General features: G+C 43.2%; 6 protein-coding genes across 18 annotated transcripts in view; 3 read left to right on the top strand and 3 right to left on the bottom strand.

The window, feature by feature from the left end:
* The window catches only part of LOC116990323 (RAP1 GTPase activating protein), a 290,150-nt gene extending 272,024 nt beyond the window's left edge, over positions 1–18,126 (top strand). For 11 of the 12 annotated variants that reach the window (XM_033047839.1, XM_033047838.1, XM_033047843.1 and 8 more), the window contains 6 exons: positions 2,502–2,611; positions 4,371–4,484; positions 5,496–5,622; positions 6,646–6,754; positions 8,592–8,695; positions 17,694–18,126. In XM_033047839.1, coding sequence (XP_032903730.1) covers positions 2,502–2,611; positions 4,371–4,484; positions 5,496–5,622; positions 6,646–6,754; positions 8,592–8,695; positions 17,694–17,717 — 588 coding nt within the window. In that variant the 3' untranslated portion in view covers positions 17,718–18,126. Of the gene's footprint in view, positions 1–2,501; positions 2,612–4,370; positions 4,485–5,495; positions 5,623–6,645; positions 6,755–8,591; positions 8,696–12,374; positions 12,417–17,693 lie in introns of all 12 variants that reach the window. The other variant, XM_033047832.1, reaches the window with a different exon arrangement.
* A 14,261-nt stretch (positions 18,127–32,387) lies between these two features.
* LOC116990321 (Y-box-binding protein 1-like) lies at positions 32,388–49,200 on the bottom strand. Its single transcript, XM_033047829.1, has 10 exons — positions 48,978–49,200; positions 44,508–44,571; positions 44,226–44,259; positions 36,951–37,040; positions 36,587–36,706; positions 35,149–35,340; positions 34,409–34,503; positions 33,808–33,973; positions 33,382–33,480; positions 32,388–32,750 (listed from the first exon to the last, which is right to left on the bottom strand). Exons 1-9 carry the CDS (start codon positions 49,066–49,068, stop codon positions 33,412–33,414), a joined length of 921 nt encoding a protein of 306 aa, XP_032903720.1. The 5' UTR covers positions 49,069–49,200; the 3' UTR covers positions 32,388–32,750; positions 33,382–33,411.
* A 16,709-nt stretch (positions 49,201–65,909) lies between these two features.
* ppih (peptidylprolyl isomerase H) lies at positions 65,910–88,104 on the bottom strand. Of its 2 annotated transcripts, XM_033047827.1 has the most exons (10): positions 88,009–88,104; positions 87,913–87,978; positions 76,394–76,458; positions 76,271–76,294; positions 75,214–75,258; positions 71,048–71,090; positions 69,598–69,690; positions 69,392–69,479; positions 68,313–68,353; positions 65,910–66,514 (listed from the first exon to the last, which is right to left on the bottom strand). In XM_033047827.1, exons 2-10 carry the CDS (start codon positions 87,976–87,978, stop codon positions 66,446–66,448), a joined length of 534 nt encoding a protein of 177 aa, XP_032903718.1. In that variant the 5' UTR covers positions 88,009–88,104; the 3' UTR covers positions 65,910–66,445. The 2 variants fall into 2 exon arrangements, with proteins under 2 accessions (XP_032903718.1, XP_032903717.1); XM_033047826.1 differs by having other exon boundaries at positions 87,913–88,104.
* On the top strand, positions 88,007–99,192 carry taf10 (TATA-box binding protein associated factor 10). The gene is made up of 6 exons (XM_033047791.1): positions 88,007–88,098; positions 90,080–90,279; positions 93,501–93,649; positions 95,568–95,632; positions 96,289–96,403; positions 97,973–99,192. Exons 1-6 carry the CDS (start codon positions 88,007–88,009, stop codon positions 98,060–98,062), a joined length of 711 nt encoding a protein of 236 aa, XP_032903682.1. The 3' UTR covers positions 98,063–99,192.
* Positions 99,193–107,782: 8,590 nt separating this feature from the next.
* Positions 107,783–113,661, bottom strand: LOC116990282 (trypsin I-P1-like; the record flags this gene model as incomplete). Its single annotated transcript, XM_033047790.1, has 4 exons — positions 107,783–109,186; positions 111,346–111,612; positions 113,261–113,402; positions 113,504–113,661. Coding segments are annotated over 4 exons (714 nt in total), but the record flags the coding sequence as incomplete, so codon positions are not given.
* Positions 113,662–124,643: 10,982 nt separating this feature from the next.
* Positions 124,644–138,379, top strand: LOC116990281 (trypsin-3-like). The gene is made up of 5 exons (XM_033047789.1): positions 124,644–124,716; positions 127,558–127,573; positions 128,324–128,468; positions 136,198–136,464; positions 137,909–138,379. The coding sequence occupies exons 1-5, from the start codon at positions 124,644–124,646 to the stop codon at positions 138,056–138,058; spliced, it is 651 nt and encodes a 216-aa protein (XP_032903680.1). The 3' UTR covers positions 138,059–138,379.
* Positions 138,380–144,179: the final 5,800 nt, after the last annotated feature.

Raw genomic sequence — 144,179 nt, 5'->3', positions numbered from 1 at the left:
ACCAATGTACAGTGGTTTATCAATGTGGTTGTGTCTAATACACTGTCACTGAGCGGCTGCAACCACAGTCTGAAATGTACCTTCCAGCAAAGATTTGAATCAGTAAAATGGTTTGCTAATTACTGCATGATCTGATTAGCTTGTGATATGATTTAATTATTGTTATACTGTTTGGGTTGTAATGTCATGAATACAACAGTAAATGCAGATTTTTTTATTTCACAACTGCGACTTTGTTACTATTACCTAATGTGTTAATTTAAGTATGAATGTATCACGGTATACAAACAATGAAATACACAGTCCTTGTCGTAAATCATGGTGGATATTATTCTCAAGGGGAGAGATGTCCTTGTTCAAAGTAAGTTCAATGGGATGGTTGCTGGGATCTTGAGGACGTTTTGTGAGGGAAGATTGAACAGGTTGGGTCCACGCTTTTGTTTGGAGGTGATGGAAGCACTCGATGTTCTGAGGTGGTCTGACAATGTAGATGCTTGGGGATATTCCCACAGTGACGTTATCTAGAACCTGTGGGAGTGAAGTCTCAGAATACGGGGCTGCCCATTTAATGCAGAATTTATGAGGAATTTCTCTCTCAGATCTTTGGACCTTTGTAATTCTGCACCCCTGAATGTGTGGAGGCTGAGCCATCGACTGTGATTAAGGCTAACTGGACAGGCGTTTGGACTGTGGGGAAGTCGAGGGGTGTGGGGATTAGGCATAGAACTGAGCTGGAGCCAAGATCAGGTCAGCCATTATCACATTAATTGGTAGAATAGGCTGGAGGGGCAGAATGGCCTCCATCTATTATTTATTCTTCTATTCATTTACTTACAATTCATTATAAACATTGAGTGACTGAAGAGAGGGTAAAGCCTCTGTGTGGATAATTGCTAAGAATTGGCATTGGTTTATAGGTGTCACATGCACCCAGATGCAGTGAAAAGCTTTTGTTTGCATGCTATCCAGTCAAATTATACCAGACGTGAGTACAATGAAACCATACACAGTTAGCACAATAAGAAAACTATCAGAGTGCAGAATATAGTGTTACAGCATTGGTTACAGAAAAAGTACAGATTTTTAAATATAAAGTGCAAGATCCACAATGAGGTAGGTTGGAAGATTGGGACTACACCCTAGCGTATGGGAGGACCTCTCAATAGACAAGTAGTTTCCCCAATAGTATCAGAGACGGTATATTGACCTGTGTCAAGTTGGCTGACCTTCTGGTTTCACACATCTCAATGGATTTAAGTCAACAGACCTACAGACTAACTGAAGGATATCTCCAATGGAGTTGCTGGTGAACACATCTTCCTGCTCTATTTACAAGACAGGGTGGTCAATGTCATTGAACTTTCGGCCACAGAATCAGACTAAAGATGTCCATTCTAAAAAAGCACAATCGAAAAGTCATGGTTCTGCAGAATTGAAGCTAAAAGGAAATTTGTTTAAATTACAATATTTGCAACATTTTCTTCACAATCAACAATGTAAAAAGCATAACCTAAATGCTTGATGAAAAATGACTGATCCACGGAGCATTATAAGCAAACCTTAACACATTGCTTCATGTTATGGAATGATACTAGGAACAAATTCCAGCTATTAGTCACAGCTCCATATTTTCTGCACATCAATTTGTTGACTCTGTAACACAGAATTGGTTAGTCACTTTGTGTCAATTTACTTGCAGATGTGAAATTGTATCAAAACAAAGAAATAACCACCCCCCTTCTTCCCAAAAATATTCTGGGATTGATTTTTTTCTGAAGAGTCCAAATACCCTGAGCCACTTTTGATAAACGGGCAAAGATGACAGCGAAACAGAATTGGGTAATGACATTTACCCTTGCATAGGCTAGATGTTACCAGAGAGCATGGCATCCTGGTAAATCTTCTCTACCCTAGAACGTGCTGCCAGGCTGGTGGTGGGGACAGAGATGTTTGGGGGCATTTAAGAACTTTTAGATAGGCTCATGGATATTTAGTTTAGTTTATTGTCACGAGTACCGAGATACAGTGAAAAGCTGTTTTGTTGCGTGCTAACCAGTCAGCGGAAAGACTATACATGAATACAAATAAGCCATCCACAGTGTACAGATACACGATAAAGGGAAAACCGTTTAGTGTAAGATAAAGTCCAGAAAAGTCTGATTAGAGATAGTCTGAGGGTCTCCAGTGAGATGGATAGTAGCTCTGGTTGTTGGTAGGATGGGTCAGTGATAGCAGGAAATGGGAGGAATATGGATCATGTGCAGGCAGAGTGAGTTAGTTATCTTGGCTTCATGGTCGAAACACAGACCCTGTGGCCCAAGTTTTATACCTAACCAAGCAATATTAGTGAGCACCATTTTGCACAATACATTCCCATTCTCTATCAGTTGACTTAAAGCATCATTGCATTATCATTATATGTGTGTGTGTAAAATAGCGTAATATAAAACACAAAGAGTTAATCAGGTGTCCCTGAATGACAATGCAGTGTGTTTTCACAGTCGTTGATTATCCCTGGGAAGAGTCCAACGAGGAAAAAATCTGGACCTTTCAGCTCTCGACGCAGCAGTGCCATTGGAATAGAGAACATCCAGGAGGTGGTTGAGAGAAGGTATGAGGTGGTAGAACTGTACAGAATATTCAGACCCATTGTACAACTCTCTGGTAACACCATTGCAAACATTACTTACAGACACCTGTTACCCAGTGTGTAGCATGCTACCCTGATTAAAGAGGGGTCCAAAGGATAATGTCATTAAGTGTTGATGGGCTTTCATTCCAAAAGGTAATCTTACCAATTCCCAGACTGAGATGGTTTACAATGAAAGGGCAGGTAGACCATTCACTCCCCCACAACCAATGCACAGAGTCTGCAATGTGGCCCATCTGAGAAATCTACTCATCTGGACCGCTCCAAAAGCACCTCCCAAACCTGCCATCTTCACCCCCCCTCCCTCAAGAAGTTTAAAGGCAGCAGGAGCATGGACCACCACATCACATGAGGGCGTTCCTCAAACCGTGCATTATTCCAAACGGGCAAACATCTTCGTTGCTGGGGCCTCCGTCTTGGAACCCACTGCCCAGCAGCAAAGTGAGAGCACTGTTACCAGAAAGATATTCTATTTTTATTTAAGAAGGAACTGCAGATGCTGGAAAATCGAAGGTACACAAAAATGCTGGAGAAACTCAGCGGGTGCAGCAGCATCTATGGAGCGAAGGAAATAGGCAACGTTTCGGGACGAAACGTTGCCTATTTCCTTCGCTCCATAGATGCTGCCGCACCCGCTGAGTTTCTCCAGCATTTTTCTGTACCATCTATTTTTATTTAATTTATCCAGACCAATCTTGCTTTCCAGCTCTGGGTCTGTAGTTGGGTACGTTTATTACATTTCAAGCACTCGTCCCAGTACGACATAAATGACTGGCTGAAGTAGGGTCTCGACCTGAAACATCATCCATTCCTCCTCTCCAGAGATGCTGCCTGTCCCGCTGAGTTACTCCAGCATTTTCTGTGTCTCTATCTACCACATAATTGAGATGGGAGATTCTGAACCCACTACCCTTGCTAGGCGTCTAAACCCTAGAATTGCCACAGCAACAGCACACTGAAGGCATCAGTGCAAATAGGGTGCACACCACCCATTCTCTGGAACATCAGAGGTTGAGGAGAGGTATACAAAATTATGAGAGGCATAGATTGAGTAGAGTTGGAACCTCTTTCTAAAATGTCAAAGACTAGAGGGCATAACTTTAAAGTGATACGCGCAAAGTTTAAAGAAGATGTGCCAGGCAAGGTGGCAAAAACCAATATGGGGTTCATGAGAGTTTTAGATAGACACATGGATGTGGATCACATGCAGGAAAAATACATTTGTTTAACTTGGCATAATGTTCGGCACAGACATTGTGGGCCGAAGGGCCTGTTCCTGTGTTGTATTGTTCTACATTGTATATACCTTCTCAAAGGCAGTGAGAGGAGGGCAATAAATACTAGCCTTTCACGATGAATCCATGTCTTGTGGATAAATAACTATCTATATATATACACTCTGGCACAGGATTAAGGTTAGAGGTGTCGTGTTTCAGATGATATGTTAAACCGATGCCCTGATTCTGCTGTCAAAGAGATAAGTAATACTATATAAAGGCATTCCCTTTCACCGTGCAGTGTATCTGTTTGTCAACTGCGGCGTTAGAAACTGCAAATGCGAAATGGTATTGATGGAGTATTCCACGCCGGCACATATTTCAGTTGTCCACTGCACTGTTGTTCTTGTTCAAATATCAGTGAGAGAGTGCTGTGTGGAGATATTCTTTTCCTGTACAAATGGTGCTGAGTTTTGAAGTTCCCCGTGCTTTGGTCTCCACAGAGAGAGCATGTCAAGTACTCAGAAGACCCCAGACAGTGGTCATGTATCGCAGGAACCAAAGTCTGATAACTCATCCAGCCAGAGTTCTCCGGAGATGCCCACGACAAAGAACAGGTGTGTGTAATCCCTTTTGTGTTTCTATCGGATGTCAAAGCAATTAAGGTTGTCATTCATATCCCCATCCCTCCCCGATCCTCTCACTGCCTCTCATTACAAGTCATGGCTCTGGCATCAGGTATGGGGGTGAACAAGAACTTCCAGACATACCTTGAGGAGATAGGGTGGGGGAGCTGTTGCCTCTCAGTGCCTGAGACCCAGGTTCAATCCCGACTGAATCAGTCTGAAGATCAGCCTGAATCCAATCAGCCTGAAGAAGGGTCTCGACCCGAAACGTCACCCATTCCTTCTCTCCAGAGATGCTGCCTCTCCCGCTGAGTTACTCCAGCATTTTGTCTCTATCTTCAATCCTGACTGCATGTGCTGTCTGTGTGGAGTTTGGACGTTCTCCCTGTGGCTGCGTGAGTTTGCTCCGGGTGCTCCGGTTTCCTCCCACATCCCAAGGACTTGCAGGTTTGTAGGTTAATAGACCTCTGAAAATTGCCCCATGTGTGTCAGGGAAGTGGATGGGAAAGTGGGATGGCATAGAGCTAGTGTGAATGGGTGATTGATGGTCAGCGTGGACCCTGTTTCTATGATGTATCTCTAAGCTAGACTGAAACCATTAACATTCTCACCCTTGTTGTTGAATCTCCCCATGATGAAGGGCCAGTTCCTGTGGCATATTGCTCTGTGTTCTATGCTGCATTAAGCTGCTGAGTTCCTCCAGCACTTTGTGTTTTGTATCATATCTACAGTCTCTTGTGTCTCACATTTACAGAGCGGGCAGGTCTGAAATCCACCCATGCCTATGGCAGACTCAATATAGTTTTTCAAAGTTTACAAAAGAAACAGAAAATGTAAGTGTAACAGAAAATGCAAACGTTGACCTTCTCAGGAGGAATCGGGACAGACCAATAAGCTTTAGTCATTGATCTCATGTCGAGGGCAAATAATTATTGTGCCATTTCTTTCAAATGTAACAAAAAAAATAGTCTGAGGTAAATGTACATTTTATTGTACTTACAGAGTAATAATAAATCAGAAGACTCCATGTGAAGGTGCTCAAGATCTCTCCCGCTCATCATCGAATGCCAGCAGCTTCGCGAGTGTCGTGGAAGAAAATGAAGTACTTGAAGACTATGACACTGGGATGGTAAACAACTACACATAGAACTTTGTTAAACCCCAGGGCAAGGTCACCGTGACCCTTTAGTTGCTGTCCAGCCAATCCTAGACAATGACCGTCCGGCCCTTCTGCCGTCCTCCTCACCCTCTCTCAAACTTTCAAGAGTCAAGACTGTTTTATTGTCATATGTCCCGAAACAGAACAATGAAATTCTTACTTGCAGCAACACAACAGATATGTAGACAAGCCCGCTGAGTTACTCCAGCAATTTGTGTCTACCTTCGATTTAAACCAGCATCTGCAGTTCTTTCCTACACAGATATGGGGACATTCTGTAAAACACATTATAAACCCATTCTGGGCAGCACGGTGGCGCAGCGGTAGAGTTGCTGCCTTACAGCACTTGCGGCGCCGGAGACCCGGGTTTGATCCCGACTACAGGTGCTGTTTGTACGGAGTTTGTATGTTCTCCCCGTGACCGCATGGGTTTTCCCCGAGATCTTCGGTTTCCTCCCACACTCCAAAGACGTACAGGTTTGTAGGTTAATTGGCTTGGTATAAATGTAAATTGTACCTAGTGTGTTTAGAGTAGCGTTAATGTGCGGGGATCGCTGGTCGGCGCGGACTCGGTGAGTCGAAGGCCGTGTTACAGCTCTGTTTCTCTAAACTAAACAAACAAACAAAAAAGTTCAGTGTGTAAGAAGGAACTGCAGATGCTGGTTTAAACCGAAGATAGACACAAAAAAGCTGTGGAGTAACTCAGCGGGACAGGCAGCATCTCTGGAGAGGAATGGGTGACGTTTTGGGTAAACAATGGGTTCCCTTGGATCTGCAGTCCTCTGCCTCTTGCCCAAGTGGCAGTTCCTCCAGCATTTTTGTCTATCTGCAATTCTTTATATCTCCATGTTAGTCCAGTCTCTGGGTCACTGCTCCAACGATGATACAACCAATGCCACTGTTCTACTTTGCATTTATTCTACATTTTGCTCCACCTCAGATTCAGTTGCAAGCACAGATCAACCTCCCGTTATTTGTTTATTTTGCCCACAGGACAGCCTATCCTCCAACGCCTCTCATAAGCGGGATTCCTTCACCTACAGCACATGGTTGGATGACAGCACCAGTAACACCAGTGCTCACAGCGCTGGGAGCTCAACAGGTGGGTCCGTCCAGCATCCAGCTCCACACACATTTCCCCAAATTCCTCAATGGCCCGAGGGTGGTGGTGGAAGGTGGTTTATCAGACCGGAGACCAGCGACCAGTGGTCTGCTGCAGGGGTCTGTGGCGAGCCCACCGCTGTTTGTCATCCATATCAACGATTTGGATGAGCATGTACAAGGCATGAGTAGTAAAGGGCCTGTCCCACTTGGGCGACTTTAGCACGTCACGCAGATGGCGCGCAAAGATTTTGTACATCCCGAAATCCTGAGGCGCCTAGCGCGATCGCACGTCACTGCCTACGTCACCACGCACCATGCAAGCGTAATGCGCACCATGCGCGCGTCACCACACATGCGTCGTGTCGCGTAAATGACGCGCAAATGACGCGCAAATGCAGGCCCTTAAGTTTGCAGATGATACTGAAATAGGTGGTGCCGTAGAAAGTGAAGATGGTTATTAAGAATCACAGCGGATCTTGATCAACTGGGAAGATGCGCCAAGGAATGGCCAAGGGAGATTAATTTGGTTGTGCAAGTTGTTTTGGTACGTCATATCATGGCACGACCTTCACATTGAATGGTGGGTCCTGGGGAGTTGCAGAACAGAGGCATCTAACAGTACAAGTATATAGTTCTCTGAAAGGGGCATCACAAGTGGATAGGGTGGTTAAGTAGGCTTTGGAACATTGGCCTTCCATCAGTTAGGGAATTGAGTATGGAGGTTGGGACATTATGTAACAGTTGTACCAAACAATGGTGAGGCCGTATTTGGAGTATTGTGTTCAGTTTTGGTCAACCTGCTATTGTAAAGATACAATTATGTTGGGAAAGGTTCAATGTTGATTTACAAGGATGTGGCCAGCAATTGAGGGTCTGAACGATAGGGCAGGCTGGTGCTTTACTCTTGGGAACACAGGAGGCTGAGGGGTAATCTTATTGAGGTGTATAAAATCATGAGTTGAATAGAAAGGTGAATGCAGATTATTTTTCTAAGGTAGGGGCATTGAGAACTAGAAGGCATAGGTTTTTTCACATTGACGGTGGTCTCTGGGCAGACCAGGGATGTGAATGACAGGGGTCCTGAGCTGGAGTCCAGCAGTGATAGTGGCCCAGGAGAAGCAAGGCTGCTCCACTCAGAGTGCTCCTTAAACGCTTATCATGCTCCTCACTAGCACAGGCACTGGGACCCAAAGCCTGATGCAGCCAGGGCAGCACAGTGGTAGAGTTGCTGCCACACAGCACCAGAGACCCAGGTTCGATCCTGACTACGGATGCTATCTGCACGGAGTTTGTACGTTCTCCCTGTGACCCGCGTGGGTTTTCTCCGGGTGTGCCGGTTTCCTCCCACACTCCAAAGACGTACGGGTTTGGAGGTTAATTTGACTTCTGTAAATTGTAAATTGCCCCTAGTGTGGAGAATAATGTTAGTGTACGGGGATCGCTGGTCGACACAGGCTCAGTCGGCTGAAGGGCCTGTTTCCACGCTGTATCACTAAGCCAATCAGCTATCTAATTGGGGGATAGAGGTCCTGTAGCCAAAAGAAAGTTCACATTGTCCCCCATTGTTTCAAGATACTCATATCTAATGATCAGTGGCTGTTAAATAACTTCAAAGACCACGCAGATAAAAGGTACAACAATAGTGTTCCTATGAACTCAGTCCGTGAGGAGAAAGAACCAGGAATGTGGAGATGCCCTTGAGCCCCATGGTCTCAGTTACTGGGACCACTTAGGTTGCATTTCCTGCCTGTCCTGGCACCCTATGTTTTGATCTGTCTTCTTACCTGTGGCCTCACGTGCACTACCCTCTGCCCATTTGCCCCCGGTGACAGTAGGTGGGCCTCGCTCTCTACTCCTGGACGCTAACAAGAGCAGGGAGCTACCCCGTCCCGAGATCAAAATTAAGCTCGAGAAATCCGAACCACAGAAATTCTGTCAGGTAAGAAAATGCCGCTTGGATTCAGGTTCAATCTGTGTGTTCATAGTATATATTCTTCAGTATTTGCATTGTGCCTCCTGCATGTCTGTTCTGTGAAGACACAGCCAGACATTTGTGATGTTTGAAACATAGAAAATAGGTGCAGGAGTAGGCCATTCGAACCAGCACCTGTGATCATGGCTGATCATCCCCAATCAGTACCGCGTTCCTGCCTTCTCCCCATATCCCCTGACTTCGCTATCTTTAAGAGCTCTATCTAGCTTTTTCAATATGATTATGGCTGATTATCCAAAATCAATACCCTGTTCCAGCTTTTCCCCCGTATCCCTTGATTCCCTTAGCCCTAAGAGCCAAACCTAATTCTCTCTTGAAAACTTCTGACTCTTCTCCACAACACCCATAAAAGATAACTAAAACATTGACAATAGGTTTACTGATTGAATATACAAACTTTGATCAACAGCCTTGTTCTCTTCAACTAGTTAGAATCCCAAATTCTTTTCATGCCCCATTTCCAATTATTTCATATCAAAATTGCTATTATGTACTTACCATATTAATTCCAGAGCACACATTCACCAGGAGAGTTATTCATTATTCCTATTCATAAATGCCTCACAATTAGAGGAATCAAAATAATGTGTATTAAATCATAACAGCTAACAAAGTTAACCCTAATATTACCCAATATAATTTTCCAATTGATCTGACTGACACCCACAGGTGAACAGACAGCATGGAGACTGTGTAAATGTCCATTTGCCTCTTGGCAGCAGCTATGTTAAACATAGGTAACACTCCCCCCTTTTTTCCCCAACCCCTCCCCCACTCATTTCTCCCACTATCCTGCCCCGTATTCCCGACCCCCACCTCCAGCCCCGTCTCCTTCCACCTACATCTCCCTCAGGCTTTACACGTCCCTGCCCTTTCACTCCACTTCTCTTACCTGACACACTTTTGTCTCCTCGTCTCCTTTGGTCTCCTTTTCAGTTCCAGCCTTTCTCCACCCATCTGCCAAACACAAACACACTCACCTATATGCATCTATCACTTGACAAGGTTTGCCTTGCTACCACCTCTTTTCCAACCTTCTCCCCCTACTACAAACATCACCTGTCCATGTTTCGTCAGAGATGCCGCTGGAGTTACTCCAGCACTTTGTATTTTATGTAAAATCCCAGCACCTGCAAATCCTTGTGTCTCTCTTAATCATTAACGTGATCCATTTTGCCCAAACTGAATTATATTTTTCTATTTTCTGATGATAATTAATGCCACTCAGCCCATCGAGCCCATGCTGACAATAAAAATAATCCACATTTTCCACTTCATTCCCTTAATTCCTTTTTAATTTATTCTCTTGGATAATGCATCTGCAATTCCCAATGTTTTGACTGCTATTGGTTTGGTTGTTGAAGAGATTTGATGCCTATTCCCCATAGTTCAGCACTGCTAAATTTGACATTAATTCTACCCGCCATGTTTGAGGCTAACTCTTATGGCCATCACTCTGGAAGTAACATAGAACATGGAACAGTATAGCACAGGAACAGGCCCTTCAGCCCATAAACTCCGTGCCAAACACAATGCCAACTTAAACTAATCTCCTCTGCCAGCACCCTCATTCCTGCATATCCGTGTGCCTATGTAAAAGCTTCTTAAACGCCACTATCATATCTGCCTCCACCACCACCCCTGGAAGCATGTTCCAAGCACCCAGCACCCCCTGTGTAAAGAAAACTTGCCCCACACATTCCCTTTAAACTTCCCCCCCTCTGGCTGAATGTTTCTCGGTAATTCGACAGAGAATTTTCTAAATCTTCACACACTTGCCCACACATCATGAAGTGTAATTTGTTTTCACGACGAGCTCCTGGCAGCTAGGGCAACTGCTCGAGGGGTTTCCTGGTGTAAAAAATGCTAGACCTACTTCCAATATTTAAATGTCATGCAAAATGTGTATTTGCATGTATAGTAATTTCATGTTCAATATCAGCCACTTTCCCCTCCCTAATAAAATGAACTTCAAGGTTACACCTGACCATTATCATCCTCTATAAATTCTCTAAGACTAGATCACTTGTACATCCTTCTACTGGGAATGGGATTGTTAATGGCCATAGTACATAAATAGATGAAGTTACCTTGCATTCGGAAACAAGCAGTGACCTGGTTGCACTGATTGTGATCTGGTGACACTAATCATCTTTCAGAGTAATGTGTTAGCTGCTTGGCTTTGACCGTTGTTGGTGTGGTTTGAAAGGATAAAAATATCTGATGGAGGGTTTTATGCATTCAGATGACGTTAAGTTAACGAGTTTTATATAAAGCGTTGCTGGGGGTGGTAGTTGAGGCATATGTGTTGGTGGTGTTTAAGAGGGTTTTGGATATGCAGGGAATGGAGGGATATGGATCACGTGCAGGCAGAGATTAGATTAACCTGGCATCTTGTTGAGCAGTCATTGTGGCCTGTTCCTGTGCTGAACAGTCTTATGTTCTAAATGGATACAATTCTGCAGAAAATTGGAATGTTCTAATTTAGCTTAAGCCGAGTCACAGGAACTTGTAACAGGAGCATATGGAGTTGGTAGTGGAGGCATATGTGTTAGTGGTGTTTTGTCTATTGTGGGATTGCAACACAAAATGTGTCCAGATGAGACGTATGCTGGACACAACCAGCATTGAGGCAACACAGTGATGCAGCTAATAGAGCTGCTGCCTCACAGTGCCAGAGACCGGGTTCGATCCTGACCTCGGGTGCTGTCTGCACGGAGTTCCTAAGTTCTCCCTGTGACCGCGTGGGTTTTCTCCCAAGTGCTCCAGTTTCTCTCCACGTCCCAAAGTCGTGCCGGTTTACGGGTTTAATTGGCTTCTGTAAATCATGAACCGAACCAAAACATTGGAAAATTCTCTAAAAGGTTGCAGAGGATCGGGGCTGAAAAATACCAGTCAAATTGCCAGGACAATCCAGGGTAGGTGAAAGGAGCAAGGCATCGCTTGTTCAACCTGAATACTTTGGGATCTGGATAAAGTTAGGGTGAACTGGTGAAGGGCAGAAGGATGGGAGTTAGGCAGGTCCTTGTCCAAGTGCTCTCTGCAATGTTTTATCTGCAGGAAGAGGCAAGCAAAAGTGACTGGGACAGGTGTAGTCGAGAACCATGCTGAAGAAGTGTGTGCAGAAGGGATGAGTTGCCAGCGATGAGCATTAAATGAGTCATTTTGTTAGCCGCCTTTAATCACATTGCATCAGGTGGAAATCAAAACGATTCTTGAATGTTTCCAAACAGGGATAAGATGGAAATAATACTGGCATGAGAGACTTGCCATTGTTGAGCACACACATATTCTGCAGCAACGATTAGTTAAGAGGCACTGGTTTGTGATTGCAATGGGCCATTAACTGGCTGGCAGTCGCCACATGGAGATCCTGTGTTCAGTCCATTTTAGCTTTCCTTTTAGACATGAGGCCTATCGTGCTGTCTTTCATATGCATTTTCTTTTGCCTACCTGTTTTGTGTTTTTTACCTGCACTGGAGGGGATGCTGTGCAGCAGACATTTATCATTACATTTACATTAAGCAAAATGTTTGATCTATTTTTAAAATAACTTGGGAACTGGAATGAAAATCTGATTGCTTTAGACTAAAATTAGACGTATTTCAATGTAACTTTCTTGCAGCAAGATCAGGAGAATTAAATATTGAAGCAGTTTAACAGAAAGGTGAGTTTGAAACAAGTATGAATGACTTTTTGAAATTCTGAACTAACACGTCTAATTAATTGGTGTGTCTTCCTGTGCTTGCTCTTGTCTGCCTCTAGTGCTTTGTGTTGTCTGCTTTGGCAGTAGTTGGGGTGCTGCATAGATCTTGACAAATCCTGAGGATGTCACTGCTCTGAGACCACGGTCACCTTTCAGCAAACAGCCCGACCCATGGCATAATCCACCAAGATTAATTTAGTTTAGAGATGCAGCACAGAAACAGGCCCTTCAGCCCTCACCAACCAGCGATCCCTGCACACTAACACCATCCCACACCAGGGACTATTTTACCAAGCCAATTAGCCTACAAACCTGTATGCCTTTGAAGTGTGGGAGGAAGCCGGAGCTCCCAGAGAAAACCCACGCAGGTCACAGGGCGATCGCACAAACTCCGTGCACACAGCACCTGTGGACAGGATCGAACCTGGACTTCTGGCGCTGTAAGGTCAAGTCAAGTCACATTTATTTATATAGCACATTTAAAAAACAACTCTCGTTGGCCAAATTGCTTTACATTTGTTATAAGAATAGCGCAACAAAACAAACTACATACATATATACATGTAGCCCTCACTCAGAGGATGTCAGGAAAGGCTTGGGAGTATAGATAAGTCTTTAGTCTTGACTTAAAAGAGTTGATGGAGGGGGCAGTTCTGATGGGAAAGGGGATGCTGTTCCACAGTCTAGGGGCTGCAACCGCAAAGGCACAGTTGCAACACTAAGGTAAGGTAGCAACACTACCGCTGCGCCACCGTGCACATTAGACATGAAGACAGTCTGTCTTGTGTAGCAGTCCTATATTGCGTTACTCATCCCACCCCCTACCCTCCCTCCCCAATCCCCATCGAGAGTGCTGGGAGGAGACGAGAAGCCATGGGTCGGTGAATCAGGATGTGTGCTGCTGCCCTCTTTGCAGCCTCCCACCTGTCTGCTGATGCTGCACATCATGCAGCTCCACTTGTGTTGGCATCCCCCCTCCTCCCCTCGTCATCCATCATCCCCCCCCTCGCCCCCCGAGACCCAATTAGCCAGACATCCCACCGATGTCTGTAACCTGTTCTTCGTGAAACTTAACGGGTCAACAATGAAAATATACGGTATCCATGCTGATCTGGTCCCAACACAGTTAATTCTAAATTAATTATGGACATCCACTTTTTATGTTCCATTATCTCAGACAATACTTACAATGCTGCCAGGTCTTGTGACATTTGTATGTCCCCCACGAGTGCTGAATGATAAAAGGGAACATTATAAAATATTCAGATTCATGAATGATTCCTGACTCATTAAAGAGGATATTTATGATGATGGCAAATTGCAATTACTGCAGACTAGATTTGTACTGTGAGATGTTGCTTCCACTGGTATTTCATAAAAATTGCCATTGGGGTGGAAATTGCATCGTGCTACAAACATTTCTGAAGCATGTTCTGCAGTGAAATAATATTACTCCACACCTTGCTATTAGTGGCACAAGGGTGAGATTCATTGAGATTTTTGTTTGCCATCCTGGGCAGCCATTTTAAAACATGCATTCTAAAACTAGAGGGGAGAAGCTTAAGGTGAGAACAACGAGATTTGAGTGGGATATCTGGGCAACTTTTCACTCAAGAGGGTAATTTATATCAATAACAAGCTGCCCAGAAAGCTATAGAAATAGATACAATTTAGAATTTTAAAATATATTTGGACAGATGTGTGGATAGGAAGAGATCACAGGGATACGGGCCCAATGCAGGCAAATGGAACCAACCCAGAATGCCAACTTGGTCAGCATGGACAAGGTGGGCCGAAGGGCCTGTTTCCATGCTGTACACCAAGTAAATGCTGAGGGGATATTTCCTCCCACAGGATAGAGCAGACTCAATGTCACTGTAGGGTGAGGTGTCAGAACAATGTATCTATCAGGAGGAGAATCAAGGCTTATGGAGAAGAGTGGTGAGGGAAAAGCCATTGCATTAAACCAGCCAAAGTAGATAGGGGTTGAGATGTTGGGGGCTTTGCTGCCATCTTTCCAGCACCGTTCAGTCCTGCTGATCAGGATCTCGGGCTACAGGGCAGAGCTACATTGTGTGCCTGTGAATGTGGTCAGGTAATGCGGGGAGAGAAGTGGAGAGCAAGGCGAGGAGAACGGGACATGAATGTACAGTCCTCTGCTCTCCTTGAGATGGACTTTTTCTGCCAAATCGATGGAAAACCAGGAATGGGAGCAGAGCAATTGGACCTCTCCTCCCTGGAGTCCCTGAGGTAGGGGTGGGGGGGGGGTCCAGTTGCCTTCTGCAAGTGGGCTGAAAAAGACTAAGCAGTGGGAACAGGAGAAGGCCATTCAGCCTCTCGACACTACCCCACCATTGAAGAGGACTGAACATTCTTGGAACCCTCTTTCCTGGCCTTTGTAATAAATCTGATCCTTCTCAAAATCTCATTCAGCTCCCTATTTCGATATGGCCAGCACACTGAACCCAGTTAATCAGCTAATACCAGAACCTCACTAAACCCCACCACATTTCCCGATAAATAGTTCCAATACCACCCTCACCAAAAGATAGTCAGCATGGATGAGTTGGGCTGAAGGGCCTGTTTCCGTGTTAAATAGCTAGTTTTTTTTCCTCTCAATCTACCTTTCACACGGTCAACGAAGTAATGCAATAGCTGACCTCACATGTCCTGCCCCCAAAGGTAGAAGCACTGGAGTCAAGGATCACCTTCCTACTGACAGCAGGCTCTTGGCATTGATGGACAGTGACTTGGTGTTGTGGGAGCTCTGCCCTGTTCTGTTGCCAGGAAGCTTAATTTGCGACATTATTGTAGCAGGTCAAAATGAGCAAGTGTTAACATAGGCAGTGTTGAAGCTTGGCTTGTGTTTCCCTCCCCGGGCTTAAATTTCACATTGGGACAAGAAATAGTCTGCTTTAGCACCTGCGTCATTATGTTACCTGCACGTTAACCTTTTCCTCTTCTTCCCGTCTGCTTCCCCGCTCCCTCTTTCAATGTTGGCAGCACAACCCGCAAATTCACCCAATTACAAAACCTCATAAACGAAGTGCAGGCGGAACTCAGTGGATCAGGCAGCGTCCGTGGAGGGGATTGACAGATGACATATTGGGGCCCCAAGATTCTGACCTCCTCACCCGAAATGTCATCTGCCCATCTCCCTCTACAAATGCCCTCTGCCTGACCCGCTGAGTTTCTCCAGGATCTGCAGTCTCTTGTCCCCTCACCAGAATCAAGCAGTCTCATTTTTAGACCAAGTATGCTGTTCTGGTCTCCCTATCCATTCCACTTAATCCTTTCACATTCTAAACATCTCGGATCGATCACCTCAATCGTGTCCTCTTCATTTAACCCTTTGTAAATCCCTGGCATCATTCTGGTCAATCTGCACTTCCAAAGATAACATATCTTTCCTGCAATGCATAACCCAACTATGGACAACGTTTTCCTTCTGAGATCTGACCAAACTCCACACCTAGAGTGCAGCATTATCCCATTCAATGTCCTTTCTAGTTACTTTTTCCACCTCGAGGCTTCAGCTGTTGGTGACTCATACAAAACCTTCTGCCCAGTTCTTAAGTTCAAAGTGGATCATCTCAAATTTGTAGATGTGGAATTCCATCTGCTAGATTTGCCTCCACACGTTGAATCTTCTTCCACACAACTCACTGTATCTTCAACTTTGGGACTGATGGCAAACTTTGATCTACATCTCTCTTTTCCTCACCAGTACAATATAACAACAAGTGAGAGCTCCATCCTGTACATACCCTGAGGAATACTATCCAACACCAGTAGCTGCCCTCTAACTATGAGGGGACTCAACCGGCTAATTGTTGGGTTGAGAAGTTTGTCCCATATCTTAGTTGTAGAAGTTGGAGATATTCTTTAAGGCTTGAATGAGGAGTGCTCTTAGTGACCATAAAGGGGGATGGCAGTGGCAGAGATGTTTTCATGAGTGGGAGAGTCTTGAATGAGGGACTTAATTACTGGTTAAGGGGCTGGTTATTTAAAACAGAGGGTGGTGAATCCTTGGAAATCTCCACCCCAGAGGTAGTGAAGTTTTATTTAACAGAGGAGTTTCCAAGAGGTAAGTACATTTTGGAAAGATTGTGGAATTGAGGGTTACAGGGAGAGGAGTTGAACCCTGGGCTAGATCAGCCACAATCAGATTGAGTGGCAGTCCAGGTGCCCTAGTCTTGCTGCTATTTTCTTTGGTGCTTGCATTCTTCTAACTCCTACCTTCCAAACAGTTATTAAATCATCTATCAGTAAATGATTCAATTGTTTCATATTCTAAACTTTATGGGACAGGGCCTGATGTGATGCTACTGCACTTTTTGAAGTCATTGGAGGATAAGAAAGTAAAGGGCCTGTCCCACTTGGTGCGTGGTGTCCCACTGCCTACGCCACCACATGGTGCGTGGTGGCGTAGGCAGTGCCGCGCGCGGCGCCCCAGGATTTGGGGATTCACAGAATCTTCGCGCGCCACCTGTGTGACGCCTAAATGATGCCCAAGTGGGACAGCCCCTTAAGAAATCGTAGTCAGTGTCGAACATTCAGCAAGGTCATGGCTGCAGGTCAGGTGCAAACAGGCCCTTCGGCCCAACCTGCCAATGCTGACCAAGATGCCCAATTGACACTATTCCCATTTACCCACGTTTGGCCCAAATCCCTTCTAAGTTTTTCCTATCCATGTACCTGTCCAATGTATTTTTAAAATGTTGATAGTGCACCTCACTCCATATGCCCAGCATTCTCTTTGTGAAAAGTTGCCCCTCAGGTACATATTAAATGTTTCTGCTCTCACCTTAAACCTTTGTCCTCTGGTTCTTGATTTCACTTCTCTGGGTAAAAAAACTCTATGCAACTACTCTGCCTATTGCCCCCATGATCTTATATACCTTTATAATATCACCTCTCCTGTGCTGCAAGCAATAAAGTTGTAGCCTGTTCATCCTCTCCTTATAAATCAAGCCCCAAGTCCTGGCAACATCTTCGTAAATCCACAACTAATCCCCCCCCCCCTCCCATCCCTCCTCCTTAAATGAGAGTGCATGTAGAAAGACTATTAAAGCTATCATGATGCAAGATAGAGGCCCAACGTATAACTTGACCTATCACCAAATAAGGAAAGGTTCTCATGTACTTCAGTACTTCATCATCTCTACTCAGCTTGTCATGTGTGAGCTTGATGTCATAGCAATGGAAATAATTTTCAATTGTCTTTTGTTTTTATAGAATTACCAAAATAAACACAGCTAATGGAGTTGAGGTGGACATGAGTGAAGATGGAGCCTTGCTCGCGAAAGGAAGCTCTCAGAAGCCAGGATTATAAAATATGAGAATTTACGATTATATTCTTGAACTGCATTGCACTTTGATTGATGGAGATTCAGTTTTGACTGCCTCTGCATAGAAACTGTTTGTGATTATCTGTGTCTTGTGTATTTGTGTTAATATTGTCACTGGATGAAGTCTAAAAGCACAAATGATGAAGTTAGTGGAGCACTGTCAAACCCTTTAAACACTGCATTAGGCTGTATTTATGGAAAAATGTCTCTGGTTTATTGTTGCTGAAACTAGCTAAATGTCACTGCTGAATGAAAATTGTGTACATAGGCTTTTGTAAATAATGCACAATAAAAAATAATCATGAATGTTACAATCAAAATGATCCACATGTTTCTTTGTTATGGTTTGAGCTTGAAGACATTACACAAGGCACAACTCTTGGGGGACTAACACATTTGCCAATCCTACCTGCTGGAGGGACTAGGAAGGTCAGGCAACATCAGTCTGAAGAAGGGTCCCCGCCCGAAACATCTTCCATTCATTCCCTTCACGGGGGCGGCACAGTGGCGCAGTGGTAGAGTTGCTGCCTTACAGCGCCAGAGAACCGGGTTTGATCCAGACCACGGGTGCTGTCTGCATGGAGTTTGCACGTTCTCCCCGTGACCTGCGTAGGTTTTCTCCGGGATCTCCAGTTATCCGCATGTCCAATCGCAGTATTCTGCGACTGCAGCATATGGAACAGCATATGTGTGTGTGTGTGGAGAAGGAATGTTAATGACATATAGACGATAGATGCAGGAGTAGGCCATTCGGCCCTTCGAGCCAGCACTGCCATTCAATGTGATCATCCCCAATCAGTACCCCTTTCCTGCCTTCTCCCCAAATCCCCTGACTCCGCTATTTTTAAGAGCCCTATCTTGCTCTCTCTTGAAAGCATCCAGAGAACCTGCCTCCACCGCCCTCTGAGGCAAAGAATTCCACAGACTCACCAATCTCTGTGAGAAAAAGTGTTTCCTCGTCTCCGTTCTAAATGGCTCACTCCTTATTCTTAAACTGTGGCCCCTGGTTCTGGACTCGCCCACCACCAGCCTCTAGCGTGTCCAAGCCCTTAACAATCTTATATAGTTGGTGGGGTTTAGGAGAATGAGACCTAATCTTATTGGAATTGCTTTAAGCAGTGGATGTTCCGGAATTTAGCTAAGATTGGAAGTTATGTATGCAGAACTAAGTTCAGTTCTGGTCGTTTGTCTTAAGGAAGCAATTCGGAGAAGGTCACTAGATTAGAGTTCACGAACGAGAGTCCTGGGATGAACGGATTCTTTTATGAAGAGGGATTATGAAGAAAAGTTCAAAATATAAGTCTCCGGGAATATAACGTACAAAGTGATTTCAAACTGTTTCTTAATTTCCCACATAAATTGATGCCAATGTAACCTTCAAAGATACCATGGTATTAAAATTCCAGGTCCTTGGAGCATAATGTTTATTGGAAAAGAGGCAGGTGGGAGTCTGCTGGGCAGAGCCAAGGTGAACAAGGCCTCATTAGTGAGCGTTAACTCAAAATGAATCACAAAAACATGCCAGACACATTGCACCTCAAATGGCAAATTCTGACACAATTATATAAAAATGGGCCCAGCACCAGCCGGCACAGTGGCACAGCGGTAGAGTTGCTGCCTTACAGTGCCAGTAGGCCCGGGTTCGATCCTGATTACGGGTGCTGTCTGTACGGAGCTTGTACATTTTCCGCGTGGGTTTTTCTGCGAGATCTTCAGTTTCCTCCCACATTCCAAAGATGTACAGGTTTGTAGGTTAATTGGTTTGGTACAAGTGTAAATTGTCCCCAGTGTGTGCAGGATAGTGTTAATGTGCGGGGATCACCATATCTTCAAAGGTTCAAAGGTTGATTTATTGTCACATACACCTAGATGTAGTGAAATTCCTTTTGCCAATGCAGCACATAAAAAAGAATACAAACATAACAATAATAAATAGCTTTAACATAAAAACATCCCCCCACAATGGTTCCCATTATGAGGGAAGGCACAAAGTCCAGTCCCATCCCCCAATGTCCACCCATAGTCGGGCCTATTGAGGCCTCCACAGTTGCCTCTACGGAGGCCCGATGTTCCAGGCCGTCCTCGCCGGGTGATGATGTTCCGGCGTCGGGAGAGTCCTCTCAGCGGCATGGGAACCCTGGAACGGCCGCCTCCCTACTCGAGACCGTGGCTTCCGGAGCCGACTAGGCCGCGCCGAATGGAGCTCAACTGGTGATCTCAACTGGTGCCGCCGCCGCCGCCGCCGAGGCTCCGGGCGGTCCCCTCAGGAAATACCGCTCCAGGCCTGCTGGTAGGCCGCGAGGACGGGTCGAAAGTGCAGCCCGGAGAAAAGCTGCATCTCCGACCAGGTAGGGACCCTGAAAATTAGTTTCCCCCTTCCCCCCCCCCCCCCCCCCCCCCCCCACCTCCCCACACATAAAAAAGCTAGAACTCCTTAAAAACAAAACACTAAACTAACTAAAAATAAGAAAAAAAGAAATGAAAAACAGACAGCTGCAGGCTAGGCAGCCATACCCCCTACAGGTCGGCGCCAAAGTTAGACTATCACAAGTTACAGGTGAGAGGTGAAAGTCCCACCATGACCTCAAGAATGGTGACTGCGAAGTGGATCCTGCACCAGATGGAGCTTGACGCTGTGCAGAGTTGTGAAGAAATCTCTGCACAAAAGAAGCAACTAAAGGTAGTCAGAGGCATCGTTGTTGGCAATTGAACATTGAATCCAATTATAGGTAACTAACTAACAACCGCCCCCCTCCTCTTCTCTCTTCCCCACCTCATGCTCACCCATTTCTCCCACAACCCCCCCCCCCCTCCCCTTTTATCTTTACCCCTTCCTCAGGCTATATCCACTCTTCTCTCCTTATCTCACAGCCTTTCGTTTTTTGATCTCCGGCTTTTGTCCAACCAGAGGTAGACACAAAGAAGCTGGAGTAACTCAGCGGGTCAGGCAGCGTCTCTGGCGAGAAGGAACGGGGGACATTTCGGGTCGAGACCCTTCTTCAGACCTTTGCCCATCAAATCCTCCCTCACTTGTATCCACCTATCACTCGCCAGGCTTTGTCTTGCCACCACTTCTCTTCCAACTTTCTCCCCACTCCTCCAATTAGTCTGGAGAAGGGTCCTGACCCACCAAAATCTCACTAATTCACGTCCTCTAGAGATGCTGCCTGACCCAGTTGTGTTTTTCATTGCTGGATACTATGTACCTTATCATAACAATGTATCAAATGCAACCGACAACACCACTACTACAGTGGTTACATTTCAGTGCAATGGTAACAATTGATGTTTTGAATACGTAATATAATGTATTGATATTTGTGAATGGTTAGGGAGAGAATTACACTGCGATCATATGAACATGAAACCAAATTGGATAAGTGAACCATTGGACTGTCACTGCCCACTACCTGGATTGGATACTTCACTGTACAATTTGCAATTCAGAGATTCGTAGACAAGATGACTAAGAGACCAAGTCTATGCTTGCTTAATTTAAGTTTAGTTTATTATTGTCATGTGTACTGAGATACAGTGAGCAGCTTGCTCTGCATGCTATCCAGTCAAATCATACATTATATGTACACTGACCACACAGGGGGAGATGGTGTGTGTTACTACCAATTGTCCACTATAACCGAATAAGGGGGTTGATATGTAAAAGCACTCCAGTGCTGTGCAGCCATAGAAACATTAAAAAAAATAGGTGCAGGAGTAGGCCATTCAGCCCTTTGAGCCAGCACCACCATTCAATATGATCATTGCTGATCATCCAAAATCGACGAGGCCGGTTTGTGGTTAGGGTTGGCTTCTGTGGGTCACTGGTGGAGCTGCTATCAGGGGCGTTGGTGGAGGCAGATATGATTGTGATGTTGATGAGGCTTTTTGATAGGCACATGGATATGACAGCAAGAAGGGATATTGATGCAGGTAGAGGCATCATGTCTGGCATGGACATTGTGGACCAAAGGACCAGATCCTGTGCTGTACTTTATGTTATATGTCCATGTATGTAAACAGTGATTCCAAGGTATTATTTTATATATGTAAACAATTTATGATTTAAACAAGTTTATTTCTACAAGGGATTAGTGTGAGTTTACATTAAACACCCCAAGGCACCATGTGGTGTGGACTTTGATCCCTGGTTGTCCCAGACAATGCTGCTCATTTCAAGTTGGCTGCCTTTAATGAGGCAGGTTCTGCTATTCGTTCTGCCTAGTCTGAGTGATGCTGCCTATATCAACACCACCCAATGCCAAGCACTATAAACCCTAGGTTAGATCACACATTTTCAGTCTGGTCACCATATCTGTGAAATGGAGATTCAAAAGAATGTTTCGAGAGATTTGAATGTATATGTATCAGAAAAGATTGTAAACAACTACAGATGTTCTCCAGAAAGTATCCTGACTGATTCCACCATGGCCTGGTGTGGCAATTTCCCAACATATATAGAAATAAAATAATCTGCAGAGTGGTGGCCTCAGCCTGGTCCATCATGGGTATAGCCTCCCCACCGTTGAAAATATTTACATGAGGCGCTGCTTCAAGGTGGCATCTATCATCAAGGATCCTCACCACCTGGCCCATGCCCTCTTCTCACTGCTACCATCAGACAAGAGGTACAGAACCCTAAAATCCCACGCCACCAGGTTCAGGAACAGCTATTCTCCTCCAACCATCAGATACTTGAACCAGCTTACCTCAACAATGGAACACTATAACCCACTCTTGCACCACTATGGACTTGTTTCTTCTAGAATAGAGAGATTTATGTATAATTTGTTTGATTTGTGTTTGTCTGCGTCTATGCGCCTGTGATACTTTGAGATGTTTCACTCCTGTATCTCACTGTGCTGCTGAACATCACAATAAACTTAAACCTGCAGGCAAATTAACAAATCTCATTAATTAAGTTCAAATTATGGAAGTGGCTGCAGGGAGAAAATGTCCTCGTGCAGCAAGCAACCACCAATATAAGGCAGCAACCAGGAAATTCTGCCATTTATAAACTCTCTCCTGTGAATGCTACACTAATCTTTGCTACAGTCATAGATAGTGTTACAGTGTGGAAACAAGCCCTTCGGCACAACTGCCTCAACTACCTCCTCTGGTAGCTTGTTGTTCCGCACATACACCCTGTGTGTGAAAAAGTTACCCCTCAGATTCCTGTTAAATCTTTTCCCCTTCACCTCAAGCCTATGTCCTCTGGTCCTCAATTCACCTACTCTGGGCAAGAGACTGTGCCGCTACCCGATCTATTTCTCTCATGATCTTGTACACCTCTATAAGATCACTCCTCATCCTCCTGCGCTCCAAGGAATAGAGTCCCAGCCTAATCAACCTCCTCTGCCTATAGCTCGGACCCTCTAGCCCTGGCAAAATCCTCGTAAATCTCTGAAAGACTTCAAATTATAGGAAAAAAAGATACAATTGCTGCTGACTTGATTCCAAAGGTAGTGGCACAGGTACCCAGCCTGCTCCTTGGTACTGTTGACGGGACATCTCACTGCTGCACAATAACCACTAACAGCAGCGAGACAGAGCAGGGAACCTGATCTGTACAAAGCCTGCGTCGTTAATTGCAATAACGATGTTCTCATCTCCACTGAAAATTGTTGCTGGAAACCAAGTAGCCCGTTCAGTAACAATATCTTGTATCCACTGCTATTGTTATGTCTATGTTTCCAATGATCCTCGGGTCGGGTGTACAAGGTTTCCATCTGAAATACCGACAATTCGTCCACCCACCCCAAAATGCTACTCGAACTGCAGAGTTCCTCTGGTCCTGCCATGCAGCTCTTACATTCTTCACAACAGTAGCTGCAAACAAGCTGGGTAATTTGTCATTACCCAGTGGCCATTATCTGTGAAGCTATTAGATAGCTGTGGTGTGAATTCAATGCTCAAGTCCAGCTCCTCTAGTATCTTTGCTCAAGTCCAATGGAAGGTGCGGCGCTGCCCCCTTGTGGCTGGCACGATAACGGCAAGTAGAGTGAACCATTCATGACAATTTGCCAACATGACGCTAATATACTTTACATTAATATAGACAAAATGCCGGAGTAACTGGGACATCACTGGAGAAAAGGAATGGGTGTTGTTTCGGGTCGAAACCCTTCTTCAGACGGACCTGAACCAGCACCTACAGTTCCATTACACCGAATAAAAATGATTATTTCCAAATGCACCAAAATGCACGGTTATTTCCGAATGCACCAAAACACATTACACTCAGCGAAGTACATTTCAAAGTGTAATCCCTATTAAGGGCATAAGAAATTAATATATTTTCACACCTATAGTCTCCCTCTGCCTTGATTCAGTCTGAAGAAAGGTCTCGACCCGAAACGTCATCTATTCCTTTTCTCCAGAGATGCTGCCTGAGCTACTCCAGCATTTTATGTCTATCTGCAAGAAATTAAAGTTGGCCCTCGAGCAGTTCATTATATTAGGACAGATTTTACGTCTCCGATCCACTTTCCTGTCTGATCCCCTGCAGGGCTCACTCTAGAAAAAATGCAGGCTTTGGAGAGCGTGCAGAGGTGGTTTACCAGAATGCTGCCAGGATCAGATGTTTTCAGCTCCATGGAGGGGTTGGATAGACTTGGATTGTTTTGTCTGGAACGTTGGAGGTTGAGGGGAGACTTGATGGAAGTATATAAAATTATGAGAAGCATTGATAGGGTAGACAGTCAGAACCCCCCCGCCCCGCCCCGCCCCGCATAGATAGCCTGGAACACATTGCCAGGGGTGGTGGTGGAGGCATTTAAGAGGCTATTAGATAGGCATATGGATCATGAACAGGCCAAAGGAACGGTTCCTGTGCTGTTCTATGATCTATATCTCTCCATAGCATCCACTCTTACAAGAAGAATCACACCTGCTCTACTGTTCAATTCGATCAGTGCGGATCTGACTGTAAGTTCCTGAAGTGCTGGAGCAACTCACCGGGTCAGGCAGCATCCCTAGAAAAACACGGATAGGTGTCGTTTCAGTTAGGGATCCTTGTTCAGCCTGAAAATAGTAGAGTGAAAACTGGTGGTGACTGAAGAATAATAAGTGGAAGGCAACGGGGAAAAAACTAACCTCAATTTCATATTCTCACCTGCCTCCAGTAATCATTCATCTTTATGCACATCATGAATCCAATTTCTTCTGCCTTAAAATTATTCAGATTTCCTTCCACTGCCCTTTAGATATTCAGTTGTGAGTAAAAAAATTCCCCTCATCTGTTTTAAAATGGCTTCCTCCTTAGTTTTAAACAGTAACCCTTTCATTCATCCAGAAAGGGAAACATCCTTTCTATTCCCACCGTAACACAGATTGGGATTTTACAATCTTTTCTTATACTAAAATATTTTCGTACCTGATTATCAACTGATTATAGCACAGGACAGCATTGTACAAAGCATTTATCCTGTGACATTCAGCTTCCTATCCATACTCTAAGATTAAGATTAATACTTAAGGATGGGATGTTGGTTTAAGTTAATGCCCTTGACCCAAAATTGCATGTGTATAGCACAATTTAAAACAGCATTTCATATATGTCCGTTCATTAAACTATCTTCAGATCATTCAGTTCTTGGAAATGTCCAATTATTAATGATACCGTAATGCCGTTAAAACAGTGGTCCAATATTTGAATGTCTGAAGAAGGGTCCCAACTTGAAATGTTCTGTCCATTCCCTCACCAGATGCCACCCGTCCTGGTGATTCCTCCAGCACTATGTGTTTTGCTCAAGATTCCAGCATCTGTAGTTTCTTGTGTCTTCATTTGAATGAATGATGAGAAGCTTCCTAATAGGATTTGGGGCTTAATGCCAAGTGCAAACATAAAGATGAACGCAGCAACATGAAGCATGGGGAGAAAGTGTATCCTGTCGAACTAATCGATGCCACAATGCTTTTTCAATGTAGGCAATCAGTATCTAGTTTAGGAGCTTTTAACAATCTGTCAGAGCAGCTTATTATTGACAAATTCACACCAGCTCAAACTAAACCTCAGGCATCAAGCTGATACCTTAATATCAGTTTAGTTAAAAATATATTCTTAGTGCCGTGTAACATAATTGCTGGGAATAAACAAACTAAATATTTCTTCATTGCAACTTTCAACTTACAGGCTCTTAGATAAATAATGCACTATTTGTTTAATGAAAGTTGATAACCGCTCTAGTTCCAGTGAAATAATTAAAGTAAGAAACACTCAGGGATTAATACCACTGACAGATTGGCATTAAACTGGTTCACTTACCTTCAGCAAAAATCCAAACATACGTGTGGGAAGTCTGAAATAATAGAAACTTGTCCCGTGTTTATAATGTATTATGCAAAAACTTGTCCAATGAGAATTGTAATACCTTTTACAAGCCTTAAGTTTGATTGCTGACATCAAAATATTTGTTACACTTTATGCTCGAAAATTGCAGCAATCCTTGTGGAAATATTCAGCACAATATTTCAGGAAATATCCAGTGCCCCACCCAAACTGGTTAAACTGCATCGCTCGTGCCATCATGAAGCAGTGTGGAATTACACCTGCAAAATCTGTGCTGTAGGCAGAGTGAAGTTGTGGATGCATTTCCAACTGTGGCATGAAAATTTGAAGTGGTTTTGATTTCACACTCATTGGCATCAACTTTTACGTTATGGCCACCTAAGGTTCTCACAGATCAGAAAATAGAAAATATAACCCCACTACCAATCTAGAGTTTAGTTTATTCTCAAGTGTACCGAGAGACAGTGAAAAGCATTTGTTGTGTGCTAACCAGGAAAGACACCACATGATTACAATCGAGCCATCCACAGTGTACAGATGTCATAGATAAAGTAAGACGTGTCGTTGTAGCAGAGATTTAGTGGGGTGATTGTAATGTGTGATTGCAGATCAACTTCTGTGACTAGCACAGAGTCTGCCACCTGCGTTGGGCGCCACTATTTAGTATTGATCAATGATTCAGATGGAAGAACAAAATGGCAGTGCAGGTAGTGAGGAAGCAGCGAAATTTCAAGAGTCTCATGATTAGACAAGAACAGAATCAACAAATGCCCAGAAGAATGCAGCTCCAACTCAACAACAAGGTGAGGGTGTTTAAGAAGGAACTGCAGATGCTGGAAAATCGAAGGTACACAAAAATGCTGGAGAAACTCAGCGGGAGCAGCAGCATCTATGGAGCGAAGGAAATAGGCAACGTTTCGGGCCGAAACCCTTCTTCAGACTGATGCAGTTTGGGGTGGGTGGGTGGGGAGAAGAAAAGAAAAAGGAGGAGGAGCCCGAAGGCTGGGGGATGGGAGGAGACAGCCCGAGGGCTAAGGAAGGGGAGGAGACAGCAAGGACCAACAAAATTGGGAGAATTCAATGTTCATGCCCCCAGGATGTAGACTCCCCAGGCGGAATATGAGGTGCTGTTCCTCCAATTTCCGGTGTTTCTCGCTCTGGCCATGGAGGAGACCCAGGACAGTGAGGTCGGATACAGAGTGGGAGGGGGAGTTGAAGTACTGAGCCACCGGAGGTCAGGTTGGTTATTGCGGACCGAGCGGAGGTGTTCGGCGAAACGATCGCCCAGCCTCTGCTTGGTCTCACCGATGTAGATCTGCTGACATCTAGAGCAGCGGATGCAATAAATGAGGTTGGAGGAGATGCAGGTGAACCTCTGTCGCACCTGGAACGACTGCTTGGGTCCTTGAATGGAGTCGAGGGGGGAGGTAAAGGGACAAGTGTTGCATCTCTTGCGGTTGCAGTGCCCGGGGAGGGGGTGGTACGGGAAGGAAGGGAAGAATTGACAAGGGAGTTACGGAGGGAGCGGTCTTTGCGGAAGGCAGACATGGGGGGAAGATGTGGCGAGTGGTGGGGTCACGTTGGAGGTGGCGAAACTGACGGAGGATTACTTGTTGTATGCGACGGCTGGTGGGGTGAAAGGTGAGGACTAGGGAGACTCTCAATGCGAGGTTATCACCCCATCCATCACTCAAAACATTAATTCCACTAAATCAGATTAAATGTACCATCCGAGCTGTGCACTCACCTAGACAACCACTGAGTTCCTCCGGCATTTTGTTTTGAACAAGATTCCAGTATCTGCTGTTCATTTATAGCTCCACCGTGTAAACTCCTCAAAACGTGGGTACTTTGAAGTTCTCTTTTGCAGAACAGTTCTGACCCAAAATGCCATTCCCTCCAAATATGATGCCCGACACTGTCCAGCACTTCAAAGGTCAAAGGTATTTTATTAGTCACATTCACATACACCCAGGTGTAGTGAAGTGAAATGCTTTTTGCCATTTTGCAGCACACAAAAAAAGAATACAGACATAACACCAATGAGAGTCTTAAACACATAGAACATCCTCCCACAATGGCTCCCACCATGAGGGAAGGCACAAAGTCCAGTCCCGTCTTTGTGTTTTGCTCAAGTCAATTCCAGCATCTCTCAACACTCCAACCTATTAACGGGACAGTAGTCATCTGGGAATACCATCCAGATTCTGCTCCACGTTGAATAGCAACCAGGTGGAAATACGACTGGAAAAGGTTAAAAACGTTCAATGTTTCAACCCAAAATGGGTCCCACAAAAACTGCCTGACCTACCGAGTCATCTTCAGCATTTTGTTTCTATTTTAAGTTTCAAGCATTTGCAAGTTTTCCCCCCAAAAAATTGTCCTGCTCTGCATCATTGGATCTATATTTTAGATCGACTTCCACCATTCACAAGGTGGTCAGTGAAGGTACACCAGTGATGCTTGGCGCACCTTTATCACAATGGTGATAATTAAGGCTCACCACGTACACAGACCTGGGCGATCCTTGCCAGTAGTGAAGCAAAGGATCATCAGGTTAATTACTGGGATGAGGTAGGGACAGGTGAGGTTGACTGGTTCAACACTGCCACATTCAGAATGAGAAATACCTTGATATACGAAATATTTTTTATGTAACTCAACGTTCACTGTGTGACCATGGGTTTTAGATTCATTGGCTTCTCTAAATTGCTTAGTGTGTAGGACATTGAAAAGTTTGGAATGATAGAGCCAGACATGGAACCAACTGTTTGGGACCAGTTTCTATATCACTAAACCAGATTTACAATGTAATGCCTAGTTCAGAACAGGCATTTCTATGACATCACATTAGTCCAGTAAAACTAATCTTGCACAAATACTTTATTTGGCAGCCATGCTGGAGTAGCGGTAGTTGCTGCCTTACAGCACCGGATACCCGGGTTCGATCTCAATTACGGGCGCTGTCCATACGGAGTTTGTACGTTCTCCCCGTGGGTTTTCTCCTAGATCTTCAGTTTCCCACACGCCAGACATACAGGTATGTAGGTTAATTGGTTTGATGTATGCATAAATTGTTAATGTGCAGGGATCGTTGGTCGGTGTGGACTCGGTGGGCCGAAGGGCCTGTTTCCGTGCTGTATCTCTAAACTAAACCATCCAATTTCCTATTTGCCTGGGCTTACGCTCCTCTTTATCCGCACCTTGAACATAAAAAGTTGTAAATACTAACCCGAATCTCCCTTTTTCTTAGCAACCATAGCATTAAAGGAGACAGGACAACCAAAATTCATCACACAAAACAAATTTAAATTTAAGCTCTCGTCTTTGGCCCATTTACTCAACACATTAATCCACTAACAGAAATTAGTTCGGAGACACCTTCAGCACCTGCACAACTGTTACTGCCAATTTGTGGGCCATTCTAACATCTTGTAATTTATACAAATAGCATCTAATCGACCCAACAATGGACACCTCACTTCTTAACTGGCCTCCAATATATTGCCATTCTAACAATCACCTTTACAGAAATGTAACCAAAACACTGATAGGTTTTGAACTCTCCATCAATTCTGTTTTCTAATCAATTTCTACTCACCAAAAGGTTTTTTATGGGAAGTCCAAACAGCCATACTCCATTGGCATCCCCAAATATTCTCTACTTACTTCGCAAGAAATTGTAGATTGGTTACACACAAGCTCCTTTAACAGATGCTGGCTCTATACATTACCTATTAATTTACATAGGACCTATTTTGCAATTCCAACCGTTCACACGTTCATTTAGACATATGGGCTATAGATCCATGGAACCAACCTTTCACATGAAAGGAACTTTGACACAATTTCCTTGTGAACCCAGATTTGTTTAACCTGTTTAGTGTTATCATAGATCATGGTGTTATCATATCAAAAGGAAGGCCACATAGTTATATAGGTAGTTCATTGAATAGAATGGATTGTGTAGACTTAATAATACAAGGTGGCTCACACGGTTATTGGAGTGAGGTGGCCGCTTCCTCCGTTTGGATGTTCATATTAAAAGATGTCAGTCAAATAGGGACATGGAAAACTTTCTTCACCAGAGAGGGAGCCTTGGAATTCCATAGCACTGAATGCATTCCAGAACCTGGCACCGACCAGCCTTTGGCATGGACCCAAATACAAAATATTCCAATTAAGGAAACGGCTTCAGAACGGCACTGCTACTTGTGGGCAGCACACAATTTCTGCAATTCAGAGACCACCTTTGTGTAGTGTTTTAAATATAATATCCCATATGCAACCATATTAACTTGTCTATTTTTAGACAACTGAACAAACCAACCTCCTGTCACTGCCACTCCATCCTTAAAATATCTAACAATCCTGATACCTTGCATTAAAACAATGTTACCATTTTCATTCTCAAACTTAATTTTCCTGCTGCATGCTGTTCACAATTTATTTCATTGGCTGATCCAGATAGTCCCTAGAACCGCAATAAATTTCGGGGGGCATTTGCTCTGTGTGGTGGAATTTTACTGAGAAGTTTAAAACTAATTAATATAATTTCCTGTTAAACAAAAGTAGACTTGCCTTCTTCTGTTCCCCTCAGCAACAGCCACTTGCTGGAACCACTGCTAAAGAGAGTGTTACCATAATACCCCAAGTAGCAAACCATTACCTTCTTGGATTTTTGGCCAAGTAGCTGTTAAGACAATTCTATATACAGTGCATTCAGAAAGTAATCAGACCCCTTCACTTTTTCCACATTTTGTTACGTTACACCCTTATTCTAAAATGGATTAAATTCTTTTTTTTAAAAATCATCAATCTACACACAATACCCCATAATAAAAAAGCAAAAACAGGTTTAGAAATGTTTGCAAAGTAATTAAAAGGAAATAAGTGAATTATCACATTTACATAACTATTCAGACTCTTAACTCAGTACTTTTCTTGAGGCACCTTTGGCAGCAATTACAGCCTCAAGTCTTCTTGGATATGACGCTACAAGTTTGTCACACCTGTATTTGGGTAATTTCTCCCATTCTTCTCTGCAGATCCTCACAAGCTCTGTCAGGTTGCATTGGGAGCATCGATGCAGAGCTATTTTCAGGTCCCTCCAGAGATGTTTGATCAGGTTCAAGTCTGGGCTCTGGCTGGGCCACGCAAGGACATTCACAGACTTGTCACAAAGCCACTCCTGCGTTGTCTTGGCTGTATGCTTGGGGTAATTGTCCTGTTGGAAGGTGAACCTCTGCCCCAGTCTGAGGTCCAGAACACTCTGAAGCAGGTTTTCATCAAGGACCTCTGTACTTCGCTCCATTCATCTTTCCCTCGATCCTTACTGGTCTCCCACTTCCTGCTGCTGAAAAACATCCCTAGATACCACCACCATGCTTCACCATTGGCAGGTGATGAGTGGTGCCTGGTTTCCTCCAGACGTGATGCTTGGCATTCAGGCCAAAGAGTTCAATCTTGGTTTCATCAGACCTTTTGGCAAACTCAAAGCGGGCTGCCATGTGCCTTTTACTGAGGAGTGGCTTCTGTCTGGCCCCTCTACCATAAAGGCCTGATTGATGTAATGCTGCAAATATAGTTGTCCTTCTGGAAGGTTCTCCCATCTCCACAGAGGAACTCTGGAGCTCCTTTGATTGCTCAGTTTGGCTGGGCAGCCAGCTCTACGCAAAGTCCTGGTGTTCTTCCACTTAAGAATGACGGAGGCCACTGTGCTCTTTGGGACCTGCAATGCTGCAGAAATTGTTTTATACCCTTCCCCAGGTCTGTGTTTCGACACAATCCTGTATCGGAGGTCTACGGACAAATCCTACGTCTTCATGGCTTGGTTTTTGCTCTGATGTGCACTGTCAACTGTGGGACCGTATATAGACAAGTGTGTGCCTTTCCAAATCATGTCCAATCAATTTAATTTACCACTGGTGGACTCCAATCAAGTTGTAGAAACATTAAGGATAATCTATGGAAACAGGATGAACCGAAGCTCAATTTTGAGTGTCAGAGCAAATGGTCCGAGTACTTATGTAAATGTGATATTTCAGTTATTTCTTTTTAATTACTTTGCAAAAAATTCTAAACACCTGTTTTCACATCTTCATTTTAGAGTATTGTGTGTAGATTGATGATAAAAAAATAAAAATAATTTAATCCATAAAATAAGGCTGTAATGTAACAAAATGTGGAAGTGAAGGGGTCTGAATACACTGTAATTTGACCAACAACTAAGTTTAATCGTCATACTATTAATACGAATAAAGGCCTATTACACATCACAAAAAAGACAATGAGTGGTGTTCTTTCGGACTTTTATTAGATGCCCGGTTGTACTTAAAGTTCAGGTGTACAATGCTTACAAATTAAAAACTGGTATTTCAAAAATTCAAATTGACCAGATATCAAATAAGCTTAAAAACCATTTGAAGTAAAAAGGAAAATAGACCATCTACAAAAATCTGTTTTAAGCCAGTTCCAAAAAGCTGTTTCAGGAAAGGTTAAGAAACCATGGTGCATAGACAATAGGTTTACAGTGTGAAACATTCTGGTATCTGGTCAACTGTATGCAAGCACTGCAGATCTTCATTACAGTCGAAAGCTCACTTTTCTTATTATTGCTGGAATTTGACTTTGATGGTCTTCCGTTTGATGACAAAACTGCAAGACAAACGCAGATTAACAAGAACCGTCATACTGATGAACAAAGTGAATGACAGAGGAACAAATATGTCAATATCAATTTACCCTACATGAAAGCAAACATTACAGCAGTCGTCTTTAGAAGCTCATTGCATTTCAAGCTCAAGGGGCTTCTGACTTTGCTCAAGTTCAGAGTATGTATATACATTCTGTATATTGATAGAAGACTGCAGCGGGAGGTATTTATGACAAGAGTCCTGATGTTGGAGGACTTTAACTGGCAAAAAGGTGCTGACAATCAAGTGGTGATTCACACTATTACCTGCACATTGCCCATAACCTTCTATTCTTGAAACTATCAAAGACTAGAGGGCAGTGCCTTATGGATAGAGGAGATAAGGTTAGAGGGGATAAGTTTAAGATGATGTGCAAGTCAACTTTATTTTTATATATATACTGTTCTATATCTCAAAGATTCTATATCTGGGCAGCCAGAGAATCGTCAAGCCCATTGTGTTGGTTGAAAAACACCAACTCCATTTTGCTACACTGTCCTCCATTGTTGGGCTTGCAATGGCATGGCCAGAAAGGAAATTCTCAATGCATTCAGCATCAAGGAGCAGCATGTCCTTGATTCACAAATACTTACTTAGTTGATGGTAGAGATGCTGAGCTGTTGTTACTCAGCATTGCCCTGCTCGGTCTCTGGAGCAGAGATGTTCTCAGCTGGTGTTTCGGGTGCCTTGGTCTGAAAGATAGAAATAATCTTAAAAAGATCTTGTTGTTATAATCAAGATTACAGAAGAAATGTGGATTACAAATAAAAATGTGAAAAGCAATGCAATAAAGAGCCTACTGTTAATGATATCAGCTAATATGGAGGACAGGAAAGGATGGGCTTAATACATGATTAAGAGCTCATGGACAAGGGAGAAAGATGCAGTTTCAGGGCTCGGGCAATAAGGAATGTGGTAGAGGCATCAGTAAAACAATGGTGAAGAGCATGCAAATTACAGTAGGTATAGCAAGTTTTCCACAAAAATTCTAGTATTGTTGATTATATGATTGAACTTACCTCCTCGCCATCTTTTGGTTTAGGGTTTTGTGGTCGACGACGTCTGTAGTTGTAGTTACGACGAAATCGCCTGGGATGAGACTGCTGATCTTGTTGGCCATCCCCTTGATTTTCTTTGTCTTCTTCACTACTTCCCTCCCTTGGTGGACGTGGGCGAGGAGGTCCTCTATAACCAACAAATTTAAACTAATCTTTTCTGCAGTTGAGAATGCGTCAGCAAGATTAATCAATCAACAAGATTCATGAACAGTTCTTCACATCTTTCCTTCAATTTCAGCCCATACCGACTCAAAATATACTTGCCAGTAAACTTTGGTAGTGATAATCCATTGCTGCCCTACTATTGTCCCATCCCACCCTCAATGCCCCTAGAATCTTTAAATTACGGCAAATAGTATTAATAACATGCACATTATGCAGGAAGGCTTATGAAACTGAACTCATAGCATTATTAGCATTACTTCAGGACACAAACTAATGCACAAGGGCAAGCATTTGTTTTCAACATTTCCTTCAATACCAATAAAGTATAAGAGTTCCATAATCACTCACAAAATGTTCAGCAAGTCAAACATTTAGCTTCCTGATTAGTATAGCATACCTGCGGTAGCGTGGACGGTAGCCCCTAAAACGATTTTGTCCTCTGTTGGATTTACCTTCTTCCCCAGCAACCTGGTTTTCATTTATTTCACCACCCTTTTTACAAAAATAAAGGCATTAGAGGTTGCAGAAATATGACTGACATCTGATCTCCCTGCACTATAAGCTACTATTTATAAGGATGATAACTGCTTCTTGTGTATCAATGAGCTGCTAGAAGAAGCTGCAGTGGTGGAAATAATTACCATGTTTGTACAGGTACATGGATAGAAAAGGTCTGGAACAAACACAGGCAAATGGGGCGAGCTTATGTTGACAATATGGTCAGCATGGACAATATGGTCAGCATGGGCAAAAGGGGCTATCCATGTTGTATATCTATGTCCCCAAAGATGACTTTGGCAACCTATAAAATAAAGAATGCAAGTGACCTCCATGTTGCTGCAATTTTGGTAACAGAAATTTGTCCCGTATGGGGCTCACCAATCACTGCCATAAATCAAGGATATAATTTAAAATTTGCTCATACAAATTTTGGAACAAAAATAAACATATTTTGCTCAGCTCAATGTCCTTGACACATGCAGATGACGTGGGCTTTGCATTATAGAAAATCTCGATATGGACCCTTTTCTAGGAACACAATGCGACTACCATCCCCCACCACCGGGTGAAACGGGGACCCATCTATACTTCAAAAACCAAATTCAACAGATTGCCAGTGTATTCATATTTTGCTACCTCAGTAATTTCTCCCTGAGGCTGGTTGCTATATTGTGGGCGGCGACCATAACGACGACGTACAAAGTAAGGTGGGTAACGTTGTCTTCTATATGGTGGACGCTGTTGCTGATTTTGATATTCTTGGTTTTCCCCATCTGTTGCTGTCTCTGCTCCATCTCCTTTCTCTCCACCTTCAATATTCTGTTGGTACTAATCAAAAATTACATGGAAGCTGTTTGTCGTTTTAAACACTCAATTCTTACAACTACTTCCCTTTGTGTATCACCACATTTTTTACCTCAAATTAACAAATGACGCTTGTCCATACCCTGAAAGCATCCTTACTAAGACGTAGATGCGTCTTTACCAAAAAAACTAAATATCCAATGAAAATCATATTTGATTTATTACAACATTATAGGTCTATGATTCATCATAATGGGACGACAGATGGCACAATGGGCTAAGTGTTCGGCTGGCAACCGGAAGGTAGCCGGTTCGAATCCCGCTTGGAGTGCATACTGTCGTTGTGTCCTTGGGCAAGACACTTCACCCACCTTTGCCTGTGTGTGAATGATTGGTGGTGGTCGGAGGGGCCGTAGGCGCAGATTGGCAGCCACGCTTCCGTCAGTCTGCCCCAGGGCAGCTGTGGCTACAGAAGTACCTTACCACCACCGAGTGTGACTGAGGAGTGAATGAATAATGCGATGTAAAGCGCCTTGAGTATTAGAAAGGCGCTATATAAATCCCATCCATTATTATTATTATTATCTTATTTCCAATAATCCTACAACTAGCCATTCCTCTGGTTTGGGCTTAAATTAATGGCATAATCACTAAATTAAAAAAAATCTGAACTACAAAGGTTCTCTCGAACTTTTACAGATACACTATACAAAGCATTCTGACAGGATGCATCTAAGGTCGGGTATGGTAACTGCTCTGTCCACAATGGCCTTAACTGCAGTCTATCACAGGCTCCTAATTTCCATCCATCTAGTCCATCTTCACAATACATTGCATTAGGAAGGCTGAAAGGATCAGCAAGGATGCCTGCCACCCTGGCCATTCCCTGTTCTCACTTATACCATCTGGGAGATGATGTAGGTAGGAGCAAGAAAGCCCTGACATGCATACTCCTGAACCAATCATATCGTTCTCACTCCCTTCCTGGAGGTGCTGCTTACTCTTAACACCTCCTAACTCAATTATTCCATTATTGCATTTTAGTTATGTTGAACTACTTCAGAACGCACAACAATCTTATACATTTTTGATGTTTTACATTCATCTTTGTTTGTGGTCGCATTTGTGAACGTGAGCAAGGAATTTAGTTGCACCCCACTGACAATAAACCAATCGGAAAAGATATACAGAGGGAAATGGGATTAATGGATCCTCCAGAATTGGTCCTCCAGCACCTTTAACAACATCTACACAAAAAACCTCTACTAACATTACGTGGTGGACCTCGGCGACGAGGGTTGTAGCGACGATAACGATTTCTGTCCGCAGCATAGCGGCTTCCTTGGACTGGAACTCCTCCGGGACCAGTTACGTTTGCTGCCTCTGCACCCTACAAAGTGCAAACATTAATATCAAGAGTGAATAAGTAGAAATTTGCTTTTTTCCTTGGAATTTAAAAGGGTTTGAGAGTCAGCTTGAAACAAGTTTAAAAAAAAAGATCTAACTGTTGACACCAGAGAAATTACTGCCAATAAACTAGATGCAAAATCTTCCAGGACATTTCAACAACCTTTTGTAATTGTGGCCAGCGGGATTGGAAAGAGTTTTTAAAAAGTAGCTTCATTATTTAATACCTTTTCACCTTCCACTACGTCGAACTCCACTGTTTCACCATCTCCAACACTACGTAGGTATTTCCGTGGGTTATTCTTCTTTATGGCAGTCTGTGAAGAGTTTAGATTTAAATTTATTTATTTCATAGCAAGGCATTGTTTGATAATCAAGGAACTAGGATATACTACACAAATGTTAAGTTCCATGCTTATATTCATGCTCTAAAAAACTTTGCACACCTAAATTTCAGTATGTTCCTCTATTCCTTTCTTTGTCCCAGCCTCTGTATACTGTCCACCACAACCACTCCTGATGGTATCAAGTTACAAGTATTACTACACTCTGGGAAAAGAACCGTCTACCAAATATTTGGTCACTGTTATCTTATATTGTTGACCTCTTCCCAGTATCTACCTGCAAGTCTTCATTTAAATAGCACCCATCACAAAATAATGTTCCATGGCTCTTTTAAAGTAACCTTTTCAAACCAAACCATATTAAAACCAGTAACCAAAGGATAGGTGGAATAGAAACGTTTTGAAAAGGCATCTTGAGCTAAGAGGAAATGTAGAGTTGCTTGTGGCAGTTGAAGACACAACTGGAGGAGCTGTTAGAGGGGGGAAATCAAAGGAAATGAAAACAAGTTTAAAATTGACAACCTGGAGCGAGTGTAGGTCATCAAGCGCAGAGATAATGGATGAACTGGTGAAAGAGCAGAAGAGTTCTGATGAAAGGATTTAGCATGATCTGAGTATTCCCATGGACACAGAAAATGTTGGAAAGTTTAAAATTGAACATTAGCTTAACCTTGAGCCAGTGTAGGCCATCAATCAGGGATAAGGGATGTACTGGTGAAAGAACAGAAGAGTTCTGATGAAAGGAATTAACATGAGCTGAGTATTCCCATAGACACAGAAAATGTTGGAAACACTCAGCAGGTCAGGCAGCATCTGTGGAAAGAGAAACAGAGTTAACAGTTCAGGTCAAAACCCCTTTGTATTTCCATCATTCTCTTTGTCTATTTCTACAAGAAGAAAGGTACACTTATAATGTTTAACTGTTGAAAAAAAAATTAGATTCAAAGGAACTCTGACAGATGCAAATCTACCGTAGATGCAAACTGGACCGGTTCATGGAGATCATGTGCATTATACACTGTATCATCAAATATTCAGTCGATTTAAATACCTCACCCTGGTCTGCTGAAAAATCGTGGCAATTTATCCTAATATAAAGAGTAATCTTTGGATAAACAGTAATGGAGTTTATGGAGTTAAATTACGTTACCGCCACTACTAGATTGGCTAGATGCAAGTGTCATTTAACAATAATCTCTGCAGAACACAACATAGAAACGAAATACCGATTTAATGAGAATTCACTTAATAGTAGATCAACTAAATACCTGTTGGAATCAGACATGCAACCATCATCAACATAAATGAAGCCTATTGTACTCACCTCTTTAGCCCTAGTATCTTGTCACAGCTTTCATTTTATTAATTCCCAACTCAACCACTGATCTGGTCATGTTAATGGCAAGCATTAACTTACATCCCCAAATGATTTTGGACCTCTACCATTACTGTTAAGAACTAGACCAAGTAAGACCCGTTGGGTCCGTCACACGGAGGCCTGGTCCCCCAACGCAACCCATTTCCCTAACGTAATATTCTACCACTCATCCAAAGCCCAATTCTTATGCAACGTGAGATTACAAAAGGCAAATTGTTTTTAAATATAATTATCCAAATCCAAATTATCATTCGAAACAGCAAAAGCAACATTTAAGACAACCAGTGGAAACTATTAAATTGGCTCCAAACTTCAATGGCTACATTTTATTGCCCATGTTAAACACTCCAAGCGCAATAAAATGTAATTAAAATGCTGGGGAAATTCAGTGGGTCAAGCAGCATCTGTGAAAGCAAAGAGCAATATTGGTGGAGAACTTGTATTTGTATTATTACGTTTTAATTGTCATGTGTACTGAGATAAAATTTCTTAGCATGCTTTCCAGAAAAATCATAACATACACGAGAATACGGCAGTACAAGAGAGAAAAAGAAACAGCACCAGAGAAAGTGCAGGCAAGACAAGTGCTGCCACGGGGTAGACAGGGAGATCAGAAATTCATTCGAGACTGCAGAAAGTGTAGTCAGAGTTTATGGGGGGGGGGGGCGCGTGAATGGTTTGCACGATGGACTGGGCTGCATTCATACCTGCTGGGTAGTTGCCATTCCAGCCGTGATGCATTCTAAGAGCATGCTTTCTATGGCACATCGAGAGTAAACATGACAAATATCTTTACACTTTCGAAAAGGTAGCAGCAATGGTGTGTTTCTTGGCAGTAGCATCAATGTGGTTGGTTCTGGGCGAATTGGTGATGCTTACAACTTGAAGCCCATGACCATCTCCACTTAAGCGCCATTGAATGAACTCAGCCAGAGGGGTGAACTCTGCCCCGCTTCTTGAAGCCAAAGACCAGCTTCGTAGTTTTTCTGATAGTGAGGGAGAGGTTGCCATCATGACTGTGCTATGAAGGCACTCATTTTTGGACTCCACTATGTGGTCGATTAAGATCCAGCCCATTAACATCTTTATAAATTTGTGAAATGGAGCTAGAGGATAAGTTGGCGTAGTTGGTGCATCAATGAAGATAATTCTCAAGTTGTTGATGTTGCCTATCCTTACTGATTGCAGCCCGTGGGCCAAAGTTAAGAGATCCAGTTGCTGATGGGGGTGCCAAATACTAGGTCCCGGAGTTTGGCTGGAAGTATGTTGAAGGCAGTGCTAATGTCAGTTATTGGGAGCCTGCCTTGCCGTCCAGATGATCGAGCGATGAGTATAGGCCCAGGGATATGGTGGAACCATGGACCTTTTTGGCAGTAGGCGAATTGGAGGCTGGAATTGATATGCGCTATCAACAGCATCTTAAAGCACTTATGATGATGAATATCAGAATCACCAGATGGTAGCAGCTATTATGGAACACTACCTTGTGTTTCCTGTCACTGAGATTATAGTGGCCTTCTTAAGAGGAGAGGACCTCGGATTGGAATCAGGGGTCAATGGAGATGTGTACACAAGTTCTGAGGAAACAGCAAAGGACTCTATCTGGAGCAATTGGTTTTGGGTACCGTTGCACCCAAGGCTGTCATAGGCAGGCGACAGCATTCCACTGGGCAGCCTACTTGAATGCCCGAGTTCCTCGCAGTCCACCCATGGCTTCCAGCTGGGAAACACTCAGTCAATTTCTTTAGCACAAATCAGTGGCAACTTATTGAGATTGGCAGCCAAGTCCTTGAATGTGGACTAGTCCGAATCAATAGCTCATCTATTTTCTTAGACCAGCAGTGCTTAACATTGTTTAGCTTATCATTGCACTTCAAATTCTGCTTGTAAGCAGGGAGGAGTACAACCTGACAGTCTGATTTTCCAAAATGCAGGCAAGAAATTGAGCAGCAGGCAGCTTTGTTGGTTGTGCAGCAGAGGTAGAGAGGTTGCTTGGCATCGGGTGGGATAAGAGACATCTTAATAGTAATTTGATTTGGGTTACTGTCATATGAGGAAAGACTGAAAAGACTATGCATGTATTCACTGGAGTTTAGAAGGATGAGGGGGTATCTTATAGAAACATATAAAATTATAAAAGGACTGGACAAGCTAGATGCAGGAAAAATGTTCCCAATGTTGGGTGAGTCCAGAACCAGGGGCCAGTCTTAGAATAAAGGGGAGGTCATTTAAGACTGAGGTGAGAAAAAAAAACTTTCACCCAGAGAGTTGTGAATTTAAGGAATTCCCTGCCACAGAGGGCAGTGGAGGCCAAATCACTGGATGGATTTAAGTTAGATAGAGCTCTAGGGGCTAGTGGAGAAGGCAGGCATGGGTTATTGATATCAGCCATAATCACATCACTGTTATTAAGAACTAGACATCAGCCATAATCACAATGAATGACGGAGCTGGCTCGAAGGGCCAAATGGCCTCCTGCTGCACCTATTTCTATGTTTCTACTCCATCAAGATTATCAAAAGAATGTTCACAAAAATGCTGGAGAAACTCAGATGCTGCTGCACCCGCTGAGTTTCTCCAGCATTTTTGTGAACATTCGATTTTTCAGCATCTGCAGTTCCTTCTTGAATATCAAAAGAATGTTGTTCATTCCAAGAATGTTGACCACCACGGGGCTGCCGGAGCTGGCATAAAGTCCATCAGTAAACTTTGTTTGTCCTGCTGCAGAATTACCACCCAAAACATTAACTATGCATTTGCCTCTTGACCAGAGATCTTCCAAGAATCTGCTTTTCGCTCCAAATTCTGTCCGCAGTAGAGTATGTCTCCATTAAGATGTAAAATTCTCAAAATATGCACCTTTCCTAGTATTTCTCCAAGAAACTGTTCCTGATCTTTAGCAATGGATCTAGCTTATGCTAAAAAATTCTCCCCAAGGAAATCATCTCAACTCAGCAAAATGGATCACCAGTAACTCAAACTTATTTCTGAACCCATCAATATAAATTTTCACCGAAAACTTGCATCACATGCCAATGGTAACACAATAGCGTGATAACCATTCTAATAAAATACCTTGGGGATTCATATCTCCAATCGATAAAGTTGTACTCAAATGCAACATCAAGAAGCATATCTTAAAAGACAAACCATCCACAGGAGAGAAACTAAAGGGCCTGTCCCACTTGGGCAGCAGCCTGAAAAGAGGTTGTCGTGTCACGGTCATGACGGGTGGCGAGGCGCGGAGGCGAGGCGTTTCCCTGCCGCCCCAGGATTTTGGAATGTTCAAAATCCTCGCGGGACATCTGCGTGTCTTATCATGTTGTGCGGCCTTTCGCATGACGACATACGGGTGGACGCACGGTCATTGCTCAAGCTAATTGTGCATTGCGTGCATGCGAATGAAACTTCTTGTAGTTAAAGTACATAGAACCTCCCCTGGGTGGACACTGGATGGTCACATGCTTCCCGTCAACTGCCCCACATGTTTGCAGGAAGTTACATCTGGTTCGAAAGCCGTGTCCCACTCCTCCAATCATCAGGTGTACTAGGTCAATTATTTCTTCTTCATATGCATTGGCAATGGAGTCACAGGTATCTCAGACAACCTTGCGCTGATGGTGTTGTGGGCCATGCGAAAGTTGTAGGAGAGGCTCTTGTACGAGTCTCCTATTGCCAGGTAGCGGAGGGTGATGGCTAGGCACATGCCTGGTTCCAGTGCCTTCTTCCTCATGAAGGCGGCTTTTTTCTCCAGAAGAGGACCGACTCGTGTCTTCAGCTCCTGAAACAGGTCAGGGGGAATCCTGGTGAAGTTTCTAAAGGCAGTCTCATCTGCTCGCTGGAGATCAGTCATCATGATCTCATACTGGCCCAAAGTGGGTTTCATCAGGAACAAGAACCTCGTCCACACATACATCTTCCTAGGCTTCTTCATGTACTCCTGCCTGGCTGATCTGTAAGCACGAGGGCTATTGCAAGCAGAAGTATTTGTTGTTGTTGTTGTTGTACGAATAGCGATGCGATCTGTAGTTGCTCCATGAGAGTCATGATGCAGAATAGCACCCTGCAACCCGTTATAGGGAAGCTGGGTAATCAAAAGATGTCACGTGCCCCAGATGACGCAACCTGTCATATCTTCCGCAACGTGTCGCGGGTGAACGTACATTGACGCCGCTTGACGGCTGTGACGTCACAGGCGCTATTCTATGCCTCGCATGCCGTCCTATGGTGATGTACCTGTATCGTATCCGGTCGCACTATTTGACATTTTTTAGGCGACATCGGACGTCAGTCACTGACGCCAGTCGTCGCACATAACATCACTAAGTGGGACAGGCCCTTAACCTACAGCATCCGCATCGAACTATACTAATCCCATTTACTTTTATTAGGACCAAAGCCTTATTATGTATAATTGCAAAACATCTCTACCACGTTCTCAGAAGGCACACTCCAGATTCTATCCAATGTGTGAAAAATTCCCTCAGTTCATCCTTAGATTCCCATCTCTCAGCTATGCCCTGACCTACCTTATCTCCCTCACGTTTGTACATGCTACCAGGTTAGCATTCTCAGCTGCAGGGAAAACAAACCGACCTCATCCAATTGCACCTCTTGATTTAAAAGCTCCAATCCAAGAGCATCCAGCTGAATCTCCTCGGAAATCTTTCCAGATTCTAGATGGAATCATAACAAAAACCAAGTAACTTGACAGAGGGTAGTGGAAATCTCAGATTTCCTCCCCAAAACGTTGCACAGTAGGTGATTTTAAAAATAAAAAATAGATGTCAGATGGATAAAGACATCAAGAGGTAAGGAGAAAGCACGAGTAGGTCAGCTTTGACTAAATCATCTGGAATAGTGCAACAGCCTAGTTCTGCTGTTCTTCTACACGACATGGTTTCTATCTGTTGCCATACACTGGCAAGAACTTAAGCAAAGCAGGGCAAGGGATTTCATACTCTTGAATGGGCCCCATTTTTCCACTTGAAACCAATGGCACCAACTTAATGACTGATGCTGCCTAACCTGCTACGTTGTTCCAGCACTTTGTGTTGAAACATACTCAAATAAGATGCTGTACCCAATTTAGATGCCATTTACTGACTTCGCAAAACCATTCCCACCAGATCATAATTCTCACAGATATGATCATATAATTTATCTTGCAAACTGATCTTAAGGAGATATTGCCTGCCTTTCTTAACCTCCAACCCCAATGGACTTTTCAATAAGGCATTGATACCAAATTTGAACTATTCAATTCAATTCTGCCTTATGCAAACTTATTCATACATTCAAATGGTGAGTAAAAAATATATTTTTTTTTAATTGAGCTGTTTTAGCATTCTCAAAGGGAAATTACACCAATAACAACTGCATGTTATAGCCAAACTTGTACTTATACAGTTCCTTCAACATGGTAAAGCATTCCTTTCTGGTGATTTCAACAAGTGCTTTAAAAGTCAACATGATTTGATCATATTACACTTCAGGGCTAACAATCAAAGGTTGATCAATGTAGCAAAGTTAAAGTAATGCTATCAAGAAGAAAGCAGACATTCCAGAGCTTTGGACCTTCAGGCACTAGTGATAAGTGTTTCAAACAATTAAACATATTAAAATTTTCATTTAATATAGATACCTCAATAAACACCCAATTATATTGTATGTTTCACATCAGCGAGATCTTGGTACAATACAACTGGTATGATTTGCCAAGTTTCCAAGAGCAGTTACATGGACTTGCAGTATGCATGCATTTCTTAAAATATACTCACCTGATGTACAAATACATCTTCCTTCGTATCATTCCTACAAGGCAAAAAGAGTTATACTTCACATATTTGTAACAAATTACTCATCTGAAATAATTGTCCCCCAATCATACCTGTAGAGTTACTCTCCATAATTAAGTCAACAGTTCAAAACAGATTTTTTTTGAGGGGTGGAAGAAACTGATGTACAACAAATTTATAAGATTATTTTACATAGGAGCTTCCAGGAGTGAAAAAAGAGAGTAAAGACCGCCAGCTAGATTACTAAAAATACTCAGTACTGACCTGTTGATAAATCCATAGCCATTTCTTACGTTGAACCACTTTACTGTTCCAAGAACCTTTGTTGCTGAAAAAGAAAAAAAAGGGCACCGATTGGACAAACATGCAGCAATGTGCCCAATGACCCATCTTGCACAAAGACTCAGCGACGGCTGCGGGAGGCAAGTGGACAGCGCGTTTATGGTCAGTGTCTGCAGAGTAGGTTGCTTGGATTTGTCACTGGCAGAAGTCCCACAGTAGCCAAAAGCATTGATCAGGCACAGCCTGCAGTGGCAGGGTAGGACACTGGCAGCATTGCTAGGCCAGGCCAATCCTTGTAACCCCGACCCAGTGCTGACACCAAGATAAAGGGCCATTATGGTCAAAGTAGGACTTTATACTGAAGGACCCGAAATTGAAGGGTACAAGATTGTGCCGGAAACCTGGCAACCCTGTTGTACTGCCTTGGTGATGTCTTGTATTTTCACACTACAATCATTGGACTTTTGTACCTATTTATGATAGTGGTAATGTACAGTATAACTTTATTGAATATGCAAACCAAAGAATTTCACTGTAGCTAAGGTACATGTGAAAGTACCATTGAACGATTGGTTAGATTCAGAGTATGATTGGTGCAGAAAGCAAGCAGCGCACACTATTATTCTTGCACCCAGAAACAAGCAATTATCCTCCAAGGAGAGGCCACCATTAAATGATTAACAGATATCTGTTCTAATTTCTTAAACATGACTTTAACCAAATAAAGTGGTCCATAAGATGCTAAGCTGACCCTCAGGATATTGTTGACAAACAACAAAAATCAATCCAATAATAATCTATTTTAGGTGTAGTGTTCAGAACAGGTGCAGACGACATCAGGAATGGTATCAAGGAACTTCAGAACTCGGACAGCCAAGTTGAGTTGCCTCTTCAAAAGTATTCGTGAACCCAACTGGTTTACATGATTAGCCATGTGAAAAACCAATTATCATAATTGCTCTCCACCCCAAAGCAGTTGAAAGAAATAATATTTAAACAAATTAAAGCAACAACCCATGAAAATTCATTTCACCAGTGGCAATAAGATACATTAAATAAACCACAACACTAACACAGAAAAGAAACAGGTCCAACCAGTCGATGTCGCCATCAATAACAGCATATTTCCCTCCTCCCACCCCTTCATGTAATGACAATTGACAGCTAACATAAGCCAAAAGTGGATGAATGACCAAATTAGGGGATACTCCAGAGAGCAGAATTTGAGGCTAACACAGCACCAGGGGTGACAGTCCTGATGATTAGAGGAGCTGAAGATTAAGAAGAGACCCAGGAAAGATTTAAAAATAAGTATCTGCCCTACAAAGCTAGAACTGCTTCCTCGCAACTCCAATTCAATCCTGACCTCGGGTGCTGTGTAGGGAATTTGCAGTTCCTTCTGGGCAGTTGTGGCCATTGTGGATGACATAGAAATAGCAGCTAAATCTAAGCACAAGTGATAGGAAAGTGGAGAAAATAAAAATAGGATTAATGTACAGCACAAACAGATGTTTGATGACGTGCAGCCACTCAGTAGGTTTTGAAAATTAAGGTGTTGCTCAATCAGGAACTTCTATTGGTCACTAAATATGGGGTGATTGACGATGATAGGGTGTTTAAGAAGGAACTGCAGATGCTGGAAAATCCAAGGTAGACAAAAATGTTGAAGAAACTCAGCGGATGAGGCAGCATCTATAGAGCAAAGGAAATAAGCGACATTTCGGGTCGAGACCCTTCTTCAGACGATGATGGGTGTAGAACACAGGGAATGAAGTGGATAAAGTCAAGTTCTTGGAAAGCAGTTATGGATGCCTCAAGTGTACACCAGATTTGTTGTCAAGATGCATAGATGAGAGTTCTAGCATCAACTGATTTAGGCATAGTCAAATGACAGATGGAAATATGGTCTTAGAGGTAGGAACAACAAGAATGCAACACTTGGGGGGAAATTTGCAAACAAGTTTCCAAATGGGCTAGTTTCAGACCACAAGAATGAAATTAGTAATGACAGAAAAAAAACTGACAATATTAAATAAGAAAAGGGAATTTAGTCACAGGCTTAGCTGAATGATCTCATCAAATCAATATTGTAAGAAACACAAATAAAGAAACCAAAAAAACTTGAAAGTAGAGTTTGGTGCAGATAAAACACCAGTCAGACACAAAGGAAAGATTCACGGAAAGTGGATCATCTCTTACAATAATGAATTCAAGCTTGGCCCTCTGCAAAGAAACACTTAAGGGAAAATTAGACTTCTTATGGCATGGAAACCATCTAGGCTCCTATTCAGTGCCGAGTAATCCTGGATAGTAAGTAATAATGACAGCTGAGGAGGCTCCCTCGTCCCTACCCCTATGACCCTACAAGAATTGTGAGATCCAATAGACAATAGGTGCAGGAGTAGGGCATTCAGCCCTTCGAGCCAGCACCGCCATTCAATGTGATCATGGCTGATAATCCCCAATCAGTACCCCATTCCTGCCTTCTCCCCATATCCTCTGACTCTGTTATCTTTAAGAGCCCAATCTAGCTCTCTTGAAAGTATCCAGAGAATTGGCCTCCACTGCCCTCTGAGGCAGAGAATTTCAGACCCACAACTCTCTCCAGTCAGACTTGATAGCTAAACGAACTGGACTTCAAAACAAAAATAAGAACTGTATGAGGAGAGTATCAAGATGAAGCACTGTATGAATACGGATGAAAGTAACAAAAGTGTATGTGCAATGATGTTGGTTTATTATCACCAAAGGCACTGAAATACAGTGCAAAAGAAAACAGATCCCAGAAACAGAAAAAGTGCAAGGGACACACAAAGTAGATTGGGAATTGATCCTTAGAGTTGAGTGGAGTCAATAGCAATATGCTTAATTTCTTTAGACTTCTGAAGAGGGGCACAGGCGTGCAAGATAGGCTGCAGCATCAATCAATGTGGTTGGGGTAGGACAAATTGTTGGTGATATTAACTAAACACTTTTAGTCGGTTAGCAAGTTTTTCAAAATGGAGGTTATTTTCAAAAGTTTCCTCCAAGTTATGCACAAGATTTCTGGGTGATTATCTTCAGACTTCACATTTCCTCCCTTCATAATTTTCAGGCACTTATAGGCTATTGCCATTTAGTTTTGAAGAGGACAGAAAGCCAGCCTTCACTCCCAGCTTCAGTGTTGGTACTCATTTCTATTTATACACCCTCCATTTTTTTTTATATGATCTGCAGCACACAATACTCTACAACTCGTTCACCGTGCGATTACAGTAATCCAGTGCTTAATCTGAATCCCAGGCCGACTGAACTCTGGGGACTGAACAGCCCGTGATGCCCGAGGCAATGTAATGTTGATCCGAGGGTGCCAATCTACCCCCACCCACCGAACAAAAAAATAAAAAATAAAACAAAAAAAAATAATTTTCAAGGTGCAGCACGTTAGGGCTGGCGCTGGGCAGACAGACAGGGTTTCACTTCGCAGCGCCGCCGCCAACTTTGCCGGGACAATGTGGAGAGGAGACGACGAGGGGGGATTGGAGTGGCGAGGGTGGCAGACCAGTCGGTCGGTCTCGGCCATCGGATCCGCTCCAGTTCCCCGACCGGGGGGGGGGGTGTTGGCGTTGGCGCCGTCCCGTCCCCAGCCCCGCGTCAAACCCGAGGTGTTGTGGGGGTCGTGTCGGAATGGCGGCGAGCGAGTGAACGAGCGGGCTGCGGGGCTTGTGTCGCCGCTCCCCGCCCGGGGTGTTCGGGCTGGGGACGGACGGACGGCGACAACACCCCAGTTGGAGGGGGGGTCGGATGACGGCGGGGGCTGCGAGTCCTCGCCGTCGAACACCGCGCGTGCCCGACTCCCCCCCCCCCCCCCCCCCTTGTCCTCCACGCGGCCGGGGGGGGGGGGGCGCCCGTTTTCTTCTAACCGGTTGACAATCGGGGAGCGGGTTTGAAAACCAACGGCCGCCGCGGGTGGGGGGAGAGAGACGCGGGGGCGCGGGCGCGTCGCCGCCAATCAACCGCCAATTTACCCCCCCCCCCCCAAACCCGTCCGAAAAAACCTCCTCCCACGGGCGGCGGCGAGAGGCGCCCGGCCCCAGGCCGCAGCACGTGGCGGTGGGTGGTGAAGCCTCGCATGGCCGAGCCCGGGAGGCCTCGCTTCGTCGGTCGGTCGGTCCGTCGCCCGCCCCTCCCCTGTTGTCAATCCCAGGGGAAGGGGAGGAGGAGGAGGGGGGTTGAGGGGAAGGGTCGCTCCGTCTCCTCCCCCCCCCCCCCCCCCCCCCCCCCCCCACACCCCCCACCCCCCCCCCCCCATTCCCCTCTCGCGGGCGGGCGGTTGAGGTTTGAATGAGGCGCGAGCGCGGCCGTTAACGGCCATCCGCCCCTCCCCCCACCCACCCTAGGTCGGTTTCAACCCCCTCCACACCCCGCACACACACACACACAATCTTCTCCCTTCAACCGTCGCCCGCTCACCGATGACTTTCTTCTCCCCAGGGGACTTGGGCTTGTCTGGCTGTTGCTGCTGTTGCTGTTCGGGTTGCTGCTCTGTCTCGGCCTCGCTCATGGTGTTGTCAGGCTGTTTATGGTGGTGCGGCTCGGGCCGGTCTGAGGTGGGGGCTCCTGCGCTCTCTCCGCTCTTTCTTCTCTCTTTCCCTCTTGCTGAAAGAACATGGCTGGGCTCTCGCGAGAATTTCAATTAAATACCGCGCCGGGGCCCGCCCCCCGGCCGGCCGCTGATTGGCTGTCCCGGCCGTCGGCCCGTCGCTGGTTGGTCGGCGCCCCTGTCCGTCACAGCCTCCTGGCGCCCCACATTCCAGGGGTAACGGACGCGATTGGGCGTTCCACGGCACCGCACGCTGCCCATTGGAACGCCCGCACGTCAATCACCGCCGGCCGAGGCGGACCCGTCCATTGGCCTCTGGGCAACTGTCACCTGGGTGGGCGGGCAGGTGAGCCGCTGTCACTTACTCTGCAGGCTCACGTCCACAATACCAAAGATCTTATAGCTCCGCTATAGGACCTTTGCACAATACTACACTGCTGTCCACTGTGTAGGTAGGGATAACAGGACGGGTATGAACAGGTGCACCGTTATTGTTCGTTTTTAAGTATGTGTTTGCTTGTATGTGTGTCACAAAGTGCTGGAGTAACTCAGCGGGTGAGGCAACATCTCTGGAGAGAATAATTCATGAAATGGGCGACGTTTCGGGTCGCGACTCTTCTTCAGAATCTGTGATTCCTTGTGTCCGTATGTGTATGTATATGTGTGTGTATATGTATATATATGTGTGCGTGTGCATGCGTATGTGCGTGTTTGTGTGTACCTGTCTGTATGGATATGTGTCTACATATATAGATTTAAGAGGGTTTATTGTCATGTGTCCCAGATAATACAATAAAATTCTTGCTTTGCACAATAGAATATTGCAAGCAGAAATAATGCAGAACAGATCAGTGTGTCCATATACCATTGAATATATATATTCACACTGATCTGTTCTGCATTATTTCTGCTTGCAATATTCTATTGTGCAAAGCAAGAATTTTATTGTATTATCTGGGACACATGACAATAAACATGACAATATATATATATATATACACACAAATAAACATATAAAGTGCAGTAGGCTAATTAATGTTCAGATTTTGTTTGAGTTATGTTTAATAGTCTGATGGCTGTGGGGAAGTAGCTATTCCTGAACCTGGTTGTTGCCGATTTCAGGCTCTTGTACCTTCTACCTGAAGGCAGCGGAGAGATGAGTGTGTGGCCAGGATGGTGTGGGTCCTTGATGATGCTGCCAGCCTTTTTGAGGCAGCGACTGTGATAGATCCCCTCGATGGTAGGCAGATGATGGACTGGGCAGTGTTTACAACTTTTTGCAGTCTTTTCCGCTCCTGGGCGGACAAGTTGCCGAACCAAGCCACGATGCAAATGGTCAGCATGCTCTCTACTGTGCACATGTAGAAGTTTGAGAGAGTCCTCCTCGACATACCAACTCTCCTTAATCTTCTCAGGAGGTAGAGGCGCTGATGTTCTTTATGATTGCATCATTGTTCTGGGACCAGGAGAGATCTTCGGAAATATGAACGCCCAGGAATTTGAAGCTCTTGACCCTTTCCACCATAAACGGGGCTGTGGGTCCTCATCCCACCCCTTCCAAAGTCCACAATCAGTTCCTTGGTTTTGCTGGTTTTGAGAACCAGGTTATTGTGCTGGCACCATTTGGTCAGTCGGTCGATCTCACTTCTATACTCTGACTCGTCTCCATCAGTGATACGTCCCACAACAGTGGTGTCGTCGGCGAACTTGATGATGGAATTTGCCCTATGATGGCTATGCAGTCATGAGTATAGAGTGAGTACAGCAGGGGGCTGAGCATGCAGCTTTGAGGTGCTCCCGTGCTGATTGTTATCGAGATGACACATTTCCACCAATGCGAACAGACTGTGGTCTGTGAATGAGGAAGTCGAGGATCCAATTACAGAGGGATGTGCAGAGAACCAGTTCTGAGAGCTTGGTAACCAGCTTGTAGGGGATGATTGTATTAAATGCCGAGCTGTAGTCAATGAATAACAGCCTGACATATGAGTTTCTGTTGTCCAAGTGGTCCAGAGCAGAGTGGAGAGCCAGCGAGATCGCATCCACCGTTGATCTGTTGTGGCGGTAATTGAACTGCAGTGGATCCAGGTTTTTGTCGAGGTATGAGTTGATTTGTGCCATGCTCAGCCTCTCAAAGCACTTCATCATCTCAGACATTAGTGCCACTGGTCGATAGACATTGAGGCACGTCACCTTGCTCTTCTTGATCAGTTTACTATATTATTATACAATCAGGTCCAGGCGCTTTCCGAGGGTTCACCCCTCTGGAGGATTTTCTGACGTCGACCTCTGTGACTGTGACTGAAAAACCATCACGGCGAATGGGGGCTCGGGAAGGCACATCAGTATTCTCTCTATCAAAACGTGCATAGAACGTATTGAGCTCGTCAGGGAGTAATGCTTCGCTGACATTCGAGCTGCCTCCTGATTTCGCCTTGTAGGAAGTTATGGTATTCAAGCCCGGCCACAGTTGCCAAACATCCGTCTCATCCTCCAGCTTGGAGCAAAAGTGTCTTTTGGCCTTTTTGATGGCCTTACCAAGGTCGTATCTGGACTTCTTGTAGACCTCCGTATCTTCGGACATGAATGCCCAGTGTCTGGTCTTCAGAAGAGCGCGGATCTCATAGTTCATCCAAGGCTTCTGATTGGGAAACACTTGGAAGATTTTTATTGGGATCCAGTCCTCCACACATTTCTTTATGAAGTCTGTAACGACTGTGGCGTATTCATTCAGGTCCATTGCCGAGCCCCTGAACATTGCCCAGTCTACAGACTCCAAACAGTCCTCATTGTACTTCCTCTTTTCCCAACTTGACACCATTCATATAATAATCTGCCTTCCAGTTTTTGCCACCAAAGTGGATAACCTCACATTAAACTGCATCTGCCATGCATCTGCCCACTCATCCAACCTGTCCAAGTAACCCTGCATCATTATAGCACCCTCTTCACAGTTCACACTGCCACCCAGCTTTGTGTCATCTGCAAATCTGCTAATGTTACTTTTAATCCCTTCATCTAAATCATTAATGTATATTGTAAATAGCTGTGGTCCCAGCACCGACCCTTGCGGTGCCCCACTAGTCACTGCCTGCCATTCTGAAAGGAACCCGTTAATCCCTACTCTTTGGATCCTGTCTGCCAACCAATTTTCTATCCATGTCAATACCCTAACCCCAATACTATGTGCTCTAATTTTGCCCACTAATCTCCTGTGTGGGACCTTATCAAAGGCTTTCTGATAGTCCAGATACACTAACATCCACTGGCTCACCCTTGTTCATTTTCCTAGTTACATACTCAAAAAATTCCGGAAGATTAGTCAAGCAGGATTTCCCCTTCGTAAATCCATGCTGACTCGGACCGATCCTGTTACCGCTATCCAAATATGCCGCTATTTTCATCTTTTATAATTGACTCCAGCATCTTTCCCACCACCGATGTCAGGCGAACTGGTCTATAATTCCCTGTTTTCTCTCTCCCGCCTTTCTTAAAAAGTGGGATAACATTAGCTACCCTCCAATCCACAGGAATTGATCTTGAATCTTTGGAACGTTGGAAAATGATCACCAATGCGTCCACGATTTCTAGAGCCACTTCCTTAAGTGCCCTGGGATGCAGACCATCAGGCCCTGGGGATTTATCAGCGTTCAGTCCCATCAGTCTACCCAACACCATTTCCTGCCTAATGTGAATTTCTTTCAGTTCCTCTGTCACCCTAGGTCCTTTGGGCACTAGTACATCTGGGAGATTGTTTGCGTCTTCCTTAGTGAAGACAGAAGACTATTTTTTTCCTCTTCACATACCTAAAGAAGCTTTTACTATCCTCCTCTATATTCTTGGCTAGCTTACCTTCGGGCCTTACCTCGCATCTTTTCTCCCCGTTTTGCCTATGAAACATGATCTATCCATATTCAGAGATGCAGCCTGATCTGCTGAGTTACTCCACTCTGGTCTTTTTTGTCTTCTTGTACTGCAAGTCTGATTTAAGCACGACCAGTTCAAAAAACGTTTGGTTATCCAGGTGTGGTAAAATAATATTTCTGAAAGAATGCCACCTTGATCGCATAGGCATAGAATCATTAAAATGTATGATGCCAAAATGGATGTCCAAGAATCAGTTACTGGACTCATAAAAACATCTTCTACACCCATCATTATTTCCCCTCCATCACAATTAACAGGGCTCTGAACCATCTCCATTCCATTTTCTGTTCTCACGCAAAGCCTTCCTCATCCAGGACAAGGATAGGTTCACAATGTCTGCCCTACTATCAGGCAAGGATAGGTTCCAACAAACTACTGGAGGAACTCAGCAGGTCGAGCAATATTTGTGGAGGGAAATGGACAGTCGACGTTTTGGGTCGGGATCCTTCATCTGGACTGCTTAGGAAAGGTTCCCAATGTCGACCCTACCAACCACCACCTTCAATGGATCACATTCTGTAATAACTCCACCTTCAATGTGAAACCATCAGTCGAACACATTTCAAACAGGGCTTTCCCTCAACGGTTCACTGATATCCATCATTATCCATTCATAGAATCGTACAGCCATGTAGATCAGAAAAAGGCCCTTGTTTCTCATACAGCACCTTCCATTGCAACTCTTCACTTTCCCTCTTGCCTTCTCACCATCCCAAACATTTATTTTCTATTTTATCATACCTTGAATTTCACTCTAAATTCTTAACCACAATTCCCCTCATTATGTCATTCCCTTCTTTCTGAAAGATATGGACATCATTTTGAATCATACCTATGATTTCTATACTCAAATTATATTTGTGATCCCTAAAAAACTATTTTTTTCCTATTGTTCTTCTTATGCTGTTTGTGAAATATTTTTGCTTATTTGTTTTTTAACCATTTTTAAACCATCTTTGATTTCCCACTTCCAAGTTTAATTTCACTTACACTCTCTGCATTTTGAAAAGCTTTCTGCAGCATTGTGCTCCCTACATTTGACATGTGCTTTCTATTTAGTAAGTACTCAAAATCCAGGTGTTTTAGATTTGGGAGGTCCACATCCCTTGGAATGAAAAGGTTTGCCTTTACTATTGTATCCTTGACACCATCAAGTAGTGGTTTCCGGTTTAGTTTTACTACAATTCTTCACAGCATACTCTGAATAAAGTTGAGAAGAATGAATATATCTTTGAAATATTCTCAGCTAAACATGTTCAAATTATTATTATTATCATCAGCAAACTGTTTGCTTCTATTTGACGTAATTTCCTAAAATCTAGAACATGCCCCCTTTCTAGTTTGGCATTGCTAAGTACTAATTTAAAATGTTCTCTTGAGTACTTCAGACACAGGGAATGAAGGGGTATACCCCTTCAGATCATGTGCTGGCAGATGAGATTAATTTATTTTGGCATCATGTTCGGCACTGCTATTGTGGGCCGAAGGGCCTGTTTTTGCAACCGTGCCGTTTTGCGTTCTATTTCAAGAATGCTGACCACTTATTACTCTTAAACCATTAAACCATTATGGAAGGCTGAATCCTTCTAAAGTTACCGTCCTTTCGTTTTCGAACCTGCTAAAATTGATGTTTGCTCTGTCAAGCTTAACAAGCTAGAAACCGTTAAACAATGATGAGATGGCATACAGAATGGAGATAGGGAGCTTAGTAACATGGTGTCAAGATAACAACCTCTCCCTCTATGTCAGCAAAATGAAGGAGCTAGTCATCGACCAGGAGTGGGGTGGAATACGTGCCCGTCTGCTTCAATGGCACTGAAATGATTGAAATTATTGAAGGTTACTATCACCACAATCGACCTAGTTCAACTATATTAATGAATGGCCAGGAAACACTACTTCCTCAGAATAGTAAGGAAATTCAGCATATTCCCAGTACTCAGCAATTTCTATGGAAAGCTTTGGAGTGCATCGCTTTCATAAGAATGCACCGCAGCTTGGTTGGGCATCTCTTCCCAAGAATCTGCAGAGAGCAGTGCAGCCCAGTGCAACCAAAATAATCAAGACCCACTCACATCCCCGGTCATTCCCTCTTCTGCTCTCTCCCGTCGGGAAGAAGATACAAAACCTTAAAAGCACACACTATTAGATTCAAGAACAGCTACTTCATGTTATCAGCCTCTTCAATAGACTTCTTGTATACCAAGGGTGTATTCCAGATCTACCAACCTACCTTGTTATAGCCCCAGCACATTGTTTTCTTTAGACTTTAGAGATACAGCGTGGAGACAAGCTCTTTGGCCCACCGACTCTGCACCGATCACGAATCACCACATACTCTAACGATATCCTACGCACTAGAGACAATTTACAATTTACAGAAGCCACTTAACCTACAAACCAGTACGTCTTTGGAGTGTGGGAGGAAACCGAAGCACCAGGAGAAACCCATGCGGTCACAGGGAGAATGTACAAACTCCATACAGACAGCACCTATGATCAGGATCGAAACCGGGTCTCTGGTGCTCTAATGCACAACACTACCACTGTGCTGCACTCTGCACTTTCTTTGTAACTGTAACATTTTATACTGTACTCCTGTTTATTTTTTCTTTTGTACTACCTGATGTATGGTGTGATCTGTCTGGATAGTATGCGAAAAAACATTCACTACATCTCTGTACTCATGACAATAATAAACCATTGCAGTTCTTAATTTGTGAATGGTTTCCGAAGATTGGTTTCCCATTACTAAATTCCAGGTCTGCTCTACATTCCCATTCTCCACCTCTTACTTTTCTTGCAAATTTCTATCTAATCTTTTTGATAGATTCAAGGGATAAGCTTCAGCCAAGGCCACATAACACATATCTAAAGGCAAAATCGTTCAACTTATATGCAAAGGGACCCTTGAGAAATTTAAATAAAGGGAGTTGATACATGAATAGCAATGAAGTGGGATGATGGTTAGAATTTTACACTACCTTTCATTGGATCTTCACAAAATGGATCACCTCTCCTCTGAATTTTGAACTGGTCTCAGAGATCTGCAGTGCCCTCTTGAAAGATGAAGTAAACTCAGTGCGTGATATATACTCACCCAAAGATCCTCTGTGACAGCATAGTCACATGAAGTATGACATAGCTTTCATGACCCTGAAATGAATCTCAAATTGGAGAAGTTTCTGATGTTTGAAAATAATTCAGGTTTTTTAAAATATTTACTCACATAGGATGTAGGCTTCATTGGCAATGCCAGCCTTTATTGTCCATTCCTAATTGCCCCTGAATTGGAAGGCAATTAGAGTCAGATACTGCAATGCTGCTGGATAAATGTAGATAGGTCAGGTCAGGTAAGGAAATAGCCATGAATGGCTATAATAAACTTAATTGAAATAACAGCAATCCATGTAATTGCAATGGGAGTCACTTGGGAATTTTCATTGTTGGAAATTTGTAGCCATGCCCGGCATTTGTCCTGATTGCTCCAGAGAAGGTGATGGGGAACTGTCATCTTAAATAACATGAAGCAATGATTCAAATGAGTGGCTACAGTTCAGATACAAGGTCAGCCACATTGCTGCGGGGTCTGGAGTGGCACACAGGCCAGACTTGGCGAGGATTACAATTTTCCCACAGAAGAACCAGAGAAGTGTTCACAAAAAAAAAAAAAATAACTGCTAGAGGAACTCAGTGGGCCAAGCAGTATCTGTGGCAGGAAATGGACAGAATGTTTCAGGTGGGGACCCTTCTTCAGACTAGCATTTACAACAGAATGGTGTTTTGTCATTACATAGAACACAGAAATGTACAGCACAGGAACAGATCCTTCAGCCCACAATATCCCTGCCAAGCAATATCCCTCCAGTCCTCTCTCTGCACATGATCCATATCCCTCCAATCCCTGCATATCCATGTAGGCATCGAGAAGCCTCGTATCTGCTATTGTATCTGGGTAAACCACCACCCCAGGCCACCCACCACACCCACCAAGCAAAAATGCTTACCCCGCACATCTGCAAAAACCTTCTGTTCTCACATTTAAGCTATACTCTCTCGTCCTCATCATTTCTACACTGGGGAAAAAGATCCTGCTCTACAAGGTGGACAGTTTCTTTACACAAATTCAAACCTCCTTGCTGCCCCAAGGTATTTCCTTATTTAGAGTATTGCCAGATATCGAATTACAAATACGGTTTTTGTCAACTTTCTGTAGTACTATTTTTACTGGAAGTTCCATATTTACATTCGGGGAGTGGTGTATGAATGATATCAAGTCATGGACATTAGGATATGCAGATTACTGTGTTATACTTTGACCATTCACTTCCTCGAACTTTACAACAGGCACGTACAGATCATCAAGTTTAAAACGATCCTTTATTCCAAAAGCTAAAGCATTATGATTCACTCTTGAATGTAGCCTGTTATGGAAGGAATTAGGGAAAGGCAAAATGCCCAGGGGGGGGAGGATTTCAGTGGATCAGGCAGCATCTGTGGATGCATAGGGATGGTCAACATTTTGGGTCGAGACCCTGCATCAGGACTGAAAGTGTAGAGGGGAAGTAGCCAGTGTAAAGAAATGAGGGGAGGTAAATTATGGCAAGTGATAGGTGGAACCAAGTTGTGCAGTGGGGTGTGTGGGGGGGGGGGGGGGGGGGGGGGGGGGGGGGGTTGAGACAGAGGCTGATGGTGAGAGGTTGAGACAATAGGGAAAAAAAGTCAGGTGGTGCCGTGTTGTGGGCGGGAGGGGGAAAGGACAGTGAGAGGGTAGAAGGTGACCGATAAAACCAGATAAGGGAGGGATGATGGCAGAAGGAACCAGCAGGGAAGGGGATTGGAGGTGGACCAAGAGAGAGGAACCTTGGTGAGTAGGAACTGCACTTGTTGGAATCATGAGCAAATCACAAAGTTCTGGAGGAACTCAGCAGGTTAGGCGGCATGTGTGGAAGAAATGGAGAGACAACGTTTCAGATCAGGACCTTTCTTTGGATTGTTCTTCCTCGTAATCACAAAGCCTCCATTGTGACATGATGACAAACATTGATCATTTCTATTTAACTCCACAAAGCTGTCATGGTAAGACATGATTAATGGTTTGAAAGCAAAAGACACTGCAAATCTGAAATAAAAACTGAAAAAGCAGGAAATAGTCAGCATTTGTGTAGAGGAAACCAGGGTTAATATCTGGGGTGTGTCCATTTCCTCCATAAATGGTGCCTGATGTGTTGTTTCTCCAGCACTTTGTGTTTTGCCCAGGTAGCTAGATGTCATTTGCATTCTTTAAGAACAAATCTCTTGTTCCGCAAACACTAAGAGATGGAAAATTGCCAGGAAACTTGTAAACTTGTAAAAAAACTGGGAGCAGTGAGGCTGCCAATTGCCATCACCATGCACTACATTTTGTAGCACAAGGATAATCACTATACATCACCGCAATGAAGGAAGTTTAAATTCTCCGTATTACTAATTAGAGATTTCTGGAAAAAGTCATCTTCAAGTGACTCTTCCTCTCAATCAATTTTGAGGGGTGACACGGTGGCGCAGCTGGTAGAGCCGCTGCCTTGCAGCACCACAGACCTGGGTTCAATCCTGAACTCAGATGCTATCTGTGTAGAGTTTGCATGTTCTCCCTGTAGCTGTGTGGGTTTCCTCCGGTTTCTCCCCACATACCAAAGACGTGCAGGTTGATAGGTAAATTGGCCTCTATAAATTGCCTGTTTGTAGGTGACTGGAGGGAATTGATAAAAAATATGGAGAGAATAATCATGGACTCTTCTCGTGGATTGTCACCATGTCGTGGTGGAGAAGCTTGTGTGGACCCGAGATCCTGAGAGCGATGCCGTCTGGAGCTATGCTCCTGGTAGGGCCACCCATGGCGGTAGGGTCGACGGGACGGACTCTGATAAAGAGCAATCCAATCAAGACCTCAACGGTGGAACAGGCGGAGGACGATGGCTGACCTTAGTGAAGCATCACAACGGCTGGGAAGGCGGATGAAGGCTGCAGCAGAAAAGGGTCTCCGGTCGTCTTGGACTCTATGCCACTGGATCCTGACCCAGATCTGTCAAGGACCGTGGGGTGGCTGTCTGTGCACCAGTCTCCCCACGTTAAGCAAAGTCACGCACAGGCATCCTCCATATAGGAAATAGCATCCTGGAGACACCCATGCTCAGCCATGACCGAAGGGGGCCTAAGAAGGATGATGGACTCGGTGTCAGAGGTTATGGCGAGAAGGCAGGAGAATGGGGTTAGGATGAAGAGATAGATCAGCCATGATTGAATGGTTGAGTAGACTTGATGGGCCAAATGGTCTAATTCTACTCCTATCATGTATGACATGACCCTATGACCTACATTAGTGTAGGATCAGGGTTAATGGGTGGTTGAAGGTCAGCATGAACATGGTGGGCCAAAAGACCTGTTTCCATGCTGTATCTATCTAATTTTCCAGCCGGGGTAAACTACCCTCCATTCTATACACCTCATCTTTAGTTTCAGATTCCTGTATGGGGCTGTCACATTCCTTCACCAAGTCTGTGTGACTGACCCCTGTTCCTGGTCCAATACTTTGGTAACCTTCTCAAAATAAATTCAACCAGATATGTCAGTCATGATCCTGCTTTTACAAGGTGTTACAAGGAGTTCTTAAACATTTGAAGAGAAGGAAAGTGCCAGGTTTGAGAATGGAAGTAATTCTAGATACCTCACTAAATTACCAGTGCGTTTAACATGGGTTCAATGGGCAGATTTTTACTGTAACCTAAACAAATTAAAGCTTCCATTTCATTACACGAAGTAACTCCAATAATTCCATGAGCCGCCTAAAGCTATTTGGTGGACAGTTTGATGTAACGAAAAAAGGAGCATTTATTTTTGTGTGCAAATAATAGATTGCAAAACATGACCAAATTATTCTTCACATTATGCAATATGCCCTCAAACTTTTGTTATTGGTACTGAATCGAAAGTGAGAAATGGCTGAAAGATTTAGAAACTTTATATCAGAGTAAGAGTCATACAGCCTGCCAACCAAAATGGTATCTTAGATCACAAAACCTAGGAGCAGAAGTAGCCCATTTGGCCCATCGAGTCTGCTCTGCCATTTGGTATTTGCTGATCTATTTCCCCCCCCTCAACCCCATTCTCCTGCCTTCTCCTCATAAACTTTGACACCCTTACTAATCAAGAATGTATCAATCTCCACTTTAAAAATACCCAATGACTTGGCCTCCACCGCCATCTGCAGCAATGAATTCTGCAGATTCGCCACCCTTTGGCTAAAGTAATTCCTCCTCATCTCCATTCTAAAGGTACATCCTTGTATTCTGAGCCTGTGCCCTCTGGTCCTAAACTCTCCTACCACTGGAAACATCCTCCACATCCATTCTATCTAGGCATTTCATTATTCACTAGATCTATGCTGGTCCCAATTGCCTGTGTTTAGCCTTTTCTGTTGATGAATCTGTCCACACCCTCTAACCTGCAGGAGCATTGGGACGTTAATAGCCGATTTGTCAAACTACATTCTTAAACAAATATAAATTATCAGGACTAAATCTTTTGAATGATTACAATGCCATTATTTCAGAATAGCAATGTTCTTAACCTGAATCCGCACCAAACAATAAATTTGTTTTACTCAAATAAAAGTGGGGGCATTGTGGACAGGGAGGAATGTTGTCACAAATGTCAGCAGGATTCTGATTCTGATCAGCTGGAAAAGTGAGCCGAGGAATAGCAAATGGAGTTTAATTTAAATAAATGCAAGGCGTTTCGAGTTTAGAGATACAGCGTGAAAACAGGTCCTTCGGCACACCGAGTCCATGCCGACTATCGATCACCCATACGCGAGTTCTATGTTATCCCACTTTCACATGCTACACACTAGGGGCAATTTACAGAAGCCAATTAACAGACAAACCTGCACATCTTTGGAATGTGGAAGGAAACCAGAAAAAACCCACAGAGTCACGGAGAACCGCACAGTGCACCCATAGTTAGGATTGAACCCAGGCCTCTGGCACTCAGGTAGTAGCTCCACTGCCGTGTTGAGTGCATTGCACCATTTTGGGAAGTCAAACCTTGGTAGGACTTTCACAGTGAACAGCAGAGCCCTGGGGAGTGTTGCTTTAGTCCACAAATGAGGCTTGTTTGAACATATATTACAGAAGAAACACATTATTAAAAATAACGTGCCAACTAATTTAAATTAATTTTCCAATTTAAAAAAAAATGTAAATTAAAAACAAACAAGCAATAGGACATAATTAGTTCCTTCAATTCTAGGTCCATGTCAATGCACAAAATGTAAATATAACTGAAAGATCTAGACTGTGCTTGAAATAACGTTTCTTGAGATAAAAGATACAAATACAATTCAATAGGTAGTGGAGATCTTGATACTCTGAAATATGAATACTTTGTACCACTATTTTGTTTCCAAAACTATTTTAGCCGTTACAAGTTTCAGCTGATTAGAATAACTTTTTTGAGGGAGACATTGAATGATACATTTGAATCATCAGCTGTTTATGCTACGAAATTCAATTAGAAGTAAAGTTTGGAATTTATGGTTTTTTATTTTTTATATGTTTATTGTCCATTATTAATTGTCATTGATCCAATAGGCCCATTATGCAGTTATACAGTTTTAAATCAACACATTATATTTTTTTATTTTTTAAAAAGGTTCAATCCAGAGAGGTATCAAAATTTGTCTCATTTGCAAGGGCTGCTGGAGTCCCTGGATGGAAGGGAGAAAGGAGGTTTAGGGACAAGTGGTACATCTCCTGTGGTTGTGTGTAGGAAGGAACTGTAGATGCTGGTTTAAACCAAAGATAGACACAAAATGCTGGAGAGACTCAGCAGGACAGGCAGCATCTCTGGAGAGAAGGATTGGGTGATGTTTTGGGTCGAGACCCTTCGTCAGACTGATCAGTCTGAAGAAGCGTCTCGACCCGAAACAAGACCCATTTCTTCTCTCCAAAGATGCTGCCTGTCCCGCTGAGTTACTCCAGCATTTTATGCCTAGTGTCTGAGGTTGTGTGGGAATGAGTCAAGGAGTCGCGGAGTGACCTGTATGAAAAGCAGAAAGGGGTGGGGATGGGGAGATCTTTAAATCAGAACTAAATGAGGTTAAGTAATAATAATTATATGCATATTCAAAGTAGCAATCCCTAAAAGGTTACCATTGATACTCCACTAATCAGTGGAACCCACAAACATGGGATTGGCCAGCTGACTAGATGTTGGAAAACCATGCTAACATTCTCAAAGCAAAATTAAGGAAGCATAAAACAGACACAAAGTGCTGGAATAACTCAGCGGGTCAGGACGGAACTGGACAGGTGATGTTTCTGGTCAGGACCCTTCTTCCTATTCAAAGTATAAATTTGACACACATTTCCAACATGACATTTTCAGATTTTCCATTCAATCAGATGTTACTCATATTAACCTCCCCCGAACACTTGTCTCTATGACTCTTTTAGGTCTTTTTCACTGATCACCTTCAGCATTGGTTACTATCTCCACCCTTCTCTCTCAAATCTGATTTACCTGCCTTTCATCCTGAAGGGCTCCGCCTGATAGATCACCATTCCTTTTCTCCAGAGATGCTGCTGACCCGCTGAGTTACTCCAGCACGTTGTATCTATCAACCGATCCACCTTTATTCACCTATAACGTGCCAGCTCTTGGCCTACCCCTTCCCCTCATCTTTTCCCCCCAGCTATCTTTCCTCAGGGTTTTGCAGATGCTGGGAAGCAGAAAACAGAAGATAGATACAAAATGCTGGAGTAACTCAGGGGGGACAGGCAGCATCTCTGGAGAGAAGGAATGGGTGACGTTTCGGGTGGAGACCCTTCTTCAGACTGATGGGTCTCGACCCGAAATGCCGCCCATTCCTTCTCTCCAGAGATGCTGCCTGTCCCGCTGAGTTACTCCAGCATTTTGTGTCTATCTTCGATTTAAACCAGCATCTGCAGTTCTTTCCTAAGCAGAAAACAGAGCTCAGTTCTGCAGCATCTGTGCAGAAAGAAAGAGTTTGTGTTTAAGGTTGACATTGTTTGATCATAACTCATGAATTTATTAAATTTAATTCCCTCTCCACTGAATATTTCCATCATTTTCTGGGTTTTAACCCTATGTAGCTTTTGATCTCCTTCATGTATTCCATCGGTCTGAAGGAGCATCCTGACCCAAAACGTCGTCTGCCCATTTCCCTCCACAGATGCTACCTGACCTGCTGAGTTCCTCCAGCCGTCTGTTTCTTGCTCACGTCTCCTTTTTATCCACATTCACCTTCCAACATAGTTTCTCACAGCCACGATAGTAATTTAACTACTCAAAATACACAAAACTACTTGTAGGTAAATTCAATCATCTTATTATGAAAAATGCCATGTTTATGATGTTTTAAGTTACAGTTTAAAGCTTCCTTCCTCTGCTACTTCCTCCAGAAGTGGTTCCACTTACATTCTGCTGAGCAGCCAGGTACTTCCTGTAAATCGAGGTTCTTCTGCGATCCACGGTGACACTGCCTGCCCAGTAAAATTCCAATAACTGAACCCGTGTTATTTCCCTCTATCCCATGGTTGAAGATTCATGGTTAACTCATTACAACTTGATAATTATTCCACAGTCGGTACTAAAGCTGCTGACTAATGCCTCAGTTTCCATTGTCCTATTTTATTAGTTGAATTAAAATATGGCACTTCCCTACAGCAATGGCTGAAAACAAAAAAAAAGAGTTCTAGTCATCAGTGGAGATACTGAATTTTCTAAAACAACGTCCTTTTTTAAACATATCAGCAACAATGGCTATTTCAAGGAAGGAACAGTCCAGAGTATAAGTGGTGATCAACTATGAAAGCATCTTTCGAGATGTATATTTCTTTCAAACCAACTATTCGGAAAGTTAAAATGTATTTAAAAAAAGGAAAACTGCTCCCTAGCAAGTTAATTCATCTTTGCTAAAGATTTAAACTTAAGGAATTACGTGCATTTTCACAACCCAGTACTCGAGGCATATACATATTAAGTTGATAAATTAAGTTGTTAAATACATGGAGATCAAAAGCTTTATAAAGATAAACTCTAGAAAATGTAAATATTCAGTGGAGGAAAAAAAGTTAATACATTCATGAGTTCTGATGAAACACCAACTTTAAACACCAACTCTCTTTCTCCACAGATTCTCTCTGTCTGGACTGTTTTCTGGTTTTATTTCAGGTTCCAGCATCTGCAGAACACTGCTCAAGGTTTGTTATACCACAGTGCACCAAGTCCTCAATACCTGCTGACTTGCTATCTATGGACCCACTTCATCAAGAGGCTGGTCAATCTTTATCGGTAGCGTTAATGAACTAGGTGTTCCTCCAGAATTCTCTGCTGTGTCCTGTGAATCCAGTTTGCTGTGCGACTGAATGTTTTAAGTTTTAGAGAGATACAGCATGGAAACAGGTTCTTCGACCCACCGAGACCATGCCGACCATTGATCATCCTTTCACACTGGTTCCGTTATCTCACTTTCCCATCCACTCCATTCACCCGAGGGACAATTTGTAGAGATCCAATTAACATACAAACCCGCACGTCTTTCGGATGTGGGAGGAAACCGGAGCACCTGGAGGAAACCTACGTGGTCACAGGGAGAATGTGTAAACTCCACACAGACAGCAGACGAAGTTGGGATTAAACCCGGGTCTCTGGCACTGTGAGGTAGCAGCTCTATCAGCTGTGCCACTGTCGCAATTAAGTGATTTCCTACCAATTGGCAGCTTCCCATCTGAATGATTAATATTGCTATTTCTATTCATCCCACCACAATATTACCCTATGAATGGTCAATTAGGGCCCTGAAGAGACCTCATCTTATAGAGCTTCAATAATTTACAATACATACAGCAGTGTACTTTTGAACTGACAGGGTATTGGAAAAATAGAGGCCATCAGCATAACATAGTTGACAATAAATGCAATATTGAACTTAATGGAAATTTCATACTGAAATTCAGAGCACAGGAAAAACAGTTGGGAGATCAGTCTGAAGTGTTGACCGTTTTGCTTCCCGCAGATGCAGGCTGACCTGCTTAGTGTCCGCATATTCCGATTTTATATTAGGGAGATACAATAGACGGGCCTGTTCTAGAGAGGAATGCATGGACCAGGTGGAACTGTCACCATCCTTTAATTGGAATGCATCTGGCAGAAGAGGTTGAGGGTTGAAGGTTGAGAGATAGGGTACCGAAGGACTACCTAGGTAAGCGCACAATGAAGAAAAGCAAGACAAGATTATACAGATAGAACTGGTTCGGAAGAAAGCTCATGGAGCACGAATATTATCCTAGTTCAGTAAGGTCAGAGTTTAGGATGATTAGAAATTTTAATCAATATTCCTACAAGTTCAAGGGATAACAAAAGATATTCAAATTACGTCTCAGCAGAAAACATGAGATAATTTTTCTTCATTAAGATAAAATTATAACTGCATTTAAATTGCAACATTATTATGCTGGAACGTTAACTCCTCTACACAGAATCAGAATGCTGCAACAGGACACCATTTAGCCCACTGATGCTGGCCATTCTTGAGGATCCCAGCATTTTTAGTTTTTATTTTAGTTCACCAACATGCGTTTATTCTTCAATATTTTTTACAAAATCATGTTATTGATTTATCAGATCAAATGATCAGCCTATTAAATAGTGCAAACCAATACAATTTAGTGTTTCAGTGCTTGTCTTATGTGCACAATTCAGACCACAACTTCACAGATAGCACTCCATGAAATGATACAGCCTGCACATTAGTATCAGTCACCTATCTTATATTATTGTTATTATCAAATAATACTGCAGTCAAAAGTTGGAGTTTTTAAAAATTTATTGCATACAAAATACATACAACATTTTCAAGAAACTGGTCGGATCTTAAAGGAAAAATTAGAGGAAGCTTTAAAATTTAATTTGAATTGTGGTATGTCACCTTGATTTTATTAGGAAAACACATTTTTGGCATTGGGAACAAACTCCTTAAAAAAAAAATCTATACTGGAATTTGAAATCTTGGTCATTCAAAAGAGAATTAAACCAATATTATACGATGGAGGAATGTCAATCTGTGCTTGTATCCAATTCAAAATGGTGGTTTCAGATCCAGCTGCTTACAAAATGATGAGGTTAAATTAAAAATTGGGCATCATGAAGTTACACCAAATTAATATGGTTTGAGCTAGTACGTAACTTGCCCTTCTGATTAGTTCAACATTTCAGGGGGAAAGCACTGCTCACCTTACCCAAATAAAAACCTCCAAACAGCCATGAACCCACAAAAGACCAGTTTCTGCCAACACTGTGAGGCGTGGTCATACAGCAGAGACCCAGTGCCTTTTCTTGTCAGCTCACTCTACATCTCTCCACATTGTACAATCACCACAGGAAGTTTGGGTTTATTGCTGGGGCCGGAGGGAACGTTCTGCAGGCAGAAGATACAGGATGAGCAGATAATAAACATGCATTATCTCATAGAAGGTAATCATACAACCTCACAGCTTACTGGTCAATGTTTCACATTGGTGCATAACGGATAAGTTTCTACAAAAAGTAGTCACAAATGTGCTGGAAGAACTCAGCGGGTCAGGCAACATCTCTGGAGAACATGAATAGATGATGTTTCGGGTCAGGACCCTTTTTCACACTCGTTATCAGATGCAGCAGAGGACATGCGAACAATTAATTGATTGAAAGACACAGCATGGAAATAGGCACTTACCTATATGACAATCGATCACCCGCTTACACTAGTTCTATGTTATCCCACTTCCTACATATTAGAGGCAATTTACAGAGACCAATTGACCTGAACGCCTTTGAAATTAATAGACCAAGAATGATGGAACTGGTGGTAGGAAGCATTCAGCAATGGGCAGAGGGATTATATAATGAAATTGAGGATTGAACCAGTGTGTCTGGGGCTGTAAGGCAGCAACTTTAACGCTGCACCACTATGCTGCCAGAACTCCTTTCAACGAAAATTCTCAATGAGGATCTAAAGATTGGGAGGAGGGGGCAAGAGAGAGAGAAATTGATACATTTTACGTGGTGGATGATCCAAAAGGAAGAGTTGCTTCTGATGGTGGAGCGGAGAGTATGATTAACTTTACACTCTGAGGAGTGCTGCTGACATTAACCAGAAATAAATAACAAAACTGCCTATTAGCAAGATGTACACTTTATCATGGTCATTATTACTTGTCGTGAAGCTTAAAAACCTTTAAACAGATAATCTTTAAAATTTCATCAACTGCAGCGATTGTTTGAATTAGTAGAACATAGGACACATATCAATACAGGATGAATAACTGGTGAACCAGAGAAAGTGAGAAGAGTCAGGGATGCTTAAATGTTCTTCTGATGGAATCAGTGATTCAATGTTAACTGCAAAGGTAATAGGGATTCGCTGACAGTAGTTTAAGAAATCCATGTATAACTGCACAGAAGTAACAGCAAACACTACTGTACAGAAGTCTGATCTAACATAATAGACTAGACTTTATTCCTTGAAGTGCAGAAGGCTGAGATGTGATTTTATAGAGCTGCATAAAAGCATGAGGGGAATAGATTGGGTGAATGCCTAGTCCTTTGCCCTGGGTTGGGGTATCAAAAACCAGAGAGTATGGTCTTAAGATGAACGGGGAAAGATTTAATCGGAACCCGAGGGCCAACATTTGGACACAGAGGGTGGTGGATACATGGCACAAGCTACCAGGGGAAGTGGTTGCTGCAGGGACAATAATAAAATTTAAGACATTTAGACAGGTGCATGGATCGGAAAGGTTTCGAGGGAGATAAGCCAAACGCGGGCAGATGCACAGAGATGCGTGCGATGCAGAGGAATGTGTTGGATTGTGCAAAACTCCATCCCTTTCAAAATGTTATACCTTTGTCATGGGATTGGGGATGATCTAAATATTCACATCTGTGGTTGATCCCAAGTTTGCCTGAGAGAGCACATCCTGTGGCATGTTTGCTGGATCTTCATTTACAGAACCGGAGAGGAATGATCCTTTTAAACCACACTGCTCCCACCCACACGTTCCTCACTGGAAAACCCCTGGCATTTATTTTTAGCTGAAGCGTATGCGCGCATTAGACTCAAAGTAAAAACGTTTGGCCGCGGACAGTACCAATGCACTGTTTGCATAGCAAGCATTTAACTTAGCCACATTATTTGCTCCTCGGCTATAAATATATCAAGATGAATCATTACTAACCTCTATTTTTCTCATTACAAGCAATCCATCAATTATTTTACCTGGGTAAAAAAAAAAAAGTTTTTTCTTTAAGGACTAAATAGGTAGGGGAATTTAAATAGATTCTAGATGCATTGATTAAAACTTTACAAGGAGGGCAAGGTTCACAGTGCAACGTTTGTGTAACGGCCCCGAGACTTTTGCTTTGTCACTCTGCAAATTCCTTCCCTGATCGTCAAACAAGAATCGAGCTCAACCCCCACGATGCCAGAGAACCATGTTCAAACTACTTACTCCCTCCCAAACACAGTTAGGCACAAAATGGTGACCAGTCACAGAATATCATCGGGCATGGAGCTGATCACCGCTGATCAGTCCCAGTCAGTGAATCCCACCAAGGAATGCAGCGTTAAAATCTACATGGATAAATTTAAATGCTAAAAACACATTAGTGGTATTGATTTCTTCACTTGATTTTCTGTGGGAATGTCCGAACGCAGGCCCGTGATCACAAGTAAGAATCAAACCACAAGAAAATATGTTATACTTCCTCCCATTGGTGTGAACAAACCAGCATTTTTTTAAAGAGGGAAAATGTGACGAATGGCATCAGAATTTACATATAATTTGCAAATAACTGCCATGGAATAGAGACACGAGGAACCGCAGATGCTGAAAGCTTGAGCAAAACACAAGTTGATGGAGCAACTCAGCAGGTTAGGCACCCTCTGGGAAGGGAATGGACAGGCAGCGTTTTGGTCGAGACCCTTCTTCAGACTGATGGAGTAGGAGGAAAAAAGGTGGAAAAGAGAGGTGGGTCAGGACAAAGTCTGGCAAGTGATAGATGGGTACAGTTGAAGGGGTTTATTTGGCAAATGGGTGGAGTAAGTGACAAAGGTTAGAAATGAATAGGAGACATCCAAGAATATATCCTGATGGGATTGAGGGCTTTCACAATATCCCTCAAAAGTGCGAGGACATAATGATCAGCATTCCCAGTCACAAGCCCCTTATTGAATTTAATGAACAAGTTGCTGCTCTATTGGTTCTAACCCAGTGGACAACTGCAGCCATGGTAGTCATTGGAAAAGCTTCCTTACCAAAAACAACATGCTTCCCATCCAGCCAATCACATTTAGAACATGTAATAAAGAACTGGCAACCATTTGTATTTGGGCCACTGTTTGCCTGTTAGAAACAGAAAAGTAGTTACTATAGAAATTACATTGAACAGTTTATTAGATATTTTTAGATATTACATATCTAGTTTTAGAAATGTTACGTAAGTAACATGGAGTGCTCTTACCATGGACAATAGACCAGGGAGAGTGTGCTTCATTTTAAAGTTTTCATCAGCAAATGGCCCTCTGTAGATGCTGCATACACCAGTTCCGTCTCCCTGTGGGCGAGATGTTGTCAGCATTACTTTGGTGTGTAGTCAGAAAAATATGGCACCAGCAAACACAAAAGAGGAAACATGCATTCTTGTAAAAATTAAATTAGTTACGTTCTGGAGATTTTAGTGGAATAGAAGGTCATGCTTATGTGAAGTGTTGAAACAGCACAATATGTACTTTGAGGATGAGCTATGATTTAAAAAAATAATTGTGTACATGCAAACACACAGGAAGGATGTGAATGGGCAGAGGAGATTCACCAGGATATTGCCTGAGAGTTATGGTGAGAGACTGGATAAGTTGGGCTGATTTTCCTTGGAGCAGAGGAGGCTGAAGGGAGGATCTGATATCAGAACATAAGCCATTCACAAGTATTACAGGTAATGTAAAGAAAACATTACCAGAGTGCAGTAATTATGTTACAGTATGATAGTGTACAGCTCCAGAGAAAAAGTCCTGGGTCCACAATGAGGAAAGTTGGAAGATCGGGACTATACCCTATATTAGGGAAGATAGTTCAGTAGTTGGAAAGCAGAGGGGACGAATCTCTTCCTGAATCTGATGGTAGGTGCTTTCAAGCTTTGGAATCTTCTGCTCAACAGGAGAAAGGAAAAGAAGGAATGATTGCAATGAAAAAAATCTTGATTATGTTGGTTGCTTCCCTGAGGCAGCATGGTGCAGATGGGGGGGGGGGGGGGGGGGGGGGGGGAGGGTGCACTGGGCTATATTCATAACATTCTGGAATTTCTTGCACTCGGGAGGAGCAGTTGCCAAATCATGCCGTGATGCAACCCAATAGGATGCATGAGTCTGAAGATGGGTCTCGACCCGAAATGTCACCCATTGCCTGTCCCGCTGAGTTACTCCAGCATTTTGTATCTACCTTTGATTTAAACCAGCATCTGCAGTTATTTCCTACACAGGATGCTTTCTATGATGCATCAACAGAGAACAGTGTGCCTCCGTTGTACCAAAAATCGTACGCCCCTCCTCTTCAATAGTAAAGCATTGCAGCAGAGGAGATAAACCAAATATGAAGATATTCATAGAAATAAAACAAAGTTATTTGGCATTTTTTTCCACATCGGGCAGGAGTCTGAGCGGAAAGCACTTCTCTTTATTCCCTTTCTTTAAACTGATAGTTGCTGGTTTAGTTGATTCAGAATTAAATTATACAGACCGCATCCAAAATTTAATTTCACCTGATTTACTAATCTCATGAGACAGCAGAGAGAATAATTGAAATGATACGATGAAAAGGAAAAAACAGCTCAAGCTACTCTCTGTGATGCGAGTGGGCAATTCGGTGCAATACTTGACGCTCAAGAAAAAGATGGCTATCGCTTGAGTACTACTCACATTTACAAAGTCCCCTCCTTGTATCATGAAATCCTTTATTACTCTGGGGGGGGGGGAGAAAAAATTTGCTTGAATGAAGAAAAACAATGATTCAAGAATACTTCACATGCACTGTTATAAATACCCATAAATGTAGTCAAAATTAATTCTAATGTTGCTAAAGAAAATAAATGCAAATACTAGAAATCAAACAAAAAAACTAGAATTACTCATCCAATCACTTGGTACCTGTTCTCAGGAAAATGTTTCAGGTGGAAAGAATTAGAGACCTGAACAGAACAAAGGGAGCATAAAGGAAATAAAGAAAAGCCCCCCTCCCCCCTTAAATCTCTTTGCCTCTACAGCTTTCTCGTCCCTTTTATGACTTTAAAAAAAGCACTTCCATTTGGCTTGTTTTCCTCTGGGTCCATGGACTGCCTTTTTTGCTGCATTTAAATTAAATGAATACAAGTTGTTGAAAAGGAATAATCTGTTACGCACTTAAAAGAAAAACAGTTAAATGCCTAAAGCAACCCAGGCTTTAGGCGAGAGGAAAGAGCATGATTAAAAAGGAATGAAAAACACGTTTTAAAGGTTTATCCACATCTTTAGCTTTTCTTTACCCTCAGCCTCTACACCTGCTTCTCTTTAAATAATATTCATCTATTATTATTTCAATTCCGACAAAGGGCTGCACCTGGAATATTAGCTGCTTGGTGCCCTCACAGGCGTCCTTTTGACCACCTGCTAATTTTTTTAAGATTCTGACAAAATAGTTCTATACATCACAATTTTACAACAAAAATATTTGAAATTAATTGATACACATATTCTTAAACAGAATATTCATAATTTATAAGCCAAGGGAGGATTTCCTACATGAGAAGTGGGGCAGAGTATGAAAGTTCATTTGAGGTATCCCGCAAACAACAAAATACCATTCAAGATCTGTTCTCCAAAAGTTTATTTACTTTGTTATAAAATATATATTCTATTACCTCAGAGGGATCTATTACCTCAGAAGTGACTGCTAATGCTAGAATCTTAAGCAAAACACACATTACTGGGGGAACTCAGCAAATTATTTTTCACATAGAGAGTGGTGGGTGCCTGGAACACGCTGCCAGGAGTGGTTGTGGAGGCAGATACAATAGTGACGTTGAGGTTCTTTAGAATAGGTATACTGAGAATGAACTCCCCGATTGATTGCAACCTTGACGTGGTCGGGGAGCTTGTGTGTCTCAGTGACCCCTGGAGCTATGCCAACGGCAGATTCGTCTGCTGTTAGGGTTTCCCATGCTGGACAGGTCGAAGGGTAGAGGCGAGACGAAGAGGGCTCCACTGGTCCTCCAGGTTGGAGGTTGAGCACACGGCTAACAACCCCGTCTCGTAAAACACATATGTTACGGAAACAGCAACTGAAGGAATCAACCGGTTATTCTGAGTGGAGGACCTTTGTTGCTGCCCTACTTGCCAGGAGGCATAATAGGCAAGCCATCATCACTGAGAATGAAGGAATGTGTATGATGTGCAGGCTGATGAGATTAGGTTATCTTAGCATTATATTCGGCAGAGGCATTGTCGACTGAGCGCTATGTTCACAAGTGCATTTATTTCACTTGGCTTTAAATGTAACAATATTGGATGTTGAGGCTTTGGAGAGGGTGTGGAAGACATTTACCAGAATGCTGCCTGGATAGAGGGTATTAGCTATGAGGGAGAGGATGGACAAAATTGAGATTGTTTTCTCTGGACTTCAAAGACCGTCTACTAGTATATAAAATTATGAGAGGAAGAGATAGGTTTTGACTGACTATCTTTTCTCCCAAGGTGGAGATGTCAAAGACTAGATGGCAGAACTTGAAGTTGAGAAGGCTAAAATTGGAAGATGTGCAACCAGAGTGGTGGGTGCATGGAATGTGCTGCCATGGAGGCGGTGGAGCCAGATAAATAGCGGCATTTAAGAAGTTTTTACATAGGCAAATGAAAATGTAGGAATGGAGGGATATGAATCGTATGCAGAGAGAAGAGATTAGTTTAACTTGGCATTATGTTCAGCACAGACATTGTGGGCTGAAGGGCCTGCTCCTGTGCTGTACCGTTCTATGTCTCAACAACTCATGGGGTAGGGAGTTATACATTCTCATCATGTGTAACAGAGTTTATTCTCACCTAGTAAGAGTTTATTCTGATTTCCCTATTGGATTTCTTGGTATTTATATTTTCCTCATGGAAACATTTTGCATCAATCAAAATCTTTCACACTGACCAAGACTTTTGTTGGCTCATTCCTGTGAAAATTATAAAATCCCCTGCCTTCTCATCCTTTTCAGATAGATTGAACCTCACAGCTCTGGTATGATCCTAGTAGATTCTTTCTACAACCTTTCTAATGCCTTTTTCTCTGCCATGTTAAATAATGCTTACCATGTCAGAGGAGGACATTCTCGGATCCAAGATGGATGCCAGGGAGCAATTTCATCAGTTACATTCCCTTTCTCTACACCCATTCAATTTATGTCTTTCACACGTACCCTTCAGCTACCCTTTTATTCATTTTGCCATTAACCAACATTAAGGGGCAATTTGAGGCCGCTCAATTTATCAGCACATGTTGGGTTGTGGTAGAAAAATGGAGCAGCCAAGGGAAACCCACGTGGCGATCGAGAGAACATACCACATCTATATGTTTGGCATCCAATGTTTGGATTGGACCCAGTTTGCTGAAACTGCGAGACAATAATTCTAACTGCTGCACAAGCTTGTGTCCAAAATCGCACATGGTTTGCACAGTGTTATAAGGAAGAGCCAGTGTCAAAAGTTCTTAATTAAGCGCAGAGTCCTGCAATATTTACATAATTTTATCTCGGGACAAGTTCTTTTTTTTTTTTTTTTTGTTTAGTTTATTTTATTAGAAGTTAATACAGTACAAAACAGTACAGTGGAACCTAATTTTAGGTGCCAACTATGTCATACCGTAATCCATTCTATGTACAACCTCTAGTTTTATGTTTTGAGAAGGAAGTAAGCAAGACAAGAAAAAGAAAACAATAGAAAGGGGAAAAAGAGGAAACATAGATGGTAGAGAATAGAAAAACGTGAAGTGTGTATATAAAAAAAAGAAAAAGTGGAAAGTAGAAATAGGAGAGATGACCCCTTAAAAGAGAATTTTTCAAATCTTTATTCGGGGATGTAAATCTATCCGCGGCATGAACTGAAATCAGCAATCTTTACGGTACCGCTGCATCACATGATTCCAAAAAGTCGATGAAAGGAGACCAACTCCTTAAGAATTGGTCATATTTATTTATTAGTCGTAGTCTCATTTCTTCAAGGCGTGCTATGTCCATCATATTCCTAATCCACATTTTAACAGTTGGTATAGTTGTATTTTTCCATAATTTAAGTATCAATTTCTTTCCAATTATTAACCCGTAATTAAAAAAAACATTTTGGTCTTTATTTAAATTGATATCTTCTACTATTATTCCAAATATAATCCATTCCGTTTTAGGTTCTAATCTTGACTTGAAAAGCTTTGTAAATATATCAAATATATCGCTCCAAAATTTATTCAACTTTGTACATCCAAGAATGTGTTATATTAGCGTTTTGAAACAAACATTTATCGCATCTGGGAGAGACGTTTGGATAAAATTTATTCAACCTCGATTTTGAATAATATAGTATATGTAATAATTTGAATTGAATTAAATTATGTCTTGCTTTAATAGAACAATTATGTGTGTTCATCAGATACTTTTCCCATCTATCCTTCGAGATCTTTATCATTAGCTCATGTTCCCAATCTTCTCTTAGTGCTTCTGTTGAGGGTAATTCTCTATTTAATATATTATTATAAAAGTATGATATTAGTTTTTGTGAACCAGCCTTAATATTCACAAGAGAACATACCACATCTATACAGGCAGCATCCAATGTTTGGATTGGACCCAGTTTGCTGAAACTGCGAGACAATAATTCTAACTGCTGCACAAGCTTGTGTCCAAAATCGCACATGGTTTGCACAGTGTTATAAGGAAGAGCCAGTGTCAAAAGTTCTTAATTAAGCGCAGAGTCCTGCAATATTTACATAATTTTATCTCGGGACAAGTTCTGATGGAGTGGTGATAGATTTTTATCTCTGATCATAATCCAACACTGGAATTTAAAAAGTCACATCATACCTGTGGAACGTACTTCCTTTGTAACCAATAGGAACCCCATCCTTCCTGGTGAAACAAGTAAAATAAAAATCACTTTTATTGAAATGGAGCTGATAATATTCAATGTTCTTGAAACGAGCATGGTGTTAATGTTCAATCCATGTTGGGTGCCTGAAACAATCTGCCATGGGTGGTGGCGGACACAGATACACGATAGTGGCATGCAAGATGCTTTTATCTGGGCACATGGATACGAGGGGAATGCAGGCAGAGGATATTAGTTTAACTTGGCATCATGTTCGACGTGGACATTGTGGGACAAAGGGCATGTCCCTGAGCTGTACAGTTTATTGTTCCAAGAGAGCAGGGAAATTAAGATTTAAGTGGTGGCTTCCAATCCTACTGGGACATAATAGACTCAGTGAAGTAAACGTGTTCAATCTTGTTCTTGTACATAGTGATCTGCACTCTGCAATACGGTGATTTGTTAACTGATTTCATCACTGCAACTTATTTCAGCAACTTTTACTGGGGGTAGGAGACATCAATGGGAGAACCCAAATTTAATCAAAAAATACAAAGTGCAGGAGAAACACAGCTGGTCAGACAGCATCTTTGGAGAATGTGGATAGGTTACGTATATTTTTTCAGAAGGGTCCTGACCCGAAACTGCACCTAGCCATTTTCTCCAGAGATGCTGCTTGACCCAATGAGTTAGTCCAGCACTTTGTGTCTTTTGTTGTAAACCAGCACCTGCAGTTCCTTCCTAAAAGCATGTTACAAGATCTTTATAGTAGAGAGCAGAACTCAGTAACTAGGTTCACCAAAGTGAAAAGGAAACACAATGAATTATTTCAGGAAAGAAAGTGAGATAATGCACATGTAACTACTGAGTCTTTAGTCCACTGAAGAAGATATTATCTAGCCACTTTTCACCACTAATGTAAAGGGGAAAAAGTCAGCTCAGATACTGGTACCACTAGATAAACTGGATCATGGGCTTGTATAGTTTCCAAACTCTGGTTGGAGCATCAAACCAAGTCCAAAGACTGTATATGCAACAAAAAAATGCACTGACCTGAATTCTCCAGTGCAGAATTGTCTAAATAGAGAAAAAAAAAAATTAGCAATAATGTTACAATGATTTAAAGTCATATTTCAGAACATGTTAAATACAGAGGTTAATTTAACAGCGTCTCACCTGATGTTCTCTGCTATCCTGGGTACAACATCAGCAAATAGTTCAATCTTCATCCGGCCTACTTCCTATTACACAAACAAAAGTACAATTTTACAACACAGTTACAATCTTTTCCAAGGAGATTTGTAGAATTTTGAAATAGTAGGGTCCAGGATATCACCTTGTGGCTGTCAGCTCAAGCAAATTTTGATGTGAAAATTGAAGGAATTAAGTGATGTTAGACTGGAAAATGTCAATGTGCAAAGGGATATGGATGGTTTTATGCAATAGTTTTTTGAAATTAAACATGCAGGTGTACACAATGTTAAGATGACACTTATTGCAAGAGATTTTGAACATCACAGCAAATTTGTCTTACTAGAGGTGAAACTCGGAATTGTGCATGAAATTTTAGATCTCCTCAGCTAGAAACGAGTGAGGGAGTGCAAAAACTGATTCCTCGGATAGCAGGGCAGTCGTACGAGGAAAGAGCGGCCTGACTTGGTCCATATTCATTAACGTACTGAAAAATGACAGGAGATTTCATTGAAGCTTGCTAATTTTTGACAGGCATCCCCATCTTCCTGGAACCAATGGAAGCAGAACACGTGGCTAGATGTAGTGATATGTAGAGAAACTCAGAGGATGATGAATACACCATTCTGGAATTTCTTACCACAGAAACTGCAAGGGCCAAGTTACTGCATACATGTAAAGAGGATAATGATAAATTTCTTGGCACGATAGGCATCATAGGGAAGGGGAGAGTTCAGGAAAAGGCATTGCAGTAGTGAATGAACCATACTTCGATTGAATGGTGGGGCATGCTTAAAGAGCCAAATAGACTAGGCTTGTTCCTATTTTTCTATATTTCTCTGAATAATCTAAAGCACAAAGCAGTTAAATTCTAGCACCAGAATAAACTGTGAAAATCTCCTCAAGAAGCACCTCACTCACAGTACCTTATTAAAGCTGGTATTACATAGAAAAGTACAGCACAGGCCCTTCAGCACACAATGTATGTGCCAAACACGATGCCAGAATAAACTAATCTCATCTGCCTGCACGTAATCTATATCCATCCATTCCTGTACAGTACTTGGCACAATAATACAGGAAAGATACGAGTACACTGGAGAGGGCACTAATGTTTGTCAGAATCAGAAAGTTTTAGCCACGAGGAAAGAATGGGACTATTTTAGTTGGAACAGAGGGGACCGAGGGAAGAATTGAGGTATCAACATTTATAAAGGGCTCAGAGAGTGTAACTAGGATGACTTATTTCCCTTAACTAAAAATCTAACATCAGGGAGAAAGATTTATAGTACTTGGTAGGAGGATTAGAAGACGAGGACAAGCATTTCACCCCAGAGTCTTGTAGGGAGTCGGACAATAGAACAGTCAAATTCTTACTTGCAGCCACATTAACACAACAAATACAATCTATAATACACTAAATGAATAATTAGTAATTATCTGGTTACTTAATGTTACAGTATTAATTAATTGGATTTTATTGCTTACAATATGTTTATTTGCTGTGTTCTTGCATTAATTGGCCAGTGTACTCATATCTTCCCTGTATTATTGTGGCAAGTGCTGTATGGGAATGAAGGGATATAGATCATGTGCAGGCAGATGAGATTGGTTTATTTTGGCATCATGTTCAGCACATACACACAGCAGCAGCAAGCAAGAATTTCATTGTTCCGTTGTCATGCGTTCGACAATTAAACACTCTTGACTACGAACCGGATGGTTGATTGAAGCAGAAACTCTCACTGCATTTAAATAATGTCTACAAGCATACTTCAAGATCTATGACCTGCAGGGTTCAAGTGCTGGGCAGATCCAACGTGACTGGCACAGATACGAAGCATTAAATAGCCTCCTTCTACATCATACTTTTTCTATAATTCTAACCATATATTGTGGCGGGGAGTCTGTATTGCTTTATAATTCCTGCATGGTGCACTGCCATTTCTGTCCACTAACATTGTAATTATAGAGTCATGCAGCTTCAGGCCCTTCAGCCCAACTTGCCCTTGCCGACCAAGATGCTCCATCTACACTGTTCCCACCTGCTCATGTTTGGCCCTTATCCCCCATAAACCTTTCCTATCCATTATCTGTCCAAAGTATAGTATAGTTACCGGTAGTGAAAGGTCTTTCCCATAGACCGTCTCAATATATTTGTCTACGAGTAAAAATATTTTATTTTTCACAACCAAGCAAACTACACACGGATATCCTGAACTAGCAGTACAAACTCATTTCTGGGGGGTTATGGCAGTAAAATGCTAACAAAGCATTTTTTTGAAGCAACAAACAATCTGCTGGAGGAACTCAGTGGGGCGAGTAGCGTAGGGGTAAGGAATTGACGCCATTTCAGTTCAAAACCTGCATCAGGACTGGTCGAGGTTTCGAGTCAAAACCCCGCACCTTAACTCCAAGCCTTATTGAATTCAGATTGAAATGAAGAATTAGTTTACATCACCTGCGCCCCCCCCCCCCCCCCCCCCCAGGAATTAAGCCAATATATATATATATATATAATTATTTATTTTGTGTATGTATATGTATATATATTTGGAGGATTTGTCTGAGGTCTTCCCTGAAAGTTTGATGGATTTGCACCATCTCCTAATATGGACTTAATTCTAGTTTTTTTCACACAAGTTTACAGATAACGAGAAGCTTCAAATCAATGGTTACAGAAAGACCATTATGAAACTATTACATAACTTGGTTCAAAGTTGGATGAGATTATTAACCCATGCAACCCTCCACTTGGTATTTGTTTTGAGTTATTCTTCCTTCCCATCAATGGAAAGGGCAGTCTCTTCAAAAACAATTATCCTGATCATTAAAATGTTCTGACTATTTGACCAAACTGATTCTTCTAAATTACTTAATATTCAATCAATCAGCTAATTGGACCAATCAATAAATAAAGGACCATTAAATAAAATAAAGAAATCTGACTGTTATTTTACTGGACACTTAGTAATGTGAAAACTGTGATTTAATGTGCATACTTTTCAAACACTGGCCCTCTGAGTGCCCCCCACCCCCCCTGGACTGTCTCCCTCGGATGGTCACGACACAGCTTATTTATTTATTTTACTTTTCTTTTTCATCGGTTGGAGCTGCATACTAAATCTCGTTGCACTGACATGCAATGACAATAAAAGATATTATTATTATTATTATTATTATTAAATTATTTCCAATTAAAATGATTGTGGATTCAAAATGAAGGCAAAAATTTAATCTGCAGAACCAAAATTGTTCAAATTCAAATTATAAAAACGTAGGCAGTGTACTAGGGCCCATGAAACGCTCATTCAACTGTCAAGTTATATGATTTTTTTAAATCTCCTTCATCAACAGTAACTGTTACAGACTGAATTCGTATGAAAACACACAACATTCCAAACAGTTGAAACCAGCACAGACACGAAAAACTGCAGATGCTGGAATCTTGAGCAAAACACAAAGTACTGGAGGAACTCAGCATCTGTGGAGAGAAAGGGCCAGGTGCCATTTTGGGTCGGGACGCTTCCCTTAGAAATGGCACTGAATAATACTTGAACTATCTGAATGAACACAAATAATTGAACACTAGTGAATATATAGCTCATTAATAGAATTAAATATAAAATCTAGACGAATGCCTAGCCTACACTTTTGAGTAAAACCTGCCCTCTAAAATATTTGATGATATTTAAGTTCAGGTAATGCAGCTAGTCCTCGCCCTCAACAACTTTACCTTTGACTCCTTTCACTTTCTCCAACATATAAATGTAGGCAGGGTGCTTGCATGGGCCCCAGCTATGCCTACTTTTTTGTTGGTTACATAGAACGGATCTTGTTCCAAACGGTCACTGGCACTATTCCTTCTCTACATCAACAATTGCATCAGGACAGCTTCCCATGCAAAATACGTTTTTTTAAAAATTAACTTCAACTTCCACCCTGCCCTCAAGAATTCACCTGGACTGTCTCTGGCACCACTCTCCTCTTTCTTGATCTCTGTCTCAATCACAAGGGACAGACTATCAACTGATATCTACTATAAACTTACCGACTCCCAGTTATCTGGACTTTAGTTTAGTCTAGTTTATTGTCACATGTACCGAGGTACAATGAAGTTTCCTCGTACCCTGGGCCTTGTAAAGACGCTATTCCCCTACTCTTAATTCCTCCATCTCTGCCGCATCTGCTCTCAAGACGAGGCTTCCAGTCTAGGATAGCTGAGATATCCTCATTCTTTAAATAGTAAACAGTAATAGATTACAGTAAACGTTGTATCCTCCTGCTGTCACAGATGAACCGCTCACCCACGTCCCCTCTGCGTTCCATAGTATTGCTCTTGCTCCCCCTACCCCCAGGCGGAACTAGGAAACAGTTTGTAGGCTGGTGCGATTTCACCGCACCGGCCTAACGTATCCAACACATTAGCCTCCAACATTTCCATCACCTCCAACCCACCACCACACCTTCCCACCCCCACGACTTTCCACCACTGTCTGCAATTTCTTGGTTCCCTCCTTCCTTCCCACGCAACCCACCCCTTCCCTGGGTACTTTGCCCTGCAACTGCTAGAGATTTAACACCTGTCCCTATATATATCTCCTCCCTCACCACCATCTAGGGACTCTAGCAGTCTTTCCAGACGAGTCAGGGTTCACTTGCACCTCCTCTAACCTGATCTACTGCATCCAGTAATCCTGTACATCGCCAGGACCAAACATTAACTTGCACCCATTTCTCCCCTCTCCCACCCCTCCCTCTAACCTCACAATTTGCAACTCTTTTGTCTCAGCCTCTGTCTTTTCATCTCTAGCCTTTAACCACCATTTGCATATTTGAGAAACCCTCAAAGTTCATAAAGCAGTGTTCGAGCAGAGGAATCTTGGAGTGCTGGTGCATGGTTCCTTGAAGGTAGAATCGCAGATAAATAAGGTGGTCAAAAAAGCTTTAGGCACATTGGCATTTATCAGTCAGAGTATTGAGTATAGAAGTTGGGAGGTCATATTGAGGTTGTATAAGACGTAGGTGAGACCACATTTAGAGTATTGTGTTCAGTTCTGGGCACCATGTTATAGGAAAGGTGTTGTCAAGCTGGAAAGGGTACAGAGATGATTTGTGAGGATATTGTCAGGACTAGAGGGTCTGAGCTATGGGGAGATGTTGAGCAGGCTGGAACTCTATTCCATGGGAGTGCAGGAGAATGAGAGGTGATCTTTTAGACATAAAATCATGAGAGGAATAGATCGGGAAGATGCACAGAGTCTCTTGCCCACAGTAGGTGAATCGAGGACCAGGGGACATAGGTTTAAAGAGAAGGGGAAAAGATTTAATAGAAATCTGAGGGGTAACATTTTCACACAAAGGGTAGTAGGTGTATGGTACAAGTTGCCAGAGGAGGCAGTTGAGGCAGCGACTATCCCATCATTTAACAAATAGTTAAGACAGGTACATGGATTGGAGGGATATGGCCAAACGCAGGCAGGTGAGACTAGTGTAGCTGGGACATGTTGGCCAGTGTGGGCTAGTTGGGCCAGAGGCCAGAGGGGCCCGTTTCCACATTGCATCTCTATGACAGTAAGTGGCAGACACATTAACTAATTAGTATAAAATGAAATTTAATGTTTGCAGAAATTCTTAAGAAAGCAATGCATCAGTACCAGCATTAATGCGATTTCTCTTAGAGTAAGACTACTACAGCACAGAAACAAAGCATGCAAATAATGTACTTGCTGATCATAAAGTTCCACAATACTGATCTGATTTACCACCATATAAAACCAGAAATATAAAACAAACTGAGTTTCTCCCCATTATTAAAGCACTTCACCCCACATAACATTTTGGTGAATTTCCTCTGCACTCTCCCCAATGTGATTACCTCCCTTCTTTTCCACACTTGCCAACACTTTCAGCGATTCTTGTACTTGTATCAACAAGGTCCCTCTTTTCTTCAAATTTCCCCCAAAATCCTATCATTCCCCACATATGTTCCACCTTTACTATTCCTCCCAAAGAACATCATCTTGCACTAATCAGAATTAAATTCAGTCTAGCATTGATCTGACCATTATCAATATCATTCTGTGGCCTGACTGTACTTATTATTATCAATACTACCAATTTTCAAGTCCTTTGTAAGCCTACTAACCATACCTTCAACATTCACCTACAAATTGTTAACATACAAGGCAAACAGTAAGATTTTCAGCACCAACCCCTTTATACACCACCAAGGAATTGTGCAAGACAACATCTACCGTAAAAATACACAGTTTAATAAAAAGAAACGTGTCTTTTCTTGGTCACTAGATAGACCCCTTGCACGGGGAGATGGGGAGGAAATAAAAATATTTGACCTATAAGGAGACATTAAGAAGATACTCTCAAGTTTAGAAGAATGACAAGATATTCTCATTGAAACAATGAAATGTTATGGGGCTTGACAGAGTAGGTGCAGGGATAATGAGTCTGCTGCATTGGAGTATCCAGAAAAAGTAAGGCAATCTATTCAGGAATGTGACATACATTTTTCTACTGAAGAGGGCAATGGATGTTTAGTTACGGATGTTTAGCGAACCAAAAGCGTGGTTCGTGTCTTATTTTACTGTAGATGTTGTGTTGCACAATTCCTTGTTGTTATTCAAGACAGATATCAATGGATTTTGGGGTAGCGAAGGAAATCATGGGACCTGGGGTCAGTGCAGGAAGATGGTGCTGAGGTAAGAGGTCAACTATGATTGGATTGAAAGGCAGAGTAGGCAAGGCCTAAAAGCCAACCTGCTTCTATTTCTTACTTTTGCATGTTCTGAGTTTTGCATCAAATGGAGACCTATACTCATATTAGGGTAAATGTCCAAATGTGTGGTTTGCATCTTATTTTTTAAAGCATCAACAAGGAAGAAAGAGAGTTTTGCAAAGGGAATTGGAGGTAATAGGGTCTTGGTATAGCCACCAGTGAGCTCTTAAACATGGGTGTGTTCAAGAATTGTACTAATGTTTGGAGTAGAATAGGGAAACAGGAAGGTGGGATATGAAAACAAGACATGCCCAAATGAAAGCCAAAGGATTTGAACAAGATTTGATATGTTAGGATAAATGTAGCTAGATTTTGTCCAATTCAAGGAGAACAGAATGAGGAATTGTCAGGTCTAGAAGTAGAGGTGTGGATGATGTTATCACACCAAGTGAACTGACAATGCCACAGAGGTGGGAATAGGTGGCGTATGATGGTACGTGCATGCAGTCTGGGTTGAAGGATAGAGGGAGGGAATAGATGGCTTGGTCAGCAAAGTGGCACACTGGTAGAGTTGCGGCCTTATTGCGGTGGGAACCTGGGTTTGATCCTGATTATGGGTGGTGTCTTCATTCTTCCTTTTGACGGCATGGGTTCTCTCTGAGTGCTTGTTTCCTCCCACACAGACATACAGGTCTGTAGGCTAAGTGGCTTCTGGAAATTGTTCCTCTGGAAATTGGCCCTATTGTGTAGGATAGAGCTAGTGCACAGGGTGATCGCTGGTCGGCGCGGACTTGTTGGGCTGAAGGGCCACATTCAACGCAGTATCTCGAAAGCGTAGCCTGAATTTGTTGAATTCAACATTATGCCTGAATAACTAAGATGGAAATTGTAGAGGTTGATCTATTGAATCTCCTGACCGGGGGTAGCGGTTGAAGTCAAAGGAAACCTATCCTTTCTCTGATATAAGGAAATGGAATGAGGAGAAATACAGGAAACAGATCATGTGTGGATAAGGAGCTCACCATTTATGGTGGAGTGAAAATACATTTGCGGAGAAAAACAGTAGGATGAGAGAAGGAGAAAGGCACTAGTAATGGGACAAATGCCAAAACTAGAAAAGTGGGATGGATTCCTCAGAGAGAGGGAGGAAGTGCGAACAGGGTTGCTGTGGTAGTTGATCTTCTCCGAGGGTCGCCACCTTGTCGTGGTGGAGAATCTTTATTTGCTCATGTCAAAAAGTCTATTCATCACAGCCTTGACTGTACTCAACAACTGAGCATCTCCAGCCCTATGAAATAGAACAAGTTAATCATTTACATCTCTCTGGATAGAGACATTTCTCCCAAATGCCTGACCATTTTTGACTGTGACTGTGCTCCCAGATTGCAATCTTTTCAGTCGAGGAAATAGTCTGCCAACATCTAGAAAACGCACAAAATTGTGGAGTAATTCAGCAGGTCAACATGGACAGGTGGCATTTCAGGTCAGGGCCCTTCTTCAGGCTGATTGGGGAAAAGGAGGAGGGACAGGGAAAAGGGAGATGGATGGGAGAAGGAGAAGGACAAAGTATAACAGGTAATAGGTGGATAGAGGTGAAGGGGGAGGGGGAGTTGATAGGCATATGGTTGGACAAAGGCCAGAGATGAAAAGGCAGAAAGAATGAGACAAAAGGATTGGAAAGTTACAAGATGAGAAGCCGGTGGAAGGAATGTTGGTGGAAACAGCATCTGTGCTAACTGTCCCTCTCAGGGGATCATGACAGAAGCCTCTCTGTGGCGATCCCTGGAAGCGATGATGAGATGCACTCTGTAACGCCTCGGGCGCCAATTCTGTCAATATGTCGGACAATCAGAAGCCGAGCTCCATCGCCTGACACACGAGCGATCGAAGTCCCTCTCAGAACCTTGAATGTCTCACTCCAATAAAACTTCAGTGAGTTTTAGTCGCTTTTAATCATGCTGCCCTAATAGGATGAACATCAAAAAACTGTGAATGTTAGAAAACTTAAATAAAAAAGGTAAAAACTGTTTATTTTGCCACAGATGTTGCGCGTTTCCAGAATTTTCTGCTTCTGACTGTAGGGCAATCCCGTTAGAGGAATGGAAGATTGAAGATGGGAGATGGTGGAAAAGTGATAACAGTTAACGGACATGGTGGGCTGAAGGGTCTGTTCCTGTGTTAGCGTTAACCTGTTTGTTAAGTTTCTGATAAAATTAAGTTGCATACTTAAGGGAATAAAAGCAGTCTTGATCCACAGTTTAATACACGGCTTTTCTGAGTATCTCAGTAAGTACACTCACATAAAGCCATCGAGTACGATCTGTCTTCAGCTCTAGAAGAGCTGCCCATTGAACATTAGTTTTCTCACTAAAGGCACACGATGAGTTTGCAACTTTGTCAGGCTAAAGTTGCACAGTTGGGTTCAAGTGTGAAATCTGGACAAAGCCAAAATATGTAATTATTTTTTTCTCCTGGCATGTAGTTGATGCTGGCTTAGTCAGATTTAAAGCCCATCTGCATGATGCCAGAAGGGTTGACAACTAGCTTTCCTTTTGAGGCAGTGATCGGTTCTGTAGCTGATGAGATGGAATTGATGCAGACTAAAATTAAAAGACACTGATATTGCAACCAAGACCAAAGCTTTCAGGAAATGTAAATGCAAAGCATTTTTGTTTTTTCTCTTCTCATCAACCAAAAAGGCATAGAAAGTAGTAATAAACGGGGATTAGCATAGATATCTGATGGCCAGCATGGACATGGTGGGCTGAAGTGCCTGTTCCTGTGCTGTATAACTCCATAGGAATAACAACTATGTACCAAATTATTATAGCCAACTGCCTTTACTTCATATTGGACCAAATGCTGAGTTAGCATTCTCATTTTGTTTTATATTTTGCAGCCAGAATGTTAAACATTTAAATGTTAAAATTGTCAGATGCCGACTGGAACTTTTGGAAACATTACTTCGAACAGTACAATGCAGCAACAGGTCCAGCAGCCTACAATGTCTGTTCCCAAACACGATGCCAAGATAAATGAATCTCATCATCCTGCACATAATCCATCCCTCCATTCTCTGTAACATTGTAACTACATAACTTCAAAAAACATAAAATATCAGTGGAACCATACACTGAAAATTCTCAATAATATATTTATATAGACATATATAATAGAATAAAGACAGGAATCATACAGTAATGTAAACTATTTATACTTCCAAGGCCCTTCAAAAGATGCCACTAAATAGATTTATGCATAACACCACAGCAAGCAGACTAAGGTACTAACAAACAGCTACTCACTGAACTGTTTCTAACGTTGGTTAGATAATATTTGGAGTAGTGTAAGCTCTGATCGAGAGCCAAGGCAAAGGCGTGAGGGTTGAAAATTCTCGTTCAGTGCAGCAAATGTATATGATTTTGAAGGTAAGGTAGGGGGTGCAAAAAAGTTTTATGAGGATGGTATGAAGAGCCAACAGATTGGAGCCATTGATCAGCTGGGTCTCTTTTCCCTTGAAGGTTAGCAGAGGACTGTATAAATTGTTCTTTTTTGGACTAGATGAAGGTGATGTTCCCCTGGGATTGGAGTTAGAGGTTTATTTTAAAAATATTAATGAGCTGTTCTATATTAATATCCTGGACTGGAGAAGGGTCCCAACTCAAAACACCACCTGTCCATTCCCTCAACAGATGCTGCCTGACATGCTGTGCTCCTCCACCTGTGTTGCTTGTGGAAGAATTATGTTTAGTATAAATAAAGGACTGACAGTCAATCTTGATATTTTGTCCTGGATAGCGTTGAACCTCTTGAACATTGCTGAGCTGTCTTGCAGGCCAGTGGAGAACATTCCACCATATTCCCAATTTGTGCCTTCATAGAAACATAGAAAATAGGTGCCGGAGGCGGCCATTTGGCCCTTTGAGGTGGCTGATCATCCACAATCTTGATAGTATTATGATGAGCCCCACCATACATGCCAACAGCATGGGCTTTCTGGTGACAAACCTGACAAATATCCATAAACGACACAAGAAAAAAAATGATAGCAGATACCATGAAGGGAAAGATGTAGGGCAGATGGAAACAGATAGGGAAGGAAATTAAATGCTGGATAGTCAGCAGGGAGTCAGGAGGGGAAAGAGGATGAAAATAGGCGATGGAGGGGTGCTGAAATAGGGATTTGGAACCTGTCCTTTGGCCCAACACGTCCATGCAGACCAAGATGATTCATTCAATCTAGTCGCATGAATGGAAACAAACATAGGAGAGGGGGAATCAGAAGTGTTACCCGAACTTCAATAGGCAATGGTCAGAGATAGTAAACATGTGGACTACCGTTACGTGTTAGGAGCATAGTAAGATATATTTAAGAGTATTCTAGATCAGTTCATGAGAGGGCAGCGGCCAGGGATGGCGTGGATCTCAGTCGTACAGTTAGTTCCCTAGCACTTGCAGCAACTCCCCGGCCACCCGGGACCGAGCTCGGGGAACCAGCTCACACCCCGGCTCCCAGCAGTGGCCAGGGCAGGGGGACCCGCGGCCCGGCTCCGTCCTGACTCCCACCCCGAGGACTGGGGCCACCCGCCGCACAACTGGACCAGAGCCGGTCCCCTCCCCTCTCCTCTCCCCGCCTCGGACCGGATCCCTCACCGTCCTCCCCGCTCCGCATCCCGGGCCTGGCCGGGCCTTCTCCCCATCCCCGGGCCTTCTCCCCATCCCCACCCCGGGCTTGCAAACACTATCCACTGCCCGCCCTCCCTCTCACCTGGCCGCCGATGGTGATGTCGAAGAACACAACGGGGTTGTTGGGATTGAATGGCGGCGGCGCCATACCCAAAGATGCTCTAAGATCTTTGGCCATGCCGGGCGAGGGGGTTGGCCTTGTTTCCGCTCCGCCTGGGCTGATGGACAAGTGGAGCAGCGGCCCGGGCGCCGCCTGCCTGGGACCAAAGTACTTGGCCTGGGACTGCCCTCAGCCTGGGACTGCCCTCGCTATCAAAGATCTTAGAGCTATAAGATCTTTGCTCGCTATAGGTTGGTTTCACGAAAGGTCACTGGATCATAGATCCTCACCCACGTGACCGCAAAATTTAACTGGGGTACAAACGTCACTTCCAGTACATGTTATTGATGCTAGAAACGCGAACTTTCACACCCGTTAAAAACCGCGAAAACGGCCCGTTTTTGAGCTGTAAATAACTGCAAGTCGGGGTGACCGCGAGGCACAGCTATCTTACTTTAGAGTCCAGAAGATAAAGAAAAACGAAGGTAAAGACAAGAGAGCGCTGAAGGGAAATAACAGCGGACGTTGTTGGCCGTGCAGATATAAAGATCGAAAATATCGGGATTTTATCGCGTTTGCTCACTGCATTTCATCAAAACATCAATAATGCATTAGTTCTGATGAAATGCAGTGAGCAAACGCGATAATTCCCGATATTTTCGATCTTTATATCTGCACGGTTAAATTTTGCGGTCACGTGGGTGAGGATCTATGATCCAGTGACCTTTCGTGAAATCACCCGATAGGATCTTTGGGGCAGGCTGCCTCATCAGAGATAGACAGACACAAAATGCTGGAGCAACTCAGCGGGACAGGCAGCATCTCTGGAGAGAAGGAATAGGTGATATTATCTTCAGACTGAGAGTCAGGGGAGAGGGAGCCACAGAGATAATGAAGTGTGAAAAGGAAACACATTAAAAATAAATTGGATAGGCATATGGATGAGAAGGGAATGGAGGGTTATGGTATGAGTGCAGGCAGGTGGGACTAAGGGAAAATAATTGTTCGGCACGGACTTGTAGGGCCGAGATGGCCTGTATCCGTGCTGTAATTGTTATATGGTTATCATAGCATGAGGCTGTTCGCCGTATTTCAACATTCAACAGCACCTCCCATTTCGCTGGGGCAGCTGTCACCCCAGCGGTATGACCATTGACTTCTCTAACTTCAAGTAACCCTTGCTTTCCCTCTCTCCCTCTCTTTCCATCACAAAAAGCTGGAGTAATTCAGCGGGACAGGCAGCATCTCTGGAGAGCAGGAATGTGTTTATCTTCTGATTAAATGTTATCTCTGTATGCTTCGCTGTTCCCTTCTTCGAGCTATTCTCAATTTTCATTGAACTTCATCCCCTTTGGTGTCTTGTTTTCACACCTTACACTTCCATATCTCTATGTCTCCTTCTCCCCACACTCTCAGTCTGAAGAAGGGTATGAAGAAGCAAGCAAGAATTTCATTGTCCTATCTGGGACACATGACAATAAACTCTCTTGGCTTGACCTGAAATGTCATCCATTCCTTCTATCCAGAGATGCTGCCGGTCCCGCTGTGTTACTCCAGCATTTTGTGACTATCTTCTGTCCTGCCCCCTCCAACCCACAGCGAGGCAGCCTGAGACCCACACTCCCACATCATCACTGCGCTAGTGAGACTGTATTTGGTGTACTGTGTCCAGCTTTGGGCTGTAGGAAGGATGTTGTTAAGCTGGAAAGCGTGCAGAGAAGATTTAATACATAAGACGCCAAAGTCGTACAGATTTGTAAGTTAATTGGCTTGGTATATATGTAAAAAATGTCCCCAGTGCAGGTGTTAATGTGCGGGGATCGCTGGTCGGCGCGGATTTGGTGGGCCGAATGGCCTTTTTCGTGCTGTATCGCTAACCTAGCTAAACTAAATAAGACTTGAAGAAGGGTCCAGACTGAAGGAGATTAGTTTAACTTGGCAGCGTTTTCAGCACAGACATAGTGACATGAAGGGCCTGCTCCTGTACTGTACTATTCTATGTTCACGTCACCTATTCCTTTCCTCCAGAGATGCTGCCTGACCCGATCAAAGCAGACGATGATCAAGGAAATGTAGAATGGTTTATTGGTCGCTAAGTGGAAGGTGACTTGCTGGCGGAACGAAGTGTTGACGCTCATTTGGTCGGGAGCACCCGGACGGGGTTGCGGGACGGGCTGGGGGAGCGTATTGTGAGGGCACAGGAAGCGGCGGGAGGAGTTTGTGGCGCGGACCGATTGTGGGCGGTTGGGGATGGCGCCGCCGCCACAGTGACGGGCACCGCTCGCTCGCTCGCCATGAACTCGGAGACTGTGCAGCTGGGTGGCGCGGGCAGCAGCGCGGGCGTCAGCGGTGAGATGGGGACTGGCGTGCGGCCTCCACCCGGCCGGGGATTGAGGGCCGGTGTTCGGGGGCGCGTTGGTGTCACGTGTCCATTCAGGGCCCCATGGGGTCACGTGTCCCGGGGACCATGAGGGTCAAGTGTCCAGGGCCCCCAAGAGATCACATGTTCAAATGGTCACGAGTCCAGGGCCCCAAGGGGTCACGTGTCCAAAGGGTCACGTGCCCAGGGCCCCATGGGGTCACATGTCCGCGGTGGGGATAGGAGGCACGTGTCCAGTGCTCCTACTGTGTCATGTGGTACAGTATCACGTGTCCAGGGGCTCCACAGGGTCATGTGTCCAAATTGCTCACGTGTCCCATGGCCCCGGATGGCATTTCCAAGGGCCCCTGGTAGTCCCGTGTCTAGAGCACCTGGGCATTGTGGTCAGGGACCTCTGGTGATGTGTCCACGGCCCTAGGCATCACATGCAGGGCTCCTGGAATCATGTGTCCAAGCCACTCGAGGGTCTTGTGTCCAAGGTTGTGTGTCTAAGGCCCCCGGAGGGATACGTGGCCAAGGTCACCAGTGAACAGCTGCAATGCATGGCAGCAGGTCTCCACAGGAGTGCAGTGGTGATCAGGAGACTCGTGCATTGCCTAGACAGCCCACCAGGTTCAGTGATGTCACCTGGAGAAGAAGATATCCCGGCGTTTAGCATTTAGTCCAACTAGCCTGTCATTGACTGCAGCATCAGCCATCCCTCAATCCACTACATTAACATTAGGATCCTATGAACACATAAATAAAAATATAAAGGCTTAATGGGAATGTGCAACTCTTCTCCTGAGCTCTGTAGCACAGGTCCAAAGCTGTCAGCATGTTCTCCCTCCAGTTTTCTCCAGCATGCGGTACATTGAGCAAAAGACAAACTGCTGGAAATCTTGGTGGGTCAGGCAGCATCTGTGGAGGCATATTGATGGCTAACCATCCAGAGTTGCGATGCAGGGTTTGAACCCAAATTGTCAATCATACTTTTGCCTAAATAGATGCAGCTTGACCCACTGAGTTCTCCGAGCAGTTTTTTTTTTGCTCCATAATCCAACATCTGCAGTCTCTTGTATCTTTATGATACATTGAACTTGCCTATTCTACTCTTGAAATTCTCTGCCGCCCAACTTGGTTAACTATCCTTGGTTTCATTTTTGTCTGTCCATGTCATACTGGTTTGTTCTCCAGACCTCTCTTTCCTGAACGTTTTCTGAATGGGACCTTTTGAAAGATCCGTCCTTGTCAAGCCCACCATACCAAACTACTCTTGACAACATAAATTCTGTACTTTGAGGAGTCACACAATGTGGTTACAGTGGTCTCCGGTGGTCATCGTTTAATAACTCCTTTGCATCAATGCTTCTGTCTGCTCCATCTTTGTCCTTGGTTTCTGGTAATGCATCATGTCATTTTGCATTTTTGACCTTTTGCTCTCTGCTCCTAAATCCACAATGTAAAATTATGTTCAGACTTTATGGATCAACTTCACTAACCTGAAGCAACTTCAAGCACTATTTAGCAATTTTCCATTCTGCAGCTTTACAACAATCCTGCAAACACACTTTGGTAGCAAACCATTCTATCATGCTGCTAGATCTCTTAAGCAAGGTACTGTTTTCTTGCCTTTACAGTTCTGTCCTTTCCATTTGATTTGCCTCTTGTTATTCCTCTCAGCTTTGGATGAAATGTTTGCAGCACTCCCATGGAATAACATTCTTATTTTTTCTTCCATCTGTTCTGATGTCTTTTTATTTAACCCTTTCCTGCACTAAAATTCCACCTAGTTGTCATTTTGTGTCTTGTTCAAGAGGTATGGTTTTGAGTCCCTCTGGAATACCTAACCATGCAAGTTATGCAGCGACACGTTCCAGGGGAGTGGTCTCGACTTGAAACATCAACTCTCCATTTCCCTCCACAGATGCTTCCTGAGTTGCTGAGCTCCTCTCGCAGTTTGTTTATTTTTGATCCATTCCTTATTGTCCTTTTAAAAGGCAGCGCTGGTCTACTGAAGCACGTTTCCAGTAGAGGAACCCATGAAGCATAACAGTGGTGGTTCATGACTTATTCTTAACCTTTTCCTCCTTCTGCATCCCCAAAACATTCACCACAGCCTTGGTAACCTTGCACTTAATTAATTCTTTATTAAGACGTTGCGAGAGGCTGGCAAATCAAAGAAATCAGGATTAAATAAGTTATCTTGGTTACTGTGCCTAAGATGTATGATCATTGACCTGTTTGGATCCAGCTTGGAAAGATGACTGAGAATTTGCATTGTATTGTATTAGGCTGATCCAGTCAGGGCTAGAAAAACAGGAGAGTTTAGATTTAACTTGAACATTGTAATTCAGATACAAATAACAAAAATTTTGTAGTCTGGACTTAATTGAGCATCCCATCATTTTCCTCCCTCGTTTAATTATATATATTTTTAGTTTGATTATAATGATGACAGGCAGAATACTATTCCATGTTGATGTGATTTTGTCAAATACACAACATTCCCTAATCCATATTTTTAACTATACAAAATATAACTGTATGTGTCTGAAATGGAAGAACGACTGCGTTTTGCACCTGCAACTTTAATTCTATTTATTTTTCAGTGGATGTTGCATTACCTGCAAAATAAAACCAATATTTTCTATTTTATTTCAATTTTACTGAGTTTGCTGTGGAGAATATATGAAAAGCTTTGTCCCATTTTTGGCTAACTTATCAGTTGTGATGTAACAAGAGAAAAGGGCAGTTAATATTTTCCCGTCGGGCAGAACATACAAAAGCTTGAAAGTGCATACCACCAGATTGAGGAACAGCGCCATTTCTCTCTGTTATCAGACTTCTGAACAGTCCTACCATAAGTTAAGGTGTAGTGCAGTTCCTCCAACGTACCTCATTACGGGAATAATTTTTCTCTGGAACTGTAACACTATAATGCGGAAAAAGTATTTTCGGTACTCTGGTATTTTTCTCTTTGCTCATACTACTGCACTTGCGTATGGCTTGAATGCATTCCTGTATAGTGTTATCTGATGTGATTGTATAGCAGGCAAATAAAAGCTTTTAATACTTGATACTTGTGACAGTAATAAAACAATAGCAATTTAGCATCAGTAAAGTTATTATTTTCTGCACTGCAGCTTTCAGCAAGGTCAGTTTTCTGTTGCTATGCTAATAAATGTTACTTTCCTTCTTGTGTCTTCAGTGGCAAATGCTGCTTCCTCTGCAACAGAGACATCTGTTTCAAATGGTGTCTACGTTCCTCAAGGGATTGCCAATGGGGATGTCAAACCTGTTATATCAACAACACCATTGGCAGATTTTCTTATGCAATTGGAAGATTATACACCAACAGTAAGTTTATATACTGTATTTCACTAATTCATTATGGCTGGCACTCCAGTTTCTTACCCTACTTGTTAGTTAAATAAATAAAGTACTTGTAGAAACTCTTTCCAAGTCTTGACATTTCGGATCAGAATCAGTTTGAAGATGGGCTTCGACCCAAAACATTGCCTATCCATTTCTTTCACAGATGTATTAGTTGTGTGTCTGATGTGTTGAGCCCCTCTAGCACTATGTTTTGCTCAAGATTCCAGCATTTCCTACCTCTTGTGTCTTTGATTCCAACCTGCAAATAATTTTAGTTTTTTTCTTATGTGACAGAATACTATGTTAATGCAAATATAAATGAGTAAAGACAACATAACTCCATATATTTGGCTGTAACATTCCCTGTACCATTACACATAGGAGCGCTAAATGGAATTATGTAGAAAATAAATGTTTGAAAATTTGGTGACATGTGGAACAGTAGATGCTAGTTTACACAAAATGGCGCAAAGTGCTGGAGTAATTCAGCGAGTTAGGCAGCATCTCTGAGGAATATGGATAGGTGATGTTCTGGGTCGGGACTGTTCTTTAGACTGATTGTCATGGGGGGGGGGGGGGAGGGAGAGAGAGCTGGAAGAGACGGGAAAGTTGCGAGATAAAGCCTGGCAAGTGGTGGATACAATACAATACAATACAATACCATTTATTGTCATTTGAGCCTCAATGAGGCTCAAACGAAATTCCGTTTCCACAGCCATACAAACAAAGACAATTTCCTACAGACATACACACAATTTAATTCACACAAACATCCATCACAGTGAACCCACTGTGATGGAAGGCAAAGTCTTTTCTCTCCCCTGTTCTCCATTTCTCTCCCGATGTCCAAGCCCCAGGCGGGCGATGCTAAGTCCCACGGCCATTTTAGGCCGTGCCGGGCGATTTATGGCCCCGCTCCCGGTCTAATAGTCACAATGTTGGAGCCCCCGGTGGGCGCTGTAATGTCCCACGGCCATGAAGCCGCGCCGGGCGATGTACGGCCCCGCTCGGGTCGTTCCAACCCCGCGACACGGGCTGGAGAAGTCGCGTTGCGGGAGCTCCGGAAAGCGGTCTCTCCACCCGGACCCGCGAGCTCCCGATGTCCCAGTCCACCGGACCTGCGGCTGCGTTGCTGGAGCCTCTGAGCCCCAGGAGTCGAGTCGCAGCAGCGAGTCACCACTGCTCCCCACGCTCCGAGGCCCGCCATCCCCACGATAGTGAGTAGTCCGCAGCTCCGCAGTCTCCCGAGCCCCCGGGTCGTTCAGGTTGGAGGCCGCTCCACGGTGCTAGGCCCCTACGACAACGGAGACCCGACAGGGAAAAGGTCGGGTATCCCGGACAGGGAAGAGATTTTAAACAGTTTCCCCCTCCCGCCCCCCACATATACACATTTAAAACCAATATTAAAAAACACCAACACTACATTTAACTAGACAAAAAATAAAAATAAGACAGACAGGCTGTAGGGGCCGCTGCAATGGGTGAGTCGCGCCGCCAACAGGTGATACAGGTGAGAGGAGCAAAATGTAAACTGTCGCCTATCCATATTCTCCGGAGATGCTGCTTGAACTGCTGAGTTATTAAGGCACATGTTTTTTTATATTTGGTAGTTGAAATTCTCATTAGTTTAAGTACAGAAACTTTGGAAAACAGATGTTGTGTTAGAACTTGTATTGAATATGACCATTTAGAAAGTGCTGTTGCAGCCATTTAAGAATATATAAATCACTTGTTATATGATGTTGGTGTGGTGATATCTCTGTAATATATCACCTGTGTTGTCATTACATATGGTTAACAGTTGTTAATGGTATTTTTCAAATACCATGCATTTTCTACCTTAATTACGTATATAGTTAATTCACTTTCTAAATGCTGCTTGTTTTTTGGAACACCTTAGATACCAGATGCTGTAACAGGATACTATCTGAATCGAGCAGGGTTTGAGGCTTCTGATCCACGCATGTAAGTTAGTGCATTGAGCAATTCAGGCAATGGAATGGATTCACATTTCTATATTGAGAAACCCCATTTTAAAAATGTTTTAAAAGTTGATGCAGGGTGTTTCACACGCTTTTGTTTCAGATAGCTATTCACTTTTTTTTAAGCCCCATTTGTTGCAAATTTGCTCAGTGGTTAAAAACTGAATGTATGCCAGAAACCTTTCCTACCCCCTTGTGTTTATTTATGAATCGATATTCAGAGGAGGCGAGCACAGAACATTGCACAGTGCAACACAGGACAGGCCCTTCAGCCTGTTGTATATCAATGTTGTTAAGATTCTTGCCATTGACCACACTTTTACCTTGCATTCAACCTCAAATAGTGCAACACCTCACACTTGCTCTGAAATCCATCTACCATTTCTTACCCCATATCTGTAACTGGTTTAGAACTAGGTGATCATAATTGCTGGAATTTTATTACTTGAAAAACTCGCAAGATGTTAACTCAGTAGAAATTTTCTGGGATGTTTAAACAACACATTTTGCTTGGTAACATGAAAAGTACTGATTTTTGAAAGTGTTTTGGTAATTTATAAAATCTTCTTTAAGTTTGTGTTGATTTACTACAAAATTGGTTGTATGCACAGGCTTTTGATCACACTGTTTTCTAAACAGAATCCGTTTAATATCTTTGGCTGCACAAAAGTTCATCTCAGATATTGCAAACGATGCCTTGCAGCACTGTAAAATGAAAGGAACTGCATCAGGAAGCTCCAGAAACAAAAGCAAGGTTTGTTCATATTGAGCATTACTTGCACAAAATTGCTTGAAATACAGGAAAGTTTTATCCATGTCACCCTAAGGATGTAAGAACAGGATGTGTACGTTTAAAAGTTTAAAAATATATGATGTACAAGACTGCAGTATTGTAATTTGGAATTATTCACTCTTTGAACCATTACTCTTTGTTGGTTAGAATACTTTTGGCCACAGCAACTTGGTGAACAGCATAAATTGGTGATTGGTGAACAGCTCCAATAAATTATCAAACTTTAAATGTTCTACATATTTACCTTTAGGTGTAAACAACTTCTAGTGAGAAAACGTTCTCATAAGATTGTTCCATTAAATTCCAAATGTCAGACCTTTGTCGTATCATGTTGGAATTGCTTTGCCTGGCCCTGCCTAATTGAAAATCACACAGAAATTACAAGTTGAAGAATAATCATTTGGCTCAAGTATGGCATGTTGGTGCAAACCAAAATCCTGCAGATTCTAAAAATCTGAAATATAAACAGAAAATACCAGAAACCTCTGGCAAATAAAGTCTCAGTTGGTGACTTTTCATCAGCTCAATGCTGATGTCACCTAGAATGTTATTTCTGTTTGTGCCTGACCTGGTGAAGATTCCCAATATATTTTATTTTTATTTTCATGCCTTCCTCACAATCTGCAGCTGTATCAAATTTAGTTTTGCACTACTCTCCAATCTCCTACTTTCACCTCAACCGTCTCACTACCTCAAGATCATTCCCGGTATTTGATTCAAATTGCTAAAGGGCCTGTCCCACTTTCACGACCTAATTCATGACCTCTGCCGAGTTTGCCCTTGACTCGTACTCGCAGCATGGTTGTCACGAGGTTGTAGGTAGGTCGTAGGTAGGTTGTGATACTAGTCGTAGGTACTCGTGGCATCAAGTAGGTCGGGGCATTTTTCTAGCCTGATGAAAAATGTCCAGGAGTAAAAAAGGTCGTGAAAGTGGGACAGGCCCTTAACTCTGCTAGGTAATTCCTCCGTCTCTCAATGCTCTCCACATATAAATGGAACATTTAAACAGAAGATGTATATCTTCATTGTTCTAGATCCATTCATAACTGGGAACATCCAGCCATCATTTCCGTAATCCTAACACTTGTATCAAAAAATCACGTAATGTCAAAGGTACAATGGTTCCTTTTTATCACCTATACAAAGGTGCAGTGAGATTCTATTCTTGCACACAGACCAGTTTGATCATTGCCAAATATAAGTACAATCCCGGTGCATATATGCATACAATCCTAATGCATAGAAATGGTCGGCAGGTATTGGTGCCATTTCACAGTCCCAGCTGCAGCTGGCCATAACGGCCCGTTTCAGCCGTCGCTTCCGTCCGGTTGTTCCGCGAACTATCGTCCTTCTACTTTCCCAGCCATCTTCAACCTTCGTGCCCCAGGACCGTCTCACAGCTGACGTTAAAGGCGCGAAGGTATGGCCGCCCTGGTTGTTCCTACTATCCGTTGTCCAGCGCCTGCTTTATTTGCAAGAAATAATGATTTGTAAGATGTTTCAATTTTTTTAATTGTCGTTTTGTTTCAGGATAAAAAATACACCCTGACAATGGAGGATTTAATTCCTGCTCTCACTGAATATGGCATAAATGTGAAGAAACCTCACTACTTTACATAAAGATCTAGAAGCATCCTCTGCAAACCAGTGACTATTTATTAACATCTCCCAAGTACTGTACAATATCAGCTCTGGATGCCTTTCAGCAAATGACAGTGGAAGAGAAATGATGTCATGAGGTTGCAAATTGCCCAATGTGACAAGTGCTAAAGTGGTTTGAATCCAAAATTTGCTCGTTGTTTGAAAGTTTGCATTATTTCTCACTTGATTCCAGCATATCTTTTTGAATTATTAGCTAAGATGATTAAAAAGGATTGAAAAATGTTTTTGAATCTTGCAGAATAAGTTTGAAAGGTTTTTTTTCTTTTCTAGGAAGCTAGTTTGGGATCCATTTGAAATAGGACCTAAATTAAAATTCTGCATCAAATGGCCATTAGGGAAATGATCTGTATAATAATATTTTTGAAAATAGCAAGCTAGTTTGTCGTTCATTAAGAAGAGAGCCATGTTATTTTTGGGTGGTGTGGTTTTTCGTAAGATGCATTTGAAAAGCATCAACTTGTAAATGTGTTCTGGTATTAGAGAAAAAAATGGTTTGTGTAGTCAATGAAGAGGAAGGGCAAATATAATCTTTTCTCTGTGTACTTAGGAAAATGAAATCAAAGCCATTTCTGCTTTGCTTTAGCTTTGGGTAGTGCACCTCGCGTTTAATGCAAAGTAAACAGAGTGGAAGCCTTTAAGAAATTGTTTCAGATTCATTTATCAGAATGTAGACATTTATGGTTCTCACCTAATACTCATCTAATAAAATAATTAGCATCCCTCAAAACGGGGAATGTTTTGATGATTAAACTTTATCTAAATTGAGCTCGCTTCCTTAAGCTTCAATATGGTTCCCTATAACCTTTTTACTAAGCGTTCAAATGGCAAATTTTTTTGAATTAGCTTGAATTGTCTTCGATTTTATCTCTCACTGTAGAATGGATGCATGTTTCATGAACCTTTAAGAACAAGTGTAACAAAGAATTTTCTTTCTTTTAGCAGCAGGGCTTATTGCAGTCAAGATGTGTAATCTCATGAGCAGTACGGAACTCTTGTAATTTCAAACTTGCACAGAGAAAGATGCCTTCCTTCTATAAATGTCCATTTCTTACAATAAATTTACACAATTTTATTTCTTGATGAAATAATTATTGTACAACTCGTTTTTTTTATTGGAGAATACGGACGTCAAGGGTTATGGGAAGCAGGCGAGAGAATGGGGTCACTTCAGAAAGCAGCCGAGTCAATTACTTGGATGTAGTTCGGGTCAGAAGGGCAGGTTTTCTTTTCCAAAGAACATTGGTGACCACTTGTGTTTTAAAGTCCAGTAGCTTTGTGGTCACTATCACTAATGATAGCTTTTTATTCCCGATGTGTTTAACAAACTGACTTTAAATTCCCTTTGCTGCCATGCTGACATCTATCTGCAGTTAAATGGCATTGCAACTCAGCCACAACCACCACAGCTTTATAAAACCTGCTGGCACACCAGAAGAGACTTATGACTGGTTAACTCTTAACTTGCTTCAAGATGCATAATTTGAAAAAACTATTTGCCAAAAATTAAGGGGAGCGCAGTCTGTTTTAAGATATGCCATAAGTGAAGAGTCAGCACTTAACCAGCCAACATTTAACAAGGGTCCTGACACAATATGTCTGTCCATTCCCTCCACGGATGCTGCCTGACAAATTGTGTTCCTCCATTACTTTGTTTTTTTGTTCAAGCTTCCAGCATATGCAATTCCTTGTGTCTCCATATAATGTTGTAGGTCAAATGCTTCAAATTCCAAATGCATATTTGATGCATATGAAGCAAAATCTACTTGGTGTGTGATTTGTTAATTTCCACAGATAGATATTTTGAAGCTGTAGTCTTGCAGTTTCAGCCTATTGCCACTGGGTGCCTCTGTAGAACCTCCTTTACCTTTTGGGTTCCCCTCCATTGGTAAATTGAGCACTGTAGACTCCTGAAACACACTCAATTCCATGCTCTGTCATGGAAGGAGATTGCCAGGCACAGATAAAGATTAAAGGATGTGCTCAAAGTCTCCTTGAGGAATTGCAATTTCCCCATTGATCCCTGGGAATCTCAGGTTCATGACCATTCAAAGTGGAGGAGCATTGAGAACCTCGAGGTCTTGCAAGGGAACCACTCAGAGGCCTTGCACAAAAAGCAACCCTCATGGCCTACATGCCCCATCAGCAATTGCTTGTGATTCCTATGACTACCAATATTAGCCACCTCCAAAACAGCAAAACCAAGTGAAAGTATGTTGTACTCCAAAGAAAGAAATTGGGAATTCAATGGTCTCAACATGAATTCCCACCAGAGGTTTTTACACACCTCACCGCCAAAAGCACAGGAAAATGGCACTTGCACAGGGAAAGGGTTTGATCAGAAAGTAGTTTGATCTTGGGAATCCAAAGATTTAATTGCTGCTAATAGTTTGCGCACTATGATTATTTTGTGGGGCTAATGTGAGCAAAAAAAGATTTGTTAGTATCCCATGATAACCACTGGTGTCTTGCTTTGCCAGGTGTAGAGAAGCAATTTATTCAGGGTGCAGGACCTTTGGGGCAAGATGGTCACAATGAAAAGTGACAATGTTCCCAAAAATAAGGCAGATCAGAGCTGTGTTTTTAAGGACACAAGTGTTGGGAGTTGTTTGGTTGTGGGGTGCTGATGATCAAACAGAGGAGACATTGTAGAAACAAAGAACTGCCGATGTTGGTTTACACAATAGGACACAAAGTGCTGAAATAATTCAGCAGGTCAGGCAACATTTCTGGAGAACATGGATAGATGATGTCTTAAGTAGGGACCCTTCTTTCTAAAGGAGACATTAAAGTAGATAAGAGGGAACCACTTCAAACATCGATCACATGGAAAGGAAGGTGAGGTATAGTACAATCTGGGAGGAGGTGAGAGAGATTAGAGTTCAGGGTCTGGTTGATGCAAGGATTCTGAAGAAGTCCCAACCTGAAACATCATCTGTCCATTCCCACCACTGATGCTGCCTTATCTGCTGAGTTCCTCCAGCGCTTTGTATTTTGCTACAGTCTCGTGTGCACCGGCCAGATACAGAAACAGAATCAGCAGTGGTCCATTGCTGGCAGCCCCAGGGCATGTTTATAAGAGCACAGACTTCAACACTAAGATTTCATCCCCCCCCCCCCCCCCCCGATATTTGAATATCCCCAATCCTGGACTTTCCCCTAGTCACTTTAATTTCATGTATCTTGTTGTGTTTTATGAATGTAGGCAGACCAATTTCACTCATGGGATGAATAAAGTTCTATTGTATTTGCTGATCAATTAAAAGATATAGCATGGAAACAGGCCCTTCTGTCCACCGGACATCGATCGCCCATCCACACTAGTCCTGTGTTATCCCACTTTCGCATCTACTTACACACAAGGTGCAATTTAAAGAGGCCAATTAACCTACAAATCTGCATACCTTTGAGATGCGGGAGAAAACAGGAGCACCCGGAGGAAACCCATGTGGTCACAGGGAGAACATGCAAACTCCATACTGCCAGCACCCGAGGTCAGAATCTTCTTCTTGCGTATGGCGTGCACAGCCTAAAGTTGTAGGACAACTTGTTCTATTTGATCTTATTTGATTGTGCACGCCGGGTGGATTGCATTCGTCGAAACGGGGCGGACCCCGTGAAGGTTGCAATCTTCCACCCCAGGTCAGGATTGAAACTGATTCTTTGGTGCTGTGAGGCAGCAGCTGTGCCACCGTGTCATCCAGTTTCAATGGGTCCCATATAAAGTGGTATAGGCCACACTGAGCACCTGAGTGTCATGGGATCCATACTTTTTGCTTCCACCACTCCATTTGACTTCTCTCAACGGTAATTTATACTTATGTGACGGTGACAGACTCTTTCCATGTCTTTTCACGACCTGTGAGGATTGGCACATTGCAACCTGGTTCGGCAACTCGAACATCCAGGAACAAAGTAGATTACACAGAGTGGTGGGCACTGCCCGGTCTATCACGGGTACTGACTTCCCCACCATCAAACTGATATATAGGAGGCGCTGCCTCAATAAGGGCGCCAGCATCATCATAGAATTAGACCACCCTTGCCACGCTCTCATTTCACGTATCATCGGGAAGAAAGTATGGGAATCTGAAATCCATGACCAACAGGTTCAAGAATAGCTACTTCCGAACAACCATCAATCTCTTAAACACTGCATATCACTAACCTCAACGGTGAACTATGGACTGTCTTTGGTTGCTCTAATTACTTTGGGCTTTTTTGTCATTTGTATTGGAGTTATTAATTTATTACATTTTTTTTTTTTAATGTGTATAGTGTTTAAAGGGCTGTTATGCAAATGCAAGTAATAATTTAATTGTTCCATTGTCAGTACATATGACAATTAAACACTCTTGACTTGCCTGCCACGGACATTGGTTGGTGCTTGCAGATCTGAATGCCGATTTGAGCTGGAGACTTTAAGATTTGTGTAAAGTTTTCAGAAAAAACCACGAAACAGAACATTCCTGAATGATTAGCATTTATATTCAAAATAAATTCTTGCAAACTAATTGAACAAAATAGAATGGTTACATTAACTAATTATTCCATCCATAATCATTGCAAATTTTAATTAAACTACAGCCTTATGAGCAAATACAAAGGAAAAATAGGAATTGTTTTACATCTGATGGTGTAGATATTATTATTCAGGCATATAAATTTATAACGAAACATATTTTGATTGATTGAAAATAGGGCCAAGAACTGTATTGTGATACCGGGATTGAATAAAATTACTGTATATATATATATTACATCGTGTATAGATGTGCACTTCTGTACATTTATTTTAACTGGTGGTAACCAGTCAAATGAAAGTATCCAAAGACTGCTACGCACAGCAGGCAAGTGATGTGAGTTTGTGCTTCCCCTTCCTGACAAATAAATTCTATCACCAGACAAGCCAATTGGTAAAAAAGTAGTTGCCACACCTGTGTGTAATGATGGTAAGTACTTAATAATTGAGTGAAATCATTTCAGTTTTAATAAGGCATTGACATTTGCTACATGAGTGTTAGGATCAGCTGTCCTTCCTTCACTGAAGTGCTGAAACTATGAAGGATATACTATCGGCCAAACTCACACAGGAGCCAGTCGATGGACTATGATGGGGAAATTGCAGGGAGTTGTAGATTAGTCAAAGAGACAAATTTCTCGCAGGCTGTATTAACAGGTCTGGTTTAAGCATATTATGAACTCTAAAGGGATGGATTCTATCATCCTGTAATATAGGGGGCAAATTGCAAAAGAATACCCTTTGAAATTAATGATTTAAAAAACTCAGCTTGTGTTCCCCACGCATCCTGACCACCCCTCCCTTGATGCTGACCGAGACAGCGTGCCATTGAATAAGCCCCATTAATTCTCATACAACGTGAACATTTTTGGTCTTCACTTAAGTTTGAAAGCTTGTACTTCAATCTTGAACAACAGTTAGTTTATTAGAGGGTTTGAGTTCAAAGGATTATGTACAGACTGTATGTCTTCAGTGTATTCTTTGAATTTTGATAGGGTTTTGTGTATAAAACTTTGATGTAAGTTACCATGTTGTTCTTGTGGGATAGTCCCCTGCTCGGGGTGATGGTGGAGGCAGATGCGATAGTGGCGTTTAAGAGGCATTTAAATATGCTCATGGATTTGCAGGGAACAGAAGGATATTGATCAAATGCAGGCAGATGAGATTAGTTTGGCTTGGATATTGTAGCCAAAGTTCCTGTGCGGAACTGTTATGTGTTCTATGTAGATACCCAGGGGTCTGCTCAGCTGTGTTTTTCTGTATTCTTTTCTCACATCTCTCTTAATACTATTTCATACAAATCACTTAATGTTCCATGTTACCTTGAGCTATTTGCACCACCTACATCTTGATCCCACCATCAACAGCATCTTTGTTCCATCTGCTACGTCCCTTTTCACTATCCACTATTAATGCTCCTTCCAATTTTCAGGCATTGTTACTGTGCTCTCTCAATTATCTCCATCTGAGGTCATGACTTAGTGTGCAGCACATTCAATCTAGTAAACTATACCCTCCCAGTAAAGTAATGGTTGTGGGCCTAGATAGTTCGTCCAAGGGTCAGTGACTTGAATGCTACGAGGAGAAATTCCTCCACTTGGAGGAGTTTGGAATCTTCATAGGAGGCTGAGGGGTGATTTTCTAGACGTGTATAAGGTCATGAGGGGAATGGATGGGGTGAATGCACCGAGTCTTTTACTCAGAGTACGGGATTCAAGAACCAGAGGACGTAGGTCTAAGGTGTGAGATGAAAGATTTAATAGGAACCTGAGGGGTAATTTTTTCACATGGAGGATGGTGTGGGCATATGGAACACGCTGCCATAGGAGGTAGTTGAGGCAGGTACTATAACAACATTTTAAAGACATTTGGTCAGGTGTATGGATAGGAAAGATTTAGATGGATGTGGGGAAAACGGGGGCGGGTGGGACTTGTGTAGAAGGGGCATCATGGTTAGCATGGGTGAGTTGGGCCAAAGGGCCTGATTCCGTGCTGTGTGACTCTATGACTACGAATTCTCTGCCTCAGGGCCTGTGGATGCTCAGTCACTTGGAATACTCAAAATTGCTAATATTTGGATTCAGATACTAACAAAGCCACTGAGGATGGTGCAGGAACACAGGCCAAGGATGAGAGTGATCTCACTGAACAGCAGATCCTGCTCAAGGACTCTGGACTTTTGCCTCTTTTTATGTTCTAATGACGGCCTCCTCTATCTAACTAACAGAATAATGAACAGAAGGAGCTTAAACCATTAAGGAATATATTTATCCATGTCAGCTATGCCCATCATCCCCTGCATTGCACAGTGATCACAGCCATAGTGGATTTAGTGTGTTCATGGCATGTGTGAGCTTATGAAGAGAGAATACACAGCACCTTCCCTGACTGTGAACCAAACCAGCTAATCAGTCTGAACCTGAAGGGTCTCGACCCAAAACGTTACCTATTCCTTCGCTCCATAGATGCTGCCTTACCCGCTGAGTTTCTCCAGCATTTTTGTCTACCAGCTAATCAGAACTTTTTTCTGAGTGTGGAAATGCCAAAGACTAGAGGGCATTGCTTTAAGGTGAGAGGGGCAAAGATTAAAGGAGATGCATGGGGCACGTTCTTTACACAGAGAGTGGTGGGTGCCTGGAACACGTACAGGCAGATGACATTAGTTTAATTTGTATCATGTTCAGTGCAGACATTGTGGGCTGAAGGGCCTGTTCCTGTGCTGTACTGTTTATATGTTCTGTGTTCTTTATTCAGACTTCTCTGATATGTGGGAATCCCATCCTTGACCACTAATTATTGCTGAACTAACCCTCGTTTTGCCAGCTCTATTTAATATATAAAGCTATGTTGCTTTTTTTTTGCTGCTGATGAACCTGGTTTGCAATCTCCCAATCCATGTTTTTATTCATCACATTTCGTGATGTTGCAATTTACCACTATGTTTTCTGTACTTCTCTCTAGATTATTGGTGGAAATGCTTTTGCGGCTGCTCTAGACTGAAGGGCACCACTCTTTGGAGTCATAGATTAATGAAGTTGTACGGTACGGAAACAGGTTCTTTGGCCCACCTTAGTTAGGACTGACCAATTTAGGATTATGTGATAGTCTCATTTGGCCACATTTGGCCCATAAACCCTACCTATCTCTCTATTTGATCCCATCCGCCCGCCCTCGGGCTCCTCCTCCTCCTCCCCTTTTCCTTCTTTCTTTCCCCACCCCCCATCAGTCTGAAGAAGGGTTTCGGCCCGAAACGTCGCCTATTTCCTTAGCTCCATAGATGCTGCTGCACCCGCTGAGTTTCCCCAGCAATTTTGTGTACCTTCGATATTCCAGCATCTGCAGTTCCCTTTTGAACTCTCTATTTGATCAAATGTCTTTGAAAAGCCATAATGTTATCCTATGACTAGGTGGGCTGAATGGCCTGTTTCTGTGCTGTATCTATGGTTCTATGACTCCTCATAGTTTTCATGTAGGCTTTCTTTATCCCAGGCTTCCTCCTCGTTGGTCTCCAGTGTCCTAAAACATTGAGAACCCTTAGGTACATGTGTTTGTCACTGATTCCTGTGTTTCATTATGACCACAGGAGAACGCCATGGAAACAAGCAAAGAGGAATGTCTAACTCTCTCTCTCTGGAGGATTCTATTGTTTGATAAGAACCGAAATGTCACCTATCCATGGATGCTGCCTGACCCGCTGAGTTAATCCAGCACTTTGTGTCTGTCCTTATTTACACAGAGAGTGGCCGGTACCTGGAAAGCACAGGTAGAATCAGATATGATAGTGGCGTTTAAGAGGCTTTTAGATAGGAATATGGATATGTAGAGAATGGAGGGATATGGATAACATGCTGGCAGGGGAAATTAGTTTAACTTGGCATCATGTTTGGCACAGTCTTTGTGGGTCGAAGGGTCTGTCCTTATGGTGTAGTGTTCTCTGTTCCATAAGCAGTAACAATTGGTATATCGGGGTTTGCCTGCCATAAAAACCTGCAGACAGCCACAAGGTTTCCAAACCTCTGAAATAATGTTGTTTTAGTGACCAGGATTAGATTGTACCTTATCCTCAGTCAGTGAAGTGGAGCAAGTAATTATAGGAATGAGGCTGGCTTGAAAGGAAAAAGGATTGAGAGTGTGTTATTAATAATAATGTACCTGTAACTGGGTTCACATCTTTAATAACCAGCTTTGTTGACAGTTTTAGTGGTGTCTCAAGCATTGTGGAGGCAGTCTGCTTTTTTAATTGTCGGTGTGGTCCCCACTGATGAATGAGCCGGCATTATTGATCATTCTGTGGGCTGAGCCGAGAGCTCAGCATTCTCTACGGATCTGCGAGTGAGAGGCCAAAAGCAATGCGAGTAGGGAATACTTATGAAGCCGGGATAGCATCTTAGAGAGCATTGAAGAACCAAGGGACCTTGTAGTACAAGTTCATAGATCCTTGCTGGTGGCAACACAGGTCTATACAGTGGTTAGATAGGTCTATGGGAATAGGTGATGTTTCGGGTCGAGACCCTTCTTCAGACTGAGATTCAGGGGAAAGGGGAACGAGAGATATAGACAGCACATAGAACCAATGAATGAAAGATAGAAACATAAAAATATAGAAAATAGTTGCAGGAGTTGGCCATTCGGCCCTTCAAGCCAGCATCGCCATTCAATATGTTCATGGCTGATCATCTAAAATTAGTACCCTGTTCCTGCTTTCTTCCCAAATACCCTCGATTCCATTAGCACTAAGAGCTCTATTTAACTCTCTCTTGAATACATCCAGTTATTGGCTTGCACTGCCTTCTGTAGCAGAGAATTCCACAGATTCACAACTCTCTGGGTGAAAAAGTCTTTCCTCATCTCAGTACTAAATGGCCTACCCCTTATTCTTAAACTGTGGCCCCTGGTTCTGGACACCCCCAACATCGGGAACAATTTTCCTGCATCTAGCCTGTCCAATCCCTTAAGAATTATATATGTTTCTATAAGATCCCCTCTCATCCTAAATTCCAGTGAATATAAGTCCCGTCGATCCATTGTTTCATCATATGTCAGCCCCGCCATCCCGGGAATTAACCTGGTGAGCCTACGCTGCACTCCCTCAATAGTAAAAAGATATGCAGACAACGGCACAGAGAGGGCATTTTGAGTATAGAAGTAGAGGGGGTTGCTTCAACTTTATAAAGCCTTGGTTAGGCCTCAGCTGGAGTTCTACGTGCAGTTCTGGTCAAAACCCTATAGGAAGGGTGTGATGGCACTGGGGAAGATGCAGAGGGGATTCACCAGGATGTTCCCAGGGATGGAATATTTAGCCACGAGGAGAGGCTGGACAAGCTAGATCTGTTCTTCCTGGAGCGCTGGAGGTTAAGAGGGGTCATGATTGAGGGATAGAAAGGTATGACGATTACAGATAGGTGAAACTACAGGAAACTTTTCCTCATACGAGAGGCAGACAAAAACAGAAGACATGGAATAGAGGCTAAGGGGGGGGGGGGGGGGAAGAAATTTAATGAGGACATGAGGAGAACCTTCTGCACCCAGAGAATGGTGAACTGCCTGAGATAGTGGTTAAGGTTGTGTCACGGACAGCATTTAGGAAATGTTGAAATAAGCACTTGGATGAGTTTTACATATAGGGCTATGGACCTAGGGGTAGAGGTGACAGGGTTGATAAGGAAGGGTACCCACACTGGTCAGTGTGGATGAGTTGGGTTGAATGGCCTGATCCTGTGCTGTATGATTCCATGAAGAGGACAGTGGAATCCCTGTAGAATGCATCTAAGGCCCACAGTGGCTGGATGGTTAACCATTGCCTAAAAGCATCCGAACTGGGATTTAACAGGTGAACATTGGGCATCCATTAATGTGTCCATTGGCCCAGAAGAAAAGAAGCAGTAAGCAAAACGGATGGGGCTTATGCTACCTGTTCAACCCATTGCAGTGAAAGATAATGTAAGCTGTAGGACATGGAGTTACAGCTGCTGAAGGTACAAAGCAATCGTGTGGTGACCTAAAGCACTAGCATGTGATGTGTATGATGAGGAAAGCTGCTCCTTCCACTAATAAAAGAGGAAAAAATAGCCTGGTCTTCAAGAGAAATTCATTCCCGAATTGACACTGGCAAGTGGAGGTTCCAAACGTTTCACAGCAGGAGATTTCTCTTGTCAACAATTAACTCCATGGGTGTCAATTCTGTTTAACTTAATGATTATAATTAAAGACAAATTGTTAGTTGCCAGATTCAATTAAATTTTTTTTTTTTAAATGCGTGAATAATTGTGTGTTGCAATAATTGGCCCAACAACAAAAGGCAATTTTGGAAAATTTAGTGTGGTTTTTAGGGCTAATATAAGCAAAAAAATAATAATTAACCAGGTATCAGCTAAAGTATTTCCATAAGTAACTAGGAATGGTGAGTGTGGCTGTACTCAAAGTATTATTTTTCTTTTAATCCACCTTATGTACTTGGCTACATTTGTGTAAACTCCTGGGTATTTGTAATGTGCGCAACTGATACCCCAGGAGACAATTCCTTGAATGACTCCATCACAGATCAACGGCCCTCCGGAATCGCCCTGCAAGGTAAAACAGCGTTTAATTAGAATCCGGGTGAGAAGACATCAAGAAAGATATAGAAGTGTGAAAATGCACACTTCCAGATTCAGGGACAGTTTCTTCCCAGCTGTTATCAGGCAACTGAACCATCATAACACAACTAGAGATCAGTCCTGAACTACTACCCACCTCATTGGAGACCCTCGGACTATCTTTGATCGGATGTTACTGGCTTTATCTTGCACTAAACGTAATTGAAGATATTCCCTTTATCATGTATTTGTACGCTGTGAATCAAAGATCCTACAGCAAGCAAGATAGTCCACTCGACAAAAAAGACGTAGTACGGTCATGGGCAGATTCATGGGTAATTTTCGGCCCCATTTCCATAACCGGCTTCTGGTTTACATCCTCGTAAAAATAAAAGTTAGTTGGTAAAAATCTTCTCCTCATTTTCAGAATTATAATTTATTAACACAAAACTGTTCCCCCGCAACGTTGACTACACTGCGAGTCGGGTCGGGTCGGATTACTGAAATGTAGAAAAAAAGGCCCACGTTCCGCTCCGTTGCGTACTACACGTCAGCCCATTGCATTTAGCAGGAGTGGTCTATCTTGCTCCGCTATAGGATCTTTGCTGTGAATGGCTCGATTGTAATCATGTATTGTCTTTTATCTGACTGGATAGCATGCGACAAAAGCTTTTCACTGTTCCTTGTTACATGTGACAATAAAATAATCTACACTGAACTAAACTAAACTAAATTTTAGATTTTACCTTCACTATGTTTAGAGATACAGCATGGAAACGGGCCCTTCGGCCCACTGAGTCCGTGCAGACCAGCGATCCCCACACACTTGGGACAATTAGCTATTTTACCAAGCCAATTAATCTACAAACCTGAACGTCTTTGGTGGGCGGGAGGAAACCGGGGATCTTGGCGATCTGTGTGACTGCAAGGTTTCCTCCAGGTTCTCCAGTTATCACCCACATCCCATAAACTTGTGAGTTGGTAAGTTAATTAAGCTTTGTAAATTGGCTTCCTAGTGTGTAGGGAGTGGATGTGAGTTAGGGATAACATAGAACTTGTGCGCTCGGGAGATCAGTCGTCAGTATCGACTCGATGGAGTTGAAGTGCCTGTTATTTGAGAAGATTCTACAGCTTCTTCCTTTCCCTTCCAAAAGTACCAAATCCTCCCATTAATTTGAACAAAAATTAAAATGCTGGAATAACTCAGCCGATCAGGCAGCATCTGTGGAGCGAATGGACAACATTTTGGGACTAGACCCTTCTTCAGTCTGAAGAATGTTCCCAACCAGAAACATCGCCTATCCATTCCCCTCCACGGATGCTGCCTGACCAAATGAGTTTGCGTAAGATTTCAGCATCTGTCCTCCAGCATCTGTCTCATCCTGGTGAAATGTTGGTAGGGGATAGAACCCGGAGTTGCCGTTAAACATTATCACAGCCAATCTCCCCGTGTATGCATATGACATGCAGTGAGAAAACCTTGGATCATTTATCCTCTCTGACATTGAATCTACACGTTAATTGGAACATTTCATAGTCTAGCAACCTAGCGCAGCGGTAGAGTTCAGCCTTACAGTACCAGAAATTGGGTTCAAACCCAGCTAAGGGGGCTTTCTATGTGGAGTTTCTACATTGTCTCCGTGACCGTGTGGGTTTTCTCCGGGTGCTCTGGTTTCCTGCCGCACTCCAAAGATGTACAGGTTTGTAGGTTAATTGGCTTCGGTAAAAATTGTAAATTGTCCCTCATGTGGGTAGGATAATGCTAGCGTGCGGGGATCGTTGGTCAGCACAGACTCGGTAGGCCAAAGGGCCTGTTTCTGTGCTGTATCTCTAAATGAAACTAAACTAAACTAAACTAAACTATACTAAGCTAAACCATAATGCAGAGAGGACCATTAGATTGCAGCAGGAATGCATTCCTCATTGGGGGTTTGCAATGTGCATTCAAATTGGAGCTAGCTTTGGTCTCTGCCACTGTGATGGATGTCCCCGGCCTAGCTGTTTCTGGCTTCTGCACAATCGCACGTGATGCGTCTTTCTGTCAAACTGCAACCTGAATGTGAAACATTCTACAAACCGTGCAGATTTGCTGCCATGGTGAAAAGAGACAGTAACTAGAGGACATTTGAAAGGGCAACGTTACCTACCTGACAAGAGTCCTTGCCTCCCCTGGAATAGCCTGCGCAGATCATGTAGTTATTCACTCTTCCATTGTAAGCGGAAGGTCTGTTGCACTTATAGACGGAAATGATAGGAACTTGAACAGCCATGAGCACATCTGACAGGCTGTAACTGTAAACAGAGGTGACTCCCCATCCTGACACTGTACATAACGTACCTGCAGCCACCGTTTTACGAGAAGTTGGAATCGGTATGGGGCTGATATATGCATTCTGATTTGCTGGTCTGTTCATCTGATATATTTAAAAAAAAGTGTTACATATTTTTTATTAATCTGACATATTACATTTACTAAATTAATTTGTTTAAACATTAGTCTGAAGTATCAAACAAAAGTTTGTATTCAAATAACACCCACATACAGGCTTCCGCATATGAGGAATGGTAACTCATAGCAGACGTACTGGCGATCACATGGAAGTGTAACAAAACTCAGAAGACCTGCTAACAAGTCCCTAACATTGGCCTGGCCAAGCTGGCCATCTGCGAGTCACAGCACCAGGCGGAAGAGGGCTCTGCCCGAGCCGGCTGCCTGCCCCTCTTCCGGGGTTACCTCCACGCCCGGGTGGTGCTAGAGAGGGTCTACGCCCTGTCCACAGGGACCCTGGGGGATTTCCAGGACCGCTGGGCACCAAGGGGGGCTGAATGCATCCTGGACAAGGATTGTAATATGGTTGCTCAGTAGTTTATTTAGTATATTTGATTGTCTTGTATTATGGAGGTGGGTTCTATTTTGTTTTATTGTATTGTAAATATTATTTTAATATTTTAATAAATATTTTTGATTAAAAAAACCCCCAAAACAAGTCCCTAACATACAACATTGAAGAGTGCAGCTCAGGAACGGGCCCTTTAGGTCTGTGCAGGACATGATGCCAAGAGCTGTATAAATTCACGAGGGACATAGAAAGGGTTGATGCACAGTCTTTTTCCTGGGGTAGGACAATCGAGAAGTAGAGGGCAAAGGTTTAAGGTGAGAGTGGAAAGGTTTAACTGGGACCTGAGGGACAATTTTTTCACGCAGAGGATGGTGAGTATATGGAACGAGCTGAAGAAGAGGGAGTTGAGTCAGGTACAATAACAACATTTAAAAAGTTTAGAGGGATATGGGCTAGATGTGAATAAATGGGACTAGCTTCGATGCGGCATCTTGTTCGGCATGGACGAGTTGGGTCAAGAGGCCTGTTTCAGCGATGTATGACTCGCCGATGCCGCATGGATTTAGAATGCACACAGACACAAGCAGAGCACACACAACCCACCCGTTCACCATGAATGCAGGCAACGTGACTGTGCTCTTTGTGTTCCTCAGCCTCACCCACCACCACAGTGATCTCCTCCCCCAACCTCCTCCCTCACTCTCCCGCTCCCCGTGGATCCTGCCTCTCTCAGCTTCCCCTCTCTCCATTCACCTTCAGACTTTCGAGATACAGCACGGAAACAGATCCGTGCCTACCAGCGATAGTCCTGTACACTAGCACTATCCTACATTCTGCGGACAGTTTACAATTTACAGAAGCCAATTAACCTCCAAATCTTTGGAGTGCGGAAGGAAACCGGAGCACCCGGAGAAAACCCACTCAGTCACAGGGAGAATGTACAAACTCTGAACAGACAGCACCCGTAGTCAGGATCAAACCTGGGTCTCTGGCGCTGTGAGGCAGCAACTCTACCGCTGCGCCACTGTGCCACCCCCTCCCTTGTTAGCCATTCCCTCTTGCCTTGAATCCTCTACCACCACGCCCCCCCCACCTCCCTCTCCCCACAGCCCCCACCCTGCACGTTAGCTCTTCTCTAAGTGGGACTGCTGGGCACTGGCGTTTTCAATTGCTTCCCTATCAGGCTTGGCCCCCAGCACAAGCCCACGTCAAAATAACTTACCTTCAGAAGCATGATGTCGTGTTTGAACGTGGCCGGTTGGTAATATGGAAATATGATAAGCTTAGAGATTCTGTAGTACTTCTCGTTGCCATCAGACTTAGACAAACGGTGCTCTCCCAAGACAATAGTGATGAGGTATGGACTAGGATGACAAAAACAACCACAGGTTACGTTGTGCAGCCAGAGGCTTTCAAAATTGATTTCCCACTTAAATAGATGTGATTTATGTTGGAATAAACCTACGGTTTCACACAGTGAGCTGCAGAGAGGATCCATCTGCGGTTAATTAAACTTCCACTGCAGTAATGCACGGATCGTATCTGCAAGGAGGCTTGATATGGAATAGAGTGAGGGGCTGCCTCAGATCCTCCAATAATTCTGTCCTGGGCCAGACCTGGCAAAAGGAAATAGAGTAATACAGTGTGGAAACACCCTTCAGCCCAACTTGCCCACACTGACCAACATGTCCCATTTACACAAGTCCCACCTGCCTGTGTTTGGCCCATATCCCTTTAAACCTGTCCTATCCTTGTACTTGTACGTACTTGTCTAAATGTTTCTGAAACATTGCGATAGTCCCTGCCACAACAACCTCCTTCATACACCCACCACCCTTTGTGTAAAAAAAAAGTTGCCCTTCAGGTTCCTATTAAATCTTTCCCCCTTCACTTTAAACCTATGTCTAAACCTCTTAGTCCGGGCAAGAGACTCTGTGTGTTTAATCTATTCCTCTCATGATTTTGTACACTATAAGATCACTCCTTAACCTCCAAGGAATAGAGTCCTAGCCTGCTCAACCTCTCTTTATATCTCAGACGCTCGAGTCCTGGCAAGATTCTCGTAAATTGTTTCTACACCTTTTCCAGCTTGATACAAAAAAGGAAATATCTCCAACAGGCTGAGACCAATCTTGCTCTGGGGAAAAGTTGTTGTTGGTTGAGTGTAATGGAGTGAAGCTGTGAAAGGCAGAGGTGTAGGAAATGGCCTGAAAGTCTGGCTGTGTGAGTGGAGAGAGAAAGACTGAGCCCATACGAGGTGTGGTCAGCGACAGACAAAGCAAGTTTACTGAATTGTTGAAGTCAGCCATGAAGCTGAAATGTGCCTAGATACTTGGTATTGGTTTATTATTGTCACACATATCGAAAGACAGTGAAACACTTTTATTTGTGTACTGTCTCGTTAAATCAAATCCTTCTATAAATGAGTACAATCACGCCACACCAGGTAGTGCAAAGAGTAAAATACCAGAGCACGAAATATATTGTCATAATGTATAGCATTACAGTTACAGAGAAAAAGTCCAAGGTTCGCAATGAGGTAGGTTGGAGGATTGGGACTACACGCTGATTTATAGGAGAACCATTTAGTAGTCTGATAACAGCAGGGAAAAAGTTGTTCCTGAATCTGGTAGTACCTGCTTTCAAGATAGAAGATGTTGTCTACTCTAAGAGCCCTCAATTAATTTACTGACCTGCATGTCTTTGTGGGATGTGGGAGAAAACCGGAGCACAAGGAGGCAACCCGTATGGTTACAGGGAAAGCATGCAAACTCCACAGACAGCAGAAGAAGTCAGGATTGTATCTGAGTCTCTGGCACAGTGTGGTGGTGTTATAATAGATAAATGATTAGCAAGTTCACCTCAGTCACTGCAATCTGTATTGGAGATTTTATGTCATGGATTCATGGATATGCGTATCTGTAAATCTAATTAACTTAGTGGATAATTCTTCTGGGAAAATGGAATGAGGAACCGCAAGGTGAAGAAACAGTTCACTCATCTTTTTTACATGTTGTGATTGTACCTGTCTATCACTTACTCTGACAATATATAACTACAATGTGACTTATATGTTGTTAGCAAATCAAAATAAATCTATTGCATCCGCCACCTTCAATGTGATTCCACCACTAGTCACATCTTCCCATCTCCACCCCATTCTGCTTTCCGTAGAGACTGCAACTCCTCAGTTCACTCATTCCTTCCCAGCCAAACCACCCCCACCCCAGGTACATTCCCCTTCAACAACAAAGATGTAACACCTGTCCCGACATCTCCTCCCTCACATCCATCCAGGGAGCCCAGCAGTCCTTCCAGGTGAGACAGAGGTTCATGTCCACCTCTATTAACCTCACCCACTGCACCCAGTGATTCGATGTGGCTACCATGTCATATGGCAAGACCAAGCGTAGACTAGGCGACCGTTTCACTGCACACGTGTTCAGTCCGCCAAGGGCTGCTGGATCACCTGGTTGTTAACCATTTTAACTTGCCTTCCCATTCCCATACAGACCTTTCTGTCCTGGGCCTCCTCCATTGTCAGAGTGAGGCCACATTCAAACTGGAGAAACACCACCTCACATTCCACTTTGGTAGCTTACAACCTAACAGTACAATCATTAAATTCGTCACTTTCAGATAACTAACCTACAAACAACCCCCACCCCACCCCCCAACCCCATTTTCCCCTCTTTCATTCCCGTTCCCCACCTGGATTTGCACCCGTTTCTCTTTCACACTTCCGCATCCCCTTCCACCTATATTCCTTCCTATGGATTCACAATTCGTATCTCTTCTAACCTTATCTCACACGTTGTCTCTTCTTCTCAGGCCTTTGTCCAACCTTCTGTCAACCCCCCCCCCCCCCCCCCCCTTCTGACCTGTATCCACCTATCACTTGCCAGTCTTTGTCCTGCCCTTCCTCTCTTCCAGCTTTCACCCACCTCACCACAATCAGTCTGATAAAGGGTCCCAACCCAAAACGTTGCTTATTTATGTTCTTCAGAGATGCTGAGTTACTGCAGCATTTAAAAAAATAATTGTATCTGACATTGACTCTTGCAGAACAGTTGTAGGTAGTTGGTAGTTGCTTGTTGGTCGACAATGTACAAGTGCTCTATATTCTGATGTTTATCTCCCAATGCCCAGTAAATACACGAGGAGCATTGTGTCAACATAGACTCATAGAACTATACAGCGTGGAAACAGGGCCTTATCCCAACCCGTCCATGCTGACCAAGTTGCCCAACTAAGCTGGTCCCAATAGCCCGTACCTGGCCCATATCTCTCCAAACATTTTCTCCCCATCTAACTGCACAACAGTCTTTAAAATGTCATAATTATACCTGTCTACCGCTTCCTCTGACAATATATGATTACATTATGACTAATGTATTGCAAACTAATAAAACAAATCTATTTGAATCAGACATTCAGAAAAGTTGCAGATATGAATAGATGTTACTTGCTTGTTGTACAATGTACAATGGGTTTTCACATGCCTGGTACTACACATGTGAGACCACAAATAACATTCACTATAGGTTCATAAAATAGGAAGATAAGAATAGGTCTCAGTTGAAAAAATGTTATCAAACAAAATTGTAAATTGTAAAGTGTCTAAACGTCTGGATGTAATTTTTAGGAAAATAAAGCTCTTGTTCAGGTGAAACAGTTTCCTTACTGTTATACTCTGGCCATCATCGTAGAACAAAATTTGAATGATTTGATCTCAGTTACTTTGACTGCGAGACTTCTCTGTTTAATGCAAAGTGAACATTGTACAATAGCTTGAGCAGTAGCAGATAAGTGTTGTCCTTGGTCCTGTTCCATACCGCTGATAAAACCAACTGTTGCCTCATCTCCACCTCTGAGTAGAGCATGTTGTAGTTATATCAGCCACCATCTCTGAGCCACCACAATTTCTGACTGGACACTCCCACGCCCCAGAAACCTACATCAATTTCCCCACTTTTCTCATTCCTTTGGACTTCTGCAGTGATACATAATATTTAGTGATGTGTTAATCCTGAGTGCATGATCATCAAATTATGTTTTCTTAATCCATTATACTCTTCGTTCATTCATAGGTGGGATTTCAACTCACGTATTCGTTTTTTACTCATAGAGTGGTAGGTACAAGGAACATTACAATAGTGGCAGTTAAGGGGCCTTTGGGTAGGGATATATAGGGAATCGATGGCTGTGGAGGTGAAGTCTTTGGGAATTTTTAAAGCAGAAATTGACCCATTCTTGATTAGTAAGAGTGTCAAAGGTTCCGGGAAGAAAGCAGGAGAATGAGAGGGAAAGATAGATCAGCCATCATTGAATGTTGGAGTAGAATTGATGGGCTGAATGGCATAATTCAGCTCCTATGATAAACATGACTTTATGGAATGAAGGGATAAGGATTCAGTGCAGGCGGCGGAGATTAGTGGAAGGTGGGTATCATGTTCAGCACAGCAACTGTTCCTGTGCGGTGCTATTTGTTCTATGTATATGTTCTATGTCCTTGCATCAGTGGCTCAGACCTCTGGCTACTAGTTCAAAAACCTAACCATTATACTACTAGGCCCCCTCACAGATATTGGCAATATCTGAACGGACCCCACTATCCTAGGATATTTGAACGTAGGACACTTAAGGGCCTGTCCCACGAGCATGCGACTCCATGCGGCAAGCGCGACCTAAAGGGCCGGTCCCACCAGCATGCGCCTGCATGCGGCAAGCGCGACCAAACCAGAAGCGGGGGCCGCGCGGAGGTTGAGTGAGTGACATGAAGTGCGAGCGAAGTCCGCAGGAAGTTCGGCGTGACATACGGCGCCGAGGCGGCTGCGGGCCGGCAGGTCGTTGCCGTGCAGAATTTTGAACAGTGTCAGTTTTTCGGAGCCCCGCGCGATGTCGGGACCAGCTCCACACAACTCCATACGGCTCCGGCAGATCGAAGTGGGACCGGCCCCGCGAGGCCGTATGGCTCAAGTGACCACGTTAGGTCGCGCTTGTCGCATGCAGGCGCATGCTGGTGGGACCGGCCCTTTAGGTCGCGCTTGCCACATGCTCGTGGGACAGGCCCTTAAAGCTCACAATGTCCGTGCCAAACATGATGCAGAGTTAACTAATCTCATCTGTCTGCAGGTAGACACAAATGCTGGAGTAACACAGTGGGACCGGGCAGCATCTCTGGATAGAAGGAATGGGTGATGTTTTGGGTCGAGATCCTTCTTCAGACTTGACATCTGCAGTCTCATCTGCCTGCACGTGGATATTCCTGGATATTTATAAATTGAGTTGAAGCAAATATTGCTCTTTCCCTGTTTCTTATGAAGTTCTAGGAAGTTTGACAAAAGTATTTTACTGGTTTAAAATTCTATATATCTTTGCAGCCCTTGCCTATCTAACCCTAATGTTCTGTCATCTTTGTAGCCACGTTCCTCTCGGGCACTTCTATTTTTGGGGTTCAGTTTCCCTTTGACCTTCACCATGCCAAATGCACCAAGTTAAAGTTACTATTCCAATCCATCAGCTTGGGTGCATTCCAGTGGGCTAACACATCACAGAGAGAGTCAGTAACATTCCTTGAACTTTGGATATTGACTTGACATAGAGCAGGTGCCGGGTCCCATCTCCTTCAAGCAACAGATCGTATTCCCAATGACTTTGGTACCAGTCATTGGTACTAGAGATCAGACAGTTTCTACAAGGATCTAGGGACCCTCAGGGGAAAGTCTCTTTCTCTGCACGTGCAACATCCTTTAACCTCACACGTATTGTGACAAATAAAAATAGCCCAACGACATGATGAGGGTTGAGATATTTCTAAGCACATGTGAAATATTGCTTCTATTTGGAAGGAAAGTCTTGGTGGAATGAAGCAGCATTGGTGTGCAACAGGTGGAGCTACTACTGCTCCAGTGACTCAGATTCGATCCTGACCCCGGGCGCTGTATGTATGTGGAGTTTGCACGTTCCGGCTGTGATTGTATGAGTTTCCTCCGGGTGCTCTGGTGTTATCTCGCACATCGCAAAGTCCTGGATGGTCGATTAAATGACTCCTGTAAATTACTCCAAGTGGGGTGGGTAAGAAGATCAGGTGAGATTTGGAAGGCAAGTGGCAGCTAATAAATGTCAGGGAAATAAATGGTGGAGGGGGCAATGGGATTTGTAGGATTGCTTCAGGAGTCAGCAGAGAGTTGATGGGCTGAATGGCCTTCTTCCATATCGGAGGAAAAATTATAAGAATGCCATTCAACATTAACCTGTCCTTCTCACCAGGCCCCCTCAGAGGGCAAGGATCGACAAGGCACTGGGAGCATGTTCCTCAAAACTGGTAGGATTTAAGGGAAATGCGCTCAGGTTTGAAAGGGAGATGTGCGAGAGTGCAGGCGCTGGAACCTGAAGGTCTCGACCCCGAAACGTCCCCTGTCCATTCCCTTCTCCAGATGCTCCCTGATGCGCTGAGTTCCTCCAGCACTTTGTGTTCTGCTCAAGTACAAAGGCATGTGACTTCCCTTTCAGGCTCATCACCAGCAGACACATCTCAAAACCAAGGGGAAGCTTCCCTGGAAACTCAGTAACACCTGGAAACGGTTTGAAACAGTGCATCCAGAGCATTTTCTTGTGGGCTGGCAGGAGTTTTGAAAAGTTTCTTTATTTCCAAATATCTGCACAGCGCGCAGCGGTAGAGTTGCTGCCTTACAGCGCCAGAGACTCAAGTTTGATGCTGACTACGGGTGCTATCTGTACGGAGTTTGTACGCTCTCCCTGTGACTGTGTGGGTTTCCTCCAGGTTCTTTGGTTTCCTCCCACACTCCAAGGGTGTAGAAGCCTGTAGGTTGATTGGCATGTGTAGGATAGTGTTAGTGTATGGGGCGATCGCTGGTTGGCGGGGACCCGGTGGATCGATGGACCAATTTCCACACTGCATCTCTAAAGGCTAAAGTCCATCTTGCCAGTGCTGAATACATAAGGATATTGTTTAACCTCTTTCAACCTTTTAATGCCATTTCTACAATCTGGGAAGCCCCCCTTAGATCCATCTGCTAGGAGCATCTCTATTCATTTTATTAAATTAACATGATTATCAAATGTATCAGCCTTGAAACTTTGGTTAAGTTCCAATACAATGGACTATTATTTCAAAAATTCATGTGACTTCAGTTTGGTTGTGGATTTCAGAATAACCTTCTCCACACATATTTCAAACTATCCAGTTTGTTCAACATGAAGCCCACCCTTGTACGTGGAAGCAATTGGTACATTGTGTCCCTTCCAACTCCCACTGGAAGTTAATGGTCTCAGCACATTTTCTTTCCCTGATTTAAAGAACGAACTGCAGGAGGAACTCAACGGTTCACTGGGGACTCATCCACTGAATGCCTCTAACCATTTGCTTTTTTGCTCTAGAGCCCAGCATCTGTCGTATTTTCTTCTTTCCCCGATATTCATTATTCCTACATTTTAAATAACTTAAACGTAATGGGCATTTGCAGTAAAACAGTTCACATCCAAATAATTGATGGCAAAACAGCTTCAGTCTTCCCCATGAGTTATCAAACTGTAAAATTGTCAAAAGTAAATATCCAAATGGGTTCCTGGTTGGGGATAGAAGCATATCAAGGAATGATTCCAGTTTGCAGTCCAGTCAAAGGTTTGTCATTGATCCCACTTGCAAGTGGTGGTATTGGCATTCGAGACACAAGAAAGAACAGATACTGGTATCTTGAGCAAACCACAATGTGCCGGAGGAGCTCAGTGGGTCAGGCAGCATTTGCGGAAGGAATGGACCATTCCCCCTATAGATGCTGCCTGACTTGCTGAGTTAATCCAGCACTTTGTGTTTTCTATTGGAATAGCTAACGGTTTATTATTGTCACATGTACCAAGCTGCAGTGAAAAACGTTGTTTGCGTGCTATCCAGTCAAATCATACTATACATGAATACAATCAAGACATATACGAGTGAAACAGTTAGTGTGAAGGGAAAAATAACCTTTTGTATCTTGTGCCCGAAGAGAGAGAAAGAAGAGGGGATGGCCAGTGTGAAAATAGTGGACTCATGGGCAGCACGGTGGCATTGCAGTAGAGTTGCTGCCTTACAGCGCCAGAGACCCGGGTTCGATCCTGACTATGGGTGCTGTCTGTACGGAGTGTCTACATTCTCCCCGTGACCTGCGTGGATTTTCTCCGACATCTCCGGTTTCCCCCTCACACTCCAAAGACGTACAGGTTTGTAGGTTAATTGGCTTGGTATAAAATGTAAAATTGTCCCTAGTGTGTGTAGGGTAGTGTTAGTGTGCGGGAATCGCTGGTCAGCACGGACTCGTTGGGCTGAAGGGCCTGTTTCCGCGCTGTATCTCTAAACTAAACTAAACTAATCAATCTTGGCGAATGCAATATATATTAGCTTCAGGCGGCTATGTCCTCAGGCATATCTGAAGACACTTCCCTGACCATGGAGCACTGCTCAGCTGCAATGGACTCTTATTAAACAGATTTTACAACAGCAAAGAATACCATTTCTACAAGAGGGAATAAGTATAATTGCCTTTGTAGATTGCAGCAGGAACGAGTGTCTTAAGGCAAACAAACTAAAACTAGTAATGGTTCAGGCAAAGCATAACTTGTGCTGTTGAAAACAAGCTTTTGGACAAGTAGGGGAGTGAAAGCTTAGAAGTTTCACTTTTGTTCATCGGGCACACTGGCGCTGCTGTTAGAGCTTTAGTCACTCAGCACCAAAAGCCAGGGTTCGAACTTGACCTTGGGTACTGTCTGTGTGGAATTTTCACGTTCTCCTTGTGACCGTGTGTGTTTCATTCGGATGCTCCGGATTCTTTCCACATCCTAAAGACACGGATTGTCGATTAACCAGCCTCTGTAAATTGTCCCTCGTGTGTAGGGAGTGAATGAGAAAGTGGGATAACATTGAATTAGTATGAACGGTTGATCGATGGGTTGGTGTGGGCTCGGTGTGCCGAAGGGCCTGTTTCCAAACTGTATCTCTTCACTAAACTAAAGTCTGTGCTTGGAGCAATCGCAAAATATACCTTCCCTTCGAGGCTTGGCAGATTTCGTTTTTTTATTGGAATTACCTAACTCTAACAGTCCACCAAAAGTATTTTCCTTTGAAAGTAACTAAATTCATGAATATGTTCACTCCACTGACAAACAAAAGTCAAAGATCTTTCATACTCTTTAATTTCCTCGTTCTTATCCATGTAACATTACGATAAATAATCATGATAAATTAAAGTAGATACGATTTATTGATGATACTATCATTCAAAAAATATCTACTCATGTCCCTTGAGTTTTAGAGTCACATGGGACTGCAAGTGCTGGAGGAACTCGTCGGGTCAGGCAGCATCTGTGGAGGGAATGGACAAGCGACAATTCAGGTCAGATCAGTCTGAAGAAGGGTAAGTCCCTCCATTGATGCAGCCTGACTCATAGAATTCCTCCAGCACTTTATTCTTTGAACTGTATTTGGGGCAGACCTGTATGTAATCAGTTAAAATCAATATGAATGCCTAGAAAGAAACAATGTGCGACACAAAAAGCTGGAGTAACTCAGCGGGTCAGACAGCATCTCTGGAGAAAAGGAATAGCTGAGGCTTCAGGTGGAGACCCCTCTTCAGACTGAAGAAGGGTCTTGACCCGAAACCTCAGCTATCCCTTGTCTTCAGAGATGCTGTCTGACCCGTTAGCCTACTTCAGCCTTTTGAGTCTATCTTCGGTTTAAACCAGCATCTGCAGTTCCTTCCTACACAAGAAACAATCACATCTTTTTTTAATGTGGAAGCTAATAAAAAATAAAAATCAAGTTTTGCCAAGCCTTATACCACAGTGTGTAGGACGGAACTGCAGATGCTAGTTGAAACCGAGGATAGGCACAAAAGCTGGAGTAACTCAGCGGGTCAGGCAGCATCTCTGGAGAGAAGGAATGGGTGACGTTTCAGGTCGAGACCCTTCTTCAGACCGGTTAGGGATGAGCGAAACGAGAGATATAGATGATGATGTGGAGACATAAAGAACTGAATAAAAAAATATGCGAAATCCCTGGTAAGTTAAGGGCCCGTCCCACTTGGGCGTCATTCGCGCGTCATTTACGCGTCACGATGCACGGCGCGCGTGTCGTGACGCATGGCGTGCATTACGTGCGCGTGGTGCGTGGTGACGTAGGCAGTGACGAGCAGTCGCGCGCGGCGCCCCAGGATTTTGGAATTCACAAAATCTTCGCCCGCAACCTGCGTGACATGCAAATGACGCCAATGGGACAGGCCCTTAACCCTTCTCCTTACCTTGTGCAATACCCATTAACACCAGAGTCTTTATGTATATAAAAGTTCCCATTGTGTGGTATCTGCAACAAAGACAGAACAGAAATGTTTAGACACTTACAGCTAGCTGTCTCAGTAGCTCAGCAAGTTCATCTGGAAAGCAGTTGATTCATACACACCAGTTAAGCTTTTAAACCCTATTCTTGTTCTCAATCCAATACAATACAATACCGTACAATACCGTTTATTTGTCATTTGAACCTCACATGAAGTTCAAACAAAATTTGGTTTCTGCAGTCATACAACAAGAAAAGAACCAAGCCACACACCAACACAATTTACACAAACATCCATCACAGTGAATCTCCTCCTCACTGTGATGGAAGGCAAAGTCTTGTCTCTCCCCTGCTCTCCATTCTTCTCCCGATGTCAAAGTCAAAGTCAGAGTCAGACCAGTGACTTGGTCTGGGAATAGGGCAAGTCAAGAGTGTTTAATTTTAGTTTAGTTTCGAGATACAGCGCAGAAACAGGCCCTTCGACCCACCGAGTCCATGCTGACCAGTGATACCTGCACACTAACACTGTCCCACACACTAGGGCCAATTTATAATTATACCAGGCCAATTAACCTACAAGCCTGCACGACTTTGGAGTGTGGGAGGAAACCTGAGATCCCGAAGAAACCCCATGCAGGTCACGGGAAGAACGTACAAACTCCTTACAGACAGCACCCGTGGTCAGGATCAAACCCGGGTGTCTGGCGCTGTAAAGCAGCAACTCTACCGCTGCGCCACCGTGCCGCAATACATAATTGTCGTATGTACTGGTAACGGATCAGTGAAATGCTTGCTTTCTACAGTTTAACAGGCCCGTAAACACAGTAACAAACAGATAAATATATAATTATCAATAATACAATACATTCTTCAGACTGAAGAAGGGTCTCGACCCGAAACGCCGCCCATTCCTTCTATCGAGAGACGCTGCCTGTCCTGCCGAGTTACTCCAGCATTTTGTGTCTATCTTCGATTGAAACCAACATCTGCAGTTCATTTCCTCAGCATTGACTGCCGTGGATCTCAACAAACCCCATCAAATATGACATAAGCAAACTTGAAATGAGCCATAAAGAGAGCAGAATGACTTAGTGAGTCAACGTTTACCATGCCCTACTTCTTTTAACCATTATAACACAACTATATTAAATTAATCTCCATCTAAATACTTTCTTGTTTTCCAATGAGATAGACATACCTTAAGAAAAGGTCGACGTTTTAAGGACTGACCAACCAGTGTTGCACTCTTTGATCCAGTTTGATGGTTACCCTAATGCTAAAACTGACGAGCATCATTCTTGCTGCCATTATATATGCCGGTAACAAGACACTGCTGCATTACCAGGGTAATCCTATTGTTCCTGCTCTGTCCAAGGCTAGCCTGAGGGCTAAAGGAACTCAATTGGACCCTCGTAAATGTATGATTTTCTGAACTAATTCTAGAGTTACGTCCTTTATCATGAGTGTGAGGGCGGGGAATCCAATTCCATTGTATTATTCCGGAAAAAAATAAGGCGTATAATAGGCAGGGACCTAGCGATTCTATCATGCGATGTTTCTGTGCCCTGCTCGATGGAAGGTCTTTGGAGAATCAGCAATTGGGGATTGATCGCATGAGATTCATAGATTCATAATCATAGAGTGTCGAAACAGGGCCATCAGCTCAACATGTCCCATCTACACCAGGCCTACGTGCACTCCAAACCTATCCTATCCATGTACCTGTCTTAATGTTTCTTAGACGTTATGATAGTACATGCCTCAACTACCTCCTCTGGCAGCTCATTACATAAACCCATCACCCTTTGTGCAATAAAGTGACCTCTCAGGTTCCTATTAAATCTCCCCCCCCCCCCCCCCCCTCACCTTAAACCCATGTCCCCTCAAGTTCACTTCTTTCCTTCTGACTCACGAATACTTGGAAGGGTCCAGACAAACATAGCCATAAACTAAACCATATTGTTTGTTTTGTTTTTGTTTTTGTTTTTGTCTTTTGTTTTTACCTTGTTTGGGATGTGTTTACCTTGTGTGGGACTAAAGATGGAAATTAGCTACTGGCTACAATCTTGCATATTACATGCAAATGTTTATTAATATGCACTGGCCCTAATAAAATCAATTCAATTCAATTCAACTCACAGAGTATACAGCATGGAAACAGGCCCTTCAGCCCAATCTGTCCATGCCATCCAAGTTGACATCCTGGGCTAGCCCCATCTGCCTGCATTTGTCCTCTGAACTGTTCCTTTCCACATTGTCATCCACTCATTCCTGGAATAATTCTTGTAAACCTCCACTGGACTCTCTCCAGAGCCAGCACATCCTTCCTCAGATATGGAGCCCAATATTGCTCACAATACTCCAAATGCCGCCTGACCAGCGCCCTATAGAGCCTCAGCATTACATCCCTATTTTTGTATACAAGTCGTCTCGAAATAAATGTTAGCAAAAAAAACTTTTTGAAAAACTTGCTTGCACATTTCCTTTAAACTTTGTCCCTCTCACCTGAAAGCTAACCCTCTGGTCTTTGACAATTCTATCTGGAAGAGAGATTCTGTCTACCCTATCTATGTCTCTTATAATTTACAATTTTCTATCAGGTCTCTCATCAGCCTCTGACGCTCTAGACAAAAAATATCCAGCTTTGTCCAACATCTGTGGTTGGGTTTGTTTGGAGAAGGTTGACTCAGCCAAAACTTGGCTGCGCTTTGGGCGGCTGCACCGATTGTGGGAAAAGGGAGGCGGAAAGTGCAGTGAGTAGTGCAGCTGGCAGCTAGAGAGGGTACGGTGGGCAGTGTAGGGAGCAGGAGAATTGAGAGGGAAAAGAATGGGTCTGTGAGGAAGGAGATGAGTGAAAAGGGAGTGAACAGAATTGGAGAGAGTTTAAGGGAAGACGGAAACTGAGGGAGAAGGTTGAGGAAATGTGTGTGGGTAAAACTGGTAATCAATGACATTTATGTATGGTGATGGAGTGTGCATGTGTCTGTTTATACTGGTACGATGACACGCCACTAAAAAGAATAGCAAAGCAATCAGTACAAATGTAATCAATCCACAATGTCAGTTATATGCCCTTATTAGTCAAAGTCTACATTGGAGATACGAGATACTGCGGATGCTAGAATCTTGAGCAAAACACAAAGAGCTGGAAGAACTCAACAGGTCAGGCAGCATCTGTGGAAGGTAATAGACAGACCACGTTTCGGGTCAGAACTCTTCAAGATGGGTTTAAGTAATAATGTCTGGATATTTCCTTCCACAGATGCTGCCTGACCTATTGAGTTCTTCCAGCACATTGTTCATTCTTGCCTCGTCAACATTCTACTAAAAATGTTCTGCTTTATTGTGACTTCTGGATTCAGGTTGACTGAGGCCTGCAGTTCCGGGAAAGAAGCAAGTTACCAGGGCAACTGCCTCAATTGCCTTGGAGTTAGTCTGTCCCATGTATACTGTTCCTTCCTGCTTTGTTTTGACCCAGCTTGATTAGAAGGTCAAGGAGATGCACCCACCTCGGCGCCAATCTCCACTGCATGCGGACGGGAGGAAGAACGTACAACCTGTCTCTAAATGAATGGATCTTATTGCAGTTGTTGTGTTTCAGGCTTCGGTAGAAGTTCTGCCATCCGTACCTTTTGAAATAACTTCCGTTAGAAATCTCTTGAAATTAATTAATTTATTCCGTAACAGGAGACAGGTGATTCGAAGACAAAGCTTTTCTTCACTGAGTTTCATCTCTCAGAAAAAAACGACTGTGGCTAAATGTGTGCACTCAGCCTGCAAGAGCGACACACCCCTCGATTGCAAACTCTTCTACTTTGCAAAGCTTTGAACATTTGGCACGCAGAATTAAATGGGTTGCTGCCAAATCGAAGCAGTGGTGGAGGATGTAGATGGGGAAATGAAACATTATCACTTTCACCTCAAACAGGGCCAAGCAGCTACATTTGATCCACGTTGGTAGTGCCTAATTGCGATTTCACTGATTCCCATTTAAAGTTAATTACAATATATAATGTTACGAGTGGAGCTACTGTGAAAACTCAGTAACTGGATAAAAGAACACTTGACATGCCGTTCCCAGACAGTGAGTTCAGTATTAAGCAGCTACAGGTAGTTTCAATCGTGCCTCTCCTGAACACAAAATGAATGTCTCCAACCTCTACATCCTGTTGCTCTGCCTCTCAAAGTCACCATCAACATACGGTGAGTGTCTGATCATTAACGTCAAACATTTCATGATTGATAAAACTGTACGAGTCCAGATTGTAATACCGTGGTCCATTTCTAATTGGGAGTAAAATACATCAACTACTTTCACATTTCCTTGTTAACATTGTTGTCTATAATTAAAGCTGTGTCAAGAAATTGTATATCATATATACTGGAAGATCAGTTGCTGCTTATTTTTCCCCAGAGCTAAAACTTCTGATTAGATACAAATAATTGCTGTAATTTTGGAATAGCAAATAATTTAACACTCCTTCCCATTGCGGCACAGTGTTTCTGGTGCATTGTAATCAGCTGATGTAAATGCATCTGTAAATGACGTAAGAACACGATCAAACGATATGATTTGGAGAGAGACACAAAAAGCTGGAGTAACTCAGTGGGTCAGGCAGCATCTCTGGAGAAAAGGGAAACGTTTCGGGTCGAGACCCTTCTTCGGTGTCTGTTCCTTCCTGCACAGTATAATTTGGAGGTTTGTTTCAACTCTAGGACAGTCACGCATTGTTGGTGGGTACTCAGTGTTGCCTCATTCCATCAGATACCAAGTGTCTCTGAAGAGACCAGGAGGAGTTCACTATTGTGGAGGGTCTTTGATCCACCGAAGATGGGTTCTCACAGCTGCACACTGCAAAGCTGGGTTGGTAGAATTCCCTGTCAAACATCTTCCCATTCCAGTAATGAAGAGACGGCGTTAATGCATAACTTTGTGTTCCTGCTTCATTACAGAGGCGCTGAATCTATACAGATAATTGCAGGGGACCACTCATTAAGCAGATATGAAGGGACCGAACAAATGTTTTACCCAACTAAGATGATTCCCTATCCTCAATACAACCCAGAGAGCAAAGATTCTGACATCATGTTGATTAAGGTAAATTGTCATTCGTGTAAACATTGAACCTTAGCAAGTGTTAATCTGTCAACGACTCTCATGTCTTCTCAACGACGAAGAAAACCACTCAAAGTTATGTAATATATCCGTCAAGCAATATCCTGATGCAAAATAAACAATTTTCCTTTAATATTCACTCATATTCCCTGTTCACTCATCCACGGAGAGTTCTATTGTAAGACTCCTCTGAGTCTACATATGACTGGATAAGTGGATTTGAATGCATCTTTAACCAAGCAGGGATTTTGTAAGCAAGTATAACTTTGGAGTGCGGTAGCTGGTAAAACCTTCCCAATGCCCTCAAAAGATGAAGGAACAAGCAACCGGTTCTGCTGACCTATTTAGAGTGTAATTAATCCTTGTGGTGCATTATGTTTTCCCTCACTGAAACAGCCCTTTCAGCAAATATTTCCACCGACTCTCTGTACAACCTTGGATCCAAGAGTGCAAAATTAATGAGTTTTAAAACATGAGTTAATAATGTCTGTGGCAATCAGGTAAAGTTCACAAAGCCAAGGACAATGCCTTAAACTAGCACCACCTACATTTTAGGAGATCTGAGTCAAATATCCATTTCACTCTTTGTTGACAATTAAAATCAGTAACGACTTTTACACATAGTTGGCAAGAAAAATCCATGCGTCCTTGTAACCAGAGTATAGAGATTAATAATTTAATAATTTGTTTAAAGATCTCCAAATCCGAATCTGGATTCGTATTATGTCCGCTGGCGCTGACAAATGCACAAGATATACAAAAGAATTCAGAATTTTTTCACGTGCGGCACGTGTGTTCCAAAATCAAAGGTAAAATCGCAAAATATAGTCCCACTCACCAGCTGCTGCTTCCAAGACCAAAGATACACCTCATGGCTAGATGGAACTGCGTTCGGAGGATGTCTCCTATTTGCCTTTGTTCAATCACGGATGCCCACTGTCTTATTTAAATACAATAACTTATTGGTTGTTGGTCGGGCAAACATATCCAATGTCCGTAAAGGTAAGCACGTGCCTGAGGCCCAATATATCCAATGTACAGCGTTGCGCAATGTGCCTGGCTTGAACCATGTCAACTAACTTCAGATATTTCCTCACGACAAAGAAGGATGTCATTCGGCCCATTCAGTCTATGCTGGCTCATTGAGTAATCCTCTTCTTATTCCCTCGTCATCTATTCACTGGGCGGTAAGATGGTGCAGCGGTAGAGTTGCTGCCTTACAGCGCCAGAGGCCTGACCACGGATCGACCCTGACCACGGGTGCTTGTCTGCAGAGAGTTTGCGCATTCTCCCCGTGACCAACGTGGGTCTTCTCCAGGCTCTCCGGTTTCCTCCCACACTCCAAAGACATACAGGCTTGTAGGCTAATTGGCTTATTATAATTGTAAAATTGTCCTGAGTGTGTGTAGAATAATGTAATTGAGCGGGGATCGCTGGTCCGCGTGGATTCAGTGGGCCAAAAGGCCTGTTTCTGCGCTGTATCTCTAAACTATTCTCTGCCGCACGATCCCTCCATTTGCTGCAAATCCATGTGCCTATCTAAAAGCTTCTTAAATGCCTCTTTGTATCTACCTCCACCACTACCCCCTGAAAACATGTTCCAGGCACCCACCGCTCTCTGTGTATCAAAATAAACGTGCCTACAGATAAAGGTGCCTAAACTATTCCCCTCTCATCTTACACCCATGTCCTCTGGTTTTGACATGGACACAGTGGGAAAAAGGTTCTGATAACCGATCTATGCCTCTTATAATTTTAAATACTTCTATTAGGTCTCCCCTCAGCTCCCGACACCACAAATATATATACATTAAATTATCCGTTTTTCACCATAAACCAGGAGATTATCACCTGATCCATTTTACATAGAAACACATAGAAACATAGAAAATAGGTGCAGGAGTAGGCCATTCGGCCCTTCTAGCCTGAACCGCCATTCGATATGATCATGCCTGATCATCCAACTCAGTATCCCATCCCTGCCTTCTCTCCATACCCCCTGATCCCTTTAGCCACAAGGGCCACATCTAACTCCCTCTTAAATATAGCCAATGAACTGGCCTCAACTACCTTCTGTGGCAGAGAATTCCACAGATTCACCACTCTCTGTGTAAAAAATGATTTTCTCATCTCGGTCCTAAAAGACTTCCCTCTTATCCTTAAACTGTGACCCCTAGTTCTGGACTTCCCCACCATAGGGAATAATCTTCCTGCATCTAGCCTGTACAACCCCTTAAGAATTTTGTAAGTTTCTATAAGATCCCCCCTCAATCTTCTAAATTCTAGCGTGTACAAGCCGGGTCTATCCAGTCTTTCTTCATATGAAAGTCCTGCCATCCCAGGAATCAGTCTGGTGAACCTTCTCTGTACTCCCTCTATGGCAAGAATGTCTTTCCTCAGATTAGGTGACCAAAACTGTACGCAATACTCCAGGTGTGGTCTCACCAAGACCCTGTACAACTGCAGTAGAACCTCCCTGCTCTTATACACAAATCCTTTTGCTATGAATGCTAACATACCATTTGCTTTCTTCACTGCCTGCTGCACCTGCATTCCTACTTTCAATGACTGGTGTACAATGACACCCAGGTCTCGTTGCATCTCCCCTTTTCCTAATCGGCCACCATTCAGATAATAGTCTGCTTTCCTGTTTTTGCCACCAAAGTGGATAACCTCACATTTATCCACATTGTACTGCATCTGCCATGCATTTTCCCACTCACCCAACCTATCCAAGTCACCTTGCAGCCTCCTAGCATCCTCCTCACAGCTAACACTGCCCCCCAGCTTCGTGTCATCTGCAAACTTGGAGATGTTGCATTCAATTCCCTCATCCAGATCATTAAAATATATTGTAAATAGCTGGGGTCCCAGCACTGAGCCTTGCGGTACCCCACTAGTCACTGCCTGCCATTCTGAAAAGGACCCGTTTACTCCTACTCTTTGCTTCCTGTCTGCCAGCCAGTTCTCTATCCACATCCATACTGAACCCCCAATACCGTGTGCTTTAAGTTTGCATACTAATCTCTTATGTGGGACCTTGTCGAAAGCCTTCTGAAAGTCCAGATATAACACATCCACTGGTTCTCCCTTATCCACTCTACTAGTTACATCCTCGAAAAATTCTATAAGATTCGTCAGACATGATTTACCTTTCATAAATCCATGCTGACTTTGTCGAATGAGTATTTTCTCCAATACTTCATGCCTCTCAAGTCTGTGAAGAGTCCCGACTGTATCTTTCCATTACCTCTGCAGATGCTGATCGACCTGTTGAGTTCCTTCAGTGTTTTGCTTAAGCTTACAGTTAACAATCCAAGTTTATCCAAGCTCTCCTTACAGCTAACACCCCATCGGATGTCGTTTGGCTCGGGTGCTACCTCTACCATTGTCCAGTGCTTCGCTAATTCTCCCTTTCCAGGCATACAGATGCTGATTGTTCCTGGGGAAGAGGGCTAATGGGCAACATCCACCTACAGATCCACACCCCTGCTTCCAATGAAGGATATAGGAATGCAGGTGAAAAGCATCTGCACAAATTGGGAGGTCCTCACCTCTCCGCCGGCATGGAACTGGCATCTAGGATTCTCCAAACCATCCCATGTGATAACATGATGCATTCTTAGACTGGAATATTAGCCATGAAAGTGTAATCCTCCACAATGGGCAAACTACAAGGCCACTGATTATAGCAGCTGAATATATCATCAGACCAGGTCTGAGAGGGAGAGGGTGGCAGGAAGTATCGAAAGTGAACTACAAAACCACATTGATCATGAATGTGTCACGACTGTGTTTGTATGTTTCTCAGGTAACATGCTGCTTTTACATATAGGCATCAAAGAGCATAAAGATCATGCACAAAAAATTAAATATCTTGGCAGACTTTTGGAAGTTGTAACAATATTGAGAGATGAGAGCACACAGAGAGAATAGTAAGAAGATCGCCAGAGTGAAGATGGTTTGGAAGTGAGTCCAACTGTTGTTCACGAAAACTCACCATGAGATGTACCTGACGTTGTCTCACCTTGACTCTCGCTATGTTCAGAGGTGGACAATTAATTCTACAACAATCCCTGTTGAATCAAACTCGAGGATCTGCGTTTCTGCTCATCCCAATGCAACTGGATCCCTGACTTCCTCATCGGCAGATCACAATCTGTACAAATAGGTAGCAACACTTCCTCCTCAAGAACCATCAGCACGGGAGCACCTCAGGGCTGTGCTTGTTTTCCTGCTCTACTCACTCCATGCCTGTGACTGTGTAGCCAAATACAGTTCCAACACTGTCTTACAAGCGGGGAAGAAGGTATTGGCTAAGGAATATTGAATATGGAAGATTGATCAAGCTGTCCATGAGATATTGGTCTGCAACACTCCTCCTTAGCTACAAGGCAAAATCGCACCACCACAGGATAGACCCCAGGTGAAACTTCGCCGACCATACCACCATTGTTGGACAAATAACGGGTAATGGGTGATGATTAATCACAGTACAGGAGGGAGGTTGATAATCTGATTGAATGTTGCCAGAAGAATAATCTAGTTCTCAGCGTCAGCAAGACCAAGGAGTTGATGGTTGTCTTTAGAAGAGGAAAGCTGAGGATCCACAAACCTGTCTTCATTGATGATTTAGTGGTGGAGAGAGTCAACAACTTCAAGTTCCTGTGTGTGCATATCTCTGAAGGTCTGTCCTGAGCCCAGCACAATGTTGCAATCGTAAAGAAAGCTCATTAACGCCTCAACTTCCGCAGATGATGGAGGAAATTCAGTATGATGACAAAAACTCTAACTTCTTATTGAAACATATAAGATTATTAAGGGTTTGGACACGCTAGAGGGAGGAAACATGTTCCCGATGTTGGGGGAGAGTCCAGAACCAGGGGCCACAGTTTAAGAATAAGGGGTAAGCCATTTAGAATGGAGACGAGGAAACACTTCTTCACACAGAGAATTGTGAGTATGTGGAATTCTCTGCCTCAGAGGGCAGTGGAGGCCGAGTCTCTGGATACTTTCAAGAGAGAGCAAGATAGGGCTCTTAAAGATAGCCAGGGGAGTCAGGGGATATGTGGAGAAGGCAGGTACGGGGTGCTGATTGGGGATGATCAGCCATGATCACATTGAATGGCGGTGCTGGCTCAAAGGGCCGAATGGCCTACTCCTGCACCTATTGTCTATTGTCTATTCTACAGGTGTATGGTAGAGAGCATATTGACTGGTTGTATCATGGCCTGTTTTGACAACTCGAACACCCATGAGCGAAGGAGATTACAGTGAGTGGCAGACACAGCTTGGTCCATCACAGGTACTGATCTCCCCACCACTAAAGGAATCTATAGGAGGCGCTGCCTCAAAAAGGCAGCCAGTATCATGAAAGACCCACACCACCTTGGCCATGCTCTTATTTCACCCCTACCATCGGGAAGAAGGTATATGGTTCTGAAAACCATGAGCACCAGGTTCAGGCACAGTTTCTTCACAACAACCACCCTGCTCTTGAATCACTAGTCTCAACTACGATCCATTGACTGACTTTGCTTGTAGTAAGAACTTTGCACTTTATTTTTGCACTACTATTGTGGTTATTATTGAGATTTGTCTATTCCATTATCTATGGACTGTGTTTACATGCCTGTTATGCTGCTGCAAGTAAGAATCTCATTATTCTGTTGGTGATACACATAACAATTAAACACTCTTGAGTCTCAACTCCAACACCACAATTCTAGCACAACCTGAAGATCACAGCCGACCTGGCAACTCGGTTCAATCGGTAAAACATGTAAATACATTAAATACATTTTTGCTTTATTCTTATTCAAAGAAAATATTAGAGAAAGTTGTGTGATATTGATAGTTCTGGTTTGAACACTGATTGGTTTCACTAAAAGATTGTCACTCGTCTCAGGGTTGGGTCTTGACCCTTGAATGGGTTGCCAACTTTCTCACTCCCAAATAAGGGACAAAAGGGCAAAATAAGGGACAAATTCCCGACGGCAATTCGTTGACCGACTTGGCCATGGCTGCTTGAATGATGAGTTGGCCCGGGTGCTGGACTGCTCACAAAAGCCCAGCCGGTGGGCCAGCTGAGGAGTTTTGGCCCGGGCGCCGGACTTTGCGCCTGATGTCGCGCGGCCCGAGTCAAAACGCCTCAGCTGGCCCACCGGCTGGGCTTTGTGTTCTGCTGCACGCAAAGTCCGGCACCCCATCCAACTCATGAACCAATGAGAAGGAGGGGTGGTGGTGTCGGCGGTAAGCAAAGGTCCGAAGGTCGGACAGATGGCTGGGCTGCCAACTGACTGGGACCACGGGCCAGGCGCTGCTGCTGCACTCCATGGGCTGCACTCTGTCGGGACGGGTGAGGCGGGGCCGGACACGGTGCTCTGACCTGGCAGTCCTCTCGACCCGAGTAGTAGCAGTCAAATATGGGACAAGGGCTGTCCAGTATGGGACAAACCAATTTGGCCAAATATACGGGATGTCCCGGCTAATACGGGACAGTTGGCAACCCTACCCTTGACTCTTGACTGTGTCTGGTGACTAAACTGCTCACTGAGTTGAAACAACGTTTTAAGGGGAGTTCCAGAATCGGTCTGTGAAGAGCAGATGAATTGTTTATTTGACTACACAGTTTATTTGAGCTACTTAAGTATCACATTGCGAGACTCTACCCTCTGCTAATGACTGTAGAAAACCCAGGGTCAAAGCTTGAAAGATTTAGTTGCATAAAGTTTCCTTATAAATTGTTTATGTCACTAGCCGTTAAAGCACACACACATTGAGGATAAATGGGGATACTGTGGATAGGGTGAGTTGCTTTAAATATATGGGAATCCACATCTCTGAGGATATGACATGGACATCACACGCCGCAGCACTCGTGAGTAAGGCAAGGCAGCGCCTTTACCACCTCAGGCAATTGAGGAAATTCAGAGTGTCTCCGAGGATCCTCCAGTGCTTCTACTCAGCTGCTGTGGAAAGCATCTTGTCTGGAAATATTACCATCTGGTTTGGGAATTGCTCTGCTCAGGACAAGAAGGCTCTGCAGAGAGTAGTGCGTTCGGCCAAACGCACTATGGGAACTTCACTCACCCCCCTGCAGGAACTATACATCAGGAGGTGCAACTCCAGAGCCAATAAAATCATGGGAGACCCCTTCCACCCCTGCAACGGACTGTTCCAGCTGCTACGGTCAGGCAAACGCCTCCGTTGCCATGCTGTGAGAACGGAGAGGTTGAGAAGGAGTTTCTTCCCAGCGGCCATTAGGACTGTAAACTCCTCCAGGGACTAACTATTACTGTACCGCTACTGCTTTTTTAAAAATTGCTGTTTTTTATCCCTTTTTCCTTCCGCCCACAATATTTAATATGTAAAAGAATGTGATTCTGTTCCATTCTGTTTGTAGTTTGTTTGGTTGTTTGTTTGTTTGTCTTTTTGCACAAAGTCCGTGAGCATTGCCACTTTTCATTTCACTGCACATCTCGTATGTGTATGTGACTAATAAACTTGACTTGACTTGACACACGCAGATGCACACATACAAACACACATGCACGCATGCACACACACACATTGTGACCGATGTGCATAAGCATGGCCACACACATGCTCATCCACCTGTGTGCATGCACACACACACACATTTCTATTACTAACACCAGCTAAGTGTGATGTCTACCACTGACTGTGCTCTGTGCTGTATCTCAAACAGCTCTCACGACCTGCCAGACTGAACTATTTTGTGGGTATCGTGCCCCTGCCCCTTCGAAGCTCGTCGCTGGAAGCAGACACGTTATGCCGAGTGTCAGGATGGGGTTACATCAATCCTAACAGGAATGTGGTGCCAAGGAAGTTGAGGGCAGTGCGAGTGCCCATCGTGCCCAATGCACGGTGTAACCAGCTTGGCTCCTACAATGGCAACATCACCAAGAACATGATCTGTGCTGGGTTCCAAGCAGGCGGCAAAGATTCCTGCCAGGTATTAAAATCTTTACTTCATAGAGTCAATACAGTAGATAAACTTCCCAGGGCACACAGCACAAGCCGAGACCCACAGCCATCAGTTCAATGTCCGGGCCACACACACGCTCCTTCACCGTGATATGACCAGAGTGGTACCGACCACTGTCACTCTCTCTACAGTCCCAGTCCACCCAAACAGTCAGAAAGCCGTCCACACTCACACTAGACTCCGGGATGTCCTCATGAAGCCATGTCCCCGCAAAACACCGAGATCACTGCACTCACCGCACTCCCTCCGGTTCCTCACCAGTGCAGGCAGCACATCCATCTTGTTTTTTCGCAACCTCACATTCCCCACTGTGATGGAAGGCAAATAACTTATACCTTCTTTGATCCTTTTCTCCCGCGGTCGGGGCAATCAAAACTTCCGCATCGGGGCAGTCGATCCTCCTGCGGTTGGAGCTCCCGCAATTGATCACTAACAAAGGGACCGCCAGCTCCACGATGTTAAAGCCTCAGTGCAGATGGATATATGATGAAAAAGTTGCATCTCCGTCGAGGAAAGAGTTAAGAAAAAAGGTTCCCCCCAGCAGCGTAATGGGCGATTTGCTACCTTACGGCGCCAGAGACCCGGGTTTGATCCTGACCACAGGTGCTGTATGTATGGAGTTTGTACGTTCTCCCCGTGACCGCGTGGGATTTCTCCGGTTTCCTCCCACATTCCAAAGACGACTTTCTGCAGCTTGTTATGGGATTCGCCCCTTGACTCAGACCCTGCAGAATGTTCTCCCCACTTTGTGTCAGAAGCTAACTCACAAGCAAGATGCGATCAGGAGATTTGCGAAAGCAAGTCCAATCTTTGCGCATACGGCAGTTTAGCTTAGTTTGGAGATACAGCGCAGAAACAGGCCCTTCGGCCCACTAGATCCGTATCGACCTGCGTTTCCCACACACTTACACTATCCTCCACACACTAGGGACTATTTTAGTTTTTTCCAAGCCAATAGACCTACAAACCTGTACGTCTTAGTAGAGTGGGAGGAAACCAGAGAACCCGGTAAAACCCATGGGGAGAAGGTACAGACAGCACCCGTAGTCAGGATCGAACCCGGGTCTCTGGTGTTGTAAGGCAGTAATGCTCCTGTCACACTTAGGAAACCTGAACGGAAACCTCTGGAGACTTTGCGCCCCACCCAAGGTTTCCGTGCGGTTCCCGGAAGTTGCAGGTGGTTGCCGAAGGTTACAGGTAGTGGAAGCAGGTAGGGAGACTGACAAAAAACTCCGGGAACCGCACGGAAACCTTGGGTGGGGCGCAAAGTCTCCAGAGGTTTCCTAGGTGGGACAGGGGCATAACTCTACCGCTGTGCCACCCTGTGTAGATTACAAATGCTGCCCATTGGTGTTTGTTATGCTCTAATACCTGTTCAGGATCCTGCCTATTAACTATTTTTCTTTGACAGGGAGATTCCGGTGGCCCTTTGGTTTGTAAAGGCAGAATATATGGAATAGTATCGTGGGGCAAGCTCTGTGGAGACGGTAGTTATCCTGGGGTATACACAGCCGTGGCAAGGTTCCGCAACTGGATCAAGAGAAACATCAACCGATCATAAGGCAATTTTCTCCTTCTGATCATTTTTGTTAACTTTTTCGCAGTTTTATCCAGCCAAAACATTTACAAAATCAAACTGGTGAAGTTTAATTGCACAACTTGATAGTACACGTTTATCATAGATCAATTCAACTTGCATGGAGCCAATTCAGGCGTTTAGAGGCGAGACTGATGGAGACACTCAAGATGTTAGAGTTTTCCTTGAGGCTGAAATTGTTGGAAAACTTTAATCCAAATTATGTTTGCCGGTACCAACTAAAATACCATAATTCTGAAAATGTGCATTGGTTGGGCTCAAAGCAGACTTCAATTAAATTTAACTGAAAGTAGAACATTTACATTTGACTGAGAAAGTTAATCAACTGTCTTAAGATTGTCTAATGCATAGCTTAATGTTTAATTTCAGGCTGACTTTCTTAAGGAAAATAAACTTGCTGTTACTTGTAAGTTTGATAGAAACTTTTCATTTATTTCAAGTTCTACACAAAGTAGCATTCACCTTTACTAATTTGTTGTGTTGCTGGATCTACAGTATGTAAATCAAATATTCTCTGTAATGACAGCTATTTCATATTAAAATGCAGGATGATTTAACATCACAACAGTTAAATATTCATTTGATTTCTTGTTTCTGTGGAGGCATGGATTTTGGACTGAAGCGCTTTAGTATTTTTTTTAGTTTGGTTTAGAGAAACATCATGGAAACAGGGCCTTTGGCCCACCATGCTGACCATCAATCACCCGTTCACACTAGTTCTATGTTATCCCACTTTCTCATCCACTCCCTACCTACTGGGGGGGAGGGGGGGCAATTTACAGAGGGCCAATTAACCTACAAACCCACATGTCTTTGGAATGTGGGAGGAAACCGGAACACCCGGAGGAAACCCACCGATGATGTGCAAACTCCACATATACCTGAGGTGTACCCTGCCATAATGCCCATCTCGAGTCTCTGCCATGCTGTTGTGAAGTCTACTGTACTAAAACACATTTGGACATCCTGGAAATATGTTTTCACTAAATTTACTTTCGATCCTGGAACTCTAAAGAACTCAAAAGCATTCCAAAGAAGACTATTTGGTACAGAGCCAAACCAATTTGCCAGGTCCAAAAACACCGTATGCAAATTTCCTCTCTCTTGAGCTTGGCTGTCTGAATCTGGTGCCAAATTAGGCTAATGTGTTCTAAGCAACTTACAAACCCCCAGATTCCTGCCTTCCGCACTGTGGTATCTATTAACCTTTCTAAATAAATTCCCAGCCTCTGTGCCATTATACTAAAGAAAATCCTGCCTCCCACATTTAGGAGACATGTAGGAGACATGAGTTAACTGAAGACTCTTTCTCCTTGGGAATGAAAATTCCCCCTGCTCTACACCAAACCCTTGGTATGGCCTGTTTCTCCCAAACTATTTGCCACTGTTCATCATTAACGCGTTAATCCTACCAGTAGTCTTTTCCGTTCCACGGTCTGTAGCCGGGTAATCCACCTGTGAGTTTTCTTCCACCCTGTTCTTGAAGACTCTAGGGGTATCTGTTGTAGCTTTTCTAGGGGTGCAGTGAGACTATTTACAATCTATGCCACTGCTACAATGAGGTGCTAACCCATAACAGCTCCAGCAGGGGTCTGTTCCCTCATGTCCTGTCAGCTGTCATTGACTTTCACTAGCTGCTCTGCTCACAGCAGTCACTAGCTGGGCTAGATGTTAAATTACAATTAATACACAAAGTAAGTGCTATAACACCAGGAAATACGCTCAACCAAGAAAACCAAGCCCAAAGCCAAAGTAATATCAAAACTGATTATACCAACTTGTGCTAAGGACAATAATTAACTCCTTATGCAATAATCAGCTAACTCCATGTTAACAAGTTCATTAATAAAAACCTGATAGTGCAGATGTGAGTATATCATTGGGGTGATCAAGTGGGCACCTCCTTTCACTGGTGTTTCGTTGAGTTAGGCCCACGACACCTCAGGAAGGCTCAACAGTTAGTTCTGGTGTCACAGAACAACCCCCCTCAATACCTGATCTCACCACCTATGCTACCAGTATCTACTAAATAAAGGAAACTGCAGACAGTTAACTCACTCTTACAAATGCTAAACACTCACATCCTATCTTCCACTATCCTAACCCATCATTAAACTTGTAAAGCCACAAATATCAACCTTGCAGAAAAATACACATACCACATGTTATGTAATTCCTTTTTGCCCCCACCTGACACTATTTCTTCTCCACCAAATCCACCTACTGCCTTGCTCTGACCTCTTTAAGGCCTGACGCAAACTTTGTCCGCAAATTCCTAACTCTCCAAATAACGACATAGTCAATCACGCCATGATCTCTCTCTCCCTCCTAACTCCGTTCTCCTGCCCTCCCCATAACTTTTTGACACCTGTACTAATTAAGAATGTCTTAAAAATATCAATTGACTTGGCAAAGAATTCCACAGATTCACCACCCTCTGACTAAAGAAATTCCTCCTCATCTCCTTCCCAACAGAACGTTCTTTAATTCTGAGGCTATGACCTCAAGTTCCTAGACTCTCCCACTCGTGGAAACATTCTCTCCACATCCACTCTATCCAAGCCTTTCACTATTCGGTAAATTTCAATCAGGTTCCCCCTCATCCTTCTAAACTCCAGCGAGTTCAGGCCCAGTGCCATCAAACGCTCATCATGTGCGAACTCACTCATTCCTGGGATCATTCTTGGAACCATTCTCTGGACTCTCTCCAGAGCCAGCACATCCTTCCTCACATATTGATGGGCGACGTTTTGGGTTGAGTTTGAAGAAGAGTCTGGACCTAAAACATCGCCTATCCATGTCCTCCAGAGATGCTGCCTGACCCGCTAAGTTAATGCCGTGTTTTGTGTTCCGTGTATAATAAATATTCCCAGATATTCTACGACGACTTGTGTTGCATTATGCAAACAGTGACGCTTACATCTCCACAAAAGACCCAAGACTTATCGAAGTGCAACACATTTTACAGTTTCAGTGAAAGAGACAGGGACTAAATTCGGAGATTGACAGATTCTAGATTAGTCCGAGTGTCAGGGGTTATGGGGAGAAGGCAGGAGAATGGGGTTGAGAGTGAGAGATACATCAACCATGATTGAATGGTGGAGTAGACGCGATGGGCCGAATGGCCTAATTCTGCTGCTATAACTTATGAATGTGAACTTATGAAAACCTGCCACTGGTATTTGTAGCAGACCAATGTAAGCTGCAGTCATTGCAAGATAAGGGCTGAAGCATCCCGGCAAATAAAAATAACAGGGGACAGATGGAGTCATTATTCTTTTGGCAAAGATGATATTTGCCTTTTTTTAAGAAAAGAATTGACCGACAAATCTTTCAGTGCAACCCTCTACTCTTTGGCAGAACCGCTCTGGACACACCCTCTCAATGAATCAGTTTTACTTCGTAATTATTGTTGCTTAGGGTTATTATCAGAGACACTTATGAAATCACAAGCCATAAATGGCACAAAATCTGTTCTGAAAATACCCCCCCGAGAAAACAAAGCAACAAAGCAAGCTGTAAATTTCCACACCTCCTTCTCCCTAATTGAAAGTCTAAGGTTGCAACTGATAGAATTCTTAATTAAATCAATCCTTGACGAGTCATATCACTCTCTGTGTCCATGCTTTTGTATTCCAGGATTTCTAAATACAACACAAACTCACAGACTGCACTTTTATCTTTAAATAGTGCTGGGATTGGATTTCACAAGAGTTTTCTTAACTGAAGATACCTGATCCAATGGACGATCTTTTGTTGGTCTGTAAAGACACAAGTCTTTCAGGAATTCAGATTACTGAGTTGGTTTCAAATCAGCGAAAATAGACACAAAGTGCTGGAGTAACTCAGTGGGTCAGGCAGCATCTCTGGGGAAAAAGGATGGGTGACGTTTAGGGTCGGGACCCTTCTTCGGTCCTTCAGTCTTAAGAAGGGTCCCGACCCAAAACGTTACCCATCCTTTTCCCCCAGAGATGCTGCCTGACCCGCTGAATTACTCCAGCACTTTGTGTCCATCTTCGGAATAAACCAGCATCTGCAATTCCTTTCTACACACTCAAAGAGTGAAATTCTATATAAGATGATAACGATATACAAAATACACAAATCCCAATCCTCCCAACAATAATAATTCAATAACAATTAAGTGAAAATGAGAAAAAAAACAACTGCAGATGCTGGAAATCTGAGTCTAAGGTTGTAGTATAATCTGAATATAGTCTGAGTACAGGAGACTGATAACTTCTTCTTCCCAACAACCATCAAGCTGATGACTACCACACAACATTGATCTTCAATGGATTGTCTTTGATTGCACTAAGGACTTAATTAGTTCGGGTGTCAAGGGTTATGGGGGGAAGGCAGGAGAATGGGGTCAGGAGGGGGAGATAGATCAGCCATTATTGAATGGCGGAGTAGGCTTGATGGACTGAATGGCCTAATTCTTCTCCTATCACATGACCTTATGACTTTGATTTTATTTGGACTCGTATTGTGGTTATTAATCATTGATTTTTTCTTTGCTATATATTATCCCTTTGCATTGTGTGTAAAGGCCTTGCCCATGAGACCTCCCTTTCATCTGTATTATAATTCTTTTAAAAATTGAAGCATGATCTCACCTAGAATCATTGAATTAATCACAGAAATTCACACTCGCTCTGAAAGAGGCCATTGGGCCCATCTTGTTTATGCAAGACAAAAAGGCACTTTGGATTGATCCCACGACCCAGCTCCTAGTCAATGGCACAGCATCCACTCAACTCATTTTGGTTCACTGTGTCTTCTTCTGACCATTCTAAGCTCAGTATCATGTGCAGATTCAGAGAGGCCTGAGCCTTCTTTTGTCTTGACTAATGCTTGTCTGAATGCTTCTTGAGTGGTGTGAGGATATCTGGCTCCAACATCTCCTCAGACAGTGTGTTCCAGATCCTAACTGCTCACTTTGTGAAAAATTGGAAAAACCATTGGAAAGAGACTTGCATTCACTCACTCCATCCCCTTCATGATTTTAGACACTTCTATAAGATTACCCCTCAGCCTCCTGTAATAAAATCTTAGTCTGTCCAACCTCTCCATATAGGTCAGGCCCTTGAGTCTTGACAACAGCCTTGTAAATTTTCTATGTACCTTTTCCAGCTTAATGGCCTCATTCCTGTAGTAAGGTGACAAAAACTGAACACAATACTCCAAGATTTAGATACAAGAATACAGTATGGAAACAAGTCCTTTGGCCCATCAAGTCCATGTTTAAAATTGATCACCCATTTGCACTAGTTCTATGTTATTCCACTTTTGCATCCACTCCCTTCACACTAGGGGCAATTTACAGAGGGCCAATTAACCTACAAACCTGCACATCTTTGGGATGTGGAAGGCAACTGGAGCACGCAGAAGAAACCCAAGTAGTCGCAGGGAGAACGTTCAAACTCCACAGTGACAGCACCCAAGGTGAAAATCTAATGAGGCTGTCTGGTGCTGTGAGGCAGCAACTCTATTAGTTTCCATGTGCACTGTCCAAGTGCGGTCTCACCAATATTTTATACAACTGTAACATAAGGTCCCAACTTGTATATACAATTCCCTGACTGCTGATGGTCAGCGTGATCAGAGGACTCTCATCTTTCTAAAGCTACCTCGAAACATCCAGCCAGGGCGTTTAGATGATTACAATCCAGCATCAGTCCCTCATCAGTACACAGGGAGTCCCGAAAAAAGGGTTTGGCCAGGACCTTGGTTTTGTTTGACAAGGGAGAGGACAATTTTGTCATAATAAAGTCTTGCATAAATGGTGGGAGGCTGTGTTTTGACACAATTTGTGCCTTTGTGTCATATGTTTAACAAACACTTGTTGATGCTGGTAAGCCCTCTTTAATGGGTGCTTTCTGAAAACAGAAAAAGCTGAGTTGTCATAGAGATGTTCCCATTAACAGACCTCTATTATCTCACTATAATACAGCACAGCAGACTGGGTCTGTTCATTTAAGTCAACACAATGCAGGCTCTAGCCTATTTACAACAGCTGTAATGAGCCATTCTGAACAGGAGTCAGTCACCCTCAACCAGTAAGCTGCTGCAACTCCTGCCT

The sequence above is a fragment of the Amblyraja radiata genome, chromosome 31, assembly GCF_010909765.2.
Source record: "Amblyraja radiata isolate CabotCenter1 chromosome 31, sAmbRad1.1.pri, whole genome shotgun sequence".
NCBI lineage: Eukaryota > Metazoa > Chordata > Chondrichthyes > Rajiformes > Rajidae > Amblyraja > Amblyraja radiata.
The sequence above is the reverse complement of the archived record's forward strand: the minus strand, read 5'-3'. Positions and strand labels throughout refer to the sequence as shown.

Coding starts and splice junctions, on each gene's coding strand:
- taf10 (XM_033047791.1), top strand. CDS start 88,007: ATGCCGGGCGAGGGGGTTGGCCTTGTTTCCGCTCCGCCTGGGCTGATG. Junction 93,650..95,567: donor TGGAAGATTATACACCAACA/GTAAGTTTATAT, acceptor GGAACACCTTAG/ATACCAGATGCTGTAACAGG. Junction 95,633..96,288: donor GAGGCTTCTGATCCACGCAT/GTAAGTTAGTGC, acceptor TTTTCTAAACAG/AATCCGTTTAATATCTTTGG.
- LOC116990281 (XM_033047789.1), top strand. CDS start 124,644: ATGCTAAAACTGACGAGCATCATTCTTGCTGCCATTATATATGCCGGT. Junction 128,469..136,197: donor CTGACATCATGTTGATTAAG/GTAAATTGTCAT, acceptor TATCTCAAACAG/CTCTCACGACCTGCCAGACT. Junction 136,465..137,908: donor GCGGCAAAGATTCCTGCCAG/GTATTAAAATCT, acceptor TTTCTTTGACAG/GGAGATTCCGGTGGCCCTTT.
- ppih (XM_033047826.1), bottom strand. CDS start 88,008: ATGGCCAAAGATCTTAGAGCATCTTTGGGTATGGCGCCGCCGCCATTC. Junction 75,259..76,270: donor TTCTGCACTGGAGAATTCAG/GTCAGTGCATTT, acceptor TTGTTTCACCAG/GAAGGATGGGGTTCCTATTG. Junction 69,691..71,047: donor AAGGAGGGGACTTTGTAAAT/GTGAGTAGTACT, acceptor TCTCGCCCACAG/GGAGACGGAACTGGTGTATG.
- LOC116990321 (XM_033047829.1), bottom strand. CDS start 49,068: ATGAGCGAGGCCGAGACAGAGCAGCAACCCGAACAGCAACAGCAGCAA. Junction 35,341..36,586: donor GCCGAGGTCCACCACGTAAT/GTTAGTAGAGGT, acceptor ATTTTTGATTAG/TACCAACAGAATATTGAAGG. Junction 33,481..33,807: donor AACCAAAAGATGGCGAGGAG/GTAAGTTCAATC, acceptor TCTATCTTTCAG/ACCAAGGCACCCGAAACACC.